Raw genomic sequence first — 144,179 nt, forward strand, 5'->3', positions numbered from 1 at the left:
GAAATAGACTGACAGCGGGATGGGGAATGGCTGATAACAGAGAGAAAAGACTGACAGCAGGACGGGGAATGGCTGATAAGAGAGAGAAATAGACTGACAGCAGGACAGGGAATGGCTGATAACAGAGAGAAATAGACTGACAGCGGGATGGGGAATGGCTGTTAACAGAGAGAAATAGACTGACAGCAGGACAGGGGAATGGCTGATAACAGAGAAACAGACTGACAGTAAGATGGGGAATGGCTGATAACAGAGAGAAATAGACTGACAGCGGGATGGGGAATGGCTGATAACAGAGAAATAGACTGACAGCGGGATGGGGAATGGCTGATAACAGAGAGAAATAGACTGACAGCAGGACGGGGGAATGGCTGATAACAGAGAGAAATAGACTGACAGCAGGATGGGGATTGGCTGTTAACAGAGAGAAATAGACTGACAGCAGGACAGGGGAATGGCTGATAACAGAGAGAAATAGACTGACAGCAGGACGGGGGAATGGCTGATAACAGAGAGAAATAGACTGACAGCAGGACGGGGGAATGGCTGATAACAGAGAGAAATAGACTGACAGCAGGACGGGGAATGGCTGAAAACAGAGAGAAATAGACTGACAGCAGTAAGGGGGAATGGCTGATAACAGAGAGAAATAGACAGACAGCAGGACCGGGATTGGCTGATAACAAAGAGAAATAGACTGCCAGAAGGACAGGGGAATGGCTGATAACAGAGAGAATAGACTGACAGCAGAACGGGAATGGCTGATAACAGAGAGATATAGACTGACAACAGGACGGGGGAATGGCTCATATCAGAGAGAATAGACTGACAGCAGGATGGGGGAATGGCTGATAACAGAGAGAATAGACTGACAGCAGGACAGAGGAATGGCTGATAACAGAGAGAATAGACTGACAGCAGGACGGGGATTGGCTGATAAAAGAGAGAAATAGACTGACAGCAGGACAGGAGAATGGCTGATAGAGAGAAATAGACTGACAGCGGGATGGGGAATGGCTGATAACAAAGAGAATAGACTGACAGCAGGACAGGGGAATGGTTGATAACAGAGAGAAACAGACTGAACACAGGACAGGGGAATGGCTGATAACAGAGAGAATAGACTGACAGCGGGACAGGAGAATGGCTGATAAAAGAGAAATAGACGGACAGCAAGATGGGGAATGGCTGATAACAGAGAGAAATAGACTGACAGCGGGATGGGGAATGGCTGAAACAGAGAGAATAGACAGACAGCAGGACGGGGAATGGCTGATAACAGAGAGAAATAGACTGAGAGCAGGACGAGGGAATGGCTGATAACAGAGAGAAATAGACTGACAGCAGGACGGGGAATGGCTGATAACAGAGAGAAATAGACTGACAGCAGGACGGGGAATGGCTGATAACAGAGAGAAATAGACTGACAGCAGGACGGAGAATGGCTGATAACAGAGAGCAATAGACTGACAGCAGGACGGGGATTGGCTGATAACAGAGAGAAAAAGACTGACAGCAGGACAGGGGAATGGCTGATAACAGAAAGAAATAGACTGACAGCAGGATGGGGAATGGCTGATAGAGAGAAATAGACTGACAACAGGACGGGGGAATGGCTGATAACAGAGAGAATAGACTGACAGCAGGACAGGAGAATGGCTGATAACAGAGAGAAATAGACTGACAGCGGGATGGGGAATGGCTGATAACAGAGAGAATAGACTGACAGCGGGATGGGGAATGGCTGATAACAGAGAGAATAGACTGACAGCGGGATGGGGAATGGCTGATAACAGAGAGAAATAGACTGAGAGCAGGACAAGGGAATGGCTGATAACAGAGAGAAATAGACTGACAGCAGGACGGGGAATGGCTGATAACAGAGAGAAATAGACTGACAGCAGGACGGAGAATGGCTGATAACAGAGAGCAATAGACTGACAGCAGGACGGGGATTGGCTGATAACAGAGAGAAAAAGACTGACAGCAGGACAGGGGAATGGCTGATAACAGAAAGAAATAGACTGACAGCAGGATGGGGAATGGCTGATAGAGAGAAATAGACTGACAACAGGACGGGGGAATGGCTGATAACAGAGAGAATAGACTGACAGCAGGACAGGAGAATGGCTGATAACAGAGAGAAATAGACTGACAGCAAGATGGGGAATGGCTGATAACAGAGAGAAATAGACTGACAGCGGGATGGGGAATGGCTGATAACAGAGAAATAGACTGACAGCGGGATGGGGAATGGCTGATAACAGAGAGAAATAGACTGACAGCAGGACGGGGGAATGGCTGATAACAGAGAGAAATAGACTGACAGCAGGATGGGGATTGGCTGTTAACAGAGAGAAATAGACTGACAGCAGGACAGGGGAATGGCTGATAACAGAGAGAAATAGACTGACAGCAGGACGGGGGAATGGCTGATAACAGAGAGAAATAAACTGACAGCAGGACGGGGGAATGGCTGATAACAGAGAGAAATAGACTGACAGCGGCATGGGGAATGGCTGATAACAGAGAGAAATAGACTGACAGCAGGACGAGATTGGCTGATAACAGAGAGAAATAGACTGCCAGAAGGACAGGGGAATGGCTGATAACAGAGAGAATAGACTGACAGCAGGACGGGGGAATGGCTGATAGCAGAGAGAAAAAGACTGACAGCAGGACGGGGAATGGCTGAAAACAGAGAGAAATAGACTGACAGCAGTAAGGGGGAATGGCTGATAACAGAGAGAAATAGACTGACAGCAGGACCGGGATTGGCTGATAACAGAGAGAAATAGACTGCCAGAAGGACAGGGGAATGGCTGATAACAGAGAGAATAGACTGACAGCAGAATAGGGGAATGGCTGATAACAGAGAGAAATAGACTGACAGCAGGACGGGGGAATGGCTGATAACAGAGAGAAATAGACTGACAGCAGGACGGGGGAATGGCTGATAACAGAGAGAAATAGACTGACAGCGGCATGGGGAATGGCTGATAACAGAGAGAAATAGACTGACAGCAGGACGAGATTGGCTGATAACAGAGAGAAATAGACTGACAGCAGGACGGGGAATGGCTGAAAACAGAGAGAAATAGACTGACAGCAGTAAGGGGGAATGGCTGATAACAGAGAGAAATAGACTGACAGCAGGACCGGGATTGGCTGATAACAGAGAGAAATAGACTGCCAGAAGGACAGGGGAATGGCTGATAACAGAGAGAATAGACTGACAGCAGAACAGGGGAATGGCTGATAACAGAGAGAATAGACTGACAGCAGGACAGGGGAATGGCTGATAACAGAGAGAAATAGACTGACAACAGGATGGGGGAATGGCTGATAACAGAGAGAATAGACTGACAGCAGGACAGAGGAATGGCTGATAACAGAGAGAAAAGACTGACAGCAGGACGGGGATTGGCTGATAAAAGAGAGAAATAGACTGACAGCAGGACAGGAGAATGGCTGATAGAGAGAAATAGACTGACAGCGGGATGGGGAATGGCTGATAACAGAGAGTATAGACTGACAGCAGGACATGGGAATGGTTGATAACAGAGAGATATAAACTGAACACAGGACAGGGGAATGGCTGATAACAGAGAGAATAGACTGACAGCAGGACAGGAGAATGGCTGATAACAGAGAAATAGACGGACAGCAAGATGGGGAATGGCTGATAACAGAGAGAAATAGACTGACAGCAGGACGTGGAATGGCTGATAACAGAGAGAATAGACAGCAGGACGGGGAATGGCTGATAACAGAGAGAAATAGACTGAGAGCAGGACGAGGGAATGGCTGATAACAGAGAGAAATAGACTGACAGCAGGACGGGGAATGGCTGAAAACAGAGAGAAATAGACTGACAGCAGTAAGGGGGAATGGCTGATAACAGAGAGAAATAGACTGACAGCAGGACCGGGATTGGCTGATAACAGAGAGAAATAGACTGCCAGAAGGACAGGGGAATGGCTGATAACAGAGAGAATAGACTGACAGCAGAACAGGGGAATGGCTGATAGCAGAGTGATTAGACTGACAGCAGGACAGGGGAATGGCTGATAACAGAGAGAATAGACTGACAGCAGGACAGAGGAATGGCTGATAACAGAGAGAATAGACTGACAGCAGGACGGGGATTGGCTGATAAAAGAGAGAAATAGACTGACAGCAGGACAGGAGAATGGCTGATAGAGAGAAATAGACTGACAGCGGGATGGGGAATGGCTGATAACAGAGAGAATAGACTGACAGCAGGACAGGGGAATGGTTGATAACAGAGAGAAATAGACTGAACACAGGACAGGGGAATGGCTGATAACAGAGAGAATAGACTGACAGCAGGACAGGAGAATGGCTGATAAAAGAGAAATAGACGGACAGCAAGATGGGGAATGGCTGATAACAGAGAGAAATAGACTGACAGCGGGATGGGGAATGGCTGATAACAGAGAGAATAGACAGACAGCAGGACGGGGAATGGCTGATAACAGAGAGAAATAGACTGAGAGCAGGACGAGGGAATGGCTGATAACAGAGAGAAATAGACTGACAGCAGGACGGGGAATGGCTGATAACAGAGAGAAATAGACTGACAGCAGGACAGGGAATGGCTGATAACAGAGAGAATAGACTGACAGCATGACGGGGGAATGGCTGATAACAGGGATAAATAGCCTGACAGCAGGACGGAGAATGGCTGATAACAGAGAGAAATAGACTGACAGCAGGACGGGGAATGGCTGATAACAGAGAGAAATAGACTGACAGCGGGATGGGGAATGGCTATTAACAGAGAGAAATAGACTAACAGCAGGACAGGGGAATGGCTGATAACAGAGAGAAATAAACTGACAGCAGGACGGGGATTGGCTGATAACAGAGAGAAAAAGACTGACAGCAGGACAGGGGAATGGCTGATAACAGAAAGAAATAGACTGACAGCAGGATGGGGAATGGCTGATAGAGAGAAATAGACTGACAACAGGACGGGGGAATGGCTGATAACAGAAAGAATAGACTGACAGCAGGACGGGGGAATGGCTGATAAAAGAGAAAAATAGACTGACAGCAGGACAGGAGAATGGCTGATAACAGAGAGAATAGACTGATAGCAGGACAGGGGAATGGTTGATAACAGAGAGAAATAGACTGAACACAGGACAGGGGAATGGCTGATAACAGAGAGAATAGACTGACAGCAGGACAGGAGAATGGCTGATAACAGAGAAATAGACAGACAGCAAGATGGGGAATGGCTGATAACAGAGAGAAATAGACTGACAGCAGGACGTGGAATGGCTGATAACAGAGAGAAATAGACTGAGAGCAGGACGAGGGAATGGCTGATAACAGAGAGAAATAGACTGACAGCAGGACGGGGAATGGCTGATAACAGAGAGAAATAGACTGACAGCAGGACAGGGAATGGCTGATAACAGAGAGAATAGACTGACAGCATGACAGGGGAATGGCTGATAACAGGGATAAATAGCCTGACAGCAGGACGGAGAATGGCTGATAACAGAGAGAAATAGACTGACAGCAGGACGGGGAATGGCTGATAACAGAGAGAAATAGACTGACAGCGGGATGGGGAATGGCTATTAACAGAGAGAAATAGACTAACAGCAGGACAGGGGAATGGCTGATAACAGAGAGAAATAGACTGACAGCAGGACGGGGAATGGCTGATAACAGAGAGAAATAGACTGACAACAGGACGGGGAATGGCTGATAACAGAGAAATAGACTGACAGCAAGATGGGGAATGGCTGATAACAGAGAGAATAGACTGACAGCAGGACGGGGAATGGCTGATAACAGAGAGAAAGACTGACAACAGGACGGGGGAATGGCTGATAACAGAGAGAATAGACTGACAGCAGGACGGGGGAATGGCTGATAACAGAGAGAATAGACTGACAGCTTGACAGAGGAATGGCTGATAACAGAGAAATAGACTGACAGCAGTAAGGGGGAATGGCTGATAACAGAGAGAAATAGACTGACAGCAGGACCGGGATTGGCTGATAACAGAGAGAAATAGACTGCCAGAAGGACAGGGGAATGGCTGATAACAGAGAGAAATAGACTGACAACAGGACGGGGAATGGCTGATAACAGAGAGAATAGACTGACAGCAGGACAGGGGAATGGCTGATAACAGAGAGAAATAGACTGACAGCAGGACGGGGAATGGCTGATAACAGAGAGAAATAGACTGACAGCGGCATGGGGAATGGCTGATAACAGAGAGAAATAGACTGACAGCAGGATGAGATTGGCTGATAACAGAGAGAAATAGACTGACAGCAGGACAGGGGAATGGCTGATAGCAGAGAGAAATAGACTGACAGCAGGACGGGGAATGGCTGAAAACAGAGAGAAATAGACTGACAGCAGTAAGGGGGAATGGCTGATAACAGAGAGAAATAGACTGACAGCAGGACCGGGATTGGCTGATAACAGAGAGAAATAGACTGCCAGAAGGACAGGGGAATGGCTGATAACAGAGAGAATAGACTGACAGCAGAACAGGGGAATGGCTGATAACAGAGAGAATAGACTGACAGCAGGACAGGGGAATGGCTGATAACAGAGAGAAATAGACTGACAACAGGACGGGGGAATGGCTGATAACAGAGAGAATAGACTGACAGCAGGACGGGGATTGGCTGATAAAAGAGAGAAATAGACTGACAGCAGGACAGGAGAATGGCTGATAGAGAGAAATAGACTGACAGCGGGATGGGGAATGGCTGATAACAGAGAGAATAGACTGACAGCAGGACAGGGGATTGGCTGATAACAGAGAGAAATAGACTGACAGCAGGACAGGAGAATGGCTGATAGAGAGAAATAGACTGAACACAGGACAGGGGATTGGCTGATAACAGAGAGAATAGACTGACAGCAGGACAGGAGAATGGCTGATAACAGAGAAATAGACGGACAGCAAGATGGGGAATGGCTGATAACAGAGAGAAATAGACTGACAGCAGGACGTGGAATGGCTGATAACAGAGAGAAATAGACTGAGAGCAGGACGAGGGAATGGCTGATAACAGAGAGAAATAGACTGACAGCAGGACGGGGAATGGCTGATAACAGAGAGAAATAGACTGACAGCAGGACAGGGAATGGCTGATAACAGAGAGAATAGACTGACAGCATGACGGGGGAATGGCTGATAACAGGGATAAATAGCCTGACAGCAGGACGGAGAATGGCTGATAACAGAGAGAAATAGACTGACAGCAGGACGTGGAATGGCTGATAACAGAGAGAAATAGACTGACAGCGGCATGGGGAATGGCTGATAACAGAGAGAAATAGACTGACAGCAGGATGGGGATTGGCTGTTAACAGAGAGAAATAGACTGACAGCAGGACAGGGGAATGGCTGATAACAGAGAGAAATAGACTGACAGCAGGACGGGGGAATGGCTGATAACAGAGAGAAATAGACTGACAGCAGTAAGGGGGAATGGCTGATAACAGAGAGAAATAGACTGACAGCAGGACCGGGATTGGCTGATAACAGAGAGAAATAGACTGCCAGAAGGACAGGGGAATGGCTGATAACAGAGAGAATAGACTGACAGCAGAACAGGGGAATGGCTGATAACAGAGAGAATTGACTGACAGCAGGACAGGGGAATGGCTGATAACAGAGAGAAATAGACTGACAGCGGGATGGGGAATGGCTGATAACAGAGAGAAATAGACTGACAGCAGGACGGGGAATGGCTGATAACAGAGAGAAATAGACTGACCGCAGGACGGGGAAATGGCTGATAACAGAGAGCAATAGACTGACAGCAGGACAGAGGAATGGCTGATAACAGAGAGAATAGACTGACAGCAGGATGGGAATTGGCTGTTAACAGAGAGAAATAGACTGACCGCAGGACGGGGAAATGGCTGATAACAGAGAGCAATAGACTGACAGCAGGACGGGGATTGGCTGATAACAGAGAGAAATAGACTGACAGCAGGACAGGGGAATGGCTGATAACAGAGAGAAATAGACTGGCAGCAGGACAGGGGAATGGCTGATAACAGATAGAAATAGACTGACAGCAGGATGGGGAATGGCTGATAGAGAGAAATAAACTGACAACAGGACGGGGGAATGGCTGATAACAGAGAGAATAGACTGACAGCAGGACGGGGGAATGGCTGATAGAGAGAATAGACTGACAGCAGGACAGGGGAATGGCTGATAACAGAGAGAATAGACTGACAACAGGACGGGGATTGGCTGATAACAGAGAGAATAGACTGACAGCAGGACAGGGGAATGGCTGATAACAGAGAGAATAGACTGACAGCAGGATGGGGATTGGCTGATAAAAGAGAAATAGACTGACAGCGGGATGGGGAATGGCTGATAAAAGAGAGAATAGACTGACAGCAGGACAGGGGAATGGCTGATAACAGAGAGAAATAGACTGAACACAGGACAGGGGAATGGCTGATAACAGAGAGAATAGACTGACAGCAGGACAGGGAATGGCTGATAACAGAGAGAAATAGACTGACAGCAAGATGGGGAATGGCTGATAACAGAGAGAAATAGACTGACAGCGGGATGGGGAATGGCTGATAACAGAGAATAGACTGACAGCAGGACAGGGGAATGGCTGATAACAGAGAGAATAGACTGACAGCAGGACAGGAGAATGGCTGATAACAGAGAAATAGACTGACAGCAAGATTGGGAATGGCTGATAACAGAGAGAAATAGACTGACAGCGGGATGGGGAATGGCTGATAACAGAGAGAATAGACTGACAGCAGGACGGGGAATGGCTGATAACAGAGAGAAATAGACTGACAGCAGGACGGGGAATGGCTGATAAAAGAGAGAAATAGACTGACAACAGGACGGGGGAATGGCTGATAACAGAGAGAATAGACTGACAGCAGGACGGGGGAATGGCTGATAACAGAGAGAATAGACTGACAGCTTGACAGAGGAATGGCTAATAACAGAGAGAATAGATTGACAGCAGGACGGGGAATGGCTGATAATAGAGAGAAATAGACTGACAGCAGGACAGGAGAATGGCTGATAACAGAGAGAAATAGACTGAACACAGGACAGGGGAATGGCTGATAACAGAGAGAATAGACTGACAGCAGGACAGGAGAATGGCTGATAACAGAGAAATTGACTGACAGCAAGATGGGGAATGGCTGATAACAGAGAGAAATAGACTGACAGCGGGATGGGGAATGGCTGATAACAGAGAGACATAGACTGGCAGCAGGACTGGGGAATGGCTGATAACAGATAGAAATAGACTGACAGCAGGATGGGGAATGGCTGATAGAGAGAAATAGACTGACAACAGGACGGGGGAATGGCTGATAACAGAGATAATAGACTGACAGCAGGACGGGGGAATGGCTGATAACAGAGAGAATAGACTGACAGCAGGACTGGGGAATGGCTGATAACAGAGAGAATAGACTGACAGCAGGACAGGAGAATGGCTGATAACAGAGAGAAATAGACAGACAGCAGGATGGCGAATGGCTATTAACAGAGAGAAATAGACTGACAGCAGGACGGGGAATGGCTGATAAGAGAGAGAAATAGACTGACAGCAGGACAGGGAATGGCTGATAACAGAGAGAAATAGACTGACAGCGGGATGGGGAATGGCTGTTAACAGAGAGAAATAGACTGACAGCAGGACAGGGAATGGCTGATAACAGAGAGAATAGACTGACAGCATGACAGGGGAATGGCTGATAACAGGGATAAATAGCCTGACAGCAGGACGGAGAATGGCTGATAACAGAGAGAAATAGACTGACAGCAGGACGGGGAATGGCTGATAACAGAGAGAAATAGACTGACAGCGGGATGGGGAATGGCTATTAACAGAGAGAAATAGACTAACAGCAGGACAGGGGAATGGCTGATAACAGAGAGAAATAGACTGACAGCAGGACGGGGAATGGCTGATAACAGAGAGAAATAGACTGACAACAGGACGGGGAATGGCTGATAACAGAGAAATAGACTGACAGCAAGATGGGGAATGGCTGATAACAGAGAGAATAGACTGACAGCAGGACGGGGAATGGCTGATAACAGAGAGAAAGACTGACAACAGGACGGGGGAATGGCTGATAACAGAGAGAATAGACTGACAGCAGGACGGGGGAATGGCTGATAACAGAGAGAATAGACTGACAGCTTGACAGAGGAATGGCTGATAACAGAGAAATAGACTGACAGCAGTAAGGGGGAATGGCTGATAACAGAGAGAATAGACTGACAGCAGGACAGAGGAATGGCTGATAACAGAGAGAATAGACTGACAGCAGGACGGGGATTGGCTGATAAAAGAGAGAAATAGACTGACAGCAGGACAGGAGAATGGCTGATAGAGAGAAATAGACTGACAGCGGGATGGGGAATGGCTGATAACAGAGAGAATAGACTGACAGCAGGACAGGGGAATGGTTGATAACAGAGAGAAATAGACTGAACACAGGACAGGGGAATGGCTGATAACAGAGAGAATAGACTGACAGCAGGACAGGAGAATGGCTGATAAAAGAGAAATAGACGGACAGCAAGATGGGGAATGGCTGATAACAGAGAGAAATAGACTGACAGCGGGATGGGGAATGGCTGATAACAGAGAGAATAGACAGACAGCAGGACGGGGAATGGCTGATAACAGAGAGAAATAGACTGAGAGCAGGACGAGGGAATGGCTGATAACAGAGAGAAATAGACTGACAGCAGGACGGGGAATGGCTGATAACAGAGAGAAATAGACTGACAGCAGGACAGGGAATGGCTGATAACAGAGAGAATAGACTGACAGCATGACGGGGGAATGGCTGATAACAGGGATAAATAGCCTGACAGCAGGACGGAGAATGGCTGATAACAGAGAGAAATAGACTGACAGCAGGACGGGGAATGGCTGATAACAGAGAGAAATAGACTGACAGCGGGATGGGGAATGGCTATTAACAGAGAGAAATAGACTAACAGCAGGACAGGGGAATGGCTGATAACAGAGAGAAATAAACTGACAGCAGGACGGGGATTGGCTGATAACAGAGAGAAAAAGACTGACAGCAGGACAGGGGAATGGCTGATAACAGAAAGAAATAGACTGACAGCAGGATGGGGAATGGCTGATAGAGAGAAATAGACTGACAACAGGACGGGGGAATGGCTGATAACAGAAAGAATAGACTGACAGCAGGACGGGGGAATGGCTGATAAAAGAGAAAAATAGACTGACAGCAGGACAGGAGAATGGCTGATAACAGAGAGAAATAGACTGACAGCGGGATGGGGAATGGCTGATAACAGAGAGAATAGACTGATAGCAGGACAGGGGAATGGTTGATAACAGAGAGAAATAGACTGAACACAGGACAGGGGAATGGCTGATAACAGAGAGAATAGACTGACAGCAGGACAGGAGAATGGCTGATAACAGAGAAATAGACAGACAGCAAGATGGGGAATGGCTGATAACAGAGAGAAATAGACTGACAGCAGGACGTGGAATGGCTGATAACAGAGAGAAATAGACTGAGAGCAGGACGAGGGAATGGCTGATAACAGAGAGAAATAGACTGACAGCAGGACGGGGAATGGCTGATAACAGAGAGAAATAGACTGACAGCAGGACAGGGAATGGCTGATAACAGAGAGAATAGACTGACAGCATGACAGGGGAATGGCTGATAACAGGGATAAATAGCCTGACAGCAGGACGGAGAATGGCTGATAACAGAGAGAAATAGACTGACAGCAGGACGGGGAATGGCTGATAACAGAGAGAAATAGACTGACAGCGGGATGGGGAATGGCTATTAACAGAGAGAAATAGACTAACAGCAGGACAGGGGAATGGCTGATAACAGAGAGAAATAGACTGACAGCAGGACGGGGAATGGCTGATAACAGAGAGAAATAGACTGACAACAGGACGGGGAATGGCTGATAACAGAGAAATAGACTGACAGCAAGATGGGGAATGGCTGATAACAGAGAGAATAGACTGACAGCAGGACGGGGAATGGCTGATAACAGAGAGAAAGACTGACAACAGGACGGGGGAATGGCTGATAACAGAGAGAATAGACTGACAGCAGGACGGGGGAATGGCTGATAACAGAGAGAATAGACTGACAGCTTGACAGAGGAATGGCTGATAACAGAGAAATAGACTGACAGCAGTAAGGGGGAATGGCTGATAACAGAGAGAAATAGACTGACAGCAGGACCGGGATTGGCTGATAACAGAGAGAAATAGACTGCCAGAAGGACAGGGGAATGGCTGATAACAGAGAGAAATAGACTGACAGCGGCATGGGGAATGGCTGATAACAGAGAGAAATAGACTGACAGCAGGATGGGGATTGGCTGTTAACAGAGAGAAATAGACTGACAGCAGGACAGGGGAATGGCTGATAACAGAGAGAAATAGACTGACAGCAGGACGGGGGAATGGCTGATAACAGAGAGAAATAGACTGACAGCAGTAAGGGGGAATGGCTGATAACAGAGAGAAATAGACTGACAGCAGGACCGGGATTGGCTGATAACAGAGAGAAATAGACTGCCAGAAGGACAGGGGAATGGCTGATAACAGAGAGAATAGACTGACAGCAGAACAGGGGAATGGCTGATAACAGAGAGAATTGACTGACAGCAGGACAGGGGAATGGCTGATAACAGAGAGAAATAGACTGACAGCGGGATGGGGAATGGCTGATAACAGAGAGAAATAGACTGACAGCAGGACGGGGAATGGCTGATAACAGAGAGAAATAGACTGACCGCAGGACGGGGAAATGGCTGATAACAGAGAGCAATAGACTGACAGCAGGACAGAGGAATGGCTGATAACAGAGAGAATAGACTGACAGCAGGATGGGAATTGGCTGTTAACAGAGAGAAATAGACTGACCGCAGGACGGGGAAATGGCTGATAACAGAGAGCAATAGACTGACAGCAGGACGGGGATTGGCTGATAACAGAGAGAAATAGACTGACAGCAGGACAGGGGAATGGCTGATAACAGAGAGAAATAGACTGGCAGCAGGACAGGGGAATGGCTGATAACAGATAGAAATAGACTGACAGCAGGATGGGGAATGGCTGATAGAGAGAAATAAACTGACAACAGGACGGGGGAATGGCTGATAACAGAGAGAATAGACTGACAGCAGGACGGGGGAATGGCTGATAGAGAGAATAGACTGACAGCAGGACAGGGGAATGGCTGATAACAGAGAGAATAGACTGACAACAGGACGGGGATTGGCTGATAACAGAGAGAATAGACTGACAGCAGGACAGGGGAATGGCTGATAACAGAGAGAATAGACTGACAGCAGGATGGGGATTGGCTGATAAAAGAGAAATAGACTGACAGCGGGATGGGGAATGGCTGATAAAAGAGAGAATAGACTGACAGCAGGACAGGGGAATGGCTGATAACAGAGAGAAATAGACTGAACACAGGACAGGGGAATGGCTGATAACAGAGAGAATAGACTGACAGCAGGACAGGGAATGGCTGATAACAGAGAGAAATAGACTGACAGCAAGATGGGGAATGGCTGATAACAGAGAGAAATAGACTGACAGCGGGATGGGGAATGGCTGATAACAGAGAATAGACTGACAGCAGGACAGGGGAATGGCTGATAACAGAGAGAATAGACTGACAGCAGGACAGGAGAATGGCTGATAACAGAGAAATAGACTGACAGCAAGATTGGGAATGGCTGATAACAGAGAGAAATAGACTGACAGCGGGATGGGGAATGGCTGATAACAGAGAGAATAGACTGACAGCAGGACGGGGAATGGCTGATAACAGAGAGAAATAGACTGACAGCAGGACGGGGAATGGCTGATAAAAGAGAGAAATAGACTGACAACAGGACGGGGGAATGGCTGATAACAGAGAGAATAGACTGACAGCAGGACGGGGGAATGGCTGATAACAGAGAGAATAGACTGACAGCTTGACAGAGGAATGGCTAATAACAGAGAGAATAGATTGACAGCAGGACGGGGAATGGCTGATAATAGAGAGAAATAGACTGACAGCAGGACAGGAGAATGGCTGATAACAGAGAGAAATAGACTGAACACAGGACAGGGGAATGGCTGATAACAGAGAGAATAGACTGACAGCAGGACAGGAGAATGGCTGATAACAGAGAAATTGACTGACAGCAAGATGGGGAATGGCTGATAACAGAGAGAAATAGACTGACAGCGGGATGGGGAATGGCTGATAACAGAGAGACATAGACTGGCAGCAGGACTGGGGAATGGCTGATAACAGATAGAAATAGACTGACAGCAGGATGGGGAATGGCTGATAGAGAGAAATAGACTGACAACAGGACGGGGGAATGGCTGATAACAGAGATAATAGACTGACAGCAGGACGGGGGAATGGCTGATAACAGAGAGAATAGACTGACAGCAGGACTGGGGAATGGCTGATAACAGAGAGAATAGACTGACAGCAGGACAGGAGAATGGCTGATAACAGAGAGAAATAGACAGACAGCAGGATGGCGAATGGCTATTAACAGAGAGAAATAGACTGACAGCAGGACGGGGAATGGCTGATAAGAGAGAGAAATAGACTGACAGCAGGACAGGGAATGGCTGATAACAGAGAGAAATAGACTGACAGCGGGATGGGGAATGGCTGTTAACAGAGAGAAATAGACTGACAGCAGGACAGGGAATGGCTGATAACAGAGAGAATAGACTGACAGCATGACAGGGGAATGGCTGATAACAGGGATAAATAGCCTGACAGCAGGACGGAGAATGGCTGATAACAGAGAGAAATAGACTGACAGCAGGACGGGGAATGGCTGATAACAGAGAGAAATAGACTGACAGCGGGATGGGGAATGGCTATTAACAGAGAGAAATAGACTAACAGCAGGACAGGGGAATGGCTGATAACAGAGAGAAATAGACTGACAGCAGGACGGGGAATGGCTGATAACAGAGAGAAATAGACTGACAACAGGACGGGGAATGGCTGATAACAGAGAAATAGACTGACAGCAAGATGGGGAATGGCTGATAACAGAGAGAATAGACTGACAGCAGGACGGGGAATGGCTGATAACAGAGAGAAAGACTGACAACAGGACGGGGGAATGGCTGATAACAGAGAGAATAGACTGACAGCAGGACGGGGGAATGGCTGATAACAGAGAGAATAGACTGACAGCTTGACAGAGGAATGGCTGATAACAGAGAAATAGACTGACAGCAGTAAGGGGGAATGGCTGATAACAGAGAGAATAGACTGACAGCAGGACAGAGGAATGGCTGATAACAGAGAGAATAGACTGACAGCAGGACGGGGATTGGCTGATAAAAGAGAGAAATAGACTGACAGCAGGACAGGAGAATGGCTGATAGAGAGAAATAGACTGACAGCGGGATGGGGAATGGCTGATAACAGAGAGAATAGACTGACAGCAGGACAGGGGAATGGTTGATAACAGAGAGAAATAGACTGAACACAGGACAGGGGAATGGCTGATAACAGAGAGAATAGACTGACAGCAGGACAGGAGAATGGCTGATAAAAGAGAAATAGACGGACAGCAAGATGGGGAATGGCTGATAACAGAGAGAAATAGACTGACAGCGGGATGGGGAATGGCTGATAACAGAGAGAATAGACAGACAGCAGGACGGGGAATGGCTGATAACAGAGAGAAATAGACTGAGAGCAGGACGAGGGAATGGCTGATAACAGAGAGAAATAGACTGACAGCAGGACGGGGAATGGCTGATAACAGAGAGAAATAGACTGACAGCAGGACAGGGAATGGCTGATAACAGAGAGAATAGACTGACAGCATGACGGGGGAATGGCTGATAACAGGGATAAATAGCCTGACAGCAGGACGGAGAATGGCTGATAACAGAGAGAAATAGACTGACAGCAGGACGGGGAATGGCTGATAACAGAGAGAAATAGACTGACAGCGGGATGGGGAATGGCTATTAACAGAGAGAAATAGACTAACAGCAGGACAGGGGAATGGCTGATAACAGAGAGAAATAAACTGACAGCAGGACGGGGATTGGCTGATAACAGAGAGAAAAAGACTGACAGCAGGACAGGGGAATGGCTGATAACAGAAAGAAATAGACTGACAGCAGGATGGGGAATGGCTGATAGAGAGAAATAGACTGACAACAGGACGGGGGAATGGCTGATAACAGAAAGAATAGACTGACAGCAGGACGGGGGAATGGCTGATAAAAGAGAAAAATAGACTGACAGCAGGACAGGAGAATGGCTGATAACAGAGAGAAATAGACTGACAGCGGGATGGGGAATGGCTGATAACAGAGAGAATAGACTGATAGCAGGACAGGGGAATGGTTGATAACAGAGAGAAATAGACTGAACACAGGACAGGGGAATGGCTGATAACAGAGAGAATAGACTGACAGCAGGACAGGAGAATGGCTGATAACAGAGAAATAGACAGACAGCAAGATGGGGAATGGCTGATAACAGAGAGAAATAGACTGACAGCAGGACGTGGAATGGCTGATAACAGAGAGAAATAGACTGAGAGCAGGACGAGGGAATGGCTGATAACAGAGAGAAATAGACTGACAGCAGGACGGGGAATGGCTGATAACAGAGAGAAATAGACTGACAGCAGGACAGGGAATGGCTGATAACAGAGAGAATAGACTGACAGCATGACAGGGGAATGGCTGATAACAGGGATAAATAGCCTGACAGCAGGACGGAGAATGGCTGATAACAGAGAGAAATAGACTGACAGCAGGACGGGGAATGGCTGATAACAGAGAGAAATAGACTGACAGCGGGATGGGGAATGGCTATTAACAGAGAGAAATAGACTAACAGCAGGACAGGGGAATGGCTGATAACAGAGAGAAATAGACTGACAGCAGGACGGGGAATGGCTGATAACAGAGAGAAATAGACTGACAACAGGACGGGGAATGGCTGATAACAGAGAAATAGACTGACAGCAAGATGGGGAATGGCTGATAACAGAGAGAATAGACTGACAGCAGGACGGGGAATGGCTGATAACAGAGAGAAAGACTGACAACAGGACGGGGGAATGGCTGATAACAGAGAGAATAGACTGACAGCAGGACGGGGGAATGGCTGATAACAGAGAGAATAGACTGACAGCTTGACAGAGGAATGGCTGATAACAGAGAAATAGACTGACAGCAGTAAGGGGGAATGGCTGATAACAGAGAGAAATAGACTGACAGCAGGACCGGGATTGGCTGATAACAGAGAGAAATAGACTGCCAGAAGGACAGGGGAATGGCTGATAACAGAGAGAAATAGACTGACAACAGGACGGGGAATGGCTGATAACAGAGAAATAGACTGACAGCAAGATTGGGAATGGCTGATAACAGAGAGAATAGACTGACAGCAGGACAGGGGAATGGCTGATAACAGAGAGAAATAGACTGACAGCAGGACGGGGAATGGCTGATAACAGAGAGAAATAGACTGACAGCGGCATGGGGAATGGCTGATAACAGAGAGAAATAGACTGACAGCAGGATGAGATTGGCTGATAACAGAGAGAAATAGACTGACAGCAGGACAGGGGAATGGCTGATAGCAGAGAGAAATAGACTGACAGCAGGACGGGGAATGGCTGAAAACAGAGAGAAATAGACTGACAGCAGTAAGGGGGAATGGCTGATAACAGAGAGAAATAGACTGACAGCAGGACCGGGATTGGCTGATAACAGAGAGAAATAGACTGCCAGAAGGACAGGGGAATGGCTGATAACAGAGAGAATAGACTGACAGCAGAACAGGGGAATGGCTGATAACAGAGAGAATAGACTGACAGCAGGACAGGGGAATGGCTGATAACAGAGAGAAATAGACTGACAACAGGACGGGGGAATGGCTGATAACAGAGAGAATAGACTGACAGCAGGACGGGGATTGGCTGATAAAAGAGAGAAATAGACTGACAGCAGGACAGGAGAATGGCTGATAGAGAGAAATAGACTGACAGCGGGATGGGGAATGGCTGATAACAGAGAGAATAGACTGACAGCAGGACAGGGGATTGGCTGATAACAGAGAGAAATAGACTGACAGCAGGACAGGAGAATGGCTGATAGAGAGAAATAGACTGAACACAGGACAGGGGATTGGCTGATAACAGAGAGAATAGACTGACAGCAGGACAGGAGAATGGCTGATAACAGAGAAATAGACGGACAGCAAGATGGGGAATGGCTGATAACAGAGAGAAATAGACTGACAGCAGGACGTGGAATGGCTGATAACAGAGAGAAATAGACTGAGAGCAGGACGAGGGAATGGCTGATAACAGAGAGAAATAGACTGACAGCAGGACGGGGAATGGCTGATAACAGAGAGAAATAGACTGACAGCAGGACAGGGAATGGCTGATAACAGAGAGAATAGACTGACAGCATGACGGGGGAATGGCTGATAACAGGGATAAATAGCCTGACAGCAGGACGGAGAATGGCTGATAACAGAGAGAAATAGACTGACAGCAGGACGTGGAATGGCTGATAACAGAGAGAAATAGACTGACAGCGGCATGGGGAATGGCTGATAACAGAGAGAAATAGACTGACAGCAGGATGGGGATTGGCTGTTAACAGAGAGAAATAGACTGACAGCAGGACAGGGGAATGGCTGATAACAGAGAGAAATAGACTGACAGCAGGACAGGGAATGGCTGATAACAGAGAGAAATAGACTGACAGCAGTAAGGGGGAATGGCTGATAACAGGGATAAATAGCCTGACAGCAGGACGGAGAATGGCTGATAACAGAGAGAAATAGACTGACAGCAGGACGGGGAATGGCTGATAACAGAGAGAAATAGACTGACAGCGGGATGGGGAATGGCTATTAACAGAGAGAAATAGACTAACAGCAGGACAGGGGAATGGCTGATAACAGAGAGAAATAGACTGACAGCAGGACGGGGAATGGCTGATAACAGAGAGAAATAGACTGACAGCAGGACAGGGAATGGCTGATAACAGAGAGAATAGACTGACAGCATGACAGGGGAATGGCTGATAACAGGGATAAATAGCCTGACAGCAGGACGGAGAATGGCTGATAACAGAGAGAAATAGACTGACAGCAGGACGGGGAATGGCTGATAACAGAGAGAAATAGACTGACAGCGGGATGGGGAATGGCTATTAACAGAGAGAAATAGACTAACAGCAGGACAGGGGAATGGCTGATAACAGAGAGAAATAGACTGACAGCAGGACGGGGAATGGCTGATAACAGAGAGAAATAGACTGACAACAGGACGTGGAATGGCTGATAACAGAGAGAAATAGACTGAGAGCAGGACAGGGGAATGGCTGATAACAGAGAGAAATAGACTGACAGCAGGACGGGGAATGGCTGATAACAGAGAGAAATAGACTGACAGCAGGACAGGGAATGGCTGATAACAGAGAGAATAGACTGACAGCATGACAGGGGAATGGCTGATAACAGGGATAAATAGCCTGACAGCAGGACGGAGAATGGCTGATAACAGAGAGAAATAGACTGACAGCAGGACGGGGAATGGCTGATAACAGAGAGAAATAGACTGACAGCGGGATGGGGAATGGCTATTAACAGAGAGAAATAGACTAACAGCAGGACAGGGGAATGGCTGATAACAGAGAGAAATAGACTGACAGCAGGACGGGGAATGGCTGATAACAGAGAGAAATAGACTGACAACAGGACGGGGAATGGCTGATAACAGAGAAATAGACTGACAGCAAGATGGGGAATGGCTGATAACAGAGAGAATAGACTGACAGCAGGACGGGGAATGGCTGATAACAGAGAGAAAGACTGACAACAGGACGGGGGAATGGCTGATAACAGAGAGAATAGACTGACAGCAGGACGGGGGAATGGCTGATAACAGAGAGAATAGACTGACAGCTTGACAGAGGAATGGCTGATAACAGAGAAATAGACTGACAGCAGTAAGGGGGAATGGCTGATAACAGAGAGAAATAGACTGACAGCAGGACCGGGATTGGCTGATAACAGAGAGAAATAGACTGCCAGAAGGACAGGGGAATGGCTGATAACAGAGAGAAATAGACTGACAGCGGCATGGGGAATGGCTGATAACAGAGAGAAATAGACTGACAGCAGGATGGGGATTGGCTGTTAACAGAGAGAAATAGACTGACAGCAGGACAGGGGAATGGCTGATAACAGAGAGAAATAGACTGACAGCAGGACGGGGGAATGGCTGATAACAGAGAGAAATAGACTGACAGCAGTAAGGGGGAATGGCTGATAACAGAGAGAAATAGACTGACAGCAGGACCGGGATTGGCTGATAACAGAGAGAAATAGACTGCCAGAAGGACAGGGGAATGGCTGATAACAGAGAGAATAGACTGACAGCAGAACAGGGGAATGGCTGATAACAGAGAGAATTGACTGACAGCAGGACAGGGGAATGGCTGATAACAGAGAGAAATAGACTGACAGCGGGATGGGGAATGGCTGATAACAGAGAGAAATAGACTGACAGCAGGACGGGGAATGGCTGATAACAGAGAGAAATAGACTGACCGCAGGACGGGGAAATGGCTGATAACAGAGAGCAATAGACTGACAGCAGGACAGAGGAATGGCTGATAACAGAGAGAATAGACTGACAGCAGGATGGGAATTGGCTGTTAACAGAGAGAAATAGACTGACCGCAGGACGGGGAAATGGCTGATAACAGAGAGCAATAGACTGACAGCAGGACGGGGATTGGCTGATAACAGAGAGAAATAGACTGACAGCAGGACAGGGGAATGGCTGATAACAGAGAGAAATAGACTGGCAGCAGGACAGGGGAATGGCTGATAACAGATAGAAATAGACTGACAGCAGGATGGGGAATGGCTGATAGAGAGAAATAAACTGACAACAGGACGGGGGAATGGCTGATAACAGAGAGAATAGACTGACAGCAGGACGGGGGAATGGCTGATAGAGAGAATAGACTGACAGCAGGACAGGGGAATGGCTGATAACAGAGAGAATAGACTGACAACAGGACGGGGATTGGCTGATAACAGAGAGAATAGACTGACAGCAGGACAGGGGAATGGCTGATAACAGAGAGAATAGACTGACAGCAGGATGGGGATTGGCTGATAAAAGAGAAATAGACTGACAGCGGGATGGGGAATGGCTGATAAAAGAGAGAATAGACTGACAGCAGGACAGGGGAATGGCTGATAACAGAGAGAAATAGACTGAACACAGGACAGGGGAATGGCTGATAACAGAGAGAATAGACTGACAGCAGGACAGGGAATGGCTGATAACAGAGAGAAATAGACTGACAGCAAGATGGGGAATGGCTGATAACAGAGAGAAATAGACTGACAGCGGGATGGGGAATGGCTGATAACAGAGAATAGACTGACAGCAGGACAGGGGAATGGCTGATAACAGAGAGAATAGACTGACAGCAGGACAGGAGAATGGCTGATAACAGAGAAATAGACTGACAGCAAGATTGGGAATGGCTGATAACAGAGAGAAATAGACTGACAGCGGGATGGGGAATGGCTGATAACAGAGAGAATAGACTGACAGCAGGACGGGGAATGGCTGATAACAGAGAGAAATAGACTGACAGCAGGACGGGGAATGGCTGATAAAAGAGAGAAATAGACTGACAACAGGACGGGGGAATGGCTGATAACAGAGAGAATAGACTGACAGCAGGACGGGGGAATGGCTGATAACAGAGAGAATAGACTGACAGCTTGACAGAGGAATGGCTAATAACAGAGAGAATAGATTGACAGCAGGACGGGGAATGGCTGATAATAGAGAGAAATAGACTGACAGCAGGACAGGAGAATGGCTGATAACAGAGAGAAATAGACTGAACACAGGACAGGGGAATGGCTGATAACAGAGAGAATAGACTGACAGCAGGACAGGAGAATGGCTGATAACAGAGAAATTGACTGACAGCAAGATGGGGAATGGCTGATAACAGAGAGAAATAGACTGACAGCGGGATGGGGAATGGCTGATAACAGAGAGACATAGACTGGCAGCAGGACTGGGGAATGGCTGATAACAGATAGAAATAGACTGACAGCAGGATGGGGAATGGCTGATAGAGAGAAATAGACTGACAACAGGACGGGGGAATGGCTGATAACAGAGATAATAGACTGACAGCAGGACGGGGGAATGGCTGATAACAGAGAGAATAGACTGACAGCAGGACTGGGGAATGGCTGATAACAGAGAGAATAGACTGACAGCAGGACAGGAGAATGGCTGATAACAGAGAGAAATAGACAGACAGCAGGATGGCGAATGGCTATTAACAGAGAGAAATAGACTGACAGCAGGACGGGGAATGGCTGATAAGAGAGAGAAATAGACTGACAGCAGGACAGGGAATGGCTGATAACAGAGAGAAATAGACTGACAGCGGGATGGGGAATGGCTGTTAACAGAGAGAAATAGACTGACAGCAGGACAGGGAATGGCTGATAACAGAGAGAATAGACTGACAGCATGACAGGGGAATGGCTGATAACAGGGATAAATAGCCTGACAGCAGGACGGAGAATGGCTGATAACAGAGAGAAATAGACTGACAGCAGGACGGGGAATGGCTGATAACAGAGAGAAATAGACTGACAGCGGGATGGGGAATGGCTATTAACAGAGAGAAATAGACTAACAGCAGGACAGGGGAATGGCTGATAACAGAGAGAAATAGACTGACAGCAGGACGGGGAATGGCTGATAACAGAGAGAAATAGACTGACAACAGGACGGGGAATGGCTGATAACAGAGAAATAGACTGACAGCAAGATGGGGAATGGCTGATAACAGAGAGAATAGACTGACAGCAGGACGGGGAATGGCTGATAACAGAGAGAAAGACTGACAACAGGACGGGGGAATGGCTGATAACAGAGAGAATAGACTGACAGCAGGACGGGGGAATGGCTGATAACAGAGAGAATAGACTGACAGCTTGACAGAGGAATGGCTGATAACAGAGAAATAGACTGACAGCAGTAAGGGGGAATGGCTGATAACAGAGAGAATAGACTGACAGCAGGACAGAGGAATGGCTGATAACAGAGAGAATAGACTGACAGCAGGACGGGGATTGGCTGATAAAAGAGAGAAATAGACTGACAGCAGGACAGGAGAATGGCTGATAGAGAGAAATAGACTGACAGCGGGATGGGGAATGGCTGATAACAGAGAGAATAGACTGACAGCAGGACAGGGGAATGGTTGATAACAGAGAGAAATAGACTGAACACAGGACAGGGGAATGGCTGATAACAGAGAGAATAGACTGACAGCAGGACAGGAGAATGGCTGATAAAAGAGAAATAGACGGACAGCAAGATGGGGAATGGCTGATAACAGAGAGAAATAGACTGACAGCGGGATGGGGAATGGCTGATAACAGAGAGAATAGACAGACAGCAGGACGGGGAATGGCTGATAACAGAGAGAAATAGACTGAGAGCAGGACGAGGGAATGGCTGATAACAGAGAGAAATAGACTGACAGCAGGACGGGGAATGGCTGATAACAGAGAGAAATAGACTGACAGCAGGACAGGGAATGGCTGATAACAGAGAGAATAGACTGACAGCATGACGGGGGAATGGCTGATAACAGGGATAAATAGCCTGACAGCAGGACGGAGAATGGCTGATAACAGAGAGAAATAGACTGACAGCAGGACGGGGAATGGCTGATAACAGAGAGAAATAGACTGACAGCGGGATGGGGAATGGCTATTAACAGAGAGAAATAGACTAACAGCAGGACAGGGGAATGGCTGATAACAGAGAGAAATAAACTGACAGCAGGACGGGGATTGGCTGATAACAGAGAGAAAAAGACTGACAGCAGGACAGGGGAATGGCTGATAACAGAAAGAAATAGACTGACAGCAGGATGGGGAATGGCTGATAGAGAGAAATAGACTGACAACAGGACGGGGGAATGGCTGATAACAGAAAGAATAGACTGACAGCAGGACGGGGGAATGGCTGATAAAAGAGAAAAATAGACTGACAGCAGGACAGGAGAATGGCTGATAACAGAGAGAAATAGACTGACAGCGGGATGGGGAATGGCTGATAACAGAGAGAATAGACTGATAGCAGGACAGGGGAATGGTTGATAACAGAGAGAAATAGACTGAACACAGGACAGGGGAATGGCTGATAACAGAGAGAATAGACTGACAGCAGGACAGGAGAATGGCTGATAACAGAGAAATAGACAGACAGCAAGATGGGGAATGGCTGATAACAGAGAGAAATAGACTGACAGCAGGACGTGGAATGGCTGATAACAGAGAGAAATAGACTGAGAGCAGGACGAGGGAATGGCTGATAACAGAGAGAAATAGACTGACAGCAGGACGGGGAATGGCTGATAACAGAGAGAAATAGACTGACAGCAGGACAGGGAATGGCTGATAACAGAGAGAATAGACTGACAGCATGACAGGGGAATGGCTGATAACAGGGATAAATAGCCTGACAGCAGGACGGAGAATGGCTGATAACAGAGAGAAATAGACTGACAGCAGGACGGGGAATGGCTGATAACAGAGAGAAATAGACTGACAGCGGGATGGGGAATGGCTATTAACAGAGAGAAATAGACTAACAGCAGGACAGGGGAATGGCTGATAACAGAGAGAAATAGACTGACAGCAGGACGGGGAATGGCTGATAACAGAGAGAAATAGACTGACAACAGGACGGGGAATGGCTGATAACAGAGAAATAGACTGACAGCAAGATGGGGAATGGCTGATAACAGAGAGAATAGACTGACAGCAGGACGGGGAATGGCTGATAACAGAGAGAAAGACTGACAACAGGACGGGGGAATGGCTGATAACAGAGAGAATAGACTGACAGCAGGACGGGGGAATGGCTGATAACAGAGAGAATAGACTGACAGCTTGACAGAGGAATGGCTGATAACAGAGAAATAGACTGACAGCAGTAAGGGGGAATGGCTGATAACAGAGAGAAATAGACTGACAGCAGGACCGGGATTGGCTGATAACAGAGAGAAATAGACTGCCAGAAGGACAGGGGAATGGCTGATAACAGAGAGAAATAGACTGACAACAGGACGGGGAATGGCTGATAACAGAGAAATAGACTGACAGCAAGATTGGGAATGGCTGATAACAGAGAGAATAGACTGACAGCAGGACAGGGGAATGGCTGATAACAGAGAGAAATAGACTGACAGCAGGACGGGGAATGGCTGATAACAGAGAGAAATAGACTGACAGCGGCATGGGGAATGGCTGATAACAGAGAGAAATAGACTGACAGCAGGATGAGATTGGCTGATAACAGAGAGAAATAGACTGACAGCAGGACAGGGGAATGGCTGATAGCAGAGAGAAATAGACTGACAGCAGGACGGGGAATGGCTGAAAACAGAGAGAAATAGACTGACAGCAGTAAGGGGGAATGGCTGATAACAGAGAGAAATAGACTGACAGCAGGACCGGGATTGGCTGATAACAGAGAGAAATAGACTGCCAGAAGGACAGGGGAATGGCTGATAACAGAGAGAATAGACTGACAGCAGAACAGGGGAATGGCTGATAACAGAGAGAATAGACTGACAGCAGGACAGGGGAATGGCTGATAACAGAGAGAAATAGACTGACAACAGGACGGGGGAATGGCTGATAACAGAGAGAATAGACTGACAGCAGGACGGGGATTGGCTGATAAAAGAGAGAAATAGACTGACAGCAGGACAGGAGAATGGCTGATAGAGAGAAATAGACTGACAGCGGGATGGGGAATGGCTGATAACAGAGAGAATAGACTGACAGCAGGACAGGGGATTGGCTGATAACAGAGAGAAATAGACTGACAGCAGGACAGGAGAATGGCTGATAGAGAGAAATAGACTGAACACAGGACAGGGGATTGGCTGATAACAGAGAGAATAGACTGACAGCAGGACAGGAGAATGGCTGATAACAGAGAAATAGACGGACAGCAAGATGGGGAATGGCTGATAACAGAGAGAAATAGACTGACAGCAGGACGTGGAATGGCTGATAACAGAGAGAAATAGACTGAGAGCAGGACGAGGGAATGGCTGATAACAGAGAGAAATAGACTGACAGCAGGACGGGGAATGGCTGATAACAGAGAGAAATAGACTGACAGCAGGACAGGGAATGGCTGATAACAGAGAGAATAGACTGACAGCATGACGGGGGAATGGCTGATAACAGGGATAAATAGCCTGACAGCAGGACGGAGAATGGCTGATAACAGAGAGAAATAGACTGACAGCAGGACGTGGAATGGCTGATAACAGAGAGAAATAGACTGACAGCGGCATGGGGAATGGCTGATAACAGAGAGAAATAGACTGACAGCAGGATGGGGATTGGCTGTTAACAGAGAGAAATAGACTGACAGCAGGACAGGGGAATGGCTGATAACAGAGAGAAATAGACTGACAGCAGGACGGGGGAATGGCTGATAACAGAGAGAAATAGACTGACAGCAGTAAGGGGGAATGGCTGATAACAGAGAGAAATAGACTGACAGCAGGACCGGGATTGGCTGATAACAGAGAGAAATAGACTGCCAGAAGGACAGGGGAATGGCTGATAACAGAGAGAATAGACTGACAGCAGAACAGGGGAATGGCTGATAACAGAGAGAATTGACTGACAGCAGGACAGGGGAATGGCTGATAACAGAGAGAAATAGACTGACAGCGGGATGGGGAATGGCTGATAACAGAGAGAAATAGACTGACAGCAGGACGGGGAATGGCTGATAACAGAGAGAAATAGACTGACCGCAGGACGGGGAAATGGCTGATAACAGAGAGCAATAGACTGACAGCAGGACAGAGGAATGGCTGATAACAGAGAGAATAGACTGACAGCAGGATGGGAATTGGCTGTTAACAGAGAGAAATAGACTGACCGCAGGACGGGGAAATGGCTGATAACAGAGAGCAATAGACTGACAGCAGGACGGGGATTGGCTGATAACAGAGAGAAATAGACTGACAGCAGGACAGGGGAATGGCTGATAACAGAGAGAAATAGACTGGCAGCAGGACAGGGGAATGGCTGATAACAGATAGAAATAGACTGACAGCAGGATGGGGAATGGCTGATAGAGAGAAATAAACTGACAACAGGACGGGGGAATGGCTGATAACAGAGAGAATAGACTGACAGCAGGACGGGGGAATGGCTGATAGAGAGAATAGACTGACAGCAGGACAGGGGAATGGCTGATAACAGAGAGAATAGACTGACAACAGGACGGGGATTGGCTGATAACAGAGAGAATAGACTGACAGCAGGACAGGGGAATGGCTGATAACAGAGAGAATAGACTGACAGCAGGATGGGGATTGGCTGATAAAAGAGAAATAGACTGACAGCGGGATGGGGAATGGCTGATAAAAGAGAGAATAGACTGACAGCAGGACAGGGGAATGGCTGATAACAGAGAGAAATAGACTGAACACAGGACAGGGGAATGGCTGATAACAGAGAGAATAGACTGACAGCAGGACAGGGAATGGCTGATAACAGAGAGAAATAGACTGACAGCAAGATGGGGAATGCCTGATAACAGAGAGAAATAGACTGACAGCGGGATGGGGAATGGCTGATAACAGAGAATAGACTGACAGCAGGACAGGGGAATGGCTGATAACAGAGAGAATAGACTGACAGCAGGACAGGAGAATGGCTGATAACAGAGAAATAGACTGACAGCAAGATTGGGAATGGCTGATAACAGAGAGAAATAGACTGACAGCGGGATGGGGAATGGCTGATAACAGAGAGAATAGACTGACAGCAGGACGGGGAATGGCTGATAACAGAGAGAAATAGACTGACAGCAGGACGGGGAATGGCTGATAAAAGAGAGAAATAGACTGACAACAGGACGGGGGAATGGCTGATAACAGAGAGAATAGACTGACAGCAGGACGGGGGAATGGCTGATAACAGAGAGAATAGACTGACAGCTTGACAGAGGAATGGCTAATAACAGAGAGAATAGATTGACAGCAGGACGGGGAATGGCTGATAATAGAGAGAAATAGACTGACAGCAGGACAGGAGAATGGCTGATAACAGAGAGAAATAGACTGAACACAGGACAGGGGAATGGCTGATAACAGAGAGAATAGACTGACAGCAGGACAGGAGAATGGCTGATAACAGAGAAATTGACTGACAGCAAGATGGGGAATGGCTGATAACAGAGAGAAATAGACTGACAGCGGGATGGGGAATGGCTGATAACAGAGAGACATAGACTGGCAGCAGGACTGGGGAATGGCTGATAACAGATAGAAATAGACTGACAGCAGGATGGGGAATGGCTGATAGAGAGAAATAGACTGACAACAGGACGGGGGAATGGCTGATAACAGAGATAATAGACTGACAGCAGGACGGGGGAATGGCTGATAACAGAGAGAATAGACTGACAGCAGGACTGGGGAATGGCTGATAACAGAGAGAATAGACTGACAGCAGGACAGGAGAATGGCTGATAACAGAGAGAAATAGACAGACAGCAGGATGGCGAATGGCTATTAACAGAGAGAAATAGACTGACAGCAGGACGGGGAATGGCTGATAAGAGAGAGAAATAGACTGACAGCAGGACAGGGAATGGCTGATAACAGAGAGAAATAGACTGACAGCGGGATGGGGAATGGCTGTTAACAGAGAGAAATAGACTGACAGCAGGACAGGGAATGGCTGATAACAGAGAGAATAGACTGACAGCATGACAGGGGAATGGCTGATAACAGGGATAAATAGCCTGACAGCAGGACGGAGAATGGCTGATAACAGAGAGAAATAGACTGACAGCAGGACGGGGAATGGCTGATAACAGAGAGAAATAGACTGACAGCGGGATGGGGAATGGCTATTAACAGAGAGAAATAGACTAACAGCAGGACAGGGGAATGGCTGATAACAGAGAGAAATAGACTGACAGCAGGACGGGGAATGGCTGATAACAGAGAGAAATAGACTGACAACAGGACGGGGAATGGCTGATAACAGAGAAATAGACTGACAGCAAGATGGGGAATGGCTGATAACAGAGAGAATAGACTGACAGCAGGACGGGGAATGGCTGATAACAGAGAGAAAGACTGACAACAGGACGGGGGAATGGCTGATAACAGAGAGAATAGACTGACAGCAGGACGGGGGAATGGCTGATAACAGAGAGAATAGACTGACAGCTTGACAGAGGAATGGCTGATAACAGAGAAATAGACTGACAGCAGTAAGGGGGAATGGCTGATAACAGAGAGAAATAGACTGACAGCAGGACCGGGATTGGCTGATAACAGAGAGAAATAGACTGCCAGAAGGACAGGGGAATGGCTGATAACAGAGAGAAATAGACTGACAACAGGACGGGGAATGGCTGATAACAGAGAAATAGACTGACAGCAAGATTGGGAATGGCTGATAACAGAGAGAATAGACTGACAGCAGGACAGGGGAATGGCTGATAACAGAGAGAAATAGACTGACAGCAGGACGGGGAATGGCTGATAACAGAGAGAAATAGACTGACAACAGGACGGGGAATGGCTGATAACAGAGAAATAGACTGACAGCGGGATGGGGAATGGCTGATAACAGAGAGAATAGACTGACAGCAGGACGGGGAATGGCTGATAACAGAGAGAAATAGACTGACAACAGGACGGGGGAATGGCTGATAACAGAGAGAATAGACTGACAGCAGGACGGGGGAATGGCTGATAACAGAGAGAATAGACTGACAGCTTGACAGAGGAATGGCTGATAACAGAGAAATAGACTGACAGCAGTAAGGGGGAATGGCTGATAACAGAGAGAAATAGACTGACAGCAGGACCGGGATTGGCTGATAACAGAGAGAAATAGACTGCCAGAAGGACAGGGGAATGGCTGATAACAGAGAGAATAGACTGACAGCAGGACAGGAGAATGGCTGATAACAGAGAGAAATAGACTGACAACAGGACGGGGGAATGGCTGATAACAGAGAGAATAGACTGACAGCAGGATGGGGGAATGGCTGATAACAGAGAGAATAGACTGACAGCAGGACAGAGGAATGGCTGATAACAGAGAGAAATAGACTGACAGCAGGACAGGAGAATGGCTGATAGAGAGAAATAGACTGACAGCGGGATGGGGAATGGCTGATAACAGAGAGAATAGACTGACAGCAGGACAGGGGATTCGCTGATAACAGAGAGAAATAGACTGACAGCAGGACAGGAGAATGGCTGATAACAGAGAGAAATAGACAGACAGCAGGACGGGGAATGGCTGATAACAGAGAGAAATAGACTGACAGCAGGACGGGGAATGGCTGATAAGAGAGAGAAATAGACTGACAGCAGGACAGGGAATGGCTGATAACAGAGAGAAATAGACTGACAGCAGGACGGGGGAATGGCTGATAACAGAGAGAAATAGACAGACAGCAGGACGGGGAATGGCTGATAACAGAGAGAAATAGACCGACAGCAGGACGGGGAATGGCTGATAAGAGAGAGAAATAGACTGACAGCAGGACAGGGAATGGCTGATAACAGAGAGAAATAGACTGACAGCAGGACGTGGAATGGCTGATAAGAGAGAGAAATAGACTGACAGCAGGACGGGGGAATGGCTGATAACAGAGAGAAATAGACTGACAGCAGGATGGGGATTGGCTGTTAACAGAGAGAAATAGACTGACAGCGGGACAGGGAAATGGCTGATAACAGAGAGAAATAGACTGACAGCAGGACGGGGGAATGGCTGATAACAGAGAGAAATAGCCTGACAGCAGGACGGGGGAATGGCTGATAACAGAGAGAAATAGACTGACAGCGGCATGGGGAATGGCTGATAACAGAGAGAAATAGACTGACAGCAGGATGAGATTGGCTGATAACAGAGAGAAATAGACTGACAGCAGGACAGGGGAATGGCTGATAGCAGAGAGAAATAGACTGACAGCAGGACGGGGAATGGCTGAAAACAGAGAGAAATAGACTGACAGCAGTAAGGGGGAATGGCTGATAACAGAGAGAAATAGACTGACAGCAGGACCGGGATTGGCTGATAACAGAGAGAAATAGACTGCCAGAAGGACAGGGGAATGGCTGATAACAGAGAGAATAGACTGACAGCAGAACAGGGGAATGGCTGATAACAGAGAGAATAGACTGACAGCAGGACAGGGGAATGGCTGATAACAGAGAGAAATAGACTGACAACAGGACGGGGGAATGGCTGATAACAGAGAGAATAGACTGACAGCAGGACAGAGGAATGGCTGATAACAGAGAGAATAGACTGACAGCAGGACGGGGATTGGCTGATAAAAGAGAGAAATAGACTGACAGCAGGACAGGAGAATGGCTGATAGAGAGAAATAGACTGACAGCGGGATGGGGAATGGCTGATAACAGAGAGAATAGACTGACAGCAGGACAGGGGATTGGCTGATAACAGAGAGAAATAGACTGACAGCAGGACAGGAGAATGGCTGATAGAGAGAAATAGACTGAACACAGGACAGGGGATTGGCTGATAACAGAGAGAATAGACTGACAGCAGGACAGGAGAATGGCTGATAACAGAGAAATAGACGGACAGCAAGATGGGGAATGGCTGATAACAGAGAGAAATAGACTGACAGCAGGACGTGGAATGGCTGATAACAGAGAGAAATAGACTGAGAGCAGGACGAGGGAATGGCTGATAACAGAGAGAAATAGACTGACAGCAGGACGGGGAATGGCTGATAACAGAGAGAAATAGACTGACAGCAGGACAGGGAATGGCTGATAACAGAGAGAATAGACTGACAGCATGACGGGGGAATGGCTGATAACAGGGATAAATAGCCTGACAGCAGGACGGAGAATGGCTGAAAACAGAGAGAAATAGACTGACAGCAGGACGTGGAATGGCTGATAACAGAGAGAAATAGACTGACAGCGGGATGGGGAATGGCTATTAACAGAGAGAAATAGACTAACAGCAGGACAGGGGAATGGCTGATAACAGAGAGAAATAGACTGACAGCAGGACGGGGGAATGGCTGATAACAGAGAGAAATAGACTGACAGCAGGACGGGGAAATGGCTGATAACAGAGAGAAATAGACTGACAGCGGCATGGGGAATGGCTGATAACAGAGAGAAATAGACTGACAGCAGGATGGGGATTGGCTGTTAACAGAGAGAAATAGACTGACAGCAGGACAGGGGAATGGCTGATAACAGAGAGAAATAGACTGACAGCAGGACGGGGGAATGGCTGATAACAGAGAGAAATAGACTGACAGCAGTAAGGGGGAATGGCTGATAACAGAGAGAAATAGACTGACAGCAGGACCGGGATTGGCTGATAACAGAGAGAAATAGACTGCCAGAAGGACAGGGGAATGGCTGATAACAGAGAGAATAGACTGACAGCAGAACAGGGGAATGGCTGATAACAGAGAGAATAGACTGACAGCAGGACAGGGGAATGGCTGATAACAGAGAGAAATAGACTGACAGCGGGATGGGGAATGGCTGATAACAGAGAGAAATAGACTGACAGCAGGACGGGGAATGGCTGATAACAGAGAGAAATAGACTGACCGCAGGACGGGGAAATGGCTGATAACAGAGAGCAATAGACTGACAGCAGGACAGAGGAATGGCTGATAACAGAGAGAATAGACTGACAGCAGGATGGGAATTGGCTGTTAACAGAGAGAAATAGACTGACCGCAGGACGGGGAAATGGCTGATAACAGAGAGCAATAGACTGACAGCAGGACGGGGATTGGCTGATAACAGAGAGAAATAGACTGACAGCAGGACAGGGGAATGGCTGATAACAGAGAGAAATAGACTGGCAGCAGGACAGGGGAATGGCTGATAACAGATAGAAATAGACTGACAGCAGGATGGGGAATGGCTGATAGAGAGAAATAAACTGACAACAGGACGGGGGAATGGCTGATAACAGAGAGAATAGACTGACAGCAGGACGGGGGAATGGCTGATAGAGAGAATAGACTGACAGCAGGACAGGGGAATGGCTGATAACAGAGAGAATAGACTGACAACAGGACGGGGATTGGCTGATAACAGAGAGAATAGACTGACAGCAGGACAGGGGAATGGCTGATAACAGAGAGAATAGACTGACAGCAGGATGGGGATTGGCTGATAAAAGAGAAATAGACTGACAGCAGGACAGAGGAATGGCTGATAACAGAAAGAATAGACTGACAGCAGGACGGGGATTGGCTGATAAAAGAGAGAAATAGACTGACAGCAGGACAGGAGAATGGCTGATAGAGAGAAATAGACTGACAGTGGGATGGGGAATGGCTGATAACAGAGAGAATAGACTGACAGCAGGACAGGGGAATGGTTGATAACAGAGAGAAACAGACTGAACACAGGACAGGGGAATGGCTGATAACAGAGAGAATAGACTGACAGCGGGACAGGAGAATGGCTGATAAAAGAGAAATAGACGGACAGCAAGATGGGGAATGGCTGATAACAGAGAGAAATAGACTGACAGCGGGATGGGGAATGGCTGATAACAGAGAGAATAGACAGACAGCAGGACGGGGAATGGCTGATAACAGAGAGAAATAGACTGAGAGCAGGACGAGGGAATGGCTGATAACAGAGAGAAATAGACTGACAGCAGGACGGGGAATGGCTGATAACAGAGAGAAATAGACTGACGGCAGGACGGGGAATGGCTGATAACAGAGAGAAATAGACTGACAGCAGGACGGAGAATGGCTGATAACAGAGAGCAATAGACTGACAGCAGGACGGGGATTGGCTGATAACAGAGAGAAAAAGACTGACAGCAGGACAGGGGAATGGCTGATAACAGAAAGAAATAGACTGACAGCAGGATGGGGAATGGCTGATAGAGAGAAATAGACTGACAACAGGACGGGGGAATGGCTGATAACAGAGAGAATAGACTGACAGCAGGACGGGGGAATGGCTGATAAAAGAGAAAAATAGACTGACAGCAGGACAGGAGAATGGCTGATAACAGAGAGAAATAGACTGACAGCAGGACGTGGAATGGCTGATAAGAGAGAGAAATAGACTGACAGCAGGACAGGGAATGGCTGATAACAGAGAGAAATAGACTGACAGCGGGATGGGGAATGGCTGTTAACAGAGAGAAAAAGACTGACAGCAGGACAGGGGAATGGCTGATAACAGAGAAATAGACTGACAGCAAGATGGGGAATGGCTGATAACAGAGAGAAATAGACTGACAGCGGGATGGGGAATGGCTGATAACAGAGAAATAGACTGACAGCGGGATGGGGAATGGCTGATAACAGAGAGAAATAGACTGACAGCAGGACGGGGGAATGGCTGATAACAGAGAGAAATAGACTGACAGCAGGATGGGGATTGGCTGTTAACAGAGAGAAATAGACTGACAGCAGGACAGGGGAATGGCTGATAACAGAGAGAAATAGACTGACAGCAGGACGGGGGAATGGCTGATAACAGAGAGAAATAAACTGACAGCAGGACGGGGGAATGGCTGATAACAGAGAGAAATAGACTGACAGTGGCATGGGGAATGGCTGATAACAGAGAGAAATAGACTGACAGCAGGACGAGATTGGCTGATAACAGAGAGAAATAGACTGACAGCAGGACAGGGGAATGGCTGATAGCAGAGAGAAAAAGACTGACAGCAGGACGGGGAATGGCTGAAAACAGAGAGAAATAGACTGACAGCAGTAAGGGGGAATGGCTGATAACAGAGAGAAATAGACTGACAGCAGGACCGGGATTGGCTGATAACAGAGAGAAATAGACTGCCAGAAGGACAGGGGAATGGCTGATAACAGAGAGAATAGACTGACAGCAGAATAGGGGAATGGCTGATAACAGAGAGAAATAGACTGACAGCAGGACGGGGGAATGGCTGATAACAGAGAGAAATAGACTGACAGCGGCATGGGGAATGGCTGATAACAGAGAGAAATAGACTGACAGCAGGACGAGATTGGCTGATAACAGAGAGAAATAGACTGACAGCAGGACGGGGAATGGCTGAAAACAGAGAGAAATAGACTGACAGCAGTAAGGGGGAATGGCTGATAACAGAGAGAAATAGACTGACAGCAGGACCGGGATTGGCTGATAACAGAGAGAAATAGACTGCCAGAAGGACAGGGGAATGGCTGATAACAGAGAGAATAGACTGACAGCAGAACAGGGGAATGGCTGATAACAGAGAGAATAGACTGACAGCAGGACAGGGGAATGGCTGATAACAGAGAGAAATAGACTGACAACAGGACGGGGGAATGGCTGATAACAGAGAGAATAGACTGACAGCAGGACAGAGGAATGGCTGATAACAGAGAGAATAGACTGACAGCAGGACGGGGATTGGCTGATAAAAGAGAGAAATAGACTGACAGCAGGACAGGAGAATGGCTGATAGAGAGAAATAGACTGACAGCGGGATGGGGAATGGCTGATAACAGAGAGTATAGACTGACAGCAGGACATGGGAATGGTTGATAACAGAGAGAAATAAACTGAACACAGGACAGGGGAATGGCTGATAACAGAGAGAATAGACTGACAGCAGGACAGGAGAATGGCTGATAACAGAGAAATAGACGGACAGCAAGATGGGGAATGGCTGATAACAGAGAGAAATAGACTGACAGCAGGACGTGGAATGGCTGATAACAGAGAGAATAGACAGCAGGACGGGGAATGGCTGATAACAGAGAGAAATAGACTGAGAGCAGGACGAGGGAATGGCTGATAACAGAGAGAAATAGACTGACAGCAGGACGGGGAATGGCTGAAAACAGAGAGAAATAGACTGACAGCAGTAAGGGGGAATGGCTGATAACAGAGAGAAATAGACTGACAGCAGGACCGGGATTGGCTGATAACAGAGAGAAATAGACTGCCAGAAGGACAGGGGAATGGCTGATAACAGAGAGAATAGACTGACAGCAGAACAGGGGAATGGCTGATAGCAGAGTGAATAGACTGACAGCAGGACAGGGGAATCGCTGATAACAGAGAGAAATAGACTGACAATAGGACGGGGGAATGGCTGATAATAGAGAGAATAGACTGACAGCAGGACAGAGGAATGGCTGATAACAGAGAGAATAGACTGACAGCAGGACGGGGATTGGCTGATAAAAGAGAGAAATAGACTGACAGCAGGACAGGAGAATGGCTGATAGAGAGAAATAGACTGACAGCGGGATGGGGAATGGCTGATAACAGAGAGAATAGACTGACAGCAGGACAGGGGAATGGTTGATAACAGAGAGAAATAGACTGAACACAGGACAGGGGAATGGCTGATAACAGAGAGAATAGACTGACAGCAGGACAGGAGAATGGCTGATAAAAGAGAAATAGACGGACAGCAAGATGGGGAATGGCTGATAACAGAGAGCAATAGACTGACAGCGGGATGGGGAATGGCTGATAACAGAGAGAATAGACAGACAGCAGGACGGGGAATGGCTGATAACAGAGAGAAATAGACTGAGAGCAGGACGAGGGAATGGCTGATAACAGAGAGAAATAGACTGACAGCAGGACGGGGAATGGCTGATAACAGAGAGAAATAGACTGACAGCAGGACAGGGAATGGCTGATAACAGAGAGAATAGACTGACAGCATGACGGGGGAATGGCTGATAACAGGGATAAATAGCCTGACAGCAGGACGGAGAATGGCTGATAACAGAGAGAAATAGACTGACAGCAGGACGGGGAATGGCTGATAACAGAGAGAAATAGACTGACAGCGGGATGGGGAATGGCTATTAACAGAGAGAAATAGACTAACAGCAGGACAGGGGAATGGCTGATAAAAGAGAGAAATAAAATGACAGCAGGACGGGGATTGGCTGATAACAGAGAGAAAAAGACTGACAGCAGGACAGGGGAATGGCTGATAACAGAAAGAAATAGACTGACAGCAGGATGGGGAATGGCTGATAGAGAGAAATAGACTGACAACAGGACGGGGGAATGGCTGATAACAGAGAGAATAGACTGACAGCAGGACGGTGGAATGGCTGATAAAAGAGATAAATAGACTGACAGCAGGACAGGAGAATGGCTGATAACAGAGAGAAATAGACTGACAGCGGGATGGGGAATGGCTGATAACAGAGAGAAATAAACTGACAGCAGGATGGGGGAATGGCTGATAACAGAGAGAAATAGACTGACAGCGGCATGGGGAATGGCTGATAACAGAGAGAAATAGACTGACAGCAGGACGAGATTGGCTGATAACAGAGAGAAATAGACTGACAGCAGGACAGGGGAATGGCTGATAGCAGAGAGAAAAAGACTGACAGCAGGACGGGGAATGGCTGAAAACAGAGAGAAATAGACTGACAGCAGTAAGGGGGAATGGATGATAACAGAGAGAAATAGACTGACAGCAGGACCGGGATTGGCTGATAACAGAGAGAAATAGACTGCCAGAAGGACAGGGGAATGGCTGATAACAGAGAGAATAGACTGACAGCAGAATAGGGGAATGGCTGATAACAGAGAGAAATAGACTGACAGCAGGACGGGGGAATGGCTGATAACAGAGAGAAATAGACTGACAGCATGACGGGGGAATGGCTGATAACAGAGAGAAATAGACTGACAGCGGCATGGGGAATGGCTGATAACAGAGAGAAATAGACTGACAGCAGGACGAGATTGGCTGATAACAGAGAGAAATAGACTGACAGCAGGACGGGGAATGGCTGAAAACAGAGAGAAATAGACTGACAGCAGTAAGGGTAATGGCTGAAAACAGAGAGAAATAGACTGACAGCAGGACCGGGATTGGCTGATAACAGAGAGAAATAGACTGACAGCAGGACGGGGAATGGCTAAAAACAGAGAGAAATAGACTGACAGCAGGACGGGGAATGGCTGAAAACAGAGAGAAATAGACTGACAGCAGGACCGGGATTGGCTGATAACAGAGAGAAATAGACTGCCAGAAGGACAGGGGAATGGCTGATAACAGAGAGAATAGACTGACAGCAGAACAGGGGAATGGCTGATAACAGAGAGAATAGACTGATAGACTGACAGCAGGACAGGGGAATGGCTGAGAACAGAGAGAAATAGACTGACAACAGGACGGGGGAATGGCTGATAACAGAGAGAATAGACTGACAGTAGGACAGAGGAATGGCTGATAACAGAGAGAATAGACTGACAGCAGGACGGGGATTGGCTGATAAAAGAGAGAAATAGACTGACAGCAGGACAGGAGAATGGCTGATAGAGAAAAATAGACTGACAGCAGGACAGGAGAATGGCTGATAACAGAGAGAAATAGACTGACAGCAGGACGTGGAATGGCTGATAAGAGAGAGAAATAGACTGACAGCAGGACAGGGAATGGCTGATAACAGAGAAAAATAGACTGACAGCGGGATGGGGAATGGCTGTTAACAGAGAGAAAAAGACTGACAGCAGGACAGGGGAATGGCTGATAACAGAGAAATAGACTGACAGCAAGATGGGGAATGGCTGATAACAGAGAGAAATAGACTGACAGCGGGATGGGGAATGGCTGATAACAGAGAAATAGACTGACAGCGGGATGGGGAATGGCTGATAACAGAGAGAAATAGACTGACAGCAGGACTGGGGAATGGCTGATAACAGAGAGAAATAGACTGACAGCAGGATGGGGATTGGCTGTTAACAGAGAGAAATAGACTGACAGCAGGACAGGGGAATGGCTGATAACAGAGAGAAATAGACTGACAGCAGGACGGGGGAATGGCTGATAACAGAGAGAATAGACTGACAGCATGACGGGGGAATGGCTGATAACAGGGATAAATAGCCTGACAGCAGGACGGAGAATGGCTGATAACAGAGAGAAATAGACTGACAGCAGGACGGGGAATGGCTGATAACAGAGAGAAATAGACTGACAGCGGGATGGGGAATGGCTATTAACAGAGAGAAATAGACTAACAGCAGGACAGGGGAATGGCTGATAAAAGAGAGAAATAAAATGACAGCAGGACGGGGATTGGCTGATAACAGAGAGAAAAAGACTGACAGCAGGACAGGGGAATGGCTGATAACAGAAAGAAATAGACTGACAGCAGGATGGGGAATGGCTGATAGAGAGAAATAGACTGACAACAGGACGGGGGAATGGCTGATAACAGAGAGAATAGACTGACAGCAGGACGGTGGAATGGCTGATAAAAGAGATAAATAGACTGACAGCAGGACAGGAGAATGGCTGATAACAGAGAGAAATAGACTGACAGCGGGATGGGGAATGGCTGATAACAGAGAGAAATAAACTGACAGCAGGATGGGGGAATGGCTGATAACAGAGAGAAATAGACTGACAGCGGCATGGGGAATGGCTGATAACAGAGAGAAATAGACTGACAGCAGGACGAGATTGGCTGATAACAGAGAGAAATAGACTGACAGCAGGACAGGGGAATGGCTGATAGCAGAGAGAAAAAGACTGACAGCAGGACGGGGAATGGCTGAAAACAGAGAGAAATAGACTGACAGCAGTAAGGGGGAATGGATGATAACAGAGAGAAATAGACTGACAGCAGGACCGGGATTGGCTGATAACAGAGAGAAATAGACTGCCAGAAGGACAGGGGAATGGCTGATAACAGAGAGAATAGACTGACAGCAGAATAGGGGAATGGCTGATAACAGAGAGAAATAGACTGACAGCAGGACGGGGGAATGGCTGATAACAGAGAGAAATAGACTGACAGCATGACGGGGGAATGGCTGATAACAGAGAGAAATAGACTGACAGCGGCATGGGGAATGGCTGATAACAGAGAGAAATAGACTGACAGCAGGACGAGATTGGCTGATAACAGAGAGAAATAGACTGACAGCAGGACGGGGAATGGCTGAAAACAGAGAGAAATAGACTGACAGCAGTAAGGGTAATGGCTGAAAACAGAGAGAAATAGACTGACAGCAGGACCGGGATTGGCTGATAACAGAGAGAAATAGACTGACAGCAGGACGGGGAATGGCTAAAAACAGAGAGAAATAGACTGACAGCAGGACGGGGAATGGCTGAAAACAGAGAGAAATAGACTGACAGCAGGACCGGGATTGGCTGATAACAGAGAGAAATAGACTGCCAGAAGGACAGGGGAATGGCTGATAACAGAGAGAATAGACTGACAGCAGAACAGGGGAATGGCTGATAACAGAGAGAATAGACTGATAGACTGACAGCAGGACAGGGGAATGGCTGAGAACAGAGAGAAATAGACTGACAACAGGACGGGGGAATGGCTGATAACAGAGAGAATAGACTGACAGTAGGACAGAGGAATGGCTGATAACAGAGAGAATAGACTGACAGCAGGACGGGGATTGGCTGATAAAAGAGAGAAATAGACTGACAGCAGGACAGGAGAATGGCTGATAGAGAAAAATAGACTGACAGCAGGACAGGAGAATGGCTGATAACAGAGAGAAATAGACTGACAGCAGGACGTGGAATGGCTGATAAGAGAGAGAAATAGACTGACAGCAGGACAGGGAATGGCTGATAACAGAGAAAAATAGACTGACAGCGGGATGGGGAATGGCTGTTAACAGAGAGAAAAAGACTGACAGCAGGACAGGGGAATGGCTGATAACAGAGAAATAGACTGACAGCAAGATGGGGAATGGCTGATAACAGAGAGAAATAGACTGACAGCGGGATGGGGAATGGCTGATAACAGAGAAATAGACTGACAGCGGGATGGGGAATGGCTGATAACAGAGAGAAATAGACTGACAGCAGGACTGGGGAATGGCTGATAACAGAGAGAAATAGACTGACAGCAGGATGGGGATTGGCTGTTAACAGAGAGAAATAGACTGACAGCAGGACAGGGGAATGGCTGATAACAGAGAGAAATAGACTGACAGCAGGACGGGGGAATGGCTGATAACAGAGAGAAATAAACTGACAGCAGGACGGGGGAATGGCTGATAACAGAGAAATAGACTGACAGTGGCATGGGGAATGGCTGATAACAGAGAGAAATAGACTGACAGCAGGACGAGATTGGCTGATAACAGAGAGAAATAGACTGACAGCAGGACAGGGGAATGGCTGATAGCAGAGAGAAAAAGACTGACAGCAGGACGGGGAATGGCTGAAAACAGAGAGAAATAGACTGACAGCAGTAAGGGGGAATGGCTGATAACAGAGAGAAATAGACTGACAGCAGGACCGGGATTGGCTGATAACAGAGAGAAATAGACTGCCAGAAGGACAGGGGAATGGCTGATAACAGAGAGAATAGACTGACAGCAGAATAGGGGAATGGCTGATAACAGAGAGAAATAGACTGACAGCAGGACGGGGGAATGGCTGATAACAGAGAGAAATAGACTGACAGCAGGACGGGGGAATGGCTGATAACAGAGAGAAATAGACTGACAGCGGCATGGGGAATGGCTGATAACAGAGAGAAATAGACTGACAGCAGGACGAGATTGGCTGAAAACAGAGAGAAATAGACTGACAGCAGTAAGGGGGAATGGCTGATAACAGAGAGAAATAGACTGACAGCAGGACAGGGAATGGCTGAAAACAGAGAGAAATAGACTGACAGCAGTAAGGGGGAATGGCTGATAACAGAGAGAAAAAGACTGACAGCAGGACCGGGATTGGCTGATAACAGAGAGAAATAGACTGCCAGAAGGACAGGGGAATGGCTGATAACAGAGAGAATAGACTGACAGCAGAACAGGGGAATGGCTGATAACAGAGAGAATAGACTGACAGCAGGACAGGGGAATGGCTGATAACAGAGAGAAATAGACTGACAGCAGGACAGAGGAATGGCTGATAACAGAGAGAAAAGACTGACAGCAGGACGGGGATTGGCTGATAAAAGAGAGAAATAGACTGACAGCAGGACAGGAGAATGGCTGATAGAGAGAAATAGACTGACAGCGGGATGGGGAATGGCTGATAACTGAGAGTATAGACTGACAGCAGGACATGGGAATGGTTGATAACAGAGAGAAATAAACTGAACACAGGACAGGGGAATGGCTGATAACAGAGAGAATAGACTGACAGCAGGACAGGAGAATGGCTGATAACAGAGAAATAGACGGACAGCAAGATGGGGAATGGCTGATAACAGAGAGAAATAGACTGACAGCAGGACGTGGAATGGCTGATAACAGAGAGAATAGACAGCAGGACGGGGAATGGCTGATAACAGAGAGAAATAGACTGAGAGCAGGACGAGGGAATGGCTGATAACAGAGAGAAATAGACTGACAGCAGGACGGGGAATGGCTGAAAACAGAGAGAAATAGACTGACAGCAGTAAGGGGGAATGGCTGATAACAGAGAGAAATAGACTGACAGCAGGACCGGGATTGGCTGATAACAGAGAGAAATAGACTGCCAGAAGGACAGGGGAATGGCTGATAACAGAGAGAATAGACTGACAGCAGAACAGGGGAATGGCTGATAGCAGAGTGAATAGACTGACAGCAGGACAGGGGAATGGCTGATAACAGAGAGAATAGACTGACAGCAGGACAGAGGAATGGCTGATAACAGAGAGAATAGACTGACAGCAGGACGGGGATTGGCTGATAAAAGAGAGAAATAGACTGACAGCAGGACAGGAGAATGGCTGATAGAGAGAAATAGACTGACAGCGGGATGGGGAATGGCTGATAACAGAGAGAATAGACTGACAGCAGGACAGGGGAATGGTTGATAACAGAGAGAAATAGACTGAACACAGGACAGGGGAATGGCTGATAACAGAGAGAATAGACTGACAGCAGGACAGGAGAATGGCTGATAAAAGAGAAATAGACGGACAGCAAGATGGGGAATGGCTGATAACAGAAATAGACTGACAGCGGGATGGGGAATGGCTGATAACAGAGAGAATAGACAGACAGCAGGACGGGGAATGGCTGATAACAGAGAGAAATAGACTGAGAGCAGGACGAGGGAATGGCTGATAACAGAGAGAAATAGACTGACAGCAGGACGGGGAATGGCTGATAACAGAGAGAAATAGACTGACAGCAGGACAGGGAATGGCTGATAACAGAGAGAATAGACTGACAGCATGACGGGGGAATGGCTGATAACAGGGGTAAATAGCCTGACAGCAGGACGGAGAATGGCTGATAACAGAGAGAAATAGTCTGACAGCAGGACGGGGAATGGCTGATAACAGAGAGAAATAGACTGACAGCGGGATGGGGAATGGCTATTAACAGAGAGAAATAGACTAACAGCAGGACAGGGGAATGGCTGATAACAGAGAGAAATAAACTGACAGCAGGACGGGGATTGGCTGATAACAGAGAGAAAAAGACTGACAGCAGGACAGGGGAATGGCTGATAACAGAAAGAAATAGACTGACAGCAGGATGGGGAATGGCTGATAGAGAGAAATAGACTGACAACAGGACGGGGGAATGGCTGATAACAGAGAGAATAGACTGACAGCAGGACGGGGGAATGGCTGATAAAAGAGAAAAATAGACTGACAGCAGGACAGGAGAATGGCTGATAACAGAGAGAAATAGACTGACAGCGGGATGGGGAATGGCTGATAACAGAGAGAATAGACTGACAGCAGGACGGGGAATGGCTGATAAGAGAGAGAAATAGACTGACAGCAGGACAGGGAATGGCTGATAACAGAGAGAAATAGACTGACAGCGGGATGGGGAATGGCTGTTAACAGAGAGAAATAGACTGACAGCAGGACAGGGGAATGGCTGATAACAGAGAAACAGACTGACAGTAAGATGGGGAATGGCTGATAACAGAGAGAAATAGACTGACAGCGGGATGGGGAATGGCTGATAACAGAGAGAAATAGACTGACAGCAGGACGGGGGAATGGCTGATAACAGAGAGAAATAGACTGACAGCAGGATGGGGATTGGCTGTTAACAGAGAGAAATAGACTGACAGCATGACAGGGGAATGGCTGATAACAGAGAGAAATAGACTGACAGCAGGACGGGGGAATGGCTGATAACAGAGAGAAATAGACTGACAGCAGGACGGGGGAATGGCTGATAACAGAGAGAAATAGACTGACAGCAGGACGGGGAATGGCTGAAAACAGAGAGAAATAGACTGACAGCAGTAAGGGGGAATGGCTGATAACAGAGAGAAATAGACAGACAGCAGGACCGGGATTGGCTGATAACAAAGAGAAATAGACTGCCAGAAGGACAGGGGAATGGCTGATAACAGAGAGAATAGACTGACAGCAGAACAGGGGAATGGCTGATAACAGAGAGATATAGACTGACAACAGGACGGGGGAATGGCTGATATCAGAGAGAATAGACTGACAGCAGGATGGGGGAATGGCTGATAACAGAGAGAAATAGACTGACAGCAGGACAGGGAATGGCTGATAACAGAGAGAATAGACTGACAGCATGACGGGGGAATGGCTGATAACAGGGATAAATAGCCTGACAGCAGGACGGAGAATGGCTGATAACAGAGAGAAATAGTCTGACAGCAGGACGGGGAATGGCTGATAACAGAGAGAAATAGACTGACAGCGGGATGGGGAATGGCTATTAACAGAGAGAAATAGACTAACAGCAGGACAGGGGAATGGCTGATAACAGAGAGAAATAAACTGACAGCAGGACGGGGATTGGCTGATAACAGAGAGAAAAAGACTGACAGCAGGACAGGGGAATGGCTGATAACAGAAAGAAATAGACTGACAGCAGGATGGGGAATGGCTGATAGAGAGAAATAGACTGACAACAGGACGGGGGAATGGCTGATAACAGAGAGAATAGACTGACAGCAGGACGGGGGAATGGCTGATAAAAGAGAAAAATAGACTGACAGCAGGACAGGAGAATGGCTGATAACAGAGAGAAATAGACTGACAGCAGGATGGGGAATGGCTGATAACAGAGAGAATAGACTGACAGCAGGACGGGGAATGGCTGATAAGAGAGAGAAATAGACTGACAGCAGGACAGGGAATGGCTGATAACAGAGAGAAATAGACTGACAGCGGGATGGGGAATGGCTGTTAACAGAGAGAAATAGACTGACAGCAGGACAGGGGAATGGCTGATAACAGAGAAACAGACTGACAGTAAGATGGGGAATGGCTGATAACAGAGAGAAATAGACTGACAGCGGGATGGGGAATGGCTGATAACAGAGAAATAGACTGACAGCGTGATGGGGAATGGCTGATAACAGAGAGAAATAGACTGACAGCAGGACGGGGGAATGGCTGATAACAGAGAGAAATAGACTGACAGCAGGACGGGGAATGGCTGAAAACAGAGAGAAATAGACTGACAGCAGGACCGGGATTGGCTGATAACAGAGAGAAATAGACTGCCAGAAGGACAGGGGAATGGCTGATAACAGAGAGAATAGACTGACAGCAGAACAGGGGAATGGCTGATAACAGAGAGAATAGACTGATAGACTGACAGCAGGACAGGGGAATGGCTGAGAACAGAGAGAAATAGACTGACAACAGGACGGGGGAATGGCTGATAACAGAGAGAATAGACTGACAGTAGGACAGAGGAATGGCTGATAACAGAGAGAATAGACTGACAGCAGGACGGGGATTGGCTGATAAAAGAGAGAAATAGACTGACAGCAGGACAGGAGAATGGCTGATAGAGAAAAATAGACTGACAGCAGGACAGGAGAATGGCTGATAACAGAGAGAAATAGACTGACAGCAGGACGTGGAATGGCTGATAAGAGAGAGAAATAGACTGACAGCAGGACAGGGAATGGCTGATAACAGAGAAAAATAGACTGACAGCGGGATGGGGAATGGCTGTTAACAGAGAGAAAAAGACTGACAGCAGGACAGGGGAATGGCTGATAACAGAGAAATAGACTGACAGCAAGATGGGGAATGGCTGATAACAGAGAGAAATAGACTGACAGCGGGATGGGGAATGGCTGATAACAGAGAAATAGACTGACAGCGGGATGGGGAATGGCTGATAACAGAGAGAAATAGACTGACAGCAGGACTGGGGAATGGCTGATAACAGAGAGAAATAGACTGACAGCAGGATGGGGATTGGCTGTTAACAGAGAGAAATAGACTGACAGCAGGACAGGGGAATGGCTGATAACAGAGAGAAATAGACTGACAGCAGGACGGGGGAATGGCTGATAACAGAGAGAATAGACTGACAGCATGACGGGGGAATGGCTGATAACAGGGATAAATAGCCTGACAGCAGGACGGAGAATGGCTGATAACAGAGAGAAATAGACTGACAGCAGGACGGGGAATGGCTGATAACAGAGAGAAATAGACTGACAGCGGGATGGGGAATGGCTATTAACAGAGAGAAATAGACTAACAGCAGGACAGGGGAATGGCTGATAAAAGAGAGAAATAAAATGACAGCAGGACGGGGATTGGCTGATAACAGAGAGAAAAAGACTGACAGCAGGACAGGGGAATGGCTGATAACAGAAAGAAATAGACTGACAGCAGGATGGGGAATGGCTGATAGAGAGAAATAGACTGACAACAGGACGGGGGAATGGCTGATAACAGAGAGAATAGACTGACAGCAGGACGGTGGAATGGCTGATAAAAGAGATAAATAGACTGACAGCAGGACAGGAGAATGGCTGATAACAGAGAGAAATAGACTGACAGCGGGATGGGGAATGGCTGATAACAGAGAGAAATAAACTGACAGCAGGATGGGGGAATGGCTGATAACAGAGAGAAATAGACAGACAGCGGCATGGGGAATGGCTGATAACAGAGAGAAATAGACTGACAGCAGGACGAGATTGGCTGATAACAGAGAGAAATAGACTGACAGCAGGACAGGGGAATGGCTGATAGCAGAGAGAAAAAGACTGACAGCAGGACGGGGAATGGCTGAAAACAGAGAGAAATAGACTGACAGCAGTAAGGGGGAATGGATGATAACAGAGAGAAATAGACTGACAGCAGGACCGGGATTGGCTGATAACAGAGAGAAATAGACTGCCAGAAGGACAGGGGAATGGCTGATAACAGAGAGAATAGACTGACAGCAGAATAGGGGAATGGCTGATAACAGAGAGAAATAGACTGACAGCAGGACGGGGGAATGGCTGATAACAGAGAGAAATAGACTGACAGCATGACGGGGGAATGGCTGATAACAGAGAGAAATAGACTGACAGCGGCATGGGGAATGGCTGATAACAGAGAGAAATAGACTGACAGCAGGACGAGATTGGCTGATAACAGAGAGAAATAGACTGACAGCAGGACGGGGAATGGCTGAAAACAGAGAGAAATAGACTGACAGCAGTAAGGGTAATGGCTGAAAACAGAGAGAAATAGACTGACAGCAGGACCGGGATTGGCTGATAACAGAGAGAAATAGACTGACAGCAGGACGGGGAATGGCTAAAAACAGAGAGAAATAGACTGACAGCAGGACGGGGAATGGCTGAAAACAGAGAGAAATAGACTGACAGCAGGACCGGGATTGGCTGATAACAGAGAGAAATAGACTGCCAGAAGGACAGGGGAATGGCTGATAACAGAGAGAATAGACTGACAGCAGAACAGGGGAATGGCTGATAACAGAGAGAATAGACTGATAGACTGACAGCAGGACAGGGGAATGGCTGAGAACAGAGAGAAATAGACTGACAGTAGGACAGAGGAATGGCTGATAACAGAGAGAATAGACTGACAGCAGGACGGGGATTGGCTGATAAAAGAGAGAAATAGACTGACAGCAGGACAGGAGAATGGCTGATAGAGAAAAATAGACTGACAGCAGGACAGGAGAATGGCTGATAACAGAGAGAAATAGACTGACAGCAGGACGTGGAATGGCTGATAAGAGAGAGAAATAGACTGACAGCAGGACAGGGAATGGCTGATAACAGAGAAAAATAGACTGACAGCGGGATGGGGAATGGCTGTTAACAGAGAGAAAAAGACTGACAGCAGGACAGGGGAATGGCTGATAACAGAGAAATAGACTGACAGCAAGATGGGGAATGGCTGATAACAGAGAGAAATAGACTGACAGCGGGATGGGGAATGGCTGATAACAGAGAAATAGACTGACAGCGGGATGGGGAATGGCTGATAACAGAGAGAAATAGACTGACAGCAGGACTGGGGAATGGCTGATAACAGAGAGAAATAGACTGACAGCAGGATGGGGATTGGCTGTTAACAGAGAGAAATAGACTGACAGCAGGACAGGGGAATGGCTGATAACAGAGAGAAATAGACTGACAGCAGGACGGGGGAATGGCTGATAACAGAGAGAAATAAACTGACAGCAGGACGGGGGAATGGCTGATAACAGAGAAATAGACTGACAGTGGCATGGGGAATGGCTGATAACAGAGAGAAATAGACTGACAGCAGGACGAGATTGGCTGATAACAGAGAGAAATAGACTGACAGCAGGACAGGGGAATGGCTGATAGCAGAGAGAAAAAGACTGACAGCAGGACGGGGAATGGCTGAAAACAGAGAGAAATAGACTGACAGCAGTAAGGGGGAATGGCTGATAACAGAGAGAAATAGACTGACAGCAGGACCGGGATTGGCTGATAACAGAGAGAAATAGACTGCCAGAAGGACAGGGGAATGGCTGATAACAGAGAGAATAGACTGACAGCAGAATAGGGGAATGGCTGATAACAGAGAGAAATAGACTGACAGCAGGACGGGGGAATGGCTGATAACAGAGAGAAATAGACTGACAGCAGGACGGGGGAATGGCTGATAACAGAGAGAAATAGACTGACAGCGGCATGGGGAATGGCTGATAACAGAGAGAAATAGACTGACAGCAGGACGAGATTGGCTGAAAACAGAGAGAAATAGACTGACAGCAGTAAGGGGGAATGGCTGATAACAGAGAGAAATAGACTGACAGCAGGACAGGGAATGGCTGAAAACAGAGAGAAATAGACTGACAGCAGTAAGGGGGAATGGCTGATAACAGAGAGAAAAAGACTGACAGCAGGACCGGGATTGGCTGATAACAGAGAGAAATAGACTGCCAGAAGGACAGGGGAATGGCTGATAACAGAGAGAATAGACTGACAGCAGAACAGGGGAATGGCTGATAACAGAGAGAATAGACTGACAGCAGGACAGGGGAATGGCTGATAACAGAGAGAAATAGACTGACAGCAGGACAGAGGAATGGCTGATAACAGAGAGAAAAGACTGACAGCAGGACGGGGATTGGCTGATAAAAGAGAGAAATAGACTGACAGCAGGACAGGAGAATGGCTGATAGAGAGAAATAGACTGACAGCGGGATGGGGAATGGCTGATAACTGAGAGTATAGACTGACAGCAGGACATGGGAATGGTTGATAACAGAGAGAAATAAACTGAACACAGGACAGGGGAATGGCTGATAACAGAGAGAATAGACTGACAGCAGGACAGGAGAATGGCTGATAACAGAGAAATAGACGGACAGCAAGATGGGGAATGGCTGATAACAGAGAGAAATAGACTGACAGCAGGACGTGGAATGGCTGATAACAGAGAGAATAGACAGCAGGACGGGGAATGGCTGATAACAGAGAGAAATAGACTGAGAGCAGGACGAGGGAATGGCTGATAACAGAGAGAAATAGACTGACAGCAGGACGGGGAATGGCTGAAAACAGAGAGAAATAGACTGACAGCAGTAAGGGGGAATGGCTGATAACAGAGAGAAATAGACTGACAGCAGGACCGGGATTGGCTGATAACAGAGAGAAATAGACTGCCAGAAGGACAGGGGAATGGCTGATAACAGAGAGAATAGACTGACAGCAGAACAGGGGAATGGCTGATAGCAGAGTGAATAGACTGACAGCAGGACAGGGGAATGGCTGATAACAGAGAGAATAGACTGACAGCAGGACAGAGGAATGGCTGATAACAGAGAGAATAGACTGACAGCAGGACGGGGATTGGCTGATAAAAGAGAGAAATAGACTGACAGCAGGACAGGAGAATGGCTGATAGAGAGAAATAGACTGACAGCGGGATGGGGAATGGCTGATAACAGAGAGAATAGACTGACAGCAGGACAGGGGAATGGTTGATAACAGAGAGAAATAGACTGAACACAGGACAGGGGAATGGCTGATAACAGAGAGAATAGACTGACAGCAGGACAGGAGAATGGCTGATAAAAGAGAAATAGACGGACAGCAAGATGGGGAATGGCTGATAACAGAAATAGACTGACAGCGGGATGGGGAATGGCTGATAACAGAGAGAATAGACAGACAGCAGGACGGGGAATGGCTGATAACAGAGAGAAATAGACTGAGAGCAGGACGAGGGAATGGCTGATAACAGAGAGAAATAGACTGACAGCAGGACGGGGAATGGCTGATAACAGAGAGAAATAGACTGACAGCAGGACAGGGAATGGCTGATAACAGAGAGAATAGACTGACAGCATGACGGGGGAATGGCTGATAACAGGGGTAAATAGCCTGACAGCAGGACGGAGAATGGCTGATAACAGAGAGAAATAGTCTGACAGCAGGACGGGGAATGGCTGATAACAGAGAGAAATAGACTGACAGCGGGATGGGGAATGGCTATTAACAGAGAGAAATAGACTAACAGCAGGACAGGGGAATGGCTGATAACAGAGAGAAATAAACTGACAGCAGGACGGGGATTGGCTGATAACAGAGAGAAAAAGACTGACAGCAGGACAGGGGAATGGCTGATAACAGAAAGAAATAGACTGACAGCAGGATGGGGAATGGCTGATAGAGAGAAATAGACTGACAACAGGACGGGGGAATGGCTGATAACAGAGAGAATAGACTGACAGCAGGACGGGGGAATGGCTGATAAAAGAGAAAAATAGACTGACAGCAGGACAGGAGAATGGCTGATAACAGAGAGAAATAGACTGACAGCGGGATGGGGAATGGCTGATAACAGAGAGAATAGACTGACAGCAGGACGGGGAATGGCTGATAAGAGAGAGAAATAGACTGACAGCAGGACAGGGAATGGCTGATAACAGAGAGAAATAGACTGACAGCGGGATGGGGAATGGCTGTTAACAGAGAGAAATAGACTGACAGCAGGACAGGGGAATGGCTGATAACAGAGAAACAGACTGACAGTAAGATGGGGAATGGCTGATAACAGAGAGAAATAGACTGACAGCGGGATGGGGAATGGCTGATAACAGAGAAATAGACTGACAGCGGGATGGGGAATGGCTGATAACAGAGAGAAATAGACTGACAGCAGGACGGGGGAATGGCTGATAACAGAGAGAAATAGACTGACAGCAGGATGGGGATTGGCTGTTAACAGAGAGAAATAGACTGACAGCATGACAGGGGAATGGCTGATAACAGAGAGAAATAGACTGACAGCAGGACGGGGGAATGGCTGATAACAGAGAGAAATAGACTGACAGCAGGACGGGGGAATGGCTGATAACAGAGAGAAATAGACTGACAGCAGGACGGGGAATGGCTGAAAACAGAGAGAAATAGACTGACAGCAGTAAGGGGGAATGGCTGATAACAGAGAGAAATAGACAGACAGCAGGACCGGGATTGGCTGATAACAAAGAGAAATAGACTGCCAGAAGGACAGGGGAATGGCTGATAACAGAGAGAATAGACTGACAGCAGAACAGGGGAATGGCTGATAACAGAGAGATATAGACTGACAACAGGACGGGGGAATGGCTGATATCAGAGAGAATAGACTGACAGCAGGATGGGGGAATGGCTGATAACAGAGAGAAATAGACTGACAGCAGGACAGGGAATGGCTGATAACAGAGAGAATAGACTGACAGCATGACGGGGGAATGGCTGATAACAGGGATAAATAGCCTGACAGCAGGACGGAGAATGGCTGATAACAGAGAGAAATAGTCTGACAGCAGGACGGGGAATGGCTGATAACAGAGAGAAATAGACTGACAGCGGGATGGGGAATGGCTATTAACAGAGAGAAATAGACTAACAGCAGGACAGGGGAATGGCTGATAACAGAGAGAAATAAACTGACAGCAGGACGGGGATTGGCTGATAACAGAGAGAAAAAGACTGACAGCAGGACAGGGGAATGGCTGATAACAGAAAGAAATAGACTGACAGCAGGATGGGGAATGGCTGATAGAGAGAAATAGACTGACAACAGGACGGGGGAATGGCTGATAACAGAGAGAATAGACTGACAGCAGGACGGGGGAATGGCTGATAAAAGAGAAAAATAGACTGACAGCAGGACAGGAGAATGGCTGATAACAGAGAGAAATAGACTGACAGCGGGATGGGGAATGGCTGATAACAGAGAGAATAGACTGACAGCAGGACGGGGAATGGCTGATAAGAGAGAGAAATAGACTGACAGCAGGACAGGGAATGGCTGATAACAGAGAGAAATAGACTGACAGCGGGATGGGGAATGGCTGTTAACAGAGAGAAATAGACTGACAGCAGGACAGGGGAATGGCTGATAACAGAGAAACAGACTGACAGTAAGATGGGGAATGGCTGATAACAGAGAGAAATAGACTGACAGCGGGATGGGGAATGGCTGATAACAGAGAAATAGACTGACAGCGGGATGGGGAATGGCTGATAACAGAGAGAAATAGACTGACAGCAGGACGGGGGAATGGCTGATAACAGAGAGAAATAGACTGACAGCAGGATGGGGATTGGCTGTTAACAGAGAGAAATAGACTGACAGCATGACAGGGGAATGGCTGATAACAGAGAGAAATAGACTGACAGCAGGACGGGGGAATGGCTGATAACAGAGAGAAATAGACTGACAGCAGGACGGGGGAATGGCTGATAACAGAGAGAAATAGACTGACAGCAGGACGGGGAATGGCTGAAAACAGAGAGAAATAGACTGACAGCAGTAAGGGGGAATGGCTGATAACAGAGAGAAATAGACAGACAGCAGGACCGGGATTGGCTGATAACAAAGAGAAATAGACTGCCAGAAGGACAGGGGAATGGCTGATAACAGAGAGAATAGACTGACAGCAGAACAGGGGAATGGCTGATAACAGAGAGATATAGACTGACAACAGGACGGGGGAATGGCTGATATCAGAGAGAATAGACTGACAGCAGGATGGGGGAATGGCTGATAACAGAGAGAATAGACTGACAGCAGGACAGAGGAATGGCTGATAACAGAGAGAATAGACTGACAGCAGGACGGGGATTGGTTGATAAAAGAGAGAAATAGACTGACAGCAGGACAGGAGAATGGCTGATAGAGAGAAATAGACTGACAGCGGGATGGGGAATGGCTGATAACAAAGAGAATAGACTGACAGCAGGACAGGGGAATGGTTGATAACAGAGAGAAACAGACTGAACACAGGACAGGGGAATGGCTGATAACAGAGAGAATAGACTGACAGCGGGACAGGAGAATGGCTGATAAAAGAGAAATAGACGGACAGCAAGATGGGGAATGGCTGATAACAGAGAGAAATAGACTGACAGCGGGATGGGGAATGGCTGAAACAGAGAGAATAGACAGACAGCAGGACGGGGAATGGCTGATAACAGAGAGAAATAGACTGAGAGCAGGACGAGGGAATGGCTGATAACAGAGAGAAATAGACTGACAGCAGGACGGGGAATGGCTGATAACAGAGAGAAATAGACTGACAGCAGGACCGGGATTGGCTGATAACAGAGAGAAATAGACTGCCAGAAGGACAGGGGAATGGCTGATAACAGAGAGAATAGACTGACAGCAGAACAGGGGAATGGCTGATAACAGAGAGAATAGACTGATAGACTGACAGCAGGACAGGGGAATGGCTGAGAACAGAGAGAAATAGACTGAGAGCAGGACGGAGAATGGCTGATAACAGAGAGAATAGACTGATAGACTGACAGCAGGACGGGGAATGGCTGATAACAGAGAGAAATAGACTGACAGCAGGACGGAGAATGGCTGATAACAGAGAGCAATAGACTGACAGCAGGACAGGCGAATGGCTGATAGCAGAGAGAAAAAGACTGACAGCAGGACGGGGAATGGCTGAAAACAGAGAGAAATAGACTGACAGCAGTAAGGGGGAATGGCTGATAACAGAGAGAAATAGACTGACAGCAGGATCGGGATTGGCTGATAACAGAGAGAAATAGACTGCCAGAAGGACAGGGGAATGGCTGATAACAGAGAGAATAGACTGACAGCAGAATAGGGGAATGGCTGATAACAGAGAGAAATAGACTGACAGCAGGACGGGGGAATGGCTGATAACAGAGAGAAATAGACTGACAGCATGACGGGGGAATGGCTGATAACAGAGAGAAATAGACTGACAGCGGCATGGGGAATGGCTGATAACAGAGAGAAATAGACTGACAGCAGGACGAGATTGGCTGATAACAGAGAGAAATAGACTGACAGCAGGACGGGGAATGGCTGAAAACAGAGAGAAATAGACTGACAGCAGTAAGGGTAATGGCTGAAAACAGAGAGAAATAGACTGACAGCAGGACCGGGATTGGCTGATAACAGAGAGAAATAGACTGACAGCAGGACGGGGAATGGCTAAAAACAGAGAGAAATAGACTGACAGCAGGACGGGGAATGGCTGAAAACAGAGAGAAATAGACTGACAGCAGGACCGGGATTGGCTGATAACAGAGAGAAATAGACTGCCAGAAGGACAGGGGAATGGCTGATAACAGAGAGAATAGACTGACAGCAGAACAGGGGAATGGCTGATAACAGAGAGAATATACTGATAGACTGACAGCAGGACAGGGGAATGGCTGATAACAGAGAGAAATAGACTGACAACAGGACGGGGGAATGGCTGATAACAGAGAGAATAGACTGACAGTAGGACAGAGGAATGGCTGATAACAGGGAGAATAGACTGACAGCAGGACGGGGATTGGCTGATAAAAGAGAGAAATAGACTGACAGCAGGACAGGAGAATGGCTGATAGAGAGAAATAGACTGACAGCGGGATGGGGAATGGCTGATAACAGAGAGAATAGACTGCCAGAAGGACAGGGGAATGGCTGATAACAGAGAGAATAGACTGACAGCAGAACAGGGGAATGGCTGATAGCAGAGAGAATAGACTGACAGCAGGACAGGGGAATGGCTGATAAGAGAGAGAAATAGACTGACAACAGGACGGGGGAATGGCTGATAACAGAGAGAATAGACTGACAGCAGGATGGGGGAATGGCTGATAACAGAGAGAATAGACTGACAGCAGGACAGAGGAATGGCTGATAACAGAGAGAATAGACTGACAGCAGGACGGGGATTGGCTGATAAAAGAGAGAAATAGACTGACAGCAGGACAGGAGAATGGCTGATAGAGAGAAATAGACTGACAGTGGGATGGGGAATGGCTGATAACAGAGAGAATAGACTGACAGCAGGACAGGGGAATGGTTGATAACAGAGAGAAATAGACTGACAGCAGGACCGGGATTGGCTGATAACAGAGAGAATAGACAGACAGCAGGACAGGAGAATGGCTGATAACAGAGAGAATAGACTGACAGCAGGACAGGAGAATGGCTGATAAAAGAGAAATAGACTGACAGCGGGATGGGGAATGGCTGATAACAGAGAGAAATAGACTGACAGCAGGACAGGGAATGGCTGATAACAGAGAGAATAGACTGACAGCATGACGGGGGAATGGCTGATAACAGGGATAAATAGCCTGACAGCAGGACGGAGAATGGCTGATAACAGAGAGAAATAAACTGACAGCAGGATAGGGATTGGCTGTTAACAGAGAGAAATAGACTGACTGCAGGACGGGGAAATGGCTGATAACAGAGAGCAATAGACTGACAGCAGGACGGGGATTGGCTGATAACAGAGAGAAAAAGACTGACAGCAGGACAGGGGAATGGCTGATAACAGAAAGAAATAGACTGACAGCAGGATGGGGAATGGCTGATAGAGAGAAATAGACTGACAACAGGACGGGGGAATGGCTGATAACAGAGAGAAATAGACTGACAGCAGGATGGGGATTGGCTGTTAACAGAGAGAAATAGACTGACAGCAGGACAGGGGAATGGCTGATAACAGAGAGAAATAGACTGACAGCAGGACGGGGGAATGGCTGATAACAGAGAGAAATAAACTGACAGCAGGATGGGGGAATGGCTGATAACAGAGAGAAATAGACTGACAGCGGCATGGGGAATGGCTGATAACAGAGAGAAATAGACTGACAGCAGGACGAGATTGGCTGATAACAGAGAGAAATAGACTGACAGCAGGACAGGGGAATGGCTGATAGCAGAGAGAAAAAGACTGACAGCAGGACGGGGAATGGCTGAAAACAGAGAGAAATAGACTGACAGCAGTAAGGGGGAATGGCTGATAACAGAGGGAAATAGACTGACAGCAGGACCGGGATTGGCTGATAACAGAGAGAAATAGACTGCCAGAAGGACAGGGGAATGGCTGATAACAGAGAGAATAGACTGACAGCAGAATAGGGGAATGGCTGATAACAGAGAGAAATAGACTGACAGCAGGACGGGGGAATGGCTGATAACAGAGAGAAATAGACTGACAGCATGACGGGGGAATGGCTGATAACAGAGAGAAATAGACTGACAGCAGGACCGGGATTGGCTGATAACAGAGAGAAATAGACTGACAGCAGGACGGGGAATGGCTAAAAACAGAGAGAAATAGACTGACAGCAGGACGGGGAATGGCTGAAAACAGAGAGAAATAGACTGCCAGAAGGACAGGGGAATGGCTGATAACAGAGAGAATAGACTGACAGCAGAACAGGGGAATGGCTGATAACAGAGAGAAATAGACTGACAGCAGGACGGGGGAATGGCTGATAACAGAGAGAAATAGACTGACAGCATGACGGGGGAATGGCTGATAACAGAGAGAAATAGACTGACAGCAGGACCGGGATTGGCTGATAACAGAGAGAAATAGACTGACAGCAGGACGGGGAATGGCTAAAAACAGAGAGAAATAGACTGACAGCAGGACGGGGAATGGCTGAAAACAGAGAGAAATAGACTGACAGCAGGACAGGGGAATGGCTGATAACAGAGAAACAGACTGACAGTAAGATGGGGAATGGCTGATAACAGAGAGAAATAGACTGACAGCGGGATGGGGAATGGCTGATAACAGAGAAATAGACTGACAGCGGGATGGGGAATGGCTGATAACAGAGAGAAATAGACTGACAGCAGGACGGGGGAATGGCTGATAACAGAGAGAAATAGACTGACAGCAGGATGGGGATTGGCTGTTAACAGAGAGAAATAGACTGACAGCATGACAGGGGAATGGCTGATAACAGAGAGAAATAGACTGACAGCAGGACGGGGGAATGGCTGATAACAGAGAGAAATAGACTGACAGCAGGACGGGGGAATGGCTGATAACAGAGAGAAATAGACTGACAGCAGGACGGGGAATGGCTGAAAACAGAGAGAAATAGACTGACAGCAGTAAGGGGGAATGGCTGATAACAGAGAGAAATAGACAGACAGCAGGACCGGGATTGGCTGATAACAAAGAGAAATAGACTGCCAGAAGGACAGGGGAATGGCTGATAACAGAGAGAATAGACTGACAGCAGAACAGGGGAATGGCTGATAACAGAGAGATATAGACTGACAACAGGACGGGGGAATGGCTGATATCAGAGAGAATAGACTGACAGCAGGATGGGGGAATGGCTGATAACAGAGAGAAATAGACTGACAGCAGGACAGGGAATGGCTGATAACAGAGAGAATAGACTGACAGCATGACGGGGGAATGGCTGATAACAGGGATAAATAGCCTGACAGCAGGACGGAGAATGGCTGATAACAGAGAGAAATAGTCTGACAGCAGGACGGGGAATGGCTGATAACAGAGAGAAATAGACTGACAGCGGGATGGGGAATGGCTATTAACAGAGAGAAATAGACTAACAGCAGGACAGGGGAATGGCTGATAACAGAGAGAAATAAACTGACAGCAGGACGGGGATTGGCTGATAACAGAGAGAAAAAGACTGACAGCAGGACAGGGGAATGGCTGATAACAGAAAGAAATAGACTGACAGCAGGATGGGGAATGGCTGATAGAGAGAAATAGACTGACAACAGGACGGGGGAATGGCTGATAACAGAGAGAATAGACTGACAGCAGGACGGGGGAATGGCTGATAAAAGAGAAAAATAGACTGACAGCAGGACAGGAGAATGGCTGATAACAGAGAGAAATAGACTGACAGCGGGATGGGGAATGGCTGATAACAGAGAGAATAGACTGACAGCAGGACGGGGAATGGCTGATAAGAGAGAGAAATAGACTGACAGCAGGACAGGGAATGGCTGATAACAGAGAGAAATAGACTGACAGCGGGATGGGGAATGGCTGTTAACAGAGAGAAATAGACTGACAGCAGGACAGGGGAATGGCTGATAACAGAGAAACAGACTGACAGTAAGATGGGGAATGGCTGATAACAGAGAGAAATAGACTGACAGCGGGATGGGGAATGGCTGATAACAGAGAAATAGACTGACAGCGGGATGGGGAATGGCTGATAACAGAGAGAAATAGACTGACAGCAGGACGGGGGAATGGCTGATAACAGAGAGAAATAGACTGACAGCAGGATGGGGATTGGCTGTTAACAGAGAGAAATAGACTGACAGCATGACAGGGGAATGGCTGATAACAGAGAGAAATAGACTGACAGCAGGACGGGGGAATGGCTGATAACAGAGAGAAATAGACTGACAGCAGGACGGGGGAATGGCTGATAACAGAGAGAAATAGACTGACAGCAGGACGGGGAATGGCTGAAAACAGAGAGAAATAGACTGACAGCAGTAAGGGGGAATGGCTGATAACAGAGAGAAATAGACAGACAGCAGGACCGGGATTGGCTGATAACAAAGAGAAATAGACTGCCAGAAGGACAGGGGAATGGCTGATAACAGAGAGAATAGACTGACAGCAGAACAGGGGAATGGCTGATAACAGAGAGATATAGACTGACAACAGGACGGGGGAATGGCTGATATCAGAGAGAATAGACTGACAGCAGGATGGGGGAATGGCTGATAACAGAGAGAATAGACTGACAGCATGACAGAGGAATGGCTGATAACAGAGAGAATAGACTGACAGCAGGACGGGGATTGGTTGATAAAAGAGAGAAATAGACTGACAGCAGGACAGGAGAATGGCTGATAGAGAGAAATAGACTGACAGCGGGATGGGGAATGGCTGATAACAAAGAGAATAGACTGACAGCAGGACAGGGGAATGGTTGATAACAGAGAGAAACAGACTGAACACAGGACAGGGGAATGGCTGATAACAGAGAGAATAGACTGACAGCGGGACAGGAGAATGGCTGATAAAAGAGAAATAGACGGACAGCAAGATGGGGAATGGCTGATAACAGAGAGAAATAGACTGACAGCGGGATGGGGAATGGCTGAAACAGAGAGAATAGACAGACAGCAGGACGGGGAATGGCTGATAACAGAGAGAAATAGACTGAGAGCAGGACGAGGGAATGGCTGATAACAGAGAGAAATAGACTGACAGCAGGACGGGGAATGGCTGATAACAGAGAGAAATAGACTGACAGCAGGACCGGGATTGGCTGATAACAGAGAGAAATAGACTGCCAGAAGGACAGGGGAATGGCTGATAACAGAGAGAATAGACTGACAGCAGAACAGGGGAATGGCTGATAACAGAGAGAATAGACTGATAGACTGACAGCAGGACAGGGGAATGGCTGAGAACAGAGAGAAATAGACTGAGAGCAGGACGGAGAATGGCTGATAACAGAGAGAATAGACTGATAGACTGACAGCAGGACGGGGAATGGCTGATAACAGAGAGAAATAGACTGACAGCAGGACGGAGAATGGCTGATAACAGAGAGCAATAGACTGACAGCAGGACAGGCGAATGGCTGATAGCAGAGAGAAAAAGACTGACAGCAGGACGGGGAATGGCTGAAAACAGAGAGAAATAGACTGACAGCAGTAAGGGGGAATGGCTGATAACAGAGAGAAATAGACTGACAGCAGGATCGGGATTGGCTGATAACAGAGAGAAATAGACTGCCAGAAGGACAGGGGAATGGCTGATAACAGAGAGAATAGACTGACAGCAGAATAGGGGAATGGCTGATAACAGAGAGAAATAGACTGACAGCAGGACGGGGGAATGGCTGATAACAGAGAGAAATAGACTGACAGCATGACGGGGGAATGGCTGATAACAGAGAGAAATAGACTGACAGCGGCATGGGGAATGGCTGATAACAGAGAGAAATAGACTGACAGCAGGACGAGATTGGCTGATAACAGAGAGAAATAGACTGACAGCAGGACGGGGAATGGCTGAAAACAGAGAGAAATAGACTGACAGCAGTAAGGGTAATGGCTGAAAACAGAGAGAAATAGACTGACAGCAGGACCGGGATTGGCTGATAACAGAGAGAAATAGACTGACAGCAGGACGGGGAATGGCTAAAAACAGAGAGAAATAGACTGACAGCAGGACGGGGAATGGCTGAAAACAGAGAGAAATAGACTGACAGCAGGACCGGGATTGGCTGATAACAGAGAGAAATAGACTGCCAGAAGGACAGGGGAATGGCTGATAACAGAGAGAATAGACTGACAGCAGAACAGGGGAATGGCTGATAACAGAGAGAATATACTGATAGACTGACAGCAGGACAGGGGAATGGCTGATAACAGAGAGAAATAGACTGACAACAGGACGGGGGAATGGCTGATAACAGAGAGAATAGACTGACAGTAGGACAGAGGAATGGCTGATAACAGGGAGAATAGACTGACAGCAGGACGGGGATTGGCTGATAAAAGAGAGAAATAGACTGACAGCAGGACAGGAGAATGGCTGATAGAGAGAAATAGACTGACAGCGGGATGGGGAATGGCTGATAACAGAGAGAATAGACTGCCAGAAGGACAGGGGAATGGCTGATAACAGAGAGAATAGACTGACAGCAGAACAGGGGAATGGCTGATAGCAGAGAGAATAGACTGACAGCAGGACAGGGGAATGGCTGATAAGAGAGAGAAATAGACTGACAACAGGACGGGGGAATGGCTGATAACAGAGAGAATAGACTGACAGCAGGATGGGGGAATGGCTGATAACAGAGAGAATAGACTGACAGCAGGACAGAGGAATGGCTGATAACAGAGAGAATAGACTGACAGCAGGACGGGGATTGGCTGATAAAAGAGAGAAATAGACTGACAGCAGGACAGGAGAATGGCTGATAGAGAGAAATAGACTGACAGTGGGATGGGGAATGGCTGATAACAGAGAGAATAGACTGACAGCAGGACAGGGGAATGGTTGATAACAGAGAGAAATAGACTGACAGCAGGACCGGGATTGGCTGATAACAGAGAGAATAGACAGACAGCAGGACAGGAGAATGGCTGATAACAGAGAGAATAGACTGACAGCAGGACAGGAGAATGGCTGATAAAAGAGAAATAGACTGACAGCGGGATGGGGAATGGCTGATAACAGAGAGAAATAGACTGACAGCAGGACAGGGAATGGCTGATAACAGAGAGAATAGACTGACAGCATGACGGGGGAATGGCTGATAACAGGGATAAATAGCCTGACAGCAGGACGGAGAATGGCTGATAACAGAGAGAAATAAACTGACAGCAGGATAGGGATTGGCTGTTAACAGAGAGAAATAGACTGACTGCAGGACGGGGAAATGGCTGATAACAGAGAGCAATAGACTGACAGCAGGACGGGGATTGGCTGATAACAGAGAGAAAAAGACTGACAGCAGGACAGGGGAATGGCTGATAACAGAAAGAAATAGACTGACAGCAGGATGGGGAATGGCTGATAGAGAGAAATAGACTGACAACAGGACGGGGGAATGGCTGATAACAGAGAGAAATAGACTGACAGCAGGATGGGGATTGGCTGTTAACAGAGAGAAATAGACTGACAGCAGGACAGGGGAATGGCTGATAACAGAGAGAAATAGACTGACAGCAGGACGGGGGAATGGCTGATAACAGAGAGAAATAAACTGACAGCAGGATGGGGGAATGGCTGATAACAGAGAGAAATAGACTGACAGCGGCATGGGGAATGGCTGATAACAGAGAGAAATAGACTGACAGCAGGACAGGGGAATGGCTGATAGCAGAGAGAAAAAGACTGACAGCAGGACGGGGAATGGCTGAAAACAGAGAGAAATAGACTGACAGCAGTAAGGGGGAATGGCTGATAACAGAGGGAAATAGACTGACAGCAGGACCGGGATTGGCTGATAACAGAGAGAAATAGACTGCCAGAAGGACAGGGGAATGGCTGATAACAGAGAGAATAGACTGACAGCAGAATAGGGGAATGGCTGATAACAGAGAGAAATAGACTGACAGCAGGACGGGGGAATGGCTGATAACAGAGAGAAATAGACTGACAGCATGACGGGGGAATGGCTGATAACAGAGAGAAATAGACTGACAGCAGGACCGGGATTGGCTGATAACAGAGAGAAATAGACTGACAGCAGGACGGGGAATGGCTAAAAACAGAGAGAAATAGACTGACAGCAGGACGGGGAATGGCTGAAAACAGAGAGAAATAGACTGCCAGAAGGACAGGGGAATGGCTGATAACAGAGAGAATAGACTGACAGCAGAACAGGGGAATGGCTGATAACAGAGAGAATAGACTGATAGACTGACAGCAGGACAGGGGAATGGCTGAGAACAGAGAGAAATAGACTGACAACAGGACGGGGGAATGGCTGATAACAGAGAGAATAGACTGACAGTAGGACAGAGGAATGGCTGATAACAGAGAGAATAGACTGACAGCAGGACGGGGATTGGCTGATAAAAGAGAGAAATAGACTGACAGCAGGACAGGAGAATGGCTGATAGAGAGAAATAGACTGACAGCGGGATGGGGAATGGCTGATAACAGAGAGAATAGACTGACAGCAGGACAGGGGAATGGTTGATAACAGAGAGAAATAGACTGAACACAGGACAGGGAATGAGTGATAACAGAGAAAAATAGACTGACAGCGGGATGGGGAATGGCTGTTAACAGAGAGAAAAAGACTGACAGCAGGACAGGGGAATGGCTGATAACAGAGAAATAGACTGACAGCAAGATGGGGAATGGCTGATAACAGAGAGAAATAGACTGACAGCGGGATGGGGAATGGCTGATAACAGAGAAATAGACTGACAGCGGGATGGGGAATGGCTGATAACAGAGAGAAATAGACTGACAGCAGGACTGGGGAATGGCTGATAACAGAGAGAAATAGACTGACAGCAGGATGGGGATTGGCTGTTAACAGAGAGAAATAGACTGACAGCAGGACAGGGGAATGGCTGATAACAGAGAGAAATAGACTGACAGCAGGATGGGGGAATGGCTGATAACAGAGAGAAATAAACTGACAGCAGGACGGGGGAATGGCTGATAACAGAGAAATAGACTGACAGTGGCATGGGGAATGGCTGATAACAGAGAGAAATAGACTGACAGCAGGACGAGATTGGCTGATAACAGAGAGAAATAGACTGACAGCAGGACAGGGGAATGGCTGATAGCAGAGAGAAAAAGACTGACAGCAGGACGGGGAATGGCTGAAAACAGAGAGAAATAGACTGACAGCAGTAAGGGGGAATGGCTGATAACAGAGAGAAATAGACTGACAGCAGGACCGGGATTGGCTGATAACAGAGAGAAATAGACTGCCAGAAGGACAGGGGAATGGCTGATAACAGAGAGAATAGACTGACAGCAGAATAGGGGAATGGCTGATAACAGAGAGAAATAGACTGACAGCAGGACGGGGGAATGGCTGATAACAGAGAGAAATAGACTGACAGCAGGACGGGGGAATGGCTGATAACAGAGAGAAATAGACTGACAGCGGCATGGGGAATGGCTGATAACAGAGAGAAATAGACTGACAGCAGGACGAGATTGGCTGATAACAGAGAGAAATAGACTGACAGCAGGACGGGGAATGGCTGAAAACAGAGAAAAATAGACTGACAGCAGTAAGGGGGAATGGCTGATAACAGAGAGAAATAGACTGACAGCAGGACCGGGATTGGCTGATAACAGAGAGAAATAGACTGCCAGAAGGACAGGGGAATGGCTGATAACAGAGAGAATAGACTGACAGCAGAACAGGGGAATGGCTGATAACAGAGAGAATAGACTGACAGCAGGACAGGGGAATGGCTGATAACAGAGAGAAATAGACTGACAACAGGACGGGGGAATGGCTGATAACAGAGAGAATAGACTGACAGCAGGACAGAGGAATGGCTGATAACAGAGAGAAAAGACTGACAGCAGGACGGGGATTGGCTGATAAAAGAGAGAAATAGACTGACAGCAGGACAGGAGAATGGCTGATAGAGAGAAATAGACTGACAGCGGGATGGGGAATGGCTGATAACAGAGAGTATAGACTGACAGCAGGACATGGGAATGGTTGATAACAGAGAGAAATAAACTGAACACAGGACAGGGGAATGGCTGATAACAGAGAGAATAGACTGACAGCAGGACAGGAGAATGGCTGATAACAGAGAAATAGACGGACAGCAAGATGGGGAATGGCTGATAACAGAGAGAAATAGACTGACAGCAGGACGTGGAATGGCTGATAACAGAGAGAATAGACAGCAGGACGGGGAATGGCTGATAACAGAGAGAAATAGACTGAGAGCAGGACGAGGGAATGGCTGATAACAGAGAGAAATAGACTGACAGCAGGACGGGGAATGGCTGAAAACAGAGAGAAATAGACTGACAGCAGTAAGGGGGAATGGCTGATAACAGAGAGAAATAGACTGACAGCAGGACCGGGATTGGCTGATAACAGAGAGAAATAGACTGCCAGAAGGACAGGGGAATGGCTGATAACAGAGAGAATAGACTGACAGCAGAACAGGGGAATGGCTGATAGCAGAGTGAATAGACTGACAGCAGGACAGGGGAATGGCTGATAACAGAGAGAATAGACTGACAGCAGGACAGAGGAATGGCTGATAACAGAGAGAATAGACTGACAGCAGGACGGGGATTGGCTGATAAAAGAGAGAAATAGACTGACAGCAGGACAGGAGAATGGCTGATAGAGAGAAATAGACTGACAGCGGGATGGGGAATGGCTGATAACAGAGAGAATAGACTGACAGCAGGACAGGGGAATGGTTGATAACAGAGAGAAATAGACTGAACACAGGACAGGGGAATGGCTGATAACAGAGAGAATAGACTGACAGCAGGACAGGAGAATGGCTGATAAAAGAGAAATAGACGGACAGCAAGATGGGGAATGGCTGATAACAGAGAGAAATAGACTGACAGCGGGATGGGGAATGGCTGATAACAGAGAGAATAGACAGACAGCAGGACGGGGAATGGCTGATAACAGAGAGAAATAGACAGAGCAGGACGAGGGAATGGCTGATAACAGAGAGAAATAGACTGACAGCAGGACGGGGAATGGCTGATAACAGAGAGAAATAGACTGACAGCAGGACAGGGAATGGCTGATAACAGAGAGAATAGACTGACAGCATGACGGGGGAATGGCTGATAACAGGGATAAATAGCCTGACAGCAGGACGGAGAATGGCTGATAACAGAGAGAAATAGACTGACAGCAGGACGGGGAATGGCTGATAACAGAGAGAAATAGACTGACAGCGGGATGGGGAATGGCTATTAACAGAGAGAAATAGACTAACAGCAGGACAGGGGAATGGCTGATAACAGAGAGAAATAAACTGACAGCAGGACGGGGATTGGCTGATAACAGAGAGAAAAAGACTGACAGCAGGACAGGGGAATGGCTGATAACAGAAAGAAATAGACTGACAGCAGGATGGGGAATGGCTGATAGAGAGATATAGACTGACAACAGGACGGGGGAATGGCTGATAACAGAGAGAATAGACTGACAGCAGGACGGGGGAATGGCTGATAAAAGAGAAAAATAGACTGACAGCAGGACAGGAGAATGGCTGATAACAGAGAGAAATAGACTGACAGCGGGATGGGGAATGGCTGATAACAGAGAGAAAAGACTGACAGCAGGACGGGGAATGGCTGATAAGAGAGAGAAATAGACTGACAGCAGGACAGGGAATGGCTGATAACAGAGAGAAATAGACTGACAGCAGGACGTGGAATGGCTGATAACAGAGAGAATAGACAGCAGGACGGGGAATGGCTGATAACAGAGAGAAATAGACTGAGAGCAGGACGAGGGAATGGCTGATAACAGAGAGAAATAGACTGACAGCAGGACGGGGAATGGCTGAAAACAGAGAGAAATAGACTGACAGCAGTAAGGGGGAATGGCTGATAACAGAGAGAAATAGACTGACAGCAGGACCGGGATTGGCTGATAACAGAGAGAAATAGACTGCCAGAAGGACAGGGGAATGGCTGATAACAGAGAGAATAGACTGACAGCAGAACAGGGGAATGGCTGATAGCAGAGTGAATAGACTGACAGCAGGACAGGGGAATGGCTGATAACAGAGAGAATAGACTGACAGCAGGACAGAGGAATGGCTGATAACAGAGAGAATAGACTGACAGCAGGACGGGGATTGGCTGATAAAAGAGAGAAATAGACTGACAGCAGGACAGGAGAATGGCTGATAGAGAGAAATAGACTGACAGCGGGATGGGGAATGGCTGATAACAGAGAGAATAGACTGACAGCAGGACAGGGGAATGGTTGATAACAGAGAGAAATAGACTGAACACAGGACAGGGGAATGGCTGATAACAGAGAGAATAGACTGACAGCAGGACAGGAGAATGGCTGATAAAAGAGAAATAGACGGACAGCAAGATGGGGAATGGCTGATAACAGAAATAGACTGACAGCGGGATGGGGAATGGCTGATAACAGAGAGAATAGACAGACAGCAGGACGGGGAATGGCTGATAACAGAGAGAAATAGACTGAGAGCAGGACGAGGGAATGGCTGATAACAGAGAGAAATAGACTGACAGCAGGACGGGGAATGGCTGATAACAGAGAGAAATAGACTGACAGCAGGACAGGGAATGGCTGATAACAGAGAGAATAGACTGACAGCATGACGGGGGAATGGCTGATAACAGGGGTAAATAGCCTGACAGCAGGACGGAGAATGGCTGATAACAGAGAGAAATAGTCTGACAGCAGGACGGGGAATGGCTGATAACAGAGAGAAATAGACTGACAGCGGGATGGGGAATGGCTATTAACAGAGAGAAATAGACTAACAGCAGGACAGGGGAATGGCTGATAACAGAGAGAAATAAACTGACAGCAGGACGGGGATTGGCTGATAACAGAGAGAAAAAGACTGACAGCAGGACAGGGGAATGGCTGATAACAGAAAGAAATAGACTGACAGCAGGATGGGGAATGGCTGATAGAGAGAAATAGACTGACAACAGGACGGGGGAATGGCTGATAACAGAGAGAATAGACTGACAGCAGGACGGGGGAATGGCTGATAAAAGAGAAAAATAGACTGACAGCAGGACAGGAGAATGGCTGATAACAGAGAGAAATAGACTGACAGCGGGATGGGGAATGGCTGATAACAGAGAGAATAGACTGACAGCAGGACGGGGAATGGCTGATAAGAGAGAGAAATAGACTGACAGCAGGACAGGGAATGGCTGATAACAGAGAGAAATAGACTGACAGCGGGATGGGGAATGGCTGTTAACAGAGAGAAATAGACTGACAGCAGGACAGGGGAATGGCTGATAACAGAGAAACAGACTGACAGTAAGATGGGGAATGGCTGATAACAGAGAGAAATAGACTGACAGCGGGATGGGGAATGGCTGATAACAGAGAAATAGACTGACAGCGGGATGGGGAATGGCTGATAACAGAGAGAAATAGACTGACAGCAGGACGGGGGAATGGCTGATAACAGAGAGAAATAGACTGACAGCAGGATGGGGATTGGCTGTTAACAGAGAGAAATAGACTGACAGCATGACAGGGGAATGGCTGATAACAGAGAGAAATAGACTGACAGCAGGACGGGGGAATGGCTGATAACAGAGAGAAATAGACTGACAGCAGGACGGGGGAATGGCTGATAACAGAGAGAAATAGACTGACAGCAGGACGGGGAATGGCTGAAAACAGAGAGAAATAGACTGACAGCAGTAAGGGGGAATGGCTGATAACAGAGAGAAATAGACAGACAGCAGGACCGGGATTGGCTGATAACAAAGAGAAATAGACTGCCAGAAGGACAGGGGAATGGCTGATAACAGAGAGAATAGACTGACAGCAGAACAGGGGAATGGCTGATAACAGAGAGATATAGACTGACAACAGGACGGGGGAATGGCTGATATCAGAGAGAATAGACTGACAGCAGGATGGGGGAATGGCTGATAACAGAGAGAATAGACTGACAGCAGGACAGAGGAATGGCTGATAACAGAGAGAATAGACTGACAGCAGGACGGGGATTGGTTGATAAAAGAGAGAAATAGACTGACAGCAGGACAGGAGAATGGCTGATAGAGAGAAATAGACTGACAGCGGGATGGGGAATGGCTGATAACAAAGAGAATAGACTGACAGCAGGACAGAGGAATGGTTGATAACAGAGAGAAACAGACTGAACACAGGACAGGGGAATGGCTGATAACAGAGAGAATAGACTGACAGCGGGACAGGAGAATGGCTGATAAAAGAGAAATAGACGGACAGCAAGATGGGGAATGGCTGATAACAGAGAGAAATAGACTGACAGCGGGATGGGGAATGGCTGAAACAGAGAGAATAGACAGACAGCAGGACGGGGAATGGCTGATAACAGAGAGAAATAGACTGAGAGCAGGACGAGGGAATGGCTGATAACAGAGAGAAATAGACTGACAGCAGGACGGGGAATGGCTGATAACAGAGAGAAATAGACTGACAGCAGGACCGGGATTGGCTGATAACAGAGAGAAATAGACTGCCAGAAGGACAGGGGAATGGCTGATAACAGAGAGAATAGACTGACAGCAGAACAGGGGAATGGCTGATAACAGAGAGAATAGACTGATAGACTGACAGCAGGACAGGGGAATGGCTGAGAACAGAGAGAAATAGACTGAGAGCAGGACGGAGAATGGCTGATAACAGAGAGAATAGACTGACAGCAGGACGGGGGAATGGCTGATAAAAGAGAAAAATAGACTGACAGCAGGACAGGAGAATGGCTGATAACAGAGAGAAATAGACTGACAGCGGGATGGGGAATGGCTGATAACAGAGAGAAAAGACTGACAGCAGGACGGGGAATGGCTGATAAGAGAGAGAAATAGACTGACAGCAGGACAGGGAATGGCTGATAACAGAGAGAAATAGACTGACAGCAGGACGTGGAATGGCTGATAACAGAGAGAATAGACAGCAGGACGGGGAATGGCTGATAACAGAGAGAAATAGACTGAGAGCAGGACGAGGGAATGGCTGATAACAGAGAGAAATAGACTGACAGCAGGACGGGGAATGGCTGAAAACAGAGAGAAATAGACTGACAGCAGTAAGGGGGAATGGCTGATAACAGAGAGAAATAGACTGACAGCAGGACCGGGATTGGCTGATAACAGAGAGAAATAGACTGCCAGAAGGACAGGGGAATGGCTGATAACAGAGAGAATAGACTGACAGCAGAACAGGGGAATGGCTGATAGCAGAGTGAATAGACTGACAGCAGGACAGGGGAATGGCTGATAACAGAGAGAATAGACTGACAGCAGGACAGAGGAATGGCTGATAACAGAGAGAATAGACTGACAGCAGGACGGGGATTGGCTGATAAAAGAGAGAAATAGACTGACAGCAGGACAGGAGAATGGCTGATAGAGAGAAATAGACTGACAGCGGGATGGGGAATGGCTGATAACAGAGAGAATAGACTGACAGCAGGACAGGGGAATGGTTGATAACAGAGAGAAATAGACTGAACACAGGACAGGGGAATGGCTGATAACAGAGAGAATAGACTGACAGCAGGACAGGAGAATGGCTGATAAAAGAGAAATAGACGGACAGCAAGATGGGGAATGGCTGATAACAGAAATAGACTGACAGCGGGATGGGGAATGGCTGATAACAGAGAGAATAGACAGACAGCAGGACGGGGAATGGCTGATAACAGAGAGAAATAGACTGAGAGCAGGACGAGGGAATGGCTGATAACAGAGAGAAATAGACTGACAGCAGGACGGGGAATGGCTGATAACAGAGAGAAATAGACTGACAGCAGGACAGGGAATGGCTGATAACAGAGAGAATAGACTGACAGCATGACGGGGGAATGGCTGATAACAGGGGTAAATAGCCTGACAGCAGGACGGAGAATGGCTGATAACAGAGAGAAATAGTCTGACAGCAGGACGGGGAATGGCTGATAACAGAGAGAAATAGACTGACAGCGGGATGGGGAATGGCTATTAACAGAGAGAAATAGACTAACAGCAGGACAGGGGAATGGCTGATAACAGAGAGAAATAAACTGACAGCAGGACGGGGATTGGCTGATAACAGAGAGAAAAAGACTGACAGCAGGACAGGGGAATGGCTGATAACAGAAAGAAATAGACTGACAGCAGGATGGGGAATGGCTGATAGAGAGAAATAGACTGACAACAGGACGGGGGAATGGCTGATAACAGAGAGAATAGACTGACAGCAGGACGGGGGAATGGCTGATAAAAGAGAAAAATAGACTGACAGCAGGACAGGAGAATGGCTGATAACAGAGAGAAATAGACTGACAGCGGGATGGGGAATGGCTGATAACAGAGAGAATAGACTGACAGCAGGACGGGGAATGGCTGATAAGAGAGAGAAATAGACTGACAGCAGGACAGGGAATGGCTGATAACAGAGAGAAATAGACTGACAGCGGGATGGGGAATGGCTGTTAACAGAGAGAAATAGACTGACAGCAGGACAGGGGAATGGCTGATAACAGAGAAACAGACTGACAGTAAGATGGGGAATGGCTGATAACAGAGAGAAATAGACTGACAGCGGGATGGGGAATGGCTGATAACAGAGAAATAGACTGACAGCGGGATGGGGAATGGCTGATAACAGAGAGAAATAGACTGACAGCAGGACGGGGGAATGGCTGATAACAGAGAGAAATAGACTGACAGCAGGATGGGGATTGGCTGTTAACAGAGAGAAATAGACTGACAGCATGACAGGGGAATGGCTGATAACAGAGAGAAATAGACTGACAGCAGGACGGGGGAATGGCTGATAACAGAGAGAAATAGACTGACAGCAGGACGGGGGAATGGCTGATAACAGAGAGAAATAGACTGACAGCAGGACGGGGAATGGCTGAAAACAGAGAGAAATAGACTGACAGCAGTAAGGGGGAATGGCTGATAACAGAGAGAAATAGACAGACAGCAGGACCGGGATTGGCTGATAACAAAGAGAAATAGACTGCCAGAAGGACAGGGGAATGGCTGATAACAGAGAGAATAGACTGACAGCAGAACAGGGGAATGGCTGATAACAGAGAGATATAGACTGACAACAGGACGGGGGAATGGCTGATATCAGAGAGAATAGACTGACAGCAGGATGGGGGAATGGCTGATAACAGAGAGAAATAGACTGACAGCAGGACAGGGAATGGCTGATAACAGAGAGAATAGACTGACAGCATGACGGGGGAATGGCTGATAACAGGGATAAATAGCCTGACAGCAGGACGGAGAATGGCTGATAACAGAGAGAAATAGTCTGACAGCAGGACGGGGAATGGCTGATAACAGAGAGAAATAGACTGACAGCGGGATGGGGAATGGCTATTAACAGAGAGAAATAGACTAACAGCAGGACAGGGGAATGGCTGATAACAGAGAGAAATAAACTGACAGCAGGACGGGGATTGGCTGATAACAGAGAGAAAAAGACTGACAGCAGGACAGGGGAATGGCTGATAACAGAAAGAAATAGACTGACAGCAGGATGGGGAATGGCTGATAGAGAGAAATAGACTGACAACAGGACGGGGGAATGGCTGATAACAGAGAGAATAGACTGACAGCAGGACGGGGGAATGGCTGATAAAAGAGAAAAATAGACTGACAGCAGGACAGGAGAATGGCTGATAACAGAGAGAAATAGACTGACAGCGGGATGGGGAATGGCTGATAACAGAGAGAATAGACTGACAGCAGGACGGGGAATGGCTGATAAGAGAGAGAAATAGACTGACAGCAGGACAGGGAATGGCTGATAACAGAGAGAAATAGACTGACAGCGGGATGGGGAATGGCTGTTAACAGAGAGAAATAGACTGACAGCAGGACAGGGGAATGGCTGATAACAGAGAAACAGACTGACAGTAAGATGGGGAATGGCTGATAACAGAGAGAAATAGACTGACAGCGGGATGGGGAATGGCTGATAACAGAGAAATAGACTGACAGCGGGATGGGGAATGGCTGATAACAGAGAGAAATAGACTGACAGCAGGACGGGGGAATGGCTGATAACAGAGAGAAATAGACTGACAGCAGGATGGGGATTGGCTGTTAACAGAGAGAAATAGACTGACAGCATGACAGGGGAATGGCTGATAACAGAGAGAAATAGACTGACAGCAGGACGGGGGAATGGCTGATAACAGAGAGAAATAGACTGACAGCAGGACGGGGGAATGGCTGATAACAGAGAGAAATAGACTGACAGCAGGACGGGGAATGGCTGAAAACAGAGAGAAATAGACTGACAGCAGTAAGGGGGAATGGCTGATAACAGAGAGAAATAGACAGACAGCAGGACCGGGATTGGCTGATAACAAAGAGAAATAGACTGCCAGAAGGACAGGGGAATGGCTGATAACAGAGAGAATAGACTGACAGCAGAACAGGGGAATGGCTGATAACAGAGAGATATAGACTGACAACAGGACGGGGGAATGGCTGATATCAGAGAGAATAGACTGACAGCAGGATGGGGGAATGGCTGATAACAGAGAGAATAGACTGACAGCAGGACAGAGGAATGGCTGATAACAGAGAGAATAGACTGACAGCAGGACGGGGATTGGTTGATAAAAGAGAGAAATAGACTGACAGCAGGACAGGAGAATGGCTGATAGAGAGAAATAGACTGACAGCGGGATGGGGAATGGCTGATAACAAAGAGAATAGACTGACAGCAGGACAGGGGAATGGTTGATAACAGAGAGAAACAGACTGAACACAGGACAGGGGAATGGCTGATAACAGAGAGAATAGACTGACAGCGGGACAGGAGAATGGCTGATAAAAGAGAAATAGACGGACAGCAAGATGGGGAATGGCTGATAACAGAGAGAAATAGACTGACAGCGGGATGGGGAATGGCTGAAACAGAGAGAATAGACAGACAGCAGGACGGGGAATGGCTGATAACAGAGAGAAATAGACTGAGAGCAGGACGAGGGAATGGCTGATAACAGAGAGAAATAGACTGACAGCAGGACGGGGAATGGCTGATAACAGAGAGAAATAGACTGACAGCAGGACCGGGATTGGCTGATAACAGAGAGAAATAGACTGCCAGAAGGACAGGGGAATGGCTGATAACAGAGAGAATAGACTGACAGCAGAACAGGGGAATGGCTGATAACAGAGAGAATAGACTGATAGACTGACAGCAGGACAGGGGAATGGCTGAGAACAGAGAGAAATAGACTGAGAGCAGGACGGAGAATGGCTGATAACAGAGAGAATAGACTGATAGACTGACAGCAGGACGGGGAATGGCTGATAACAGAGAGAAATAGACTGACAGCAGGACGGAGAATGGCTGATAACAGAGAGCAATAGACTGACAGCAGGACAGGCGAATGGCTGATAGCAGAGAGAAAAAGACTGACAGCAGGACGGGGAATGGCTGAAAACAGAGAGAAATAGACTGACAGCAGTAAGGGGGAATGGCTGATAACAGAGAGAAATAGACTGACAGCAGGATCGGGATTGGCTGATAACAGAGAGAAATAGACTGCCAGAAGGACAGGGGAATGGCTGATAACAGAGAGAATAGACTGACAGCAGAATAGGGGAATGGCTGATAACAGAGAGAAATAGACTGACAGCAGGACGGGGGAATGGCTGATAACAGAGAGAAATAGACTGACAGCATGACGGGGGAATGGCTGATAACAGAGAGAAATAGACTGACAGCGGCATGGGGAATGGCTGATAACAGAGAGAAATAGACTGACAGCAGGACGAGATTGGCTGATAACAGAGAGAAATAGACTGACAGCAGGACGGGGAATGGCTGAAAACAGAGAGAAATAGACTGACAGCAGTAAGGGTAATGGCTGAAAACAGAGAGAAATAGACTGACAGCAGGACCGGGATTGGCTGATAACAGAGAGAAATAGACTGACAGCAGGACGGGGAATGGCTAAAAACAGAGAGAAATAGACTGACAGCAGGACGGGGAATGGCTGAAAACAGAGAGAAATAGACTGACAGCAGGACCGGGATTGGCTGATAACAGAGAGAAATAGACTGCCAGAAGGACAGGGGAATGGCTGATAACAGAGAGAATAGACTGACAGCAGAACAGGGGAATGGCTGATAACAGAGAGAATATACTGATAGACTGACAGCAGGACAGGGGAATGGCTGATAACAGAGAGAAATAGACTGACAACAGGACGGGGGAATGGCTGATAACAGAGAGAATAGACTGACAGTAGGACAGAGGAATGGCTGATAACAGGGAGAATAGACTGACAGCAGGACGGGGATTGGCTGATAAAAGAGAGAAATAGACTGACAGCAGGACAGGAGAATGGCTGATAGAGAGAAATAGACTGACAGCGGGATGGGGAATGGCTGATAACAGAGAGAATAGACTGCCAGAAGGACAGGGGAATGGCTGATAACAGAGAGAATAGACTGACAGCAGAACAGGGGAATGGCTGATAGCAGAGAGAATAGACTGACAGCAGGACAGGGGAATGGCTGATAAGAGAGAGAAATAGACTGACAACAGGACGGGGGAATGGCTGATAACAGAGAGAATAGACTGACAGCAGGATGGGGGAATGGCTGATAACAGAGAGAATAGACTGACAGCAGGACAGAGGAATGGCTGATAACAGAGAGAATAGACTGACAGCAGGACGGGGATTGGCTGATAAAAGAGAGAAATAGACTGACAGCAGGACAGGAGAATGGCTGATAGAGAGAAATAGACTGACAGTGGGATGGGGAATGGCTGATAACAGAGAGAATAGACTGACAGCAGGACAGGGGAATGGTTGATAACAGAGAGAAATAGACTGACAGCAGGACCGGGATTGGCTGATAACAGAGAGAATAGACAGACAGCAGGACAGGAGAATGGCTGATAACAGAGAGAATAGACTGACAGCAGGACAGGAGAATGGCTGATAAAAGAGAAATAGACTGACAGCGGGATGGGGAATGGCTGATAACAGAGAGAAATAGACTGACAGCAGGACAGGGAATGGCTGATAACAGAGAGAATAGACTGACAGCATGACGGGGGAATGGCTGATAACAGGGATAAATAGCCTGACAGCAGGACGGAGAATGGCTGATAACAGAGAGAAATAAACTGACAGCAGGATAGGGATTGGCTGTTAACAGAGAGAAATAGACTGACTGCAGGACGGGGAAATGGCTGATAACAGAGAGCAATAGACTGACAGCAGGACGGGGATTGGCTGATAACAGAGAGAAAAAGACTGACAGCAGGACAGGGGAATGGCTGATAACAGAAAGAAATAGACTGACAGCAGGATGGGGAATGGCTGATAGAGAGAAATAGACTGACAACAGGACGGGGGAATGGCTGATAACAGAGAGAAATAGACTGACAGCAGGATGGGGATTGGCTGTTAACAGAGAGAAATAGACTGACAGCAGGACAGGGGAATGGCTGATAACAGAGAGAAATAGACTGACAGCAGGACGGGGGAATGGCTGATAACAGAGAGAAATAAACTGACAGCAGGATGGGGGAATGGCTGATAACAGAGAGAAATAGACTGACAGCGGCATGGGGAATGGCTGATAACAGAGAGAAATAGACTGACAGCAGGACGAGATTGGCTGATAACAGAGAGAAATAGACTGACAGCAGGACAGGGGAATGGCTGATAGCAGAGAGAAAAAGACTGACAGCAGGACGGGGAATGGCTGAAAACAGAGAGAAATAGACTGACAGCAGTAAGGGGGAATGGCTGATAACAGAGGGAAATAGACTGACAGCAGGACCGGGATTGGCTGATAACAGAGAGAAATAGACTGCCAGAAGGACAGGGGAATGGCTGATAACAGAGAGAATAGACTGACAGCAGAATAGGGGAATGGCTGATAACAGAGAGAAATAGACTGACAGCAGGACGGGGGAATGGCTGATAACAGAGAGAAATAGACTGACAGCATGACGGGGGAATGGCTGATAACAGAGAGAAATAGACTGACAGCAGGACCGGGATTGGCTGATAACAGAGAGAAATAGACTGACAGCAGGACGGGGAATGGCTAAAAACAGAGAGAAATAGACTGACAGCAGGACGGGGAATGGCTGAAAACAGAGAGAAATAGACTGCCAGAAGGACAGGGGAATGGCTGATAACAGAGAGAATAGACTGACAGCAGAACAGGGGAATGGCTGATAACAGAGAGAATAGACTGATAGACTGACAGCAGGACAGGGGAATGGCTGAGAACAGAGAGAAATAGACTGACAACAGGACGGGGGAATGGCTGATAACAGAGAGAATAGACTGACAGTAGGACAGAGGAATGGCTGATAACAGAGAGAATAGACTGACAGCAGGACGGGGATTGGCTGATAAAAGAGAGAAATAGACTGACAGCAGGACAGGAGAATGGCTGATAGAGAGAAATAGACTGACAGCGGGATGGGGAATGGCTGATAACAGAGAGAATAGACTGACAGCAGGACAGGGGAATGGTTGATAACAGAGAGAAATAGACTGCCAGAAGGACAGGGGAATGGCTGATAACAGAGAGAATAGACTGACAGCAGAACAGGGGAATGGCTGATAACAGAGAGAATAGACTGATAGACTGACAGCAGGACAGGGGAATGGCTGAGAACAGAGAGAAATAGACTGACAACAGGACGGGGGAATGGCTGATAACAGAGAGAATAGACTGACAGTAGGACAGAGGAATGGCTGATAACAGAGAGAATAGACTGACAGCAGGACGGGGATTGGCTGATAAAAGAGAGAAATAGACTGACAGCAGGACAGGAGAATGGCTGATAGAGAGAAATAGACTGACAGCGGGATGGGGAATGGCTGATAACAGAGAGAATAGACTGAACACAGGACAGGGAATGAGTGATAACAGAGAAAAATAGACTGACAGCGGGATGGGGAATGGCTGTTAACAGAGAGAAAAAGACTGACAGCAGGACAGGGGAATGGCTGATAACAGAGAAATAGACTGACAGCAAGATGGGGAATGGCTGATAACAGAGAGAAATAGACTGACAGCGGGATGGGGAATGGCTGATAACAGAGAAATAGACTGACAGCGGGATGGGGAATGGCTGATAACAGAGAGAAATAGACTGACAGCAGGACTGGGGAATGGCTGATAACAGAGAGAAATAGACTGACAGCAGGATGGGGATTGGCTGTTAACAGAGAGAAATAGACTGACAGCAGGACAGGGGAATGGCTGATAACAGAGAGAAATAGACTGACAGCAGGATGGGGGAATGGCTGATAACAGAGAGAAATAAACTGACAGCAGGACGGGGGAATGGCTGATAACAGAGAAATAGACTGACAGTGGCATGGGGAATGGCTGATAACAGAGAGAAATAGACTGACAGCAGGACGAGATTGGCTGATAACAGAGAGAAATAGACTGACAGCAGGACAGGGGAATGGCTGATAGCAGAGAGAAAAAGACTGACAGCAGGACGGGGAATGGCTGAAAACAGAGAGAAATAGACTGACAGCAGTAAGGGGGAATGGCTGATAACAGAGAGAAATAGACTGACAGCAGGACCGGGATTGGCTGATAACAGAGAGAAATAGACTGCCAGAAGGACAGGGGAATGGCTGATAACAGAGAGAATAGACTGACAGCAGAATAGGGGAATGGCTGATAACAGAGAGAAATAGACTGACAGCAGGACGGGGGAATGGCTGATAACAGAGAGAAATAGACTGACAGCAGGACGGGGGAATGGCTGATAACAGAGAGAAATAGACTGACAGCGGCATGGGGAATGGCTGATAACAGAGAGAAATAGACTGACAGCAGGACGAGATTGGCTGATAACAGAGAGAAATAGACTGACAGCAGGACGGGGAATGGCTGAAAACAGAGAAAAATAGACTGACAGCAGTAAGGGGGAATGGCTGATAACAGAGAGAAATAGACTGACAGCAGGACCGGGATTGGCTGATAACAGAGAGAAATAGACTGCCAGAAGGACAGGGGAATGGCTGATAACAGAGAGAATAGACTGACAGCAGAACAGGGGAATGGCTGATAACAGAGAGAATAGACTGACAGCAGGACAGGGGAATGGCTGATAACAGAGAGAAATAGACTGACAACAGGACGGGGGAATGGCTGATAACAGAGATAATAGACTGACAGCAGGACAGAGGAATGGCTGATAACAGAGAGAAAAGACTGACAGCAGGACGGGGATTGGCTGATAAAAGAGAGAAATAGACTGACAGCAGGACAGGAGAATGGCTGATAGAGAGAAATAGACTGACAGCGGGATGGGGAATGGCTGATAACAGAGAGTATAGACTGACAGCAGGACATGGGAATGGTTGATAACAGAGAGAAATAAACTGAACACAGGACAGGGGAATGGCTGATAACAGAGAGAATAGACTGACAGCAGGACAGGAGAATGGCTGATAACAGAGAAATAGACGGACAGCAAGATGGGGAATGGCTGATAACAGAGAGAAATAGACTGACAGCAGGACGTGGAATGGCTGATAACAGAGAGAATAGACAGCAGGACGGGGAATGGCTGATAACAGAGAGAAATAGACTGAGAGCAGGACGAGGGAATGGCTGATAACAGAGAGAAATAGACTGACAGCAGGACGGGGAATGGCTGAAAACAGAGAGAAATAGACTGACAGCAGTAAGGGGGAATGGCTGATAACAGAGAGAAATAGACTGACAGCAGGACCGGGATTGGCTGATAACAGAGAGAAATAGACTGCCAGAAGGACAGGGGAATGGCTGATAACAGAGAGAATAGACTGACAGCAGAACAGGGGAATGGCTGATAGCAGAGTGAATAGACTGACAGCAGGACAGGGGAATGGCTGATAACAGAGAGAATAGACTGACAGCAGGACAGAGGAATGGCTGATAACAGAGAGAATAGACTGACAGCAGGACGGGGATTGGCTGATAAAAGAGAGAAATAGACTGACAGCAGGACAGGAGAATGGCTGATAGAGAGAAATAGACTGACAGCGGGATGGGGAATGGCTGATAACAGAGAGAATAGACTGACAGCAGGACAGGGGAATGGTTGATAACAGAGAGAAATAGACTGAACACAGGACAGGGGAATGGCTGATAACAGAGAGAATAGACTGACAGCAGGACAGGAGAATGGCTGATAAAAGAGAAATAGACGGACAGCAAGATGGGGAATGGCTGATAACAGAGAGAAATAGACTGACAGCGGGATGGGGAATGGCTGATAACAGAGAGAATAGACAGACAGCAGGACGGGGAATGGCTGATAACAGAGAGAAATAGACAGAGCAGGACGAGGGAATGGCTGATAACAGAGAGAAATAGACTGACAGCAGGACGGGGAATGGCTGATAACAGAGAGAAATAGACTGACAGCAGGACAGGGAATGGCTGATAACAGAGAGAATAGACTGACAGCATGACGGGGGAATGGCTGATAACAGGGATAAATAGCCTGACAGCAGGACGGAGAATGGCTGATAACAGAGAGAAATAGACTGACAGCAGGACGGGGAATGGCTGATAACAGAGAGAAATAGACTGACAGCGGGATGGGGAATGGCTATTAACAGAGAGAAATAGACTAACAGCAGGACAGGGGAATGGCTGATAACAGAGAGAAATAAACTGACAGCAGGACGGGGATTGGCTGATAACAGAGAGAAAAAGACTGACAGCAGGACAGGGGAATGGCTGATAACAGAAAGAAATAGACTGACAGCAGGATGGGGAATGGCTGATAGAGAGATATAGACTGACAACAGGACGGGGGAATGGCTGATAACAGAGAGAATAGACTGACAGCAGGACGGGGGAATGGCTGATAAAAGAGAAAAATAGACTGACAGCAGGACAGGAGAATGGCTGATAACAGAGAGAAATAGACTGACAGCGGGATGGGGAATGGCTGATAACAGAGAGAAAAGACTGACAGCAGGACGGGGAATGGCTGATAAGAGAGAGAAATAGACTGACAGCAGGACAGGGAATGGCTGATAACAGAGAGAAATAGACTGACAGCGGGATGGGGAATGGCTGTTAACAGAGAGAAATAGACTGACAGCAGGACAGGGGAATGGCTGATAACAGAGAAACAGACTGACAGTAAGATGGGGAATGGCTGATAACAGAGAGAAATAGACTGACAGCGGGATGGGGAATGGCTGATAACAGAGAAATAGACTGACAGCGGGATGGGGAATGGCTGATAACAGAGAGAAATAGACTGACAGCAGGACGGGGGAATGGCTGATAACAGAGAGAAATAGACTGACAGCAGGATGGGGATTGGCTGTTAACAGAGAGAAATAGACTGACAGCAGGACAGGGGAATGGCTGATAACAGAGAGAAATAGACTGACAGCAGGACGGGGGAATGGCTGATAACAGAGAGAAATAGACTGACAGCAGGACGGGGAATGGCTGATAACAGAGAGAAATAGACTGACAGCAGGACGGGGAATGGCTGAAAACAGAGAGAAATAGACTGACAGCAGTAAGGGGGAATGGCTGATAACAGAGAGAAATAGACAGACAGCAGGACCGGGATTGGCTGATAACAAAGAGAAATAGACTGCCAGAAGGACAGGGGAATGGCTGATAACAGAGAGAATAGACTGACAGCAGAACAGGGGAATGGCTGATAACAGAGAGATATAGACTGACAACAGGACGGGGGAATGGCTGATATCAGAGAGAATAGACTGACAGCAGGATGGGGGAATGGCTGATAACAGAGAGAATAGACTGACAGCAGGACAGAGGAATGGCTGATAACAGAGAGAATAGACTGACAGCAGGACGGGGATTGGCTGATAAAAGAGAGAAATAGACTGACAGCAGGACAGGAGAATGGCTGATAGAGAGAAATAGACTGACAGCGGGATGGGGAATGGCTGATAACAAAGAGAATAGACTGACAGCAGGACAGGGGAATGGTTGATAACAGAGAGAAACAGACTGAACACAGGACAGGGGAATGGCTGATAACAGAGAGAATAGACTGACAGCGGGACAGGAGAATGGCTGATAAAAGAGAAATAGACGGACAGCAAGATGGGGAATGGCTGATAACAGAGAGAAATAGACTGACAGCGGGATGGGGAATGGCTGAAACAGAGAGAATAGACAGACAGCAGGACGGGGAATGGCTGATAACAGAGAGAAATAGACTGAGAGCAGGACGAGGGAATGGCTGATAACAGAGAGAAATAGACTGACAGCAGGACGGGGAATGGCTGATAACAGAGAGAAATAGACTGACAGCAGGACGGGGAATGGCTGATAACAGAGAGAAATAGACTGACAGCAGGACGGAGAATGGCTGATAACAGAGAGCAATAGACTGACAGCAGGACGGGGATTGGCTGATAACAGAGAGAAAAAGACTGACAGCAGGACAGGGGAATGGCTGATAACAGAAAGAAATAGACTGACAGCAGGATGGGGAATGGCTGATAGAGAGAAATAGACTGACAACAGGACGGGGGAATGGCTGATAACAGAGAGAATAGACTGACAGCAGGACGGGGGAATGGCTGATAAAAGAGAGAATAGACAGACAGCAGGACGGGGAATGGCTGATAACAGAGAGAAATAGACTGAGAGCAGGACGAGGGAATGGCTGATAACAGAGAGAAATAGACTGACAGCAGGACGGGGAATGGCTGATAACAGAGAGAAATAGACTGACAGCAGGACGGGGAATGGCTGATAACAGAGAGAAATAGACTGACAGCAGGACGGAGAATGGCTGATAACAGAGAGCAATAGACTGACAGCAGGACGGGGATTGGCTGATAACAGAGAGAAAAAGACTGACAGCAGGACAGGGGAATGGCTGATAACAGAAAGAAATAGACTGACAGCAGGATGGGGAATGGCTGATAGAGAGAAATAGACTGACAACAGGACGGGGGAATGGCTGATAACAGAGAGAATAGACTGACAGCAGGACGGGGGAATGGCTGATAAAAGAGAAAAATAGACTGACAGCAGGACAGGAGAATGGCTGATAACAGAGAGAAATAGACTGACAGCGGGATGGGGAATGGCTGATAACAGAGAGAATAGACTGACAGCGGGATGGGGAATGGCTGATAACAGAGAGAATAGACTGACAGCGGGATGGGGAATGGCTGATAACAGAGAGAAATAGACTGACAGCAGGACGGGGAATGGCTGATAACAGAGAGAAATAGACTGACAGCGGGATGGGGAATGGCTATTAACAGAGAGAAATAGACTAACAGCAGGACAGGGGAATGGCTGATAACAGAGAGAAATAAACTGACAGCAGGACGGGGAATGGCTGATAACAGAGAGAAATAAACTGACAGCAGGACGGGGATTGGCTGATAACAGAGAGAAAAAGACTGACAGCAGGACAGGGGAATGGCTGATAACAGAAAGAAATAGACTGACAGCAGGACGGGGATTGGCTGATAACAGAGAGAAAAAGACTGACAGCAGAACAGGGGAATGGCTGATAACAGAGAGAATAGACTGATAGACTGACAGCAGGACAGGGGAATGGCTGAGAACAGAGAGAAATAGACTGAGAGCAGGACGGAGAATGGCTGATAACAGAGAGAATAGACTGACAGCAGGACGGGGGAATGGCTGATAAAAGAGAAAAATAGACTGACAGCAGGACAGGAGAATGGCTGATAACAGAGAGAAATAGACTGACAGCGGGATGGGGAATGGCTGATAACAGAGAGAAAAGACTGACAGCAGGACGGGGAATGGCTGATAAGAGAGAGAAATAGACTGACAGCAGGACAGGGAATGGCTGATAACAGAGAGAAATAGACTGACAGCAGGACGTGGAATGGCTGATAACAGAGAGAATAGACAGCAGGACGGGGAATGGCTGATAACAGAGAGAAATAGACTGAGAGCAGGACGAGGGAATGGCTGATAACAGAGAGAAATAGACTGACAGCAGGACGGGGAATGGCTGAAAACAGAGAGAAATAGACTGACAGCAGTAAGGGGGAATGGCTGATAACAGAGAGAAATAGACTGACAGCAGGACCGGGATTGGCTGATAACAGAGAGAAATAGACTGCCAGAAGGACAGGGGAATGGCTGATAACAGAGAGAATAGACTGACAGCAGAACAGGGGAATGGCTGATAGCAGAGTGAATAGACTGACAGCAGGACAGGGGAATGGCTGATAACAGAGAGAATAGACTGACAGCAGGACAGAGGAATGGCTGATAACAGAGAGAATAGACTGACAGCAGGACGGGGATTGGCTGATAAAAGAGAGAAATAGACTGACAGCAGGACAGGAGAATGGCTGATAGAGAGAAATAGACTGACAGCGGGATGGGGAATGGCTGATAACAGAGAGAATAGACTGACAGCAGGACAGGGGAATGGTTGATAACAGAGAGAAATAGACTGAACACAGGACAGGGGAATGGCTGATAACAGAGAGAATAGACTGACAGCAGGACAGGAGAATGGCTGATAAAAGAGAAATAGACGGACAGCAAGATGGGGAATGGCTGATAACAGAAATAGACTGACAGCGGGATGGGGAATGGCTGATAACAGAGAGAATAGACAGACAGCAGGACGGGGAATGGCTGATAACAGAGAGAAATAGACTGAGAGCAGGACGAGGGAATGGCTGATAACAGAGAGAAATAGACTGACAGCAGGACGGGGAATGGCTGATAACAGAGAGAAATAGACTGACAGCAGGACAGGGAATGGCTGATAACAGAGAGAATAGACTGACAGCATGACGGGGGAATGGCTGATAACAGGGGTAAATAGCCTGACAGCAGGACGGAGAATGGCTGATAACAGAGAGAAATAGTCTGACAGCAGGACGGGGAATGGCTGATAACAGAGAGAAATAGACTGACAGCGGGATGGGGAATGGCTATTAACAGAGAGAAATAGACTAACAGCAGGACAGGGGAATGGCTGATAACAGAGAGAAATAAACTGACAGCAGGACGGGGATTGGCTGATAACAGAGAGAAAAAGACTGACAGCAGGACAGGGGAATGGCTGATAACAGAAAGAAATAGACTGACAGCAGGATGGGGAATGGCTGATAGAGAGAAATAGACTGACAACAGGACGGGGGAATGGCTGATAACAGAGAGAATAGACTGACAGCAGGACGGGGGAATGGCTGATAAAAGAGAAAAATAGACTGACAGCAGGACAGGAGAATGGCTGATAACAGAGAGAAATAGACTGACAGCGGGATGGGGAATGGCTGATAACAGAGAGAATAGACTGACAGCAGGACGGGGAATGGCTGATAAGAGAGAGAAATAGACTGACAGCAGGACAGGGAATGGCTGATAACAGAGAGAAATAGACTGACAGCGGGATGGGGAATGGCTGTTAACAGAGAGAAATAGACTGACAGCAGGACAGGGGAATGGCTGATAACAGAGAAACAGACTGACAGTAAGATGGGGAATGGCTGATAACAGAGAGAAATAGACTGACAGCGGGATGGGGAATGGCTGATAACAGAGAAATAGACTGACAGCGGGATGGGGAATGGCTGATAACAGAGAGAAATAGACTGACAGCAGGACGGGGGAATGGCTGATAACAGAGAGAAATAGACTGACAGCAGGATGGGGATTGGCTGTTAACAGAGAGAAATAGACTGACAGCATGACAGGGGAATGGCTGATAACAGAGAGAAATAGACTGACAGCAGGACGGGGGAATGGCTGATAACAGAGAGAAATAGACTGACAGCAGGACGGGGGAATGGCTGATAACAGAGAGAAATAGACTGACAGCAGGACGGGGAATGGCTGAAAACAGAGAGAAATAGACTGACAGCAGTAAGGGGGAATGGCTGATAACAGAGAGAAATAGACAGACAGCAGGACCGGGATTGGCTGATAACAAAGAGAAATAGACTGCCAGAAGGACAGGGGAATGGCTGATAACAGAGAGAATAGACTGACAGCAGAACAGGGGAATGGCTGATAACAGAGAGATATAGACTGACAACAGGACGGGGGAATGGCTGATATCAGAGAGAATAGACTGACAGCAGGATGGGGGAATGGCTGATAACAGAGAGAAATAGACTGACAGCAGGACAGGGAATGGCTGATAACAGAGAGAATAGACTGACAGCATGACGGGGGAATGGCTGATAACAGGGATAAATAGCCTGACAGCAGGACGGAGAATGGCTGATAACAGAGAGAAATAGTCTGACAGCAGGACGGGGAATGGCTGATAACAGAGAGAAATAGACTGACAGCGGGATGGGGAATGGCTATTAACAGAGAGAAATAGACTAACAGCAGGACAGGGGAATGGCTGATAACAGAGAGAAATAAACTGACAGCAGGACGGGGATTGGCTGATAACAGAGAGAAAAAGACTGACAGCAGGACAGGGGAATGGCTGATAACAGAAAGAAATAGACTGACAGCAGGATGGGGAATGGCTGATAGAGAGAAATAGACTGACAACAGGACGGGGGAATGGCTGATAACAGAGAGAATAGACTGACAGCAGGACGGGGGAATGGCTGATAAAAGAGAAAAATAGACTGACAGCAGGACAGGAGAATGGCTGATAACAGAGAGAAATAGACTGACAGCGGGATGGGGAATGGCTGATAACAGAGAGAATAGACTGACAGCAGGACGGGGAATGGCTGATAAGAGAGAGAAATAGACTGACAGCAGGACAGGGAATGGCTGATAACAGAGAGAAATAGACTGACAGCGGGATGGGGAATGGCTGTTAACAGAGAGAAATAGACTGACAGCAGGACAGGGGAATGGCTGATAACAGAGAAACAGACTGACAGTAAGATGGGGAATGGCTGATAACAGAGAGAAATAGACTGACAGCGGGATGGGGAATGGCTGATAACAGAGAAATAGACTGACAGCGGGATGGGGAATGGCTGATAACAGAGAGAAATAGACTGACAGCAGGACGGGGGAATGGCTGATAACAGAGAGAAATAGACTGACAGCAGGATGGGGATTGGCTGTTAACAGAGAGAAATAGACTGACAGCATGACAGGGGAATGGCTGATAACAGAGAGAAATAGACTGACAGCAGGACGGGGGAATGGCTGATAACAGAGAGAAATAGACTGACAGCAGGACGGGGGAATGGCTGATAACAGAGAGAAATAGACTGACAGCAGGACGGGGAATGGCTGAAAACAGAGAGAAATAGACTGACAGCAGTAAGGGGGAATGGCTGATAACAGAGAGAAATAGACAGACAGCAGGACCGGGATTGGCTGATAACAAAGAGAAATAGACTGCCAGAAGGACAGGGGAATGGCTGATAACAGAGAGAATAGACTGACAGCAGAACAGGGGAATGGCTGATAACAGAGAGATATAGACTGACAACAGGACGGGGGAATGGCTGATATCAGAGAGAATAGACTGACAGCAGGATGGGGGAATGGCTGATAACAGAGAGAATAGACTGACAGCAGGACAGAGGAATGGCTGATAACAGAGAGAATAGACTGACAGCAGGACGGGGATTGGTTGATAAAAGAGAGAAATAGACTGACAGCAGGACAGGAGAATGGCTGATAGAGAGAAATAGACTGACAGCGGGATGGGGAATGGCTGATAACAAAGAGAATAGACTGACAGCAGGACAGAGGAATGGTTGATAACAGAGAGAAACAGACTGAACACAGGACAGGGGAATGGCTGATAACAGAGAGAATAGACTGACAGCGGGACAGGAGAATGGCTGATAAAAGAGAAATAGACGGACAGCAAGATGGGGAATGGCTGATAACAGAGAGAAATAGACTGACAGCGGGATGGGGAATGGCTGAAACAGAGAGAATAGACAGACAGCAGGACGGGGAATGGCTGATAACAGAGAGAAATAGACTGAGAGCAGGACGAGGGAATGGCTGATAACAGAGAGAAATAGACTGACAGCAGGACGGGGAATGGCTGATAACAGAGAGAAATAGACTGACAGCAGGACCGGGATTGGCTGATAACAGAGAGAAATAGACTGCCAGAAGGACAGGGGAATGGCTGATAACAGAGAGAATAGACTGACAGCAGAACAGGGGAATGGCTGATAACAGAGAGAATAGACTGATAGACTGACAGCAGGACAGGGGAATGGCTGAGAACAGAGAGAAATAGACTGAGAGCAGGACGGAGAATGGCTGATAACAGAGAGAATAGACTGACAGCAGGACGGGGGAATGGCTGATAAAAGAGAAAAATAGACTGACAGCAGGACAGGAGAATGGCTGATAACAGAGAGAAATAGACTGACAGCGGGATGGGGAATGGCTGATAACAGAGAGAAAAGACTGACAGCAGGACGGGGAATGGCTGATAAGAGAGAGAAATAGACTGACAGCAGGACAGGGAATGGCTGATAACAGAGAGAAATAGACTGACAGCAGGACGTGGAATGGCTGATAACAGAGAGAATAGACAGCAGGACGGGGAATGGCTGATAACAGAGAGAAATAGACTGAGAGCAGGACGAGGGAATGGCTGATAACAGAGAGAAATAGACTGACAGCAGGACGGGGAATGGCTGAAAACAGAGAGAAATAGACTGACAGCAGTAAGGGGGAATGGCTGATAACAGAGAGAAATAGACTGACAGCAGGACCGGGATTGGCTGATAACAGAGAGAAATAGACTGCCAGAAGGACAGGGGAATGGCTGATAACAGAGAGAATAGACTGACAGCAGAACAGGGGAATGGCTGATAGCAGAGTGAATAGACTGACAGCAGGACAGGGGAATGGCTGATAACAGAGAGAATAGACTGACAGCAGGACAGAGGAATGGCTGATAACAGAGAGAATAGACTGACAGCAGGACGGGGATTGGCTGATAAAAGAGAGAAATAGACTGACAGCAGGACAGGAGAATGGCTGATAGAGAGAAATAGACTGACAGCGGGATGGGGAATGGCTGATAACAGAGAGAATAGACTGACAGCAGGACAGGGGAATGGTTGATAACAGAGAGAAATAGACTGAACACAGGACAGGGGAATGGCTGATAACAGAGAGAATAGACTGACAGCAGGACAGGAGAATGGCTGATAAAAGAGAAATAGACGGACAGCAAGATGGGGAATGGCTGATAACAGAAATAGACTGACAGCGGGATGGGGAATGGCTGATAACAGAGAGAATAGACAGACAGCAGGACGGGGAATGGCTGATAACAGAGAGAAATAGACTGAGAGCAGGACGAGGGAATGGCTGATAACAGAGAGAAATAGACTGACAGCAGGACGGGGAATGGCTGATAACAGAGAGAAATAGACTGACAGCAGGACAGGGAATGGCTGATAACAGAGAGAATAGACTGACAGCATGACGGGGGAATGGCTGATAACAGGGGTAAATAGCCTGACAGCAGGACGGAGAATGGCTGATAACAGAGAGAAATAGTCTGACAGCAGGACGGGGAATGGCTGATAACAGAGAGAAATAGACTGACAGCGGGATGGGGAATGGCTATTAACAGAGAGAAATAGACTAACAGCAGGACAGGGGAATGGCTGATAACAGAGAGAAATAAACTGACAGCAGGACGGGGATTGGCTGATAACAGAGAGAAAAAGACTGACAGCAGGACAGGGGAATGGCTGATAACAGAAAGAAATAGACTGACAGCAGGATGGGGAATGGCTGATAGAGAGAAATAGACTGACAACAGGACGGGGGAATGGCTGATAACAGAGAGAATAGACTGACAGCAGGACGGGGGAATGGCTGATAAAAGAGAAAAATAGACTGACAGCAGGACAGGAGAATGGCTGATAACAGAGAGAAATAGACTGACAGCGGGATGGGGAATGGCTGATAACAGAGAGAATAGACTGACAGCAGGACGGGGAATGGCTGATAAGAGAGAGAAATAGACTGACAGCAGGACAGGGAATGGCTGATAACAGAGAGAAATAGACTGACAGCGGGATGGGGAATGGCTGTTAACAGAGAGAAATAGACTGACAGCAGGACAGGGGAATGGCTGATAACAGAGAAACAGACTGACAGTAAGATGGGGAATGGCTGATAACAGAGAGAAATAGACTGACAGCGGGATGGGGAATGGCTGATAACAGAGAAATAGACTGACAGCGGGATGGGGAATGGCTGATAACAGAGAGAAATAGACTGACAGCAGGACGGGGGAATGGCTGATAACAGAGAGAAATAGACTGACAGCAGGATGGGGATTGGCTGTTAACAGAGAGAAATAGACTGACAGCATGACAGGGGAATGGCTGATAACAGAGAGAAATAGACTGACAGCAGGACGGGGGAATGGCTGATAACAGAGAGAAATAGACTGACAGCAGGACGGGGGAATGGCTGATAACAGAGAGAAATAGACTGACAGCAGGACGGGGAATGGCTGAAAACAGAGAGAAATAGACTGACAGCAGTAAGGGGGAATGGCTGATAACAGAGAGAAATAGACAGACAGCAGGACCGGGATTGGCTGATAACAAAGAGAAATAGACTGCCAGAAGGACAGGGGAATGGCTGATAACAGAGAGAATAGACTGACAGCAGAACAGGGGAATGGCTGATAACAGAGAGATATAGACTGACAACAGGACGGGGGAATGGCTGATATCAGAGAGAATAGACTGACAGCAGGATGGGGGAATGGCTGATAACAGAGAGAAATAGACTGACAGCAGGACAGGGAATGGCTGATAACAGAGAGAATAGACTGACAGCATGACGGGGGAATGGCTGATAACAGGGATAAATAGCCTGACAGCAGGACGGAGAATGGCTGATAACAGAGAGAAATAGTCTGACAGCAGGACGGGGAATGGCTGATAACAGAGAGAAATAGACTGACAGCGGGATGGGGAATGGCTATTAACAGAGAGAAATAGACTAACAGCAGGACAGGGGAATGGCTGATAACAGAGAGAAATAAACTGACAGCAGGACGGGGATTGGCTGATAACAGAGAGAAAAAGACTGACAGCAGGACAGGGGAATGGCTGATAACAGAAAGAAATAGACTGACAGCAGGATGGGGAATGGCTGATAGAGAGAAATAGACTGACAACAGGACGGGGGAATGGCTGATAACAGAGAGAATAGACTGACAGCAGGACGGGGGAATGGCTGATAAAAGAGAAAAATAGACTGACAGCAGGACAGGAGAATGGCTGATAACAGAGAGAAATAGACTGACAGCGGGATGGGGAATGGCTGATAACAGAGAGAATAGACTGACAGCAGGACGGGGAATGGCTGATAAGAGAGAGAAATAGACTGACAGCAGGACAGGGAATGGCTGATAACAGAGAGAAATAGACTGACAGCGGGATGGGGAATGGCTGTTAACAGAGAGAAATAGACTGACAGCAGGACAGGGGAATGGCTGATAACAGAGAAACAGACTGACAGTAAGATGGGGAATGGCTGATAACAGAGAGAAATAGACTGACAGCGGGATGGGGAATGGCTGATAACAGAGAAATAGACTGACAGCGGGATGGGGAATGGCTGATAACAGAGAGAAATAGACTGACAGCAGGACGGGGGAATGGCTGATAACAGAGAGAAATAGACTGACAGCAGGATGGGGATTGGCTGTTAACAGAGAGAAATAGACTGACAGCATGACAGGGGAATGGCTGATAACAGAGAGAAATAGACTGACAGCAGGACGGGGGAATGGCTGATAACAGAGAGAAATAGACTGACAGCAGGACGGGGGAATGGCTGATAACAGAGAGAAATAGACTGACAGCAGGACGGGGAATGGCTGAAAACAGAGAGAAATAGACTGACAGCAGTAAGGGGGAATGGCTGATAACAGAGAGAAATAGACAGACAGCAGGACCGGGATTGGCTGATAACAAAGAGAAATAGACTGCCAGAAGGACAGGGGAATGGCTGATAACAGAGAGAATAGACTGACAGCAGAACAGGGGAATGGCTGATAACAGAGAGATATAGACTGACAACAGGACGGGGGAATGGCTGATATCAGAGAGAATAGACTGACAGCAGGATGGGGGAATGGCTGATAACAGAGAGAATAGACTGACAGCAGGACAGAGGAATGGCTGATAACAGAGAGAATAGACTGACAGCAGGACGGGGATTGGTTGATAAAAGAGAGAAATAGACTGACAGCAGGACAGGAGAATGGCTGATAGAGAGAAATAGACTGACAGCGGGATGGGGAATGGCTGATAACAAAGAGAATAGACTGACAGCAGGACAGGGGAATGGTTGATAACAGAGAGAAACAGACTGAACACAGGACAGGGGAATGGCTGATAACAGAGAGAATAGACTGACAGCGGGACAGGAGAATGGCTGATAAAAGAGAAATAGACGGACAGCAAGATGGGGAATGGCTGATAACAGAGAGAAATAGACTGACAGCGGGATGGGGAATGGCTGAAACAGAGAGAATAGACAGACAGCAGGACGGGGAATGGCTGATAACAGAGAGAAATAGACTGAGAGCAGGACGAGGGAATGGCTGATAACAGAGAGAAATAGACTGACAGCAGGACGGGGAATGGCTGATAACAGAGAGAAATAGACTGACAGCAGGACCGGGATTGGCTGATAACAGAGAGAAATAGACTGCCAGAAGGACAGGGGAATGGCTGATAACAGAGAGAATAGACTGACAGCAGAACAGGGGAATGGCTGATAACAGAGAGAATAGACTGATAGACTGACAGCAGGACAGGGGAATGGCTGAGAACAGAGAGAAATAGACTGAGAGCAGGACGGAGAATGGCTGATAACAGAGAGAATAGACTGATAGACTGACAGCAGGACGGGGAATGGCTGATAACAGAGAGAAATAGACTGACAGCAGGACGGAGAATGGCTGATAACAGAGAGCAATAGACTGACAGCAGGACAGGCGAATGGCTGATAGCAGAGAGAAAAAGACTGACAGCAGGACGGGGAATGGCTGAAAACAGAGAGAAATAGACTGACAGCAGTAAGGGGGAATGGCTGATAACAGAGAGAAATAGACTGACAGCAGGATCGGGATTGGCTGATAACAGAGAGAAATAGACTGCCAGAAGGACAGGGGAATGGCTGATAACAGAGAGAATAGACTGACAGCAGAATAGGGGAATGGCTGATAACAGAGAGAAATAGACTGACAGCAGGACGGGGGAATGGCTGATAACAGAGAGAAATAGACTGACAGCATGACGGGGGAATGGCTGATAACAGAGAGAAATAGACTGACAGCGGCATGGGGAATGGCTGATAACAGAGAGAAATAGACTGACAGCAGGACGAGATTGGCTGATAACAGAGAGAAATAGACTGACAGCAGGACGGGGAATGGCTGAAAACAGAGAGAAATAGACTGACAGCAGTAAGGGTAATGGCTGAAAACAGAGAGAAATAGACTGACAGCAGGACCGGGATTGGCTGATAACAGAGAGAAATAGACTGACAGCAGGACGGGGAATGGCTAAAAACAGAGAGAAATAGACTGACAGCAGGACGGGGAATGGCTGAAAACAGAGAGAAATAGACTGACAGCAGGACCGGGATTGGCTGATAACAGAGAGAAATAGACTGCCAGAAGGACAGGGGAATGGCTGATAACAGAGAGAATAGACTGACAGCAGAACAGGGGAATGGCTGATAACAGAGAGAATATACTGATAGACTGACAGCAGGACAGGGGAATGGCTGATAACAGAGAGAAATAGACTGACAACAGGACGGGGGAATGGCTGATAACAGAGAGAATAGACTGACAGTAGGACAGAGGAATGGCTGATAACAGGGAGAATAGACTGACAGCAGGACGGGGATTGGCTGATAAAAGAGAGAAATAGACTGACAGCAGGACAGGAGAATGGCTGATAGAGAGAAATAGACTGACAGCGGGATGGGGAATGGCTGATAACAGAGAGAATAGACTGCCAGAAGGACAGGGGAATGGCTGATAACAGAGAGAATAGACTGACAGCAGAACAGGGGAATGGCTGATAGCAGAGAGAATAGACTGACAGCAGGACAGGGGAATGGCTGATAAGAGAGAGAAATAGACTGACAACAGGACGGGGGAATGGCTGATAACAGAGAGAATAGACTGACAGCAGGATGGGGGAATGGCTGATAACAGAGAGAATAGACTGACAGCAGGACAGAGGAATGGCTGATAACAGAGAGAATAGACTGACAGCAGGACGGGGATTGGCTGATAAAAGAGAGAAATAGACTGACAGCAGGACAGGAGAATGGCTGATAGAGAGAAATAGACTGACAGTGGGATGGGGAATGGCTGATAACAGAGAGAATAGACTGACAGCAGGACAGGGGAATGGTTGATAACAGAGAGAAATAGACTGACAGCAGGACCGGGATTGGCTGATAACAGAGAGAATAGACAGACAGCAGGACAGGAGAATGGCTGATAACAGAGAGAATAGACTGACAGCAGGACAGGAGAATGGCTGATAAAAGAGAAATAGACTGACAGCGGGATGGGGAATGGCTGATAACAGAGAGAAATAGACTGACAGCAGGACAGGGAATGGCTGATAACAGAGAGAATAGACTGACAGCATGACGGGGGAATGGCTGATAACAGGGATAAATAGCCTGACAGCAGGACGGAGAATGGCTGATAACAGAGAGAAATAAACTGACAGCAGGATAGGGATTGGCTGTTAACAGAGAGAAATAGACTGACTGCAGGACGGGGAAATGGCTGATAACAGAGAGCAATAGACTGACAGCAGGACGGGGATTGGCTGATAACAGAGAGAAAAAGACTGACAGCAGGACAGGGGAATGGCTGATAACAGAAAGAAATAGACTGACAGCAGGATGGGGAATGGCTGATAGAGAGAAATAGACTGACAACAGGACGGGGGAATGGCTGATAACAGAGAGAAATAGACTGACAGCAGGATGGGGATTGGCTGTTAACAGAGAGAAATAGACTGACAGCAGGACAGGGGAATGGCTGATAACAGAGAGAAATAGACTGACAGCAGGACGGGGGAATGGCTGATAACAGAGAGAAATAAACTGACAGCAGGATGGGGGAATGGCTGATAACAGAGAGAAATAGACTGACAGCGGCATGGGGAATGGCTGATAACAGAGAGAAATAGACTGACAGCAGGACGAGATTGGCTGATAACAGAGAGAAATAGACTGACAGCAGGACAGGGGAATGGCTGATAGCAGAGAGAAAAAGACTGACAGCAGGACGGGGAATGGCTGAAAACAGAGAGAAATAGACTGACAGCAGTAAGGGGGAATGGCTGATAACAGAGGGAAATAGACTGACAGCAGGACCGGGATTGGCTGATAACAGAGAGAAATAGACTGCCAGAAGGACAGGGGAATGGCTGATAACAGAGAGAATAGACTGACAGCAGAATAGGGGAATGGCTGATAACAGAGAGAAATAGACTGACAGCAGGACGGGGGAATGGCTGATAACAGAGAGAAATAGACTGACAGCATGACGGGGGAATGGCTGATAACAGAGAGAAATAGACTGACAGCAGGACCGGGATTGGCTGATAACAGAGAGAAATAGACTGACAGCAGGACGGGGAATGGCTAAAAACAGAGAGAAATAGACTGACAGCAGGACGGGGAATGGCTGAAAACAGAGAGAAATAGACTGCCAGAAGGACAGGGGAATGGCTGATAACAGAGAGAATAGACTGACAGCAGAACAGGGGAATGGCTGATAACAGAGAGAATAGACTGATAGACTGACAGCAGGACAGGGGAATGGCTGAGAACAGAGAGAAATAGACTGACAACAGGACGGGGGAATGGCTGATAACAGAGAGAATAGACTGACAGTAGGACAGAGGAATGGCTGATAACAGAGAGAATAGACTGACAGCAGGACGGGGATTGGCTGATAAAAGAGAGAAATAGACTGACAGCAGGACAGGAGAATGGCTGATAGAGAGAAATAGACTGACAGCGGGATGGGGAATGGCTGATAACAGAGAGAATAGACTGACAGCAGGACAGGGGAATGGTTGATAACAGAGAGAAATAGACTGCCAGAAGGACAGGGGAATGGCTGATAACAGAGAGAATAGACTGACAGCAGAACAGGGGAATGGCTGATAACAGAGAGAATAGACTGATAGACTGACAGCAGGACAGGGGAATGGCTGAGAACAGAGAGAAATAGACTGACAACAGGACGGGGGAATGGCTGATAACAGAGAGAATAGACTGACAGTAGGACAGAGGAATGGCTGATAACAGAGAGAATAGACTGACAGCAGGACGGGGATTGGCTGATAAAAGAGAGAAATAGACTGACAGCAGGACAGGAGAATGGCTGATAGAGAGAAATAGACTGACAGCGGGATGGGGAATGGCTGATAACAGAGAGAATAGACTGAACACAGGACAGGGAATGAGTGATAACAGAGAAAAATAGACTGACAGCGGGATGGGGAATGGCTGTTAACAGAGAGAAAAAGACTGACAGCAGGACAGGGGAATGGCTGATAACAGAGAAATAGACTGACAGCAAGATGGGGAATGGCTGATAACAGAGAGAAATAGACTGACAGCGGGATGGGGAATGGCTGATAACAGAGAAATAGACTGACAGCGGGATGGGGAATGGCTGATAACAGAGAGAAATAGACTGACAGCAGGACTGGGGAATGGCTGATAACAGAGAGAAATAGACTGACAGCAGGATGGGGATTGGCTGTTAACAGAGAGAAATAGACTGACAGCAGGACAGGGGAATGGCTGATAACAGAGAGAAATAGACTGACAGCAGGATGGGGGAATGGCTGATAACAGAGAGAAATAAACTGACAGCAGGACGGGGGAATGGCTGATAACAGAGAAATAGACTGACAGTGGCATGGGGAATGGCTGATAACAGAGAGAAATAGACTGACAGCAGGACGAGATTGGCTGATAACAGAGAGAAATAGACTGACAGCAGGACAGGGGAATGGCTGATAGCAGAGAGAAAAAGACTGACAGCAGGACGGGGAATGGCTGAAAACAGAGAGAAATAGACTGACAGCAGTAAGGGGGAATGGCTGATAACAGAGAGAAATAGACTGACAGCAGGACCGGGATTGGCTGATAACAGAGAGAAATAGACTGCCAGAAGGACAGGGGAATGGCTGATAACAGAGAGAATAGACTGACAGCAGAATAGGGGAATGGCTGATAACAGAGAGAAATAGACTGACAGCAGGACGGGGGAATGGCTGATAACAGAGAGAAATAGACTGACAGCAGGACGGGGGAATGGCTGATAACAGAGAGAAATAGACTGACAGCGGCATGGGGAATGGCTGATAACAGAGAGAAATAGACTGACAGCAGGACGAGATTGGCTGATAACAGAGAGAAATAGACTGACAGCAGGACGGGGAATGGCTGAAAACAGAGAAAAATAGACTGACAGCAGTAAGGGGGAATGGCTGATAACAGAGAGAAATAGACTGACAGCAGGACCGGGATTGGCTGATAACAGAGAGAAATAGACTGCCAGAAGGACAGGGGAATGGCTGATAACAGAGAGAATAGACTGACAGCAGAACAGGGGAATGGCTGATAACAGAGAGAATAGACTGACAGCAGGACAGGGGAATGGCTGATAACAGAGAGAAATAGACTGACAACAGGACGGGGGAATGGCTGATAACAGAGATAATAGACTGACAGCAGGACAGAGGAATGGCTGATAACAGAGAGAAAAGACTGACAGCAGGACGGGGATTGGCTGATAAAAGAGAGAAATAGACTGACAGCAGGACAGGAGAATGGCTGATAGAGAGAAATAGACTGACAGCGGGATGGGGAATGGCTGATAACAGAGAGTATAGACTGACAGCAGGACATGGGAATGGTTGATAACAGAGAGAAATAAACTGAACACAGGACAGGGGAATGGCTGATAACAGAGAGAATAGACTGACAGCAGGACAGGAGAATGGCTGATAACAGAGAAATAGACGGACAGCAAGATGGGGAATGGCTGATAACAGAGAGAAATAGACTGACAGCAGGACGTGGAATGGCTGATAACAGAGAGAATAGACAGCAGGACGGGGAATGGCTGATAACAGAGAGAAATAGACTGAGAGCAGGACGAGGGAATGGCTGATAACAGAGAGAAATAGACTGACAGCAGGACGGGGAATGGCTGAAAACAGAGAGAAATAGACTGACAGCAGTAAGGGGGAATGGCTGATAACAGAGAGAAATAGACTGACAGCAGGACCGGGATTGGCTGATAACAGAGAGAAATAGACTGCCAGAAGGACAGGGGAATGGCTGATAACAGAGAGAATAGACTGACAGCAGAACAGGGGAATGGCTGATAGCAGAGTGAATAGACTGACAGCAGGACAGGGGAATGGCTGATAACAGAGAGAATAGACTGACAGCAGGACAGAGGAATGGCTGATAACAGAGAGAATAGACTGACAGCAGGACGGGGATTGGCTGATAAAAGAGAGAAATAGACTGACAGCAGGACAGGAGAATGGCTGATAGAGAGAAATAGACTGACAGCGGGATGGGGAATGGCTGATAACAGAGAGAATAGACTGACAGCAGGACAGGGGAATGGTTGATAACAGAGAGAAATAGACTGAACACAGGACAGGGGAATGGCTGATAACAGAGAGAATAGACTGACAGCAGGACAGGAGAATGGCTGATAAAAGAGAAATAGACGGACAGCAAGATGGGGAATGGCTGATAACAGAGAGAAATAGACTGACAGCGGGATGGGGAATGGCTGATAACAGAGAGAATAGACAGACAGCAGGACGGGGAATGGCTGATAACAGAGAGAAATAGACAGAGCAGGACGAGGGAATGGCTGATAACAGAGAGAAATAGACTGACAGCAGGACGGGGAATGGCTGATAACAGAGAGAAATAGACTGACAGCAGGACAGGGAATGGCTGATAACAGAGAGAATAGACTGACAGCATGACGGGGGAATGGCTGATAACAGGGATAAATAGCCTGACAGCAGGACGGAGAATGGCTGATAACAGAGAGAAATAGACTGACAGCAGGACGGGGAATGGCTGATAACAGAGAGAAATAGACTGACAGCGGGATGGGGAATGGCTATTAACAGAGAGAAATAGACTAACAGCAGGACAGGGGAATGGCTGATAACAGAGAGAAATAAACTGACAGCAGGACGGGGATTGGCTGATAACAGAGAGAAAAAGACTGACAGCAGGACAGGGGAATGGCTGATAACAGAAAGAAATAGACTGACAGCAGGATGGGGAATGGCTGATAGAGAGATATAGACTGACAACAGGACGGGGGAATGGCTGATAACAGAGAGAATAGACTGACAGCAGGACGGGGGAATGGCTGATAAAAGAGAAAAATAGACTGACAGCAGGACAGGAGAATGGCTGATAACAGAGAGAAATAGACTGACAGCGGGATGGGGAATGGCTGATAACAGAGAGAAAAGACTGACAGCAGGACGGGGAATGGCTGATAAGAGAGAGAAATAGACTGACAGCAGGACAGGGAATGGCTGATAACAGAGAGAAATAGACTGACAGCGGGATGGGGAATGGCTGTTAACAGAGAGAAATAGACTGACAGCAGGACAGGGGAATGGCTGATAACAGAGAAACAGACTGACAGTAAGATGGGGAATGGCTGATAACAGAGAGAAATAGACTGACAGCGGGATGGGGAATGGCTGATAACAGAGAAATAGACTGACAGCGGGATGGGGAATGGCTGATAACAGAGAGAAATAGACTGACAGCAGGACGGGGGAATGGCTGATAACAGAGAGAAATAGACTGACAGCAGGATGGGGATTGGCTGTTAACAGAGAGAAATAGACTGACAGCAGGACAGGGGAATGGCTGATAACAGAGAGAAATAGACTGACAGCAGGACGGGGGAATGGCTGATAACAGAGAGAAATAGACTGACAGCAGGACGGGGAATGGCTGATAACAGAGAGAAATAGACTGACAGCAGGACGGGGAATGGCTGAAAACAGAGAGAAATAGACTGACAGCAGTAAGGGGGAATGGCTGATAACAGAGAGAAATAGACAGACAGCAGGACCGGGATTGGCTGATAACAAAGAGAAATAGACTGCCAGAAGGACAGGGGAATGGCTGATAACAGAGAGAATAGACTGACAGCAGAACAGGGGAATGGCTGATAACAGAGAGATATAGACTGACAACAGGACGGGGGAATGGCTGATATCAGAGAGAATAGACTGACAGCAGGATGGGGGAATGGCTGATAACAGAGAGAATAGACTGACAGCAGGACAGAGGAATGGCTGATAACAGAGAGAATAGACTGACAGCAGGACGGGGATTGGCTGATAAAAGAGAGAAATAGACTGACAGCAGGACAGGAGAATGGCTGATAGAGAGAAATAGACTGACAGCGGGATGGGGAATGGCTGATAACAAAGAGAATAGACTGACAGCAGGACAGGGGAATGGTTGATAACAGAGAGAAACAGACTGAACACAGGACAGGGGAATGGCTGATAACAGAGAGAATAGACTGACAGCGGGACAGGAGAATGGCTGATAAAAGAGAAATAGACGGACAGCAAGATGGGGAATGGCTGATAACAGAGAGAAATAGACTGACAGCGGGATGGGGAATGGCTGAAACAGAGAGAATAGACAGACAGCAGGACGGGGAATGGCTGATAACAGAGAGAAATAGACTGAGAGCAGGACGAGGGAATGGCTGATAACAGAGAGAAATAGACTGACAGCAGGACGGGGAATGGCTGATAACAGAGAGAAATAGACTGACAGCAGGACGGGGAATGGCTGATAACAGAGAGAAATAGACTGACAGCAGGACGGAGAATGGCTGATAACAGAGAGCAATAGACTGACAGCAGGACGGGGATTGGCTGATAACAGAGAGAAAAAGACTGACAGCAGGACAGGGGAATGGCTGATAACAGAAAGAAATAGACTGACAGCAGGATGGGGAATGGCTGATAGAGAGAAATAGACTGACAACAGGACGGGGGAATGGCTGATAACAGAGAGAATAGACTGACAGCAGGACGGGGGAATGGCTGATAAAAGAGAAAAATAGACTGACAGCAGGACAGGAGAATGGCTGATAACAGAGAGAAATAGACTGACAGCGGGATGGGGAATGGCTGATAACAGAGAGAATAGACTGACAGCGGGATGGGGAATGGCTGATAACAGAGAGAATAGACTGACAGCGGGATGGGGAATGGCTGATAACAGAGAGAAATAGACTGACAGCAGGACGGGGAATGGCTGATAACAGAGAGAAATAGACTGACAGCAGGACGTGGAATGGCTGATAAGAGAGAGAAAAAGACTGACAGCAGGACAGGGAATGGCTGATAACAGAGAGAAATAGACTGACAGCGGGATGGGTAATGGCTGTTAACAGAGAGAAAAAGACTGACAGCAGGACAGGGGAATGGCTGATAACAGAGAAATAGACTGACAGCAAGATGGGGAATGGCTGATAACAGAGAGAAATAGACTGACAGCGGGATGGGGAATGGCTGATAACAGAGAAATAGACTGACAGCGGGATGGGGAATGGCTGATAACAGAGAGAAATAGACTGACAGCAGGACGGGGGAATGGCTGATAACAGAGAGAAATAGACTGACAGCAGGATGGGGATTGGCTGTTAACAGAGAGAAATAGACTGACAGCAGGACAGGGGAATGGCTGATAACAGAGAGAAATAGACTGACAGCAGGACGGGGGAATGGCTGATAACAGAGAGAAATAAACTGACAGCAGGACGGGGGAATGGCTGATAACAGAGAGAAATAGACTGACAGCGGCATGGGGAATGGCTGATAACAGAGAGAAATAGACTGACAGCAGGACGAGATTGGCTGATAACAGAGAGAAATAGACTGCCAGAAGGACAGGGGAATGGCTGATAACAGAGAGAATAGACTGACAGCAGGACGGGGAATGGCTGATAGCAGAGAGAAAAAGACTGACAGCAGGACGGGGAATGGCTGAAAACAGAGAGAAATAGACTGACAGCAGTAAGGGGGAATGGCTGATAACAGAGAGAAATAGACTGACAGCAGGACCGGGATTGGCTGATAACAGAGAGAAATAGACTGCCAGAAGGACAGGGGAATGGCTGATAACAGAGAGAATAGACTGACAGCAGAATAGGGGAATGGCTGATAACAGAGAGAAATAGACTGACAGCAGGACGGGGGAATGGCTGATAACAGAGAGAAATAGACTGACAGCAGGACGGGGGAATGGCTGATAACAGAGAGAAATAGACTGACAGCGGCATGGGGAATGGCTGATAACAGAGAGAAATAGACTGACAGCAGGACGAGATTGGCTGATAACAGAGAGAAATAGACTGACAGCAGGACGGGGAATGGCTGAAAACAGAGAGAAATAGACTGACAGCAGTAAGGGGGAATGGCTGATAACAGAGAGAAATAGACTTACAGCAGGACCGGGATTGGCTGATAACAGAGAGAAATAGACTGCCAGAAGGACAGGGGAATGGCTGATAACAGAGAGAATAGACTGACAGCAGAACAGGGGAATGGCTGATAACAGAGAGAATAGACTGACAGCAGGACAGGGGAATGGCTGATAACAGAGAGAAATAGACTGACAACAGGACGGGGGAATGGCTGATAACAGAGAGAATAGACTGACAGCAGGACAGAGGAATGGCTGATAACAGAGAGAAAAGACTGACAGCAGGACGGGGATTGGCTGATAAAAGAGAGAAATAGACTGACAGCAGGACAGGAGAATGGCTGATAGAGAGAAATAGACTGACAGCGGGATGGGGAATGGCTGATAACAGAGAGTATAGACTGACAGCAGGACATGGGAATGGTTGATAACAGAGAGAAATAAACTGAACACAGGACAGGGGAATGGCTGATAACAGAGAGAATAGACTGACAGCAGGACAGGAGAATGGCTGATAACAGAGAAATAGACGGACAGCAAGATGGGGAATGGCTGATAACAGAGAGAAATAGACTGACAGCAGGACGTGGAATGGCTGATAACAGAGAGAATAGACAGCAGGACGGGGAATGGCTGATAACAGAGAGAAATAGACTGAGAGCAGGACGAGGGAATGGCTGATAACAGAGAGAAATAGACTGACAGCAGGACGGGGAATGGCTGAAAACAGAGAGAAATAGACTGACAGCAGTAAGGGGGAATGGCTGATAACAGAGAGAAATAGACTGACAGCAGGACCGGGATTGGCTGATAACAGAGAGAAATAGACTGCCAGAAGGACAGGGGAATGGCTGATAACAGAGAGAATAGACTGACAGCAGAACAGGGGAATGGCTGATAGCAGAGTGAATAGACTGACAGCAGGACAGGGGAATGGCTGATAACAGAGAGAATAGACTGACAGCAGGACAGAGGAATGGCTGATAACAGAGAGAATAGACTGACAGCAGGACGGGGATTGGCTGATAAAAGAGAGAAATAGACTGACAGCAGGACAGGAGAATGGCTGATAGAGAGAAATAGACTGACAGCGGGATGGGGAATGGCTGATAACAGAGAGAATAGACTGACAGCAGGACAGGGGAATGGTTGATAACAGAGAGAAATAGACTGAACACAGGACAGGGGAATGGCTGATAACAGAGAGAATAGACTGACAGCAGGACAGGAGAATGGCTGATAAAAGAGAAATAGACGGACAGCAAGATGGGGAATGGCTGATAACAGAGAGAAATAGACTGACAGCGGGATGGGGAATGGCTGATAACAGAGAGAATAGACAGACAGCAGGACGGGGAATGGCTGATAACAGAGAGAAATAGACTGAGAGCAGGACGAGGGAATGGCTGATAACAGAGAGAAATAGACTGACAGCAGGACGGGGAATGGCTGATAACAGAGAGAAATAGACTGACAGCAGGACAGGGAATGGCTGATAACAGAGAGAATAGACTGACAGCATGACGGGGGAATGGCTGATAACAGGGATAAATAGCCTGACAGCAGGACGGAGAATGGCTGATAACAGAGAGAAATAGACTGACAGCAGGACGGGGAATGGCTGATAACAGAGAGAAATAGACTGACAGCGGGATGGGGAATGGCTATTAACAGAGAGAAATAGACTAACAGCAGGACAGGGGAATGGCTGATAACAGAGAGAAATAAACTGACAGCAGGACGGGGATTGGCTGATAACAGAGAGAAAAAGACTGACAGCAGGACAGGGGAATGGCTGATAACAGAAAGAAATAGACTGACAGCAGGATGGGGAATGGCTGATAGAGAGAAATAGACTGACAACAGGACGGGGGAATGGCTGATAACAGAGAGAATAGACTGACAGCAGGACGGGGGAATGGCTGATAAAAGAGAAAAATAGACTGACAGCAGGACAGGAGAATGGCTGATAACAGAGAGAAATAGACTGACAGCGGGATGGGGAATGGCTGATAACAGAGAGAATAGACTGATAGCAGGACAGGGGAATGGTTGATAACAGAGAGAAATAGACTGAACACAGGACAGGGGAATGGCTGATAACAGAGAGAATAGACTGACAGCAGGACAGGAGAATGGCTGATAACAGAGAAATAGACAGACAGCAAGATGGGGAATGGCTGATAACAGAGAGAAATAGACTGACAGCAGGACGTGGAATGGCTGATAACAGAGAGAAATAGACTGAGAGCAGGACGAGGGAATGGCTGATAACAGAGAGAAATAGACTGACAGCAGGACGGGGAATGGCTGATAACAGAGAGAAATAGACTGACAGCAGGACAGGGAATGGCTGATAACAGAGAGAATAGACTGACAGCATGACAGGGGAATGGCTGATAACAGGGATAAATAGCCTGACAGCAGGACGGAGAATGGCTGATAACAGAGAGAAATAGACTGACAGCAGGACGGGGAATGGCTGATAACAGAGAGAAATAGACTGACAGCGGGATGGGGAATGGCTATTAACAGAGAGAAATAGACTAACAGCAGGACAGGGGAATGGCTGATAACAGAGAGAAATAGACTGACAGCAGGACGGGGAATGGCTGATAACAGAGAGAAATAGACTGACAACAGGACGGGGAATGGCTGATAACAGAGAAATAGACTGACAGCAAGATGGGGAATGGCTGATAACAGAGAGAATAGACTGACAGCAGGACGGGGAATGGCTGATAACAGAGAGAAAGACTGACAACAGGACGGGGGAATGGCTGATAACAGAGAGAATAGACTGACAGCAGTAAGGGGGAATGGCTGATAACAGAGAGAAATAGACTGACAGCAGGACCGGGATTGGCTGATAACAGAGAGAAATAGACTGCCAGAAGGACAGGGGAATGGCTGATAACAGAGAGAAATAGACTGACAACAGGACGGGGAATGGCTGATAACAGAGAAATAGACTGACAGCAAGATTGGGAATGGCTGATAACAGAGAGAATAGACTGACAGCAGGACAGGGGAATGGCTGATAACAGAGAGAAATAGACTGACAGCAGGACGGGGAATGGCTGATAACAGAGAGAAATAGACTGACAACAGGACGGGGAATGGCTGATAACAGAGAAATAGACTGACAGCAAGATGGGGAATGGCTGATAACAGAGAGAAATAGACTGACAGCGGGATGGGGAATGGCTGATAACAGAGAGAATAGACTGACAGCAGGACGGGGAATGGCTGATAACAGAGAGAAATAGACTGACAACAGGACGGGGGAATGGCTGATAACAGAGAGAAATAGACTGACAGCAGGATGGGGATTGGCTGTTAACAGAGAGAAATAGACTGACAGCAGGACAGGGGAATGGCTGATAACAGAGAAATAGACTGACAGCAAGATGGGGAATGGCTGATAACAGAGAGAAATAGACTTACAGCGGGATGGGGAATGGCTGATAACAGAGAAATAGACTGACAGCGGGATGGGGAATGGCTGATAACAGAGAGAAATAGACTGACAGCAGGACGGGGGAATGGCTGATAACAGAGAGAAATAGACTGACAGCAGGATGGGGATTGGCTGTTAACAGAGAGAAATAGACTGACAGCAGGACAGGGGAATGGCTGATAACAGAGAGAAATAGACTGACAGCAGGACGGGGGAATGGCTGATAACAGAGAGAAATAAACTGACAGCAGGACGGGGGAATGGCTGATAACAGAGAGAAATAGACTGACAGCGGCATGGGGAATGGCTGATAACAGAGAGAAATAGACTGACAGCAGGACGAGATTGGCTGATAACAGAGAGAAATAGACTGCCAGAAGGACAGGGGAATGGCTGATAACAGAGAGAATAGACTGACAGCAGGACAGGGGAATGGCTGATAACAGAGAGAATAGACTGACAGCTTGACAGAGGAATGGCTGATAACAGAGAAATAGACTGACAGCAGTAAGGGGGAATGGCTGATAACAGAGAGAAATAGACTGACAGCAGGACCGGGATTGGCTGATAACAGAGAGAAATAGACTGCCAGAAGGACAGGGGAATGGCTGATAACAGAGAGAAATAGACTGACAACAGGACGGGGAATGGCTGATAACAGAGAAATAGACTGACAGCAAGATTGGGAATGGCTGATAACAGAGAGAATAGACTGACAGCAGGACAGGGGAATGGCTGATAACAGAGAGAAATAGACTGACAGCAGGACGGGGAATGGCTGATAACAGAGAGAAATAGACTGACAACAGGACGGGGAATGGCTGATAACAGAGAAATAGACTGACAGCAAGATGGGGAATGGCTGATAACAGAGAGAAATAGACTGACAGCGGGAAGGGGAATGGCTGATAACAGAGAGAATAGACTGACAGCAGGACGGGGAATGGCTGATAACAGAGAGAAATAGACTGACAACAGGACGGGGGAATGGCTGATAACAGAGAGAAATAGACTGACAGCAGGATGGGGATTGGCTGTTAACAGAGAGAAATAGACTGACAGCAGGACAGGGGAATGGCTGATAACAGAGAAAAAGACTGACAGCAAGATGGGGAATGGCTGATAACAGAGAGAAATAGAATGACAGCGGGATGGGGAATGGCTGATAACAGAGAAATAGACTGACAGCGGGATGGGGAATGGCTGATAACAGAGAGAAATAGACTGACAGCAGGACGGGGGAATGGCTGATAACAGAGAGAAATAGACTGACAGCAGGATGGGGATTGGCTGTTAACAGAGAGAAATAGACTGACAGCAGGACAGGGGAATGGCTGATAACAGAGAGAAATAGACTGACAGCAGGACGGGGGAATGGCTGATAACAGAGAGAAATAAACTGACAGCAGGACGGGGGAATGGCTGATAACAGAGAGAAATAGACTGACAGCGGCATAAGGAATGGCTGATAACAGAGAGAAATAGACTGACAGCAGGACGAGATTGGCTGATAACAGAGAGAAATAGACTGCCAGAAGGACAGGGGAATGGCTGATAACAGAGAGAATAGACTGACAGCAGGACGGGGAATGGCTGATAGCAGAGAGAAAAAGACTGACAGCAGGACGGGGAATGGCTGAAAACAGAGAGAAATAGACTGACAGCAGTAAGGGGGAATGGCTGATAACAGAGAGAAATAGACTGACAGCAGGACCGGGATTGGCTGATAACAGAGAGAAATAGACTGCCAGAAGGACAGGGGAATGGCTGATAACAGAGAGAATAGACTGACAGCAGAATAGGGGAATGGCTGATAACAGAGAGAAATAGACTGACAGCAGGACGGGGGAATGGCTGATAACAGAGAGAAATAGACTGACAGCAGGACGGGGGAATGGCTGATAACAGAGAGAAATAGACTGACAGCGGCATGGGGAATGGCTGATAACAGAGAGAAATAGACTGACAGCAGGACGAGATTGGCTGATAACAGAGAGAAATAGACTGACAGCAGGACGGGGAATGGCTGAAAACAGAGAGAAATAGACTGACAGCAGTAAGGGGGAATGGCTGATAACAGAGAGAAATAGACTGACAGCAGGACCGGGATTGGCTGATAACAGAGAGAAATAGACTGCCAGAAGGACAGGGGAATGGCTGATAACAGAGAGAATAGACTGACAGCAGAACAGGGGAATGGCTGATAACAGAGAGAAATAGACTGACAACAGGACGGGGGAATGGCTGATAACAGAGAGAATAGACTGACAGCAGGACAGAGGAATGGCTGATAACAGAGAGAAAAGACTGACAGCAGGACGGGGATTGGCTGATAAAAGAGAGAAATAGACTGACAGCAGGACAGGAGAATGGCTGATAGAGAGAAATAGACTGACAGCGGGATGGGGAATGGCTGATAACAGAGAGTATAGACTGACAGCAGGACATGGGAATGGTTGATAACAGAGAGAAATAAACTGAACACAGGACAGGGGAATGGCTGATAACAGAGAGAATAGACTGACAGCAGGACAGGAGAATGGCTGATAACAGAGAAATAGACGGACAGCAAGATGGGGAATGGCTGATAACAGAGAGAAATAGACTGACAGCAGGACGTGGAATGGCTGATAACAGAGAGAATAGACAGCAGGACGGGGAATGGCTGATAACAGAGAGAAATAGACTGAGAGCAGGACGAGGGAATGGCTGATAACAGAGAGAAATAGACTGACAGCAGGACGGGGAATGGCTGAAAACAGAGAGAAATAGACTGACAGCAGTAAGGGGGAATGGCTGATAACAGAGAGAAATAGACTGACAGCAGGACCGGGATTGGCTGATAACAGAGAGAAATAGACTGCCAGAAGGACAGGGGAATGGCTGATAACAGAGAGAATAGACTGACAGCAGAACAGGGGAATGGCTGATAGCAGAGTGAATAGACTGACAGCAGGACAGGGGAATGGCTGATAACAGAGAGAATAGACTGACAGCAGGACAGAGGAATGGCTGATAACAGAGAGAATAGACTGACAGCAGGACGGGGATTGGCTGATAAAAGAGAGAAATAGACTGACAGCAGGACAGGAGAATGGCTGATAGAGAGAAATAGACTGACAGCGGGATGGGGAATGGCTGATAACAGAGAGAATAGACTGACAGCAGGACAGGGGAATGGTTGATAACAGAGAGAAATAGACTGAACACAGGACAGGGGAATGGCTGATAACAGAGAGAATAGACTGACAGCAGGACAGGAGAATGGCTGATAAAAGAGAAATAGACGGACAGCAAGATGGGGAATGGCTGATAACAGAGAGAAATAGACTGACAGCGGGATGGGGAATGGCTGATAACAGAGAGAATAGACAGACAGCAGGACGGGGAATGGCTGATAACAGAGAGAAATAGACTGAGAGCAGGACGAGGGAATGGCTGATAACAGAGAGAAATAGACTGACAGCAGGACGGGGAATGGCTGATAACAGAGAGAAATAGACTGACAGCAGGACAGGGAATGGCTGATAACAGAGAGAATAGACTGACAGCATGACGGGGGAATGGCTGATAACAGGGATAAATAGCCTGACAGCAGGACGGAGAATGGCTGATAACAGAGAGAAATAGACTGACAGCAGGACGGGGGAATGGCTGATAACAGAGAGAAATAGACTGACAGCAGGACGGGGGAATGGCTGATAACAGAGAGAAATAGACTGACAGCGGCATGGGGAATGGCTGATAACAGAGAGAAATAGACTGACAGCAGGACGAGATTGGCTGATAACAGAGAGAAATAGACTGACAGCAGGACGGGGAATGGCTGAAAACAGAGAGAAATAGACTGACAGCAGTAAGGGGGAATGGCTGATAACAGAGAGAAATAGACTGACAGCAGGACCGGGATTGGCTGATAACAGAGAGAAATAGACTGCCAGAAGGACAGGGGAATGGCTGATAACAGAGAGAATAGACTGACAGCAGAACAGGGGAATGGCTGATAACAGAGAGAATAGACTGACAGCAGGACAGGGGAATGGCTGATAACAGAGAGAAATAGACTGACAACAGGACGGGGGAATGGCTGATAACAGAGAGAATAGACTGACAGCAGGACAGAGGAATGGCTGATAACAGAGAGAAAAGACTGACAGCAGGACGGGGATTGGCTGATAAAAGAGAGAAATAGACTGACAGCAGGACAGGAGAATGGCTGATAGAGAGAAATAGACTGACAGCGGGATGGGGAATGGCTGATAACAGAGAGTATAGACTGACAGCAGGACATGGGAATGGTTGATAACAGAGAGAAATAAACTGAACACAGGACAGGGGAATGGCTGATAACAGAGAGAATAGACTGACAGCAGGACAGGAGAATGGCTGATAACAGAGAAATAGACGGACAGCAAGATGGGGAATGGCTGATAACAGAGAGAAATAGACTGACAGCAGGACGTGGAATGGCTGATAACAGAGAGAATAGACAGCAGGACGGGGAATGGCTGATAACAGAGAGAAATAGACTGAGAGCAGGACGAGGGAATGGCTGATAACAGAGAGAAATAGACTGACAGCAGGACGGGGAATGGCTGAAAACAGAGAGAAATAGACTGACAGCAGTAAGGGGGAATGGCTGATAACAGAGAGAAATAGACTGACAGCAGGACCGGGATTGGCTGATAACAGAGAGAAATAGACTGCCAGAAGGACAGGGGAATGGCTGATAACAGAGAGAATAGACTGACAGCAGAACAGGGGAATGGCTGATAGCAGAGTGAATAGACTGACAGCAGGACAGGGGAATGGCTGATAACAGAGAGAATAGACTGACAGCAGGACAGAGGAATGGCTGATAACAGAGAGAATAGACTGACAGCAGGACGGGGATTGGCTGATAAAAGAGAGAAATAGACTGACAGCAGGACAGGAGAATGGCTGATAGAGAGAAATAGACTGACAGCGGGATGGGGAATGGCTGATAACAGAGAGAATAGACTGACAGCAGGACAGGGGAATGGTTGATAACAGAGAGAAATAGACTGAACACAGGACAGGGGAATGGCTGATAACAGAGAGAATAGACTGACAGCAGGACAGGAGAATGGCTGATAAAAGAGAAATAGACGGACAGCAAGATGGGGAATGGCTGATAACAGAGAGAAATAGACTGACAGCGGGATGGGGAATGGCTGATAACAGAGAGAATAGACAGACAGCAGGACGGGGAATGGCTGATAACAGAGAGAAATAGACTGAGAGCAGGACGAGGGAATGGCTGATAACAGAGAGAAATAGACTGACAGCAGGACGGGGAATGGCTGATAACAGAGAGAAATAGACTGACAGCAGGACAGGGAATGGCTGATAACAGAGAGAATAGACTGACAGCATGACGGGGGAATGGCTGATAACAGGGATAAATAGCCTGACAGCAGGACGGAGAATGGCTGATAACAGAGAGAAATAGACTGACAGCAGGACGGGGAATGGCTGATAACAGAGAGAAATAGACTGACAGCGGGATGGGGAATGGCTATTAACAGAGAGAAATAGACTAACAGCAGGACAGGGGAATGGCTGATAACAGAGAGAAATAAACTGACAGCAGGACGGGGATTGGCTGATAACAGAGAGAAAAAGACTGACAGCAGGACAGGGGAATGGCTGATAACAGAAAGAAATAGACTGACAGCAGGATGGGGAATGGCTGATAGAGAGAAATAGACTGACAACAGGACGGGGGAATGGCTGATAACAGAGAGAATAGACTGACAGCAGGACGGGGGAATGGCTGATAAAAGAGAAAAATAGACTGACAGCAGGACAGGAGAATGGCTGATAACAGAGAGAAATAGACTGACAGCGGGATGGGGAATGGCTGATAACAGAGAGAATAGACTGATAGCAGGACAGGGGAATGGTTGATAACAGAGAGAAATAGACTGAACACAGGACAGGGGAATGGCTGATAACAGAGAGAATAGACTGACAGCAGGACAGGAGAATGGCTGATAACAGAGAAATAGACAGACAGCAAGATGGGGAATGGCTGATAACAGAGAGAAATAGACTGACAGCAGGACGTGGAATGGCTGATAACAGAGAGAAATAGACTGAGAGCAGGACGAGGGAATGGCTGATAACAGAGAGAAATAGACTGACAGCAGGACGGGGAATGGCTGATAACAGAGAGAAATAGACTGACAGCAGGACAGGGAATGGCTGATAACAGAGAGAATAGACTGACAGCATGACAGGGGAATGGCTGATAACAGGGATAAATAGCCTGACAGCAGGACGGAGAATGGCTGATAACAGAGAGAAATAGACTGACAGCAGGACGGGGAATGGCTGATAACAGAGAGAAATAGACTGACAGCGGGATGGGGAATGGCTATTAACAGAGAGAAATAGACTAACAGCAGGACAGGGGAATGGCTGATAACAGAGAGAAATAGACTGACAGCAGGACGGGGAATGGCTGATAACAGAGAGAAATAGACTGACAACAGGACGGGGAATGGCTGATAACAGAGAAATAGACTGACAGCAAGATGGGGAATGGCTGATAACAGAGAGAATAGACTGACAGCAGGACGGGGAATGGCTGATAACAGAGAGAAAGACTGACAACAGGACGGGGGAATGGCTGATAACAGAGAGAATAGACTGACAGCAGGACGGGGGAATGGCTGATAACAGAGAGAATAGACTGACAGCTTGACAGAGGAATGGCTGATAACAGAGAAATAGACTGACAGCAGTAAGGGGGAATGGCTGATAACAGAGAGAAATAGACTGACAGCAGGACCGGGATTGGCTGATAACAGAGAGAAATAGACTGCCAGAAGGACAGGGGAATGGCTGATAACAGAGAGAAATAGACTGACAACAGGACGGGGAATGGCTGATAACAGAGAAATAGACTGACAGCAAGATTGGGAATGGCTGATAACAGAGAGAAATAGACTGACAGCAGGACGGGGAATGGCTGATAACAGAGAGAAATAGACTGACAGCAGGACAGGGAATGGCTGATAACAGAGAGAATAGACTGACAGCATGACGGGGGAATGGCTGATAACAGGGATAAATAGCCTGACAGCAGGACGGAGAATGGCTGATAACAGAGAGAAATAGACTGACAGCAGGACGGGGAATGGCTGATAACAGAGAGAAATAGACTGACAGCGGGATGGGGAATGGCTATTAACAGAGAGAAATAGACTAACAGCAGGACAGGGGAATGGCTGATAACAGAGAGAAATAAACTGACAGCAGGACGGGGATTGGCTGATAACAGAGAGAAAAAGACTGACAGCAGGACAGGGGAATGGCTGATAACAGAAAGAAATAGACTGACAGCAGGATGGGGAATGGCTGATAGAGAGAAATAGACTGACAACAGGACGGGGGAATGGCTGATAACAGAGAGAATAGACTGACAGCAGGACGGGGGAATGGCTGATAAAAGAGAAAAATAGACTGACAGCAGGACAGGAGAATGGCTGATAACAGAGAGAAATAGACTGACAGCGGGATGGGGAATGGCTGATAACAGAGAGAATAGACTGATAGCAGGACAGGGGAATGGTTGATAACAGAGAGAAATAGACTGAACACAGGACAGGGGAATGGCTGATAACAGAGAGAATAGACTGACAGCAGGACAGGAGAATGGCTGATAACAGAGAAATAGACAGACAGCAAGATGGGGAATGGCTGATAACAGAGAGAAATAGACTGACAGCAGGACGTGGAATGGCTGATAACAGAGAGAAATAGACTGAGAGCAGGACGAGGGAATGGCTGATAACAGAGAGAAATAGACTGACAGCAGGACGGGGAATGGCTGATAACAGAGAGAAATAGACTGACAGCAGGACAGGGAATGGCTGATAACAGAGAGAATAGACTGACAGCATGACAGGGGAATGGCTGATAACAGGGATAAATAGCCTGACAGCAGGACGGAGAATGGCTGATAACAGAGAGAAATAGACTGACAGCAGGACGGGGAATGGCTGATAACAGAGAGAAATAGACTGACAGCGGGATGGGGAATGGCTATTAACAGAGAGAAATAGACTAACAGCAGGACAGGGGAATGGCTGATAACAGAGAGAAATAGACTGACAGCAGGACGGGGAATGGCTGATAACAGAGAGAAATAGACTGACAACAGGACGAGGAATGGCTGATAACAGAGAAATAGACTGACAGCAAGATGGGGAATGGCTGATAACAGAGAGAATAGACTGACAGCAGGATGGGGAATGGCTGATAACAGAGAGAAAGACTGACAACAGGACGGGGGAATGGCTGATAACAGAGAGAATAGACTGACAGCAGGACGGGGGAATGGCTGATAACAGAGAGAATAGACTGACAGCTTGACAGAGGAATGGCTGATAACAGAGAAATAGACTGACAGCAGTAAGGGGGAATGGCTGATAACAGAGAGAAATAGACTGACAGCAGGACCGGGATTGGCTGATAACAGAGAGAAATAGACTGACAGCAGTAAGGGGGAATGGCTGATAACAGAGAGAAATAGACTGACAGCAGGACAGGGAATGGCTGATAACAGAGAGAATAGACTGACAGCATGACGGGGGAATGGCTGATAACAGGGATAAATAGCCTGACAGCAGGACGGAGAATGGCTGATAACAGAGAGAAATAGACTGACAGCAGGACGTGGAATGGCTGATAACAGAGAGAAATAGACTGACAGCGGGATGGGGAATGGCTATTAACAGAGAGAAATAGACTGACAGCAGGACAGGGGAATGGCTGATAACAGAGAGAAATAGACTGACAGCAGGACGGGGGAATGGCTGATAACAGAGAGAAATAGACTGACAGCAGGACGGGGAAATGGCTGATAACAGAGAGAAATAGACTGACAGCGGCATGGGGAATGGCTGATAACAGAGAGAAATAGACTGACAGCAGGATGGGGATTGGCTGTTAACAGAGAGAAATAGACTGACAGCAGGACAGGGGAATGGCTGATAACAGAGAGAAATAGACTGACAGCAGGACGGGGGAATGGCTGATAACAGAGAGAAATAGACTGACAGCAGTAAGGGGGAATGGCTGATAACAGAGAGAAATAGACTGACAGCAGGACCGGGATTGGCTGATAACAGAGAGAAATAGACTGCCAGAAGGACAGGGGAATGGCTGATAACAGAGAGAATAGACTGACAGCAGAACAGGGGAATGGCTGATAACAGAGAGAATAGACTGACAGCAGGACAGGGGAATGGCTGATAACAGAGAGAAATAGACTGACAGCGGGATGGGGAATGGCTGATAACAGAGAATAGACTGACAGCAGGATGGGTAATGGCTGATAACAGAGAGAAATAGACTGACAGCAGGACGGGGAATGGCTGAAAAACAGAGAGAAATAGACTGATCGCAGGACGGGGAAATGGCTGATAACAGAGAGCAATAGACTGACAGCAGGACAGAGGAATGGCTGATAACAGAGAGAATAGACTGACAGCAGGATGGGAATTGGCTGTTAACAGAGAGAAATAGACTGACCGCAGGACGGGGAAATGGCTCATAACAGAGAGCAATAGACTGACAGCAGGACGGGGATTGGCTGATAACAGAGAGAAATAGACTGACAGCAGGACAGGGGAATGGCTGATAACAGAGAGAAATAGACTGGCAGCAGGACAGGGGAATGGCTGATAACAGATAGAAATAGACTGACAGCAGGATGGGGAATGGCTGATAGAGAGAAATAAACTGACAACAGGACGGGGGAATGGCTGATAACAGAGAGAATAGACTGACAGCAGGACGGGGGAATGGCTGATAGAGAGAATAGACTGACAGCAGGACAGGGGAATGGCTGATAACAGAGAGAATAGACTGACAACAGGACGGGGATTGGCTGATAACAGAGAGAATAGACTGACAGCAGGACAGGGGAATGGCTGATAACAGAGAGAATAGACTGACAGCAGGATGGGGATTGGCTGATAAAAGAGAAATAGACTGACAGCGGGATGGGGAATGGCTGATAACAGAGAGAATAGACTGACAGCAGGACAGGGGAATGGCTGATAACAGAGAGAAATAGACTGAACACAGGACAGGGGAATGGCTGATAACAGAGAGAATAGACTGACAGCAGGACAGAGGAATGGCTGATAACAGAGAGAATAGACTGACAGCAGGACGGGGATTGGCTGATAAAAGAGAGAAATAGACTGACAGCAGGACAGGAGAATGGCTGATAACAGAGAGAATAGACTGACAGCGGGATGGGGAATGGCTGATAACAGAGAGAATAGACTGACAGCAGGACAGGGGATTGGCTGATAACAGAGAGAAATAGACTGACAGCAGGACAGGAGAATGGCTGATAGAGAGAAATAGACTGAACACAGGACAGGGGATTGGCTGATAACAGAGAGAATAGACTGACAGCAGGACAGGAGAATGGCTGATAACAGAGAAATAGACGGACAGCAAGATGGGGAATGGCTGATAACAGAGAGAAATAGACTGACAGCAGGACGTGGAATGGCTGATAACAGAGAGAAATAGACTGAGAGCAGGACGAGGGAATGGCTGATAACAGAGAGAAATAGACTGACAGCAGGACGGGGAATGGCTGATAACAGAGAGAAATAGACTGACAGCAGGACAGGGAATGGCTGATAACAGAGAGAATAGACTGACAGCATGACGGGGGAATGGCTGATAACAGGGATAAATAGCCTGACAGCAGGACGGAGAATGGCTGATAACAGAGAGAAATAGACTGACAGCAGGACGTGGAATGGCTGATAACAGAGAGAAATAGACTGACAGTGGGATGGGGAATGGCTATTAACAGAGAGAAATAGACTAACAGCAGGACAGGGGAATGGCTGATAACAGAGAGAAATAGACTGACAGCAGGACGGGGGAATGGCTGATAACAGAGAGAAATAGACTGACAGCAGGACGGGGAAATGGCTGATAACAGAGAGAAATAGACTGACAGCGGCATGGGGAATGGCTGATAACAGAGAGAAATAGACTGACAGCAGGATGGGGATTGGCTGTTAACAGAGAGAAATAGACTGACAGCAGGATGGGGATTGGCTGTTAACAGAGAGAAATAGACTGACAGCAGGACAGGGGAATGGCTGATAACAGAGAGAAATAGACTGACAGCAGGACGGGGGAATGGCTGATAACAGAGAGAAATAGACTGACAGCAGTAAGGGGGAATGGCTGATAACAGAGAGAAATAGACTGACAGCAGGACCGGGATTGGCTGATAACAGAGAGAAATAGACTGCCAGAAGGACAGGGGAATGGCTGATAACAGAGAGAATAGACTGACAGCAGAACAGGGGAATGGCTGATAACAGAGAGAATAGACTGACAGCAGGACAGGGGAATGGCTGATAACAGAGAGAAATAGACTGACAGCGGGATGGGGAATGGCTGATAACAGAGAATAGACTGACAGCAGGATGGGTAATGGCTGATAACAGAGAGAAATAGACTGACAGCAGGACGGGGAATGGCTGATAACAGAGAGAAATAGACTGACCGCAGGACGGGGAAATGGCTGATAACAGAGAGCAATAGACTGACAGCAGGACAGAGGAATGGCTGATAACAGAGAGAATAGACTGACAGCAGGATGGGAATTGGCTGTTAACAGAGAGAAATAGACTGACCGCAGGACGGGGAAATGGCTGATAACAGAGAGCAATAGACTGACAGCAGGACGGGGATTGGCTGATAACAGAGAGAAATAGACTGACAGCAGGACAGGGGAATGGCTGATAACAGAGAGAAATAGACTGGCAGCAGGACAGGGGAATGGCTGATAACAGATAGAAATAGACTGACAGCAGGATGGGGAATGGCTGATAGAGAGAAATAAACTGACAACAGGACGGGGGAATGGCTGATAACAGAGAGAATAGACTGACAGCAGGACGGGGGAATGGCTGATAGAGAGAATAGACTGACAGCAGGACAGGGGAATGGCTGATAACAGAGAGAATAGACTGACAACAGGACGGGGATTGGCTGATAACAGAGAGAATAGACTGACAGCAGGACAGGGGAATGGCTGATAACAGAGAGAATAGACTGACAGCAGGATGGGGATTGGCTGATAAAAGAGAAATAGACTGACAGCGGGATGGGGAATGGCTGATAACAGAGAGAATAGACTGACAGCATGACGGGGGAATGGCTGATAACAGGGATAAATAGCCTGACAGCAGGACGGAGAATGGCTGATAACAGAGAGAAATAGACTGACAGCAGGACGTGGAATGGCTGATAACAGAGAGAAATAGACTGACAGCGGGATGGGGAATGGCTATTAACAGAGAGAAATAGACTAACAGCAGGACAGGGGAATGGCTGATAACAGAGAGAAATAGACTGACAGCAGGACGGGGGAATGGCTGATAACAGAGAGAAATAGACTGACAGCAGGACGGGGAAATGGCTGATAACAGAGAGAAATAGACTGACAGCGGCATGGGGAATGGCTGATAACAGAGAGAAATAGACTGACAGCAGGATGGGGATTGGCTGTTAACAGAGAGAAATAGACTGACAGCAGGATGGGGATTGGCTGTTAACAGAGAGAAATAGACTGACAGCAGGACAGGGGAATGGCTGATAACAGAGAGAAATAGACTGGCAGCAGGACAGGGGAATGGCTGATAACAGATAGAAATAGACTGGCAGCAGGACAGGGGAATGGCTGATAACAGATAGAAATAGACTGACAGCAGGATGGGGAATGGCTGATAGAGAGAAATAAACTGACAACAGGACGGGGGAATGGCTGATAACAGAGAGAATAGACTGACAGCAGGACGGGGGAATGGCTGATAGAGAGAATAGACTGACAGCAGGACAGGGGAATGGCTGATAACAGAGAGAATAGACTGACAACAGGACGGGGATTGGCTGATAACAGAGAGAATAGACTGACAGCAGGACAGGGGAATGGCTGATAACAGAGAGAATAGACTGACAGCAGGATGGGGATTGGCTGATAAAAGAGAAATAGACTGACAGCGGGATGGGGAATGGCTGATAACAGAGAGAATAGACTGACAGCAGGACAGGGGAATGGCTGATAACAGAGAGAAATAGACTGAACACAGGACAGGGGAATGGCTGATAACAGAGAGAATAGACTGACAGCAGGACAGAGGAATGGCTGATAACAGAGAGAATAGACTGACAGCAGGACGGGGATTGGCTGATAAAAGAGAGAAATAGACTGACAGCAGGACAGGAGAATGGCTGATAACAGAGAGAATAGACTGACAGCGGGATGGGGAATGGCTGATAACAGAGAGAATAGACTGACAGCAGGACAGGGGATTGGCTGATAACAGAGAGAAATAGACTGACAGCAGGACAGGAGAATGGCTGATAGAGAGAAATAGACTGAACACAGGACAGGGGATTGGCTGATAACAGAGAGAATAGACTGACAGCAGGACAGGAGAAAGGCTGATAACAGAGAAATAGACGGACAGCAAGATGGGGAATGGCTGATAACAGAGAGAAATAGACTGACAGCAGGACGTGGAATGGCTGATAACAGAGAGAAATAGACTGAGAGCAGGACGAGGGAATGGCTGATAACAGAGAGAAATAGACTGACAGCAGGACGGGGAATGGCTGATAGAGAGAAATAGACTGACAGCAGGACAGGGAATGGCTGATAACAGAGAGAATAGACTGAGAGCATGACGGGGGAATGGCTGATAACAGGGATAAATAGCCTGACAGCAGGACGGAGAATGGCTGATAACAGAGAGAAATAGACTGACAGCAGGACGTGGAATGGCTGATAACAGAGAGAAATAGACTGACAGCGGGATGGGGAATGGCTATTAACAGAGAGAAATAGACTAACAGCAGGACAGGGGAATGGCTGATAACAGAGAGAAATAGACTGACAGCAGGACAGGGGAATGGCTGATAACAGAGAGAAATAGACTGGCAGCAGGACAGGGGAATGGCTGATAACAGATAGAAATAGACTGACAGCAGGATGGGGAATGGCTGATAGAGAGAAATAAACTGACAACAGGACGGGGGAATGGCTGATAACAGAGAGAATAGACTGACAGCAGGACGGGGGAATGGCTGATAGAGAGAATAGACTGACAGCAGGACAGGGGAATGGCTGATAACAGAGAGAATAGACTGACAACAGGACGGGGATTGGCTGATAACAGAGAGAATAGACTGACAGCAGGACAGGGGAATGGCTGATAACAGAGAGAATAGACTGACAGCAGGATGGGGATTGGCTGATAAAAGAGAAATAGACTGACAGCGGGATGGGGAATGGCTGATAACAGAGAGAATAGACTGACAGCATGACGGGGGAATGGCTGATAACAGGGATAAATAGCCTGACAGCAGGACGGAGAATGGCTGATAACAGAGAGAAATAGACTGACAGCAGGACGTGGAATGGCTGATAACAGAGAGAAATAGACTGACAGCGGGATGGGGAATGGCTATTAACAGAGAGAAATAGACTAACAGCAGGACAGGGGAATGGCTGATAACAGAGAGAAATAGACTGACAGCAGGACGGGGGAATGGCTGATAACAGAGAGAAATAGACTGACAGCAGGACGGGGAAATGGCTGATAACAGAGAGAATAGACTGACAGCAGGACAGAGGAATGGCTGATAACAGAGAGAATAGACTGACAGCAGGACGGGGATTGGCTGATAAAAGAGAGAAATAGACTGACAGCAGGACAGGAGAATGGCTGATAACAGAGAGAATAGACTGACAGCGGGATGGGGAATGGCTGATAACAGAGAGAATAGACTGACAGCAGGACAGGGGATTGGCTGATAACAGAGAGAAATAGACTGACAGCAGGACAGGAGAATGGCTGATAGAGAGAAATAGACTGAACACAGGACAGGGGATTGGCTGATAACAGAGAGAATAGACTGACAGCAGGACAGGAGAAAGGCTGATAACAGAGAAATAGACGGACAGCAAGATGGGGAATGGCTGATAACAGAGAGAAATAGACTGACAGCAGGACGTGGAATGGCTGATAACAGAGAGAAATAGACTGAGAGCAGGACGAGGGAATGGCTGATAACAGAGAGAAATAGACTGACAGCAGGACGGGGAATGGCTGATAGAGAGAAATAGACTGACAGCAGGACAGGGAATGGCTGATAACAGAGAGAATAGACTGACAGCATGACGGGGGAATGGCTGATAACAGGGATAAATAGCCTGACAGCAGGACGGAGAATGGCTGATAACAGAGAGAAATAGACTGACAGCAGGACGTGGAATGGCTGATAACAGAGAGAAATAGACTGACAGCGGGATGGGGAATGGCTATTAACAGAGAGAAATAGACTAACAGCAGGACAGGGGAATGGCTGATAACAGAGAGAAATAGACTGACAGCAGGACGGGGGAATGGCTGATAACAGAGAGAAATAGACTGACAGCAGGACGGGGAAATGGCTGATAACAGAGAGAAATAGACTGACAGCGGCATGGGGAATGGCTGATAACAGAGAGAAATAGACTGACAGCAGGATGGGGATTGGCTGTTAACAGAGAGAAATAGACTGACAGCAGGATGGGGATTGGCTGTTAACAGAGAGAAATAGACTGACAGCAGGACAGGGGAATGGCTGATAACAGAGAGAAATAGACTGACAGCAGGACGGGGGAATGGCTGATAACAGAGAGAAATAGACTGACAGCAGTAAGGGGGAATGGCTGATAACAGAGAGAAATAGACTGACAGCAGGACCGGGATTGGCTGATAACAGAGAGAAATAGACTGCCAGAAGGACAGGGGAATGGCTGATAACAGAGAGAATAGACTGACAGCAGAACAGGGGAATGGCTGATAACAGAGAGAATAGACTGACAGCAGGACAGGGGAATGGCTGATAACAGGGAGAAATAGACTGACAGCGGGATGGGGAATGGCTGATAACAGAGAATAGACTGACAGCAGGATGGGTAATGGCTGATAACAGAGAGAAATAGAGTGACAGCAGGACGGGGAATGGCTGATAACAGAGAGAAATAGACTGACCGCAGGACGGGGAAATGGCTGATAACAGAGAGCAATAGACTGACAGCAGGACAGAGGAATGGCTGATAACAGAGAGAATAGACTGACAGCAGGATGGGAATTGGCTGTTAACAGAGAGAAATAGACTGACCGCAGGACGGGGAAATGGCTGATAACAGAGAGCAATAGACTGACAGCAGGACGGGGATTGGCTGATAACAGAGAGAAATAGACTGACAGCAGGACAGGGGAATGGCTGATAACAGAGAGAAATAGACTGGCAGCAGGACAGGGGAATGGCTGATAACAGATAGAAATAGACTGACAGCAGGATGGGGAATGGCTGATAGAGAGAAATAAACTGACAACAGGACGGGGGAATGGCTGATAACAGAGAGAATAGACTGACAGCAGGACGGGGGAATGGCTGATAGAGAGAATAGACTGACAGCAGGACAGGGGAATGGCTGATAACAGAGAGAATAGACTGACAACAGGACGGGGATTGGCTGATAACAGAGAGAATAGACTGACAGCAGGACAGGGGAATGGCTGATAACAGAGAGAATAGACTGACAGCAGGATGGGGATTGGCTGATAAAAGAGAAATAGACTGACAGCGGGATGGGGAATGGCTGATAACAGAGAGAATAGACTGACAGCATGACGGGGGAATGGCTGATAACAGGGATAAATAGCCTGACAGCAGGACGGAGAATGGCTGATAACAGAGAGAAATAGACTGACAGCAGGACGTGGAATGGCTGATAACAGAGAGAAATAGACTGACAGCGGGATGGGGAATGGCTATTAACAGAGAGAAATAGACTAACAGCAGGACAGGGGAATGGCTGATAACAGAGAGAAATAGACTGACAGCAGGACGGGGGAATGGCTGATAACAGAGAGAAATAGACTGACAGCAGGACGGGGAAATGGCTGATAACAGAGAGAAATAGACTGACAGCAGGACGGGGAAATGGCTGATAACAGAGAGAAATAGACTGACAGCGGCATGGGGAATGGCTGATAACAGAGAGAAATAGACTGACAGCAGGATGGGGATTGGCTGTTAACAGAGAGAAATAGACTGACAGCAGGATGGGGATTGGCTGTTAACAGAGAGAAATAGACTGACAGCAGGACAGGGGAATGGCTGATAACAGAGAGAAATAGACTGACAGCAGGACGGGGGAATGGCTGATAACAGAGAGAAATAGACTGACAGCAGTAAGGGGGAATGGCTGATAACAGAGAGAAATAGACTGACAGCAGGACCGGGATTGGCTGATAACAGAGAGAAATAGACTGCCAGAAGGACAGGGGAATGGCTGATAACAGAGAGAATAGACTGACAGCAGAACAGGGGAATGGCTGATAACAGAGAGAATAGACTGACAGCAGGACAGGGGAATGGCTGATAACAGAGAGAAATAGACTGACAGCGGGATGGGGAATGGCTGATAACAGAGAATAGACTGACAGCAGGATGGGTAATGGCTGATAACAGAGAGAAATAGACTGACAGCAGGACGGGGAATGGCTGATAACAGAGAGAAATAGACTGACCGCAGGACGGGGAAATGGCTGATAACAGAGAGCAATAGACTGACAGCAGGACAGAGGAATGGCTGATAACAGAGAGAATAGACTGACAGCAGGATGGGAATTGGCTGTTAACAGAGAGAAATAGACTGACCGCAGGACGGGGAAATGGCTGATAACAGAGAGCAATAGACTGACAGCAGGACGGGGATTGGCTGATAACAGAGAGAAATAGACTGACAGCAGGACAGGGGAATGGCTGATAACAGAGAGAAATAGACTGGCAGCAGGACAGGGGAATGGCTGATAACAGATAGAAATAGACTGACAGCAGGATGGGGAATGGCTGATAGAGAGAAATAAACTGACAACAGGACGGGGAATGGCTGATAACAGAGAGAATAGACTGACAGCAGGACAGGGGAATGGCTGATAACAGAGAGAATAGACTGACAGCAGGACAGGGGAATGGCTGATAACAGAGAGAATAGACTGACAACAGGACGGGGATTGGCTGATAACAGAGAGAATAGACTGACAGCAGGACAGGGGAATGGCTGATAACAGAGAGAATAGACTGACAACAGGACGGGGATTGGCTGATAACAGAGAGAATAGACTGACAGCAGGACAGGGGAATGGCTGATAACAGAGAGAATAGACTGACAGCAGGATGGGGATTGGCTGATAAAAGAGAAATAGACTGACAGCGGGATGGGGAATGGCTGATAACAGAGAGAATAGACTGACAGCAGGACAGGGGAATGGCTGATAACAGAGAGAAATAGACTGAACACAGGACAGGGGAATGGCTGATAACAGAGAGAATAGACTGACAGCAGGACAGAGGAATGGCTGATAACAGAGAGAATAGACTGACAGCAGGACGGGGATTGGCTGATAAAAGAGAGAAATAGACTGACAGCAGGACAGGAGAATGGCTGATAACAGAGAGAATAGACTGACAGCGGGATGGGGAATGGCTGATAACAGAGAGAATAGACTGACAGCAGGACAGGGGATTGGCTGATAACAGAGAGAAATAGACTGACAGCAGGACAGGAGAATGGCTGATAGAGAGAAATAGACTGAACACAGGACAGGGGATTGGCTGATAACAGAGAGAATAGACTGACAGCAGGACAGGAGAATGGCTGATAACAGAGAAATAGACGGACAGCAAGATGGGGAATGGCTGATAACAGAGAGAAATAGACTGACAGCAGGACGTGGAATGGCTGATAACAGAGAGAAATAGACTGAGAGCAGGACGAGGGAATGGCTGATAACAGAGAGAAATAGACTGACAGCAGGACGGGGAATGGCTGATAACAGAGAGAAATAGACTGACAGCAGGACAGGGAATGGCTGATAACAGAGAGAATAGACTGACAGCATGACGGGGGAATGGCTGATAACAGGGATAAATAGCCTGACAGCAGGACGGAGAATGGCTGATAACAGAGAGAAATAGACTGACAGCAGGACGTGGAATGGCTGATAACAGAGAGAAATAGACTGACAGCGGGATGGGGAATGGCTATTAACAGAGAGAAATAGACTAACAGCAGGACAGGGGAATGGCTGATAACAGAGAGAAATAGACTGACAGCAGGACGGGGGAATGGCTGATAACAGAGAGAAATAGACTGACAGCAGGACGGGGAAATGGCTGATAACAGAGAGAAATAGACTGACAGCGGCATGGGGAATGGCTGATAACAGAGAGAAATAGACTGACAGCAGGATGGGGATTGGCTGTTAACAGAGAGAAATAGACTGACAGCAGGATGGGGATTGGCTGTTAACAGAGAGAAATAGACTGACAGCAGGACAGGGGAATGGCTGATAACAGAGAGAAATAGACTGACAGCAGGACGGGGTAATGGCTGATAACAGAGAGAAATAGACTGACAGCAGTAAGGGGGAATGGCTGATAACAGAGAGAAATAGACTGACAGCAGGACCGGGATTGGCTGATAACAGAGAGAAATAGACTGCCAGAAGGACAGGGGAATGGCTGATAACAGAGAGAATAGACTGACAGCAGAACAGGGGAATGGCTGATAACAGAGAGAATAGACTGACAGCAGGACAGGGGAATGGCTGATAACAGAGAGAAATAGACTGACAGCGGGATGGGGAATGGCTGATAACAGAGAATAGACTGACAGCAGGATGGGTAATGGCTGATAACAGAGAGAAATAGACTGACAGCAGGACGGGGAATGGCTGATAACAGAGAGAAATAGACTGACCGCAGGACGGGGAAATGGCTGATAACAGAGAGCAATAGACTGACAGCAGGACAGAGGAATGGCTGATAACAGAGAGAATAGACTGACAGCAGGATGGGAATTGGCTGTTAACAGAGAGAAATAGACTGACCGCAGGACGGGGAAATGGCTGATAACAGAGAGCAATAGACTGACAGCAGGACGGGGATTGGCTGATAACAGAGAGAAATAGACTGACAGCAGGACAGGGGAATGGCTGATAACAGAGAGAAATAGACTGGCAGCAGGACAGGTGAATGGCTGATAACAGATAGAAATAGACTGACAGCAGGATGGGGAATGGCTGATAGAGAGAAATAAACTGACAACAGGACGGGGGAATGGCTGATAACAGAGAGAATAGACTGACAGCAGGACGGGGGAATGGCTGATAGAGAGAATAGACTGACAGCAGGACAGGGGAATGGCTGATAACAGAGAGAATAGACTGACAACAGGACGGGGATTGGCTGATAACAGAGAGAATAGACTGACAGCAGGACAGGGGAATGGCTGATAACAGAGAGAATAGACTGACAGCAGGATGGGGATTGGCTGATAAAAGAGAAATAGACTGACAGCGGGATGGGGAATGGCTGATAACAGAGAGAATAGACTGACAGCAGGACAGGGGAATGGCTGATAACAGAGAGAAATAGACTGAACACAGGACAGGGGAATGGCTGATAACAGAGAGAATAGACTGACAGCAGGACAGGGAATGGCTGATAACAGAGAGAAATAGACTGACAGCAAGATGGGGAATGGCTGATAACAGAGAGAAATAGACTGACAGCGGGATGGGGAATGGCTGATAACAGAGAATAGACTGACAGCAGGACAGGGGAATGGCTGATAACAGAGAGAATAGACTGACAGCAGGACAGGAGAATGGCTGATAACAGAGAAATAGACTGACAGCAAGATTGGGAATGGCTGATAACAGAGAGAAATAGACTGACAGCGGGATGGGGAATGGCTGATAACAGAGAGAATAGACTGACAGCAGGACGGGGAATGGCTGATAACAGAGAGAAATAGACTGACAGCAGGACGGGGAATGGCTGATAAAAGAGAGAAATAGACTGACAACAGGACGGGGGAATGGCTGATAACAGAGAGAATAGACTGACAGCAGGACGGGGGAATGGCTGATAACAGAGAGAATAGACTGACAGCTTGACAGAGGAATGGCTAATAACAGAGAGAATAGATTGACAGCAGGACGGGGAATGGCTGATAATAGAGAGAAATAGACTGACAGCAGGACAGGAGAATGGCTGATAACAGAGAGAAATAGACTGAACACAGGACAGGGGAATGGCTGATAACAGAGAGAATAGACTGACAGCAGGACAGGAGAATGGCTGATAACAGAGAAATTGACTGACAACAAGATGGGGAATGGCTGATAACAGAGAGAAATAGACTGACAGCGGGATGGGGAATGGCTGATAACAGAGAGACATAGACTGGCAGCAGGACTGGGGAATGGCTGATAACATATAGAAATAGACTGACAGCAGGATGGGGAATGGCTGATAGAGAGAAATAGACTGACAACAGGACGGGGGAATGGCTGATAACAGAGATAATAGACTGACAGCAGGACGGGGAATGGCTGATAACAGAGAGAATAGACTGACAGCAGGACTGGGGAATGGCTGATAACAGAGAGAATAGACTGACAGCAGGACAGAGGAATGGCTGATAACAGAGAGAATAGACTGACAGCAGGACGGGGAATGGCTGATAACAGAGAGAAATAGACTGACAGCAGGACAGGAGAATGGCTGATAACAGAGAGAAATAGACTGACAGCGGGATGGGGAATGGTTGATAACAGAGAGAAATAGACTGAACACAGGACAGGGGAATGGCTGATAACAGAGAGAATAGACTGACAGCAGGACAGGAGAATGGCTGATAACAGAGAGAAATAGACTGACAGCGGGATGGGGAATGGCTGATAACAGAGAGAATAGACTGACAGCGGAATGGGGAATGGCTCATAACAGAGAGAATAGACTGACAGCGGGATGGGGAATGGCTGATAACAGAGAGATATAGACTGAGAGCAGGACAAGGGAATGGCTGATAACAGAGAGAAATAGACTGACAGCAGGACGGGGGAATGGCTGATAACAGAGAGAAATAGACAGACAGCAGGATGGCGAATGGCTGATAACAGAGAGAAATAGACTGACAGCAGGACGGGGAATGGCTGATAAGAGAGAGAAATAGACTGACAGCAGGACAGGGAATGGCTGATAACAGAGAGAAATAGACTGACAGCGGGATGGGGAATGGCTGTTAACAGAGAGAAATAGACTGACAGCAGGACAGGGGAATGGCTGATAACAGAGAAACAGACTGACAGTAAGATGGGGAATGGCTGATAACAGAGAGAAATAGACTGACAGCGGGATGGGGAATGGCTGATAACAGAGAAATAGACTGACAGCGGGATGGGGAATGGCTGATAACAGAGAGAAATAGACTGACAGCAGGACGGGGGAATGGCTGATAACAGAGAGAAATAGACTGACAGCAGGACGGGGGAATGGCTGATAACAGAGAGAAATAGACTGACAGCAGGATGGGGATTGGCTGTTAACAGAGAGAAATAGACTGACAGCAGGACAGGGGAATGGCTGATAACAGAGAGAAATAGACTGACAGCAGGACGGGGGAATGGCTGATAACAGAGAGAAATAGACTGACAGCAGGACGGGGAATGGCTGAAAACAGAGAGAAATAGACTGACAGCAGTAAGGGGGAATGGCTGATAACAGAGAGAAATAGACTGACAGCAGGACCGGGATTGGCTGATAACAAAGAGAAATAGACTGCCAGAAGGACAGGGGAATGGCTGATAACAGAGAGAATAGACTGACAGCAGAACAGGGGAATGGCTGATAACAGAGAGATATAGACTGACAACAGGACGGGGGAATGGCTGATATCAGAGAGAATAGACTGACAGCAGGATGGGGGAATGGCTGATAACAGAGAGAATAGACTGACAGCAGGACAGAGGAATGGCTGATAACAGAGAGAATAGACTGACAGCAGGACGGGGATTGGCTGATAAAAGAGAGAAATAGACTGACAGCAGGACAGGAGAATGGCTGATAGAGAGAAATAGACTGACAGTGGGATGGGGAATGGCTGATAACAGAGAGAATAGACTGACAGCAGGACAGGGGAATGGTTGATAACAGAGAGAAACAGACTGAACACAGGACAGGGGAATGGCTGATAACAGAGAGAATAGACTGACAGCGGGACAGGAGAATGGCTGATAAAAGAGAAATAGACGGACAGCAAGATGGGGAATGGCTGATAACAGAGAGAAATAGACTGACAGCGGGATGGGGAATGGCTGATAACAGAGAGAATAGACAGACAGCAGGACGGGGAATGGCTGATAACAGAGAGAAATAGACTGAGAGCAGGACGAGGGAATGGCTGATAACAGAGAGAAATAGACTGACAGCAGGACGGGGAATGGCTGATAACAGAGAGAAATAGACTGACAGCAGGACGGAGAATGGCTGATAACAGAGAGCAATAGACTGACAGCAGGACGGGGATTGGCTGATAACAGAGAGAAAAAGACTGACAGCAGGACAGGGGAATGGCTGATAACAGAAAGAAATAGACTGACAGCAGGATGGGGAATGGCTGATAGAGAGAAATTGACTGACAACAGGACGGGGGAATGGCTGATAACAGAGAGAATAGACTGACAGCAGGACGGGGGAATGGCTGATAAAAGAGAAAAATAGACTGACAGCAGGACAGGAGAATGGCTGATAACAGAGAGAAATAGACTGACAGCAGGACGTGGAATGGCTGATAAGAGAGAGAAATAGACTGACAGCAGGACAGGGAATGGCTGATAACAGAGAGAAATAGACTGACAGCGGGATGGGGAATGGCTGTTAACAGAGAGAAAAAGACTGACAGCAGGACAGGGGAATGGCTGATAACAGAGAAATAGACTGACAGCAAGATGGGGAATGGCTGATAACAGAGAGAAATAGACTGACAGCGGGATGGGGAATGGCTGATAACAGAGAAATAGACTGACAGCGGGATGGGGAATGGCTGATAACAGAGAGAAATAGACTGACAGCAGGACGGGGGAATGGCTGATAACAGAGAGAAATAGACTGACAGCAGGATGGGGATTGGCTGTTAACAGAGAGAAATAGACTGACAGCAGGACAGGGGAATGGCTGATAACAGAGAGAAATAGACTGACAGCAGGACGGGGGAATGGCTGATAACAGAGAGAAATAAACTGACAGCAGGACGGGGGAATGGCTGATAACAGAGAGAAATAGACTGACAGTGGCATGGGGAATGGCTGATAACAGAGAGAAATAGACTGACAGCAGGACGAGATTGGCTGATAACAGAGAGAAATAGACTGACAGCAGGACAGGGGAATGGCTGATAGCAGAGAGAAAAAGACTGACAGCAGGACGGGGAATGGCTGAAAACAGAGAGAAATAGACTGACAGCAGTAAGGGGGAATGGCTGATAACAGAGAGAAATAGACTGACAGCAGGACCGGGATTGGCTGATAACAGAGAGAAATAGACTGCCAGAAGGACAGGGGAATGGCTGATAACAGAGAGAATAGACTGACAGCAGAATAGGGGAATGGCTGATAACAGAGAGAAATAGACTGACAGCAGGACGGGGGAATGGCTGATAACAGAGAGAAATAGACTGACAGCGGCATGGGGAATGGCTGATAACAGAGAGAAATAGACTGACAGCAGGACGAGATTGGCTGATAACAGAGAGAAATAGACTGACAGCAGGACGGGGAATGGCTGAAAACAGAGAGAAATAGACTGACAGCAGTAAGGGGGAATGGCTGATAACAGAGAGAAATAGACTGACAGCAGGACCGGGATTGGCTGATAACAGAGAGAAATAGACTGCCAGAAGGACAGGGGAATGGCTGATAACAGAGAGAATAGACTGACAGCAGAACAGGGGAATGGCTGATAACAGAGAGAATAGACTGACAGCAGGACAGGGGAATGGCTGATAACAGAGAGAAATAGACTGACAACAGGACGGGGGAATGGCTGATAACAGAGAGAATAGACTGACAGCAGGACAGAGGAATGGCTGATAACAGAGAGAATAGACTGACAGCAGGACGGGGATTGGCTGATAAAAGAGAGAAATAGACTGACAGCAGGACAGGAGAATGGCTGATAGAGAGAAATAGACTGACAGCGGGATGGGGAATGGCTGATAACAGAGAGTATAGACTGACAGCAGGACATGGGAATGGTTGATAACAGAGAGAAATAAACTGAACACAGGACAGGGGAATGGCTGATAACAGAGAGAATAGACTGACAGCAGGACAGGAGAATGGCTGATAACAGAGAAATAGACGGACAGCAAGATGGGGAATGGCTGATAACAGAGAGAAATAGACTGACAGCAGGACGTGGAATGGCTGATAACAGAGAGAATAGACAGCAGGACGGGGAATGGCTGATAACAGAGAGAAATAGACTGAGAGCAGGACGAGGGAATGGCTGATAACAGAGAGAAATAGACTGACAGCAGGACGGGGAATGGCTGAAAACAGAGAGAAATAGACTGACAGCAGTAAGGGGGAATGGCTGATAACAGAGAGAAATAGACTGACAGCAGGACCGGGATTGGCTGATAACAGAGAGAAATAGACTGCCAGAAGGACAGGGGAATGGCTGATAACAGAGAGAATAGACTGACAGCAGAACAGGGGAATGGCTGATAGCAGAGTGAATAGACTGACAGCAGGACAGGGGAATGGCTGATAACAGAGAGAAATAGACTGACAATAGGACGGGGGAATGGCTGATAATAGAGAGAATAGACTGACAGCAGGACAGAGGAATGGCTGATAACAGAGAGAATAGACTGACAGCAGGACGGGGATTGGCTGATAAAAGAGAGAAATAGACTGACAGCAGGACAGGAGAATGGCTGGTAGAGAGAAATAGACTGACAGCGGGATGGGGAATGGCTGATAACAGAGAGAATAGACTGACAGCAGGACAGGGGAATGGTTGATAACAGAGAGAAACAGACTGAACACAGGACAGGGGAATGGCTGATAACAGAGAGAATAGACTGACAGCGGGACAGGAGAATGGCTGATAAAAGAGAAATAGACGGACAGCAAGATGGGGAATGGCTGATAACAGAGAGAAATAGACTGACAGCGGGATGGGGAATGGCTGAAACAGAGAGAATAGACAGACAGCAGGACGGGGAATGGCTGATAACAGAGAGAAATAGACTGAGAGCAGGACGAGGGAATGGCTGATAACAGAGAGAAATAGACTGACAGCAGGACGGGGAATGGCTGATAACAGAGAGAAATAGACTGACAGCAGGACGGGGAATGGCTGATAACAGAGAGAAATAGACTGACAGCAGGACGGAGAATGGCTGATAACAGAGAGCAATAGACTGACAGCAGGACGGGGATTGGCTGATAACAGAGAGAAAAAGACTGACAGCAGGACAGGGGAATGGCTGATAACAGAAAGAAATAGACTGACAGCAGGATGGGGAATGGCTGATAGAGAGAAATAGACTGACAACAGGACGGGGGAATGGCTGATAACAGAGAGAATAGACTGACAGCAGGACGGGGGAATGGCTGATAAAAGAGAAAAATAGACTGACAGCAGGACAGGAGAATGGCTGATAACAGAGAGAAATAGACTGACAGCGGGATGGGGAATGGCTGATAACAGAGAGAATAGACTGACAGCGGGATGGGGAATGGCTGATAACAGAGAGAATAGACTGACAGCGGGATGGGGAATGGCTGATAACAGAGAGAAATAGACTGAGAGCAGGACAAGGGAATGGCTGATAACAGAGAGAAATAGACTGACAGCAGGACGGGGGAATGGCTGATAACAGAGAGAAATAGACAGACAGCAGGACGGGGAATGGCTGATAACAGAGAGAAATAGACTGACAGCAGGACGTGGAATGGCTGATAAGAGAGAGAAAAAGACTGACAGCAGGACAGGGAATGGCTGATAACAGAGAGAAATAGACTGACAGCGGGATGGGGAATGGCTGTTAACAGAGAGAAAAAGACTGACAGCAGGACAGGGGAATGGCTGATAACAGAGAAATAGACTGACAGCAAGATGGGGAATGGCTGATAACAGAGAGAAATAGACTGACAGCGGGATGGGGAATGGCTGATAACAGAGAAATAGACTGACAGCGGGATGGGGAATGGCTGATAACAGAGAGAAATAGACTGACAGCAGGACGGGGGAATGGCTGATAACAGAGAGAAATAGACTGACAGCAGGATGGGGATTGGCTGTTAACAGAGAGAAATAGACTGACAGCAGGACAGGGGAATGGCTGATAACAGAGAGAAATAGACTGACAGCAGGACGGGGGAATGGCTGATAACAGAGAGAAATAAACTGACAGCAGGACGGGGGAATGGCTGATAACAGAGAGAAATAGACTGACAGCGGCATGGGGAATGGCTGATAACAGAGAGAAATAGACTGACAGCAGGACGAGATTGGCTGATAACAGAGAGAAATAGACTGACAGCAGGACAGGGGAATGGCTGATAGCAGAGAGAAAAAGACTGACAGCAGGACGGGGAATGGCTGAAAACAGAGAGAAATAGACTGACAGCAGTAAGGGGGAATGGCTGATAACAGAGAGAAATAGACTGACAGCAGGACCGGGATTGGCTGATAACAGAGAGAAATAGACTGCCAGAAGGACAGGGGAATGGCTGATAACAGAGAGAATAGACTGACAGCAGAATAGGGGAATGGCTGATAACAGAGAGAAATAGACTGACAGCAGGACGGGGGAATGGCTGATAACAGAGAGAAATAGACTGACAGCAGGACGGGGGAATGGCTGATAACAGAGAGAAATAGACTGACAGCGGCATGGGGAATGGCTGATAACAGAGAGAAATAGACTGACAGCAGGACGAGATTGGCTGATAACAGAGAGAAATAGACTGACAGCAGGACGGGGAATGGCTGAAAACAGAGAGAAATAGACTGACAGCAGTAAGGGGGAATGGCTGATAACAGAGAGAAATAGACTGACAGCAGGACCGGGATTGGCTGATAACAGAGAGAAATAGACTGCCAGAAGGACAGGGGAATGGCTGATAACAGAGAGAATAGACTGACAGCAGGACAGGGGAATGGCTGATAACAGAGAGAAATAGACTGACAACAGGACGGGGGAATGGCTGATAACAGAGAGAATAGACTGACAGCAGGACAGAGGAATGGCTGATAACAGAGAGAATAGACTGACAGCAGGACGGGATTGGCTGATAAAAAAGAGAAATAGACTGACAGCAGGACAGGAGAATGGCTGATAGAGAGAAATAGACTGACAGCGGGATGGGGAATGGCTGATAACAGAGAGAATAGACTGACAGCAGGACATGGGAATGGTTGATAACAGAGAGAAATAAACTGAACACAGGACAGGGGAATGGCTGATAACAGAGAGAATAGACTGACAGCAGGACAGGAGAATGGCTGATAACAGAGAAATAGACGGACAGCAAGATGGGGAATGGCTGATAACAGAGAGAAATAGACTGACAGCAGGACGTGGAATGGCTGATAACAGAGAGAATAGACAGCAGGACGGGGAATGGCTGATAACAGAGAGAAATAGACTGACAGCAGAATAGGGGAATGGCTGATAACAGAGAGAAATAGACTGACAGCAGGACGGGGGAATGGCTGATAACAGAGAGAAATAGACTGACAGCGGCATGGGGAATGGCTGATAACAGAGAGAAATAGACTGACAGCAGGACGGGGGAATGGCTGATAACAGAGAGAAATAGACTGACAGCGGCATGGGGAATGGCTGATAACAGAGAGAAATAGACTGACAGCAGGACGAGATTGGCTGATAACAGAGAGAAATAGACTGACAGCAGGACGGGGAATGGCTGAAAACAGAGAGAAATAGACTGACAGCAGTAAGGGGGAATGGCTGATAACAGAGAGAAATAGACTGACAGCAGGACCGGGATTGGCTGATAACAGAGAAAAATAGACTGCCAGAAGGACAGGGGAATGGCTGATAACAGAGAGAATAGACTGACAGCAGAACAGGGGAATGGCTGATAACAGAGAGAATAGACTGACAGCAGGACAGGGGAATGGCTGATAACAGAGAGAAATAGACTGACAACAGGACGGGGGAATGGCTGATAACAGAGAGAATAGACTGACAGCAGGACAGAGGAATGGCTGATAACAGAGAGAATAGACTGACAGCAGGACGGGGATTGGCTGATAAAAGAGAGAAATAAACTGACAGCAGGACAGGAGAATGGCTGATAGAGAGAAATAGACTGACAGCGGGATGGGGAATGGCTGATAACAGAGAGTATAGACTGACAGCAGGACATGGGAATGGTTGATAACAGAGAGAAATAAACTGAACACAGGACAGGGGAATGGCTGATAACAGAGAGAATAGACTGACAGCAGGACAGGAGAATGGCTGATAACAGAGAAATAGACGGACAGCAAGATGGGGAATGGCTGATAACAGAGAGAAATAGACTGACAGCAGGACGTGGAATGGCTGATAACAGAGAGAATAAACAGCAGGACGGGGAATGGCTGATAACAGAGAGAAATAGACTGAGAGCAGGACGAGGGAATGGCTGATAACAGAGAGAAATAGACTGACAGCAGGACGGGGAATGGCTGAAAACAGAGAGAAATAGACTGACAGCAGTAAGGGGGAATGGCTGATAACAGAGAGAAATAGACTGACAGCAGAACCGGGATTGGCTGATAACAGAGAGAAATAGACTGCCAGAAGGACAGGGGAATGGCTGATAACAGAGAGAATAGACTGACAGCAGAACAGGGGAATGGCTGATAGCAGAGTGAATAGACTGACAGCAGGACAGGGGAATGGCTGATAACAGAGAGAAATAGACTGACAATAGGACGGGGGAATGGCTGATAATAGAGAGAATAGACTGACAGCAGGACAGAGGAATGGCTGATAACAGAGAGAATAGACTGACAGCAGGACGGGGATTGGCTGATAAAAGAGAGAAATAGACTGACAGCAGGACAGGAGAATGGCTGATAGAGAGAAATAGACTGACAGCGGGATGGGGAATGGCTGATAACAGAGAGAATAGACAGACAGCAGGACGGGGAATGGCTGATAACAGAGAGAAATAGACTGAGAGCAGGACGAGGGAATGGCTGATAACAGAGAGAAATAGACTGACAGCAGGACGGGGAATGGCTGATAACAGAGAGAAATAGACTGACAGCAGGACAGGGAATGGCTGATAACAGAGAGAATAGACTGACAGCATGACGGGGGAATGGCTGATAACAGGGATAAATAGCCTGACAGCAGGACGGAGAATGGCTGATAACAGAGAGAAATAGACTGACAGCAGGACGGGGAATGGCTGATAACAGAGAGAAATAGACTGACAGCGGGATGGGGAATGGCTATTAACAGAGAGAAATAGACTAACAGCAGGACAGGGGAATGGCTGATAAAAGAGAGAAATAAAATGACAGCAGGACGGGGATTGGCTGATAACAGAGAGAAAAAGACTGACAGCAGGACAGGGGAATGGCTGATAACAGAAAGAAATAGACTGACAGCAGGATGGGGAATGGCTGATAACAGAGAGAAATAGACTGACAGCGGGATGGGGAATGGCTGATAACAGAGAAATAGACAGACAGCGGGATGGGGAATGGCTGATAACAGAGAGAAATAGACTGACAGCAGGACGGGGGAATGGCTGATAACAGAGAGAAATAGACTGACAGCAGGATGGGGATTGGCTGTTAACAGAGAGAAATAGACTGACAGCAGGACAGGGAATGGCTGATAACAGAGAGAAATAGACTGACAGCAGGACGGGGGAATGGCTGATAACAGAGAGAAATAGACTGACAGCAGGACGGGGGAATGGCTGATAACAGAGAGAAATAGACTGACAGCAGGACGGGGAATGGCTGAAAACAGAGAGAAATAGACTGACAGCAGTAAGGGGGAATGGCTGATAACAGAGAGAAATAGACAGACAGCAGGACCGGGATTGGCTGATAACAAAGAGAAATAGACTGCCAGAAGGACAGGGGAATGGCTGATAACAGAGAGAATAGACTGACAGCAGAACAGGGGAATGGCTGATAACAGAGAGATATAGACTGACAACAGGACGGGGGAATGGCTGATATCAGAGAGAATAGACTGACAGCAGGATGGGGGAATGGCTGATAACAGAGAGAATAGACTGACAGCAGGACAGAGGAATGGCTGATAACAGAGAGAATAGACTGACAGCAGGACGGGGATTGGCTGATAAAAGAGAGAAATAGACTGACAGCAGGACAGGAGAATGGCTGATAGAGAGAAATAGACTGACAGCGGGATGGGGAATGGCTGATAACAGAGAGAATAGACTGACAGCAGGACAGGGGAATGGTTGATAACAGAGAGAAACAGACTGAACACAGGACAGGGGAATGGCTGATAACAGAGAGAATAGACTGACAGCGGGACAGGAGAATGGCTGATAAAAGAGAAATAGACGGACAGCAAGATGGGGAATGGCTGATAACAGAGAGAAATAGACTGACAGCGGGATGGGGAATGGCTGAAACAGAGAGAATAGACAGACAGCAGGACGGGGAATGGCTGATAACAGAGAGAAATAGACTGAGAGCAGGACGAGGGAATGGCTGATAACAGAGAGAAATAGACTGACAGCAGGACGGGGAATGGCTGATAACAGAGAGAAATAGACTGACAGCAGGACGGGGAATGGCTGATAACAGAGAGAAATAGACTGACAGCAGGACGGAGAATGGCTGATAACAGAGAGCAATAGACTGACAGCAGGACGGGGATTGGCTGATAACAGAGAGAAATAGACTGAGAGCAGGACGAGGGAATGGCTGATAACAGAGAGAAATAGACTGACAGCAGGACGGGGAATGGCTGATAACAGAGAGAAATAGACTGACAGCAGGACGGAGAATGGCTGATAACAGAGAGCAATAGACTGACAGCAGGACGGGGATTGGCTGATAACAGAGAGAAAAAGACTGACAGCAGGACAGGGGAATGGCTGATAACAGAAAGAAATAGACTGACAGCAGGATGGGGAATGGCTGATAGAGAGAAATTGACTGACAACAGGACGGGGGAATGGCTGATAACAGAGAGAATAGACTGACAGCAGGACGGGGGAATGGCTGATAAAAGAGAAAAATAGACTGACAGCAGGACAGGAGAATGGCTGATAACAGAGAGAAATAGACTGACAGCAGGACGTGGAATGGCTGATAAGAGAGAGAATAGACTGACAGCAGAACAGGGGAATGGCTGATAACAGAGAGAATAGACTGACAGCAGGACAGGGGAATGGCTGATAACAGAGAGAAATAGACTGACAACAGGACGGGGGAATGGCTGATAACAGAGAGAATAGACTGACAGCAGGACAGAGGAATGGCTGATAACAGAGAGAATAGACTGACAGCAGGACGGGGATTGGCTGATAAAAGAGAGAAATAAACTGACAGCAGGACAGGAGAATGGCTGATAGAGAGAAATAGACTGACAGCGGGATGGGGAATGGCTGATAACAGAGAGTATAGACTGACAGCAGGACATGGGAATGGTTGATAACAGAGAGAAATAAACTGAACACAGGACAGGGGAATGGCTGATAACAGAGAGAATAGACTGACAGCAGGACAGGAGAATGGCTGATAACAGAGAAATAGACGGACAGCAAGATGGGGAATGGCTGATAACAGAGAGAAATAGACTGACAGCAGGACGTGGAATGGCTGATAACAGAGAGAATAAACAGCAGGACGGGGAATGGCTGATAACAGAGAGAAATAGACTGAGAGCAGGACGAGGGAATGGCTGATAACAGAGAGAAATAGACTGACAGCAGGACGGGGAATGGCTGAAAACAGAGAGAAATAGACTGACAGCAGTAAGGGGGAATGGCTGATAACAGAGAGAAATAGACTGACAGCAGAACCGGGATTGGCTGATAACAGAGAGAAATAGACTGCCAGAAGGACAGGGGAATGGCTGATAACAGAGAGAATAGACTGACAGCAGAACAGGGGAATGGCTGATAGCAGAGTGAATAGACTGACAGCAGGACAGGGGAATGGCTGATAACAGAGAGAAATAGACTGACAATAGGACGGGGGAATGGCTGATAATAGAGAGAATAGACTGACAGCAGGACAGAGGAATGGCTGATAACAGAGAGAATAGACTGACAGCAGGACGGGGATTGGCTGATAAAAGAGAGAAATAGACTGACAGCAGGACAGGAGAATGGCTGATAGAGAGAAATAGACTGACAGCGGGATGGGGAATGGCTGATAACAGAGAGAATAGACAGACAGCAGGACGGGGAATGGCTGATAACAGAGAGAAATAGACTGAGAGCAGGACGAGGGAATGGCTGATAACAGAGAGAAATAGACTGACAGCAGGACGGGGAATGGCTGATAACAGAGAGAAATAGACTGACAGCAGGACAGGGAATGGCTGATAACAGAGAGAATAGACTGACAGCATGACGGGGGAATGGCTGATAACAGGGATAAATAGCCTGACAGCAGGACGGAGAATGGCTGATAACAGAGAGAAATAGACTGACAGCAGGACGGGGAATGGCTGATAACAGAGAGAAATAGACTGACAGCGGGATGGGGAATGGCTATTAACAGAGAGAAATAGACTAACAGCAGGACAGGGGAATGGCTGATAAAAGAGAGAAATAAAATGACAGCAGGACGGGGATTGGCTGATAACAGAGAGAAAAAGACTGACAGCAGGACAGGGGAATGGCTGATAACAGAAAGAAATAGACTGACAGCAGGATGGGGAATGGCTGATAGAGAGAAATAGACTGACAACAGGACGGGGGAATGGCTGATAACAGAGAGAATAGACTGACAGCAGGACGGGGGAATGGCTGATAAAAGAGAAAAATAGACTGACAGCAGGACAGGAGAATGGCTGATAACAGAGAGAAATAGACTGACAGCGGGATGGGGAATGGCTGATAACAGAGAGAAATAGACTGACAGCAGGACAGGGAATGGCTGATAACAGAGAGAAATAGACTGACAGCGGGATGGGGAATGGCTGTTAACAGAGAGAAATAGACTGACAGCAGGACAGGGGAATGGCTGATAACAGAGAAACAGACTGACAGTAAGATGGGGAATGGCTGATAACAGAGAGAAATAGACTGACAGCGGGATGGGGAATGGCTGATAACAGAGAAATAGACAGACAGCGGGATGGGGAATGGCTGATAACAGAGAGAAATAGACTGACAGCAGGACGGGGGAATGGCTGATAACAGAGAGAAATAGACTGACAGCAGGATGGGGATTGGCTGTTAACAGAGAGAAATAGACTGACAGCAGGACAGGGGAATGGCTGATAACAGAGAGAAATAGACTGACAGCAGGACGGGGGAATGGCTGATAACAGAGAGAAATAGACTGACAGCAGGACGGGGAATGGCTGAAAACAGAGAGAAATAGACTGACAGCAGTAAGGGGGAATGGCTGATAACAGAGAGAAATAGACAGACAGCAGGACCGGGATTGGCTGATAACAAAGAGAAATAGACTGCCAGAAGGACAGGGGAATGGCTGATAACAGAGAGAATAGACTGACAGCAGAACAGGGGAATGGCTGATAACAGAGAGATATAGACTGACAACAGGACGGGGGAATGGCTGATATCAGAGAGAATAGACTGACAGCAGGATGGGGGAATGGCTGATAACAGAGAGAATAGACTGACAGCAGGACAGAGGAATGGCTGATAACAGAGAGAATAGACTGACAGCAGGACGGGGATTGGCTGATAAAAGAGAGAAATAGACTGACAGCAGGACAGGAGAATGGCTGATAGAGAGAAATAGACTGACAGCGGGATGGGGAATGGCTGATAACAGAGAGAATAGACTGACAGCAGGACAGGGGAATGGTTGATAACAGAGAGAAACAGACTGAACACAGGACAGGGGAATGGCTGATAACAGAGAGAATAGACTGACAGCGGGACAGGAGAATGGCTGATAAAAGAGAAATAGACGGACAGCAAGATGGGGAATGGCTGATAACAGAGAGAAATAGACTGACAGCGGGATGGGGAATGGCTGAAACAGAGAGAATAGACAGACAGCAGGACGGGGAATGGCTGATAACAGAGAGAAATAGACTGAGAGCAGGACGAGGGAATGGCTGATAACAGAGAGAAATAGACTGACAGCAGGACGGGGAATGGCTGATAACAGAGAGAAATAGACTGACAGCAGGACGGGGAATGGCTGATAACAGAGAGAAATAGACTGACAGCAGGACGGAGAATGGCTGATAACAGAGAGCAATAGACTGACAGCAGGACGGGGATTGGCTGATAACAGAGAGAAATAGACTGAGAGCAGGACGAGGGAATGGCTGATAACAGAGAGAAATAGACTGACAGCAGGACGGGGAATGGCTGATAACAGAGAGAAATAGACTGACAGCAGGACGGAGAATGGCTGATAACAGAGAGCAATAGACTGACAGCAGGACGGGGATTGGCTGATAACAGAGAGAAAAAGACTGACAGCAGGACAGGGGAATGGCTGATAACAGAAAGAAATAGACTGACAGCAGGATGGGGAATGGCTGATAGAGAGAAATTGACTGACAACAGGACGGGGGAATGGCTGATAACAGAGAGAATAGACTGACAGCAGGACGGGGGAATGGCTGATAAAAGAGAAAAATAGACTGACAGCAGGACAGGAGAATGGCTGATAACAGAGAGAAATAGACTGACAGCAGGACGTGGAATGGCTGATAAGAGAGAGAAATAGACTGACAGCAGGACAGGGAATGGCTGATAACAGAGAGAAATAGACTGACAGCGGGATGGGGAATGGCTGTTAACAGAGAGAAAAAGACTGACAGCAGGACAGGGGAATGGCTGATAACAGAGAAATAGACTGACAGCAAGATGGGGAATGGCTGATAACAGAGAGAAATAGACTGACAGCGGGATGGGGAATGGCTGATAACAGAGAAATAGACTGACAGCGGGATGGGGAATGGCTGATAACAGAGAGAAATAGACTGACAGCAGGACGGGGGAATGGCTGATAACAGAGAGAAATAGACTGACAGCAGGATGGGGATTGGCTGTTAACAGAGAGAAATAGACTGACAGCAGGACAGGGGAATGGCTGATAACAGAGAGAAATAGACTGACAGCAGGACGGGGGAATGGCTGATAACAGAGAGAAATAAACTGACAGCAGGACGGGGGAATGGCTGATAACAGAGAGAAATAGACTGACAGTGGCATGGGGAATGGCTGATAACAGAGAGAAATAGACTGACAGCAGGACGAGATTGGCTGATAACAGAGAGAAATAGACTGACAGCAGGACAGGGGAATGGCTGATAGCAGAGAGAAAAAGACTGACAGCAGGACGGGGAATGGCTGAAAACAGAGAGAAATAGACTGACAGCAGTAAGGGGGAATGGCTGATAACAGAGAGAAATAGACTGACAGCAGGACCGGGATTGGCTGATAACAGAGAGAAATAGACTGCCAGAAGGACAGGGGAATGGCTGATAACAGAGAGAATAGACTGACAGCAGAATAGGGGAATGGCTGATAACAGAGAGAAATAGACTGACAGCAGGACGGGGGAATGGCTGATAACAGAGAGAAATAGACTGACAGCGGCATGGGGAATGGCTGATAACAGAGAGAAATAGACTGACAGCAGGACGAGATTGGCTGATAACAGAGAGAAATAGACTGACAGCAGGACGGGGAATGGCTGAAAACAGAGAGAAATAGACTGACAGCAGTAAGGGGGAATGGCTGATAACAGAGAGAAATAGACTGACAGCAGGACCGGGATTGGCTGATAACAGAGAGAAATAGACTGCCAGAAGGACAGGGGAATGGCTGATAACAGAGAGAATAGACTGACAGCAGAACAGGGGAATGGCTGATAACAGAGAGAATAGACTGACAGCAGGACAGGGGAATGGCTGATAACAGAGAGAAATAGACTGACAACAGGACGGGGGAATGGCTGATAACAGAGAGAATAGACTGACAGCAGGACAGAGGAATGGCTGATAACAGAGAGAATAGACTGACAGCAGGACGGGGATTGGCTGATAAAAGAGAGAAATAGACTGACAGCAGGACAGGAGAATGGCTGATAGAGAGAAATAGACTGACAGCGGGATGGGGAATGGCTGATAACAGAGAGTATAGACTGACAGCAGGACATGGGAATGGTTGATAACAGAGAGAAATAAACTGAACACAGGACAGGGGAATGGCTGATAACAGAGAGAATAGACTGACAGCAGGACAGGAGAATGGCTGATAACAGAGAAATAGACGGACAGCAAGATGGGGAATGGCTGATAACAGAGAGAAATAGACTGACAGCAGGACGTGGAATGGCTGATAACAGAGAGAATAGACAGCAGGACGGGGAATGGCTGATAACAGAGAGAAATAGACTGAGAGCAGGACGAGGGAATGGCTGATAACAGAGAGAAATAGACTGACAGCAGGACGGGGAATGGCTGAAAACAGAGAGAAATAGACTGACAGCAGTAAGGGGGAATGGCTGATAACAGAGAGAAATAGACTGACAGCAGGACCGGGATTGGCTGATAACAGAGAGAAATAGACTGCCAGAAGGACAGGGGAATGGCTGATAACAGAGAGAATAGACTGACAGCAGAACAGGGGAATGGCTGATAGCAGAGTGAATAGACTGACAGCAGGACAGGGGAATGGCTGATAACAGAGAGAAATAGACTGACAATAGGACGGGGGAATGGCTGATAATAGAGAGAATAGACTGACAGCAGGACAGAGGAATGGCTGATAACAGAGAGAATAGACTGACAGCAGGACGGGGATTGGCTGATAAAAGAGAGAAATAGACTGACAGCAGGACAGGAGAATGGCTGGTAGAGAGAAATAGACTGACAGCGGGATGGGGAATGGCTGATAACAGAGAGAATAGACTGACAGCAGGACAGGGGAATGGTTGATAACAGAGAGAAACAGACTGAACACAGGACAGGGGAATGGCTGATAACAGAGAGAATAGACTGACAGCGGGACAGGAGAATGGCTGATAAAAGAGAAATAGACGGACAGCAAGATGGGGAATGGCTGATAACAGAGAGAAATAGACTGACAGCGGGATGGGGAATGGCTGAAACA

Source organism: Ranitomeya imitator, chromosome 1 (assembly GCF_032444005.1).
Source record: "Ranitomeya imitator isolate aRanImi1 chromosome 1, aRanImi1.pri, whole genome shotgun sequence".
Lineage (NCBI taxonomy): Eukaryota > Metazoa > Chordata > Amphibia > Anura > Dendrobatidae > Ranitomeya > Ranitomeya imitator.